This window comes from Netta rufina (assembly GCF_964035555.1).
Source record: "Netta rufina genome assembly, chromosome: 1".
NCBI classification, from domain to species: Eukaryota; Metazoa; Chordata; class Aves; order Anseriformes; family Anatidae; genus Netta; species Netta rufina.
The window spans coordinates 138,698,178-138,832,663 of record NC_140123.1 but is presented as its reverse complement, the minus strand read 5'-3'; the positions used below and the strand labels follow the sequence as shown (position 1 = coordinate 138,832,663).

Below are 134,486 nucleotides of genomic sequence, written 5' to 3'. Positions count from 1 at the left end.
AGATGCAAGAAATACAGGTTCAGCTTCTGACTCTCCCAGACGTGTATCATGATGTTGGAATAATCACTTAGTCATTCTGTGTGCCTCCATTTCCTGCCTGTTTACTTGAGACGTAATAGCCTGTCTTGCTGGGGTGTGGTGAGCAGTAATTCAATATTTGGAAATGTTGAATGCCACATTCAGTAGGGTTAAGGAGAGATGTATGATGATTCATTGAGACTTTGACATCTGCAAAGCATCTTCCAGAAAACGAAAGAAAACCTGAAATCATTTGTCAAGTGTCATCACACTACAGATGTTGCTAGCTTCAGTTTTCCATCTTGCACAGCTGTCTCAATTTGCCTGAGACAAGAGGTTTAGAAAAGAATGATGAAAAATGAGAAGATTTAAAAGGAAAGCTTTTGAGTCTAGGATGTAAAGCTAAGAAATCCTTTAAAGATTCCAGCAAGTGCTGTGTGCTTCAATGCATGTGTGTGCCATAAGTGGTAAGGAAAGTTTCATAAGAATGCGACTGCCAGCTCTCATTGTGCTTTTTTTATCATACATATCATATCCTGTTCAAGTTAATCTTGATGTACTAGAGACTATATAATTCAGTGTTTTCCAGAGAGGAGTGCCTGAGATTGACACGCAGTTTGAAATTAAATCCCCATTACCACCTTAAAAAGGAGTTTGTGTTCATTGTACTCTTCTGCCACTCCCTGCTCTGCTGTCAGTTCTTCCTGGGGTTCTTTGCCACAAAGGACACAGTGTGCTGTCTACCTGTCATTTTGCGTTTTTCTCTGAAAAGTGAAAAACTAGGAGGCAGAATTTAGCAGCAGAGCTTGGAGGGTCATATTGAAAGAGGTGGCTGAAGGAAAGAAGATGAATCATTATGTAGGCAGACAGTATCTAGCTGAAAGTTTGACCAAATAGCCTTTCCTCCTTTGTTGGAACAGTAGCCCCAGATTAATGCATCCTTCCATCCAAAATGCAGAGCAAACAAGAGGAATGTGATTTTTATAGCTCAGCCAGCTGAGGTTTAAGTTCAGTGTCATCACTGAAACACCTGGGGCAAAACAAATACTACACACCCTGTTCTCTCCTTCTTATAGAGAGAGCTATTCAGCTGTCAAGCTTTGCAATCTCTTCCTGTCCTTGCTGCCAAAAAAATAAAAAATGGCAACCAATAAAGGAAAGAATGACTAAGTGGTTTTTGGACATTTATAGATCTTGTCTGTGTTTAAAGCAGTTGTCAGTTTGGAATATCTGCACAGTATGTACAGTTTATACTGAAGTTGGGGGAGGGTGGGAGAATTTGCAAGTTTTTGCTGGTACAACTGTTGGCAAAGATGGCAAATATAAATGGTGCAGGAATGTAATAATGCTCACAGACCGTAATTTCACTTCCTGTGGGCACCTGCAGCAAAAACTTGCAGCTTCATTGGGTGCTCTATTTTTGTCTTACTGAAAAAGATTAATGGCTTTGTGTTATCACAGAGCATCTACTGTCTCTTACCTCATCGGAATAACTCATCCCAGTGATCATACTCCTTCCAGATATATAGAAATATCAGAATACTGATATTGTCAGCTTTCAAACATTTATTTTAAGTTTGTATCTAGGATATTTTTATATTTCTGATTGCTTTATTGGCTATTGCACTGACACTTGTATATAAAGAACATGTGCTTTTTTTCAAAAGCAAGAGTCCTTAGGAATAACACAACACATTCTCTACAGATGTTCATGCTTTTCGGAACCAATTACATCTATTTTTGTCTTTTGTTCACCGTTTGCATTGTTCCAAGACTACTAGAGAATGTGATTCTTTTCAGTCCCTTAATAAAGTGACATTACTCAAAAAGTTGTAGTTGGTGTCTTGGCAGTTTTTGTATGTTGTGGACTGTCTCACAGAGAAAGAGCTCATAAGTATTATTATGGGGGGAGGGGGAGAGTAATCGGTTAATATTGTCTTATAAATATCTGCCATTAAATTAATACAATAATGCCTTATTTTCAGGAAATCAGGGAAATTAAAACCAGTGTGTTTTTTATCTAAGTTACTTTTCTTGGACAATTTGAGAAGGAATTACTACCCACCCTGTTGGACCCACAAGGTGTAGTAACCAGGAGTACATACAAGAGAGATGTTAATAGATTACAGTGGTAGTAACAGATGTACTAAATTCTCTAGTGTTTGGATGGATGGGTTAGGTTATATCCTGGGGGTGTAAAGCAGCAGAGTGAAAGGTCTTTAATCAGTGGTGGTGCTGGATAGCATTTACGTCAAACTTGTAACTGTATTGTAACAATAAAGTAACTTCTTTCTTTTCTAATAAAGCCATAAATAGTACTCATTAAAATCTCAGAAATGGGTCACCACGCCTTTTCTGCACAATTCTCTTTTGTCCCCGTGATCCTGGATTCTGCTGTATTTATTTTATGAAGTTATTCTAGGGTAGTCTCACTTTATTTCAGTTTGAATTGTAGGTTAAAATGTTATTTTTCGTCTTTTAGAAAGTTGACATTTAAATGGCCTATGAGCAAATTGCCTATACCTGGCTTTAATGCTATGTGAAACAATTTAACTTTTTTTAAGGGATAAATGCACATGAAGATAAAAAAGCAACATCTGGCCTCTATTTCTTCTAAAAGCATTATATATACTTGCAGTTATATCCTTGGAACTGCTTAACTTGTCCATATGGGAACACTGAAGAAGCTGCTACAAAATAAAATAGAATATACTGGTGGCTGAAAGCAAATATCTGGCTCAAAATGAAGGCTAAAAGCAGCTGCTTTCTGAAGTTGACGTGCACAACTTGTTACCCAGCTGTTCCAGATGTATCAGTATTCAAATGTTACTTGTGGAGTTAAGTTTTTGGTAGTTTTTGGAGATGTTTCTCCATTCTGCCCTATGCCAAATAAAGTGTTCTTAAGGTCTGCCTTAGACATTAGGTAGCTGCTGTTGTGAAACTGCAACTCTTAATTGTAGCTATGGGTAAGTAACATCACAATGTTTGCTAATTGGTTCATGGCACAGTCTTGCTATGGAAGTGTTTATAAACAGTGTTTAGACTGGGTTAGTCTCTGTTGAGGATAAAAGAAAAAGCTATAGGCAAATGGTGCTGCTTCCAGTGGACCGCTATAGAGTATAACAGGACAAAAACAGATGTGATCTCATTAACTTCCTTATTGCCGAAACCAAACCTAAAATAAGGAATTAATTTTTTGTCAAATTCTATCCAGACCCCTGTTCTATGAAACGGGAATACTTCAAAGAATTTCAGACTAAAAATGGAAACACCCTCTTCCTCTTTTGAAGGTGAAATTAGTGTAGTTTAAAAGGGGAAAAAAATCCAGACCCTGCGTGTTTAACTTCTTAAGTAGAAGAAGAAAAATTTATCTCTGACCTAGAGATTTGGTTGCTGAAAACTTCCAAAAAATACCTGTTCCTCATCTTTCACCTGGTGGTTTTCATAAACTGCAGGGAATTGATTGCAGAACTCTGTTCTGCAATTTTAAATGTACTCCTTCAGGCCAGTGTGTAAAATCTGCTTTTCTCATGCTGAAAAAATGCCTTATCCATACAACAGTTGTCCCTACAGAAGCATAGGGACAACTGAATCCAGCTCACCAGTTTCTTGCTTGAAACTGATAAAAAGTTCAGGTAGTTAATATCTTGAAGACTCAAAACATTATCATGTGAGGCATCCAGTACTTCCAAGTAACTTGCATATGAATATCCCGTTTTCAGGCAATAAAGCCTATTTAGAAGAGAAGATTTTTTCAAAGTACTAGTACCATTACTAGAAATCAAATAGTTAGTAGGTACAAATATATAAGAATTTACTAAAAAAAAAAAAAACAAAACAAACAAACAAACAAAAAACAACACTGCCATTAGTTGACAAACGTACATTTTAAAGTGATTGCAAATAAATAAAACGTAGAATTCAGCAACTCTCAGCTCATGTCACCTTGTCATGACACAAATTTCTGCTCAGTCTTGACACTTACTGCATGTGTTATGGACTGTCCTGTGTATTGTGCAACTTCCTTCTCAGTAAAATCCAAAGTCAGCAAGAACAAGGAGGCTGTTTCAGATGTTTTAGCTTTAAAGATAAATTATTGTTTTTTAATATTTTCATGCTTATCAACCTGTTTTAGAAAGAGCCACTAGCGGCTATTGCATTTTCTCAATTTAAGTGCTGTAATGGTCATATCTAGATGGGAAGGAAAAAATAAAAGCTGAACTTTCCAATTAACTTTTTCTGGTGTTTGTGACTTTTGATATTTCATGTTTCATTTCTTGCCTGGAGTCTGTTCCAGAGACTTTACACATGCAGGCACTGGTAACTGCACTAAAGCAAACTTGTGTATTAGTGGGGACTAGCTAAAGTTGTCATTTCTTGAGCTAGGAAATTGCTAGGAAACCTCTGGAACTGTTTGATCTAAAAGCACCTTTAAAAAAAAAAAAAAAAAAAAAAGTGTGTTTGCTTAGCCTGTATCAACACTACTATTTTGTAACTATTGTTTCTTGTGCATTATGCTGCAAATAGTAAGTGTTGTAATAAAGACAAAATGTCTGTGTTACATATGAGATACTGATCATTATTTACAAGACAGGAGTTAATAGAGAATCAGCCTCTCAACCATTTAGCGCACAGTGTTAGATAAGAGGAATCAATTGATTTTCAAATCGCAACATTGGGAAAATTATACTCAGACATATAATTTGGAACTTTTGGCATATGGGGGGATAATGACTGTGAACTCACAACATTTTATTTAGTACTTTTCATCCATGGTCTGAAGGCTGTTCCATTCTGTGTAATCAGCAAAATACAACATAGCTAAGCTTCATTTCATTAACTACACAGAATTTAGGACAAGGGGGAACTGAAGTCGTGACATTTTGGTCATTTTTAACTCATTAAAATCTTGTAGCCCCCATGAAACACAGTAAGGTCATGTTTGTAAAAGGTTTAAAGCTTTGCTTTGAGCCATGCCTGTTTCGGAGATCCATTTCAGAGAAGTGCTCTGCATGAATTACCATACATCTTTCCCAGTATGCCTGGTTGCAGGCTAGAACACTTAAGTTATTTCACCTTTGCACAGAATCCTTGCACCATTTTCAAGCAACTAGTTATAGGTAATCTGAGAAGTCTTGGATCTCTTTACAGCTGATAGCTCTAAACTGTTAGGAGGATGGCTATATACATGAGCAAATCCCAGATAAAATAGTAGCAAAAGGAGTAGCAAATCCCAGAGTGCTTAGGAATGCTCCACGCTTTTGGGACAATTCCAAAGTCCTCAAATGCTCTAACTGCATCTTTGTCTTTTTTGCAGCAAACTGACTTTCTAGTCAGTTAATCAGATGGCTGCCTCCAGCAAGAGTAGGGGTATATGCTGGTGGTTTTAAAGGTGCCCAGCAAGCTGGATTTTTGCTTAGAAAAGTGTTGCTAACAATCACTATTATTGCAATAAGAGTCTTTCCCTCTTTTTCCTCCCACACCATCTTCCCTTTTTCTTGCAGTTTTCAGTAGGGAAAGCATCACTGGCTTGTGCCGTAAAATTGGTATGACTACCTGCTGGCATTGACTCTAAAGTGGTTGCTGTGAGCTCGTATCCAGTACCTGCGATGGGAAGTGAAGCTGTGCTGCCAGGGGAAGCAGGGGCAGGAAAGCAATGCACACCATCAGCCCGAGGTGGAGAGCACACCTGGAAGGACCCCGCATGATGAACTTAGCCCAGCTGCTGCTGCTGCTGCTTGCCTCTTTTCCCTCTCTGCTCCAGCTTTTGTCCTCATGGCGTGGTTGCCATTGTATGGAAGTTTTAAGGGATGAAAGCAAATGATTGGTGATGGGTGACATGATAGCACTTTAAATGGGAATGCAGATTGGCTCCAATAGTAAGCAATATAGTAACCCCAACAAAGGCAGCGGAGGGTGCACAATAGGCTTAGAAAGATTGCCACAAGCAGAAATGAGTGACAAAAGAAACTGCGACACACGAATACCAACATGTGCTGAAAAGAGTTCTGATGCTAAAATGCCCAGAACTGTCACGAGTCTTGTGTGCTGGGAAACTTGATGACTTGCAAGCTGTCCAGACACAGCACAGAGTGCAGCGGACCTGCCACCCTGGTGACATGGGGTGTCCCCATCCCTTCGGGATCCTTTTCGGGGAATCTGGGTGCGGTGCATGCACAGGAAATCTGGGATTACAAACTTGTCTCAACTTTTCACTGCCAGACATTAACATGCGTACGCCGCAGCCCGTATATAAATGATGTTATCTGAGCTGTTTTATGCATGTGTTTCCAGGATAAGAAAGGAGATTATTTCATTGTGTGAACTAATAACCTGTGAAGAAAAAATTAGAGCCTTTTTAATGGTAATGCAAGGCTGTATTTTTATTAACCTCCATACTCAATGATCCAGTGTTGTGTGTTTATTGTGTATTTTCAAATATTAAGGGCTTGATACTTTAAACTACATGAAAGAAGTTCCCAATGTGACTCTGCATAAACAGGTTTCTCTGCAGGGCTGTAGCCACATCTCAGAGCCTTTTCTTTTGCCCCATAAAATAGGGTTGCTTTACCAACCATAAAGATGAAGTGGCTTTTAAATGTTATGGTATTGCTGCTGCTTTATCATACACAGTAACCATTAGGAACTGGATAGTCATATTAAACTGGAACTACAGAAAAACAGAAAATATGTTCTTGTCTGAATCTGGAGTCTCATACAATCAAGGCAACAGAGTTCATGTTCATACAGCAGACCTGAGCCCTAAGGGGAGCAGCCCCTTGGTTTCAGGTGGACAGTTTTTATGATTAAAAGTTAAATATACACATACTGCAGACATTATGACGGGAGATCTTCTGTGCAAGAGCCCAACCTCTTGTGGTTACTGCATCTCAGTCGAAATCCAGCGTGTTGCTCATTAATACTATAATTAGGTAAGGGAGGAGGGGAGTAACTCAAATATTTCATGATTTAATATATGCATATCTTTTAAACCAATGTTTCTTTTTATCATAGTTTAAGCATGATATAAACTGTGTTGTTTAGATTTACATATATATTATACTACAGAGCATAAGTTGATAATAATAAGTTGTATGTAACGGAATGTGCATGCAATATGCCAAAGCAAGTTACTGCAGTCGAGTGGAGGTGATGGACTGAGATCATCCAGAGCAATAAAAGAAACTCTCCTTATCTGACTGTAGTAGTATGAAAAAGATCTCCAAGACGTGCAAATATAACAAAATTGAAAGACAAGTGGCTTGTGGCTGTTGGTCCAGCAATTAATCCACATGAAACCACATGAAAATAAATTAGGGGGGGTGGGGATTCCTCTGTAAAGTCCCATTTTAAACTGGCTGCCTTGCTGCCTCTTTACACGTAACTTGTGGCTGTGAGGGAAATTGGAAAGTAAATATGGCTGAGGAACATTTGTGTAAGATTAGGAAGTGGGGGCTCAAAGTAGCAAGGAGCAGAGAAACTGTGACTTGAAGTGGGGACAAAAGGATTTTCCTTGGAAGAAACAAGGCAGAAGTAGGTCATCGCTCTCTACAGAGCTGCTACTGTAACACCTTTCAGTGCCTGAGTTACACTTATTATAGAATATATGCCTCTTCATTGTGCCTCTCACACACTAGCACAACCTAAATCAAATAGTTTTCTCAACTTGTCATTCCCAGTTTTATGTGAAAGACATGTCTGTAGACATGAATTGTCATAAGATGCACTACATTTAAAATTAGATCTTTTTCACCTTGCTCTGAAGTGCATTATAATAAAAAATGCCTCCTGTGTTCTCCAGGCTTTAAATAACTGAATCTACTTTTCACCAAGATGAAACAAGTACTTAGCGTTGCCAAACCCATCTAGAAATTCAACTTTGAAGTTAATGGTTCTGATAAATTATCTTGTTGAATGTAATATAAAGCAAAACCACTGCCATTTGTCCTGATACTCCAAGCAAGAAGCAGATTGCTAAGAATTTATAGTGCCACATTTTTGTACCTTATCTTAAGTAGTATAGTAGATTGTTTGGAGTCACTGAACTGCCTAGGAAAAGTAGTGCTGGAAGGTATTTATTTCTTGAATACAATTTAAATGTGGCAATAGGCAAAAATTATTAAGGACACAATGAACATTCATCTCTGAAACAATATTTTTTCAAAGATTCAATACCATCAAGCAATATGTGATTAAAAACTTGTAGCAGGCACTCCATGCGTAAGTATACGTTTCACAATAGCTTTCAGTGGAGGGCTTCAGAGACAGACTACTAGAGCTCAGAGAAATCCTGTGAAAGAGAGTCTATTTAGCCCACCCTAACCATGCTTAAATTGCTGCAGGACAAACTAATAAAATGGTTTGTGGAGTCCTATATAATCTACCGCTTTGGTGAGTATGTGAGCAACTGAGCTGGGAACAGACTTCAGGAGAGGGAATCGCTGCCTTTGCTTATTAGAAGACACGTAGCACATCTGCAGGGCAGGTCATTGGGGCATTAAGCTAATTTAGGCTTTAGGTCTCCTGATTCTGCAGCATGTTCCAAGCTTCCTGAGAGAGGGACCCTCTGAACTATTTAAATTCTGAATTACGGGAGGGTCACAGTAAAACTTAGGGTCTCCCCTGTGATACATAGAGTTCCCCACCTGCCTGCAGCCATTCACCATAGGCCGACAATATCAGGATTTGCTATGTGTTTCTCAAAACTGCTCAGTTCCCCAGCTCTTGAGCTTTTTGACATCCTGGCCCAGCTGAGGTCAACAGGAATTTTGCCGTCAGTCCCAGGGAGGCCAGATTTTAGACATGGCTTGTAGGGTTCATCTGAGAGCACACATCTCTGATATTTAAATTAGGTTGCTAGTTCCACAACAGGAAGTGTCAAAGCTAAATTTCTGTTCCATTAGTGATAATCAGCATGAGCATAATGCAAGTTTTCAAATGTTCATGTTTATATTTCCTAGTGCTTCAAATAAACAGTATTGGAACTCAATCAACCTGTGCATAGTCAAAAAAGCCTTACTTTGCCCTTCCTGGTCTACATCATGAAGACCTCAGCCATGCAGTGATCATTTTCAGTCATTTTGGTAAAATAAAAGGTTCACTGTGAATGGAATAGTCTCACAGGTCCCCAAAAGCTGGTGCCTGTGGCAATTACCCAGCAGGGTTCCTAACTGCAGCATGAAAGACATTTCATTTACGTGCAATGGAATTGCCAGAATTGACCAGATAGGATCCCACTGTTGTCAGAGTATGACCCCAAGCAGCTGATAGTGCCACAGAAATCCTCTCAGACTCTTGCCCCAAGGCTTCTGTGCAAACATCACGGCATAAGGCACACTGGCCTTTAACACCTGAGGTAACAGTAGTGACACTTGTTACACTGACGGCCTTGGATCACAGAATGTGCTGGTCCTTGGATAGGTTTTCTGCAGGTTACTGCTGCTGTCTCCAAGGCATTTTTGTTGCCAGAAAGAGGCAACAGGGAATATGGGAAGGCTAGGTGCTGCCCTGTTATACGAGATAGGTTAATTCGAGGGAAGGGGCAGGGGTACTGAAGGGGAAAGAGGTGTGCAGGAGAATTCCAGTTTTTAATAGATTGCAAGTATTTTCATCTTCAAAAGGCAAGAGTGGGAAAGTTTGCAAAGTCAAATGAGGGGTATTTGACAAGCAGGCACTCCCCTGGCTCTGTTGTCATCATTGCAGACAGGCAATGTGGTTCCTCTGGCACAGAATCGCTGTAGTGAGCTGATGAAGATCTTTTCAATCCCTGGGCTTCCCAGTGCTGTCATGACAACAGCTACTTTCTCGGGCCTGCTGAAACCCCTTTTCACATGCAGTGAATGCCACGCACAGAAAAGTAGGTTGTTCTCATCAATCTCCCTCTCTCTCTGAGATTTGTTTGATTGAGAGTAAGGAGGGACACTGTACTTCTATGGACTTGGCTAATGTTCCATGAACATGACAGAGAGATCATTGATCTTACAGGAGAGGTTTGAAGAGTTATGAACTGGAAACATAACCCTGATAGCTCAGAAGAGAAATACACTAGCTATAATAAATATTTGTCCTTAGTGGCAAATGACAATAAAATTATATTGTAATTGTTACATTAGTTTCAATGACTTTGAGCAGAATGTCTGCTGTTGAGTGAATACTGAAGTAACGGAAAAGCTAGCTTTTGGATGTAGATCTGAATTTTTCTGAAATTCAGGTACTCGATTGCTCATGCTCAAACCTACCAAATAACAGCTTCTATTTATATACACTAATGTTATCTGTCTCTAGCTGTTTGACAAACATTCCATGACTTGATTTTTTCTTGTAACATTAGCAGAGTAGGGGGGAGAGAAGAGGACTAGTCCAGCTGCTAAGGCTTTGGGAAATCTAGAGTTTGACACCCTGATCCATGGCAGCATCTTGCCTGAGGCTGATCAGCCTGTGTGATCAGCTCCTCTTAAGGATAACCTCTCTGCCTTAACTTTCTAGCATGCCAAGATCTGGAAATCATGAAACATATGTATTCTCAGTTGCTGGTCACTTTTAATCTCACAGAATTTAGCAGGACCCTGAATTTGTTATACATGCTGTCACGGGAATTCTGAATTCACTTATTAGTCTCTTAGGCTGCATCTAAATCTACCTGCAGAGGCTCACTACTTGGTCCCTGTCATGAACTGAGGTTCAGCCTCTGTAGCTGCCAACTGGGCCTCCCTTCTGCTCTTCAGAAATCCCAGTGCAAGGGATGACTGCTGTGAACATGGTTTTCAACCCTGCAGGGACATGGGACAAAGCTGGAATACATGTTTATGTCTGGGAACACAGAAAAATATTTACTGGTTTTGCAGATTTGATGATGGCTGTGTTTTTGTGTAACTTAGGGATAAAATCTCACTAATACTGAATCACAAAATAGTTGAGGCAGGAAAGCACCTCTAGGGGTCATCTAGTCCAAACCCCCTGCTCAAAGCAGTATCAGCTAGAACAGGTTGCCCAAGACCATGTCCAGAAGTGTTTTGGTTATCTTCAGGAATGGAGATTCCAAAACCTCTCTGGGCAATCTCTCCTCTGTTTGACAATGCTCACAGTGAGAAGTTTTTTTGTTTTGTTTTGTTTTGTTTTATGTTTGAATAGAATTTTCTGTATTTCATTTTATGTCATTGCCTCTTGCCCATCACCACTGAGACTGGCTCTGTCTTCTTTACTTTCCTCATCAGGTATTTATACAACTTGATAAGATCTCCCTCAGCCTTTACTTCTTGGGCTGAACAATCCCAGCTGTCTCAGCCTCTCCTCATTTGACAGATACTCCAGATCCTTAAGCATCTCCAGGACCCCTCGCCTGTCCCACTGCAGTGTGTTCTGGGAAGCCCAGAACTGTGGTCAGAAAGACACGTTTTCATAAGAGTTTGATCTTGAAAAATCATGAGATTCTTTCAGGAAAACAAAACAAAACAAATCAAAACAAAAAAAAAAAAGAGGAAAAACACTATAACTAGATTTCTGCAAGGGAGTTTTCATTTAAATGTTGTAAACTATGAATGCAAAAAAAAAAAAATTAAGATCGGTCTATGAAAAATGTATATTGTTGATAGGACCACAAACTGAAGAATGGTAGTTTAAAGTAATCCTAGAAGAACATGGAAAATCTGCTGCATATTTGTACTCCTTCCAAGCTGTGATTTGTATTTAATTAGCATTCAATTCATTATTCATTTCTGTTTGGTTGTAATGGTTACACACCAGTTTTGCAACATGCAAGATCTTGATTATCTTTCTGGTTTTGAAAACAATCTCCATGTGTGCAAAGAAAGACTTGCTCTTGACATCACATCTACATTTTTAGAAAAAAAATAAATTAAAAAAAAGCTGTTATTTACTGGCCAGCGTGCTTGGGCAGAATCATCCCCTCTGTTGCAACAACCCATCCCTGCTTTTGCTGTAATGATCTGTAGTAACTGACCTACAGAAAATAAATGGAGACAGTGGTGGCAACCCTGTATTTGTGGTTGGGTGCACACCTTCATTTAATGCTGGAACCCAGCTCTGTTTTGCATAAGAATGTAGAAAACACACATTCCCCAAATTAACAGCATGTAAAGACTCTTTAATCTGGAAGCAAATATGTTAATTATCTCTGGTTAAAACTAATCTACATTGCAGCCTTTCAGAATGTTGATTCTTCTGAGATGCAAGCATTTTGGCTGCCTTTTATTGAAAAAGAAAAAAAAAGTCAAGTAAAAAATGTACAGAAGGAGGTATAGGGTATTTTGGGAGGATAAAGAAATGTCTCTGATAATTTATAGAACCACATTTTTTGAATCATAATGCAAAAATATTGACAATAGTCATGACAAAAAAAATAATCTCTGTTTTCTGTTACAGTATTGCATATATATATATATTTAATCTCTTTTATGATGTATTTTATTAGCTATGTAAATTTTGGAATGTGGAAAACTTTCTGAATAGTTTCAAAGGAAAGCAAAACACATTTTTAGCAAATACTTAAGCAAGTCCCTGGAACTCACAAAAGTTTAGAGACAGGGTGACAGGATTAATACTCAGTTAGGTATACCAGTACAGAAGTATTGCAAGTTACTGTTCCTTTTAAAGCAAATTCTGAGCTGGTTCTCAATTCTATCTAAATATGAGTTTACCTTACCTACACAGAATCTATTAAATTATGTGCTTATTTTTTAGTTCTTGCGACAAGCTAAATTTATGTCCATTACACTTCTGTAACAGACATAAATGAACCACATTATGAGGCCTTCTAATTCCTTGAACCCAAAGTTTTAAGGTCTTTCAGTTATAAGAAATATTCCTGCTTTCTTGTTTTGCTTCTTGTTTTCTTTCAGTATTATTTGACAGCAAATTTAATGTCAATTAGCATGTGTTTTAAAGAAGAGATTTAATTAATTTGTAAAATATTTTATTCCTTTCAATTGTATCAGCATACCTATAGAACTTGGGCTTCCTCTTACAGTTTGTGCCTATACACAGCTTAACACACAGATGCTCTGATCTTGCAAGTTGTTACAATAATTCAAATGCAAATATACTTAAGGTTAAGATGTGCTTTTGGATACATTCCAGAATGATAGACTGGGGTTTTCCATTCCTGAACAAACTGTTGGTTCTTTGTATGGCCTTATTTTAATGTACACAGTTTCATTCAACTGAGCTCTCTGGAGCTTTCTGAAGTTTCCTGACTCAACATCCACAGAATGACTTTTTTTTTTTTTTCCCTTCTATTACCACTAAAATCAGTTCCTTGGTATAGCTCATGGCATGAATGTCACAGGCAGCTGTGCTGGCAGAACAGAAGGGGCAGTGTGTCACCATGACAGCTGCAACAAAACAGGGGCAGGGAAGAGAGGGAAGAGAGGGAAGGGGGACCCTAGCAATACCTAGAATCCAAATTCTAGATATTCAGGTGCCAAAAAAGTGTTGTGCAACACCAGTGTATGTCCCTAGAGAGGCTTCACAGCCCACAGGGAACAAAAGAGGGCCTCCAGCCCAACATACATTTCTGGCTGCTTTCCTTAGGCTGAACCAACCTAAACAGGGCTTGAATTTTCCTATGGTCATGTCCCTGGTTTCAAGCAAACAATATGGGGAAAGATTAAAGGTGGCTTTAAAAAGAAAAGAGTGTGGAAGCTGAGTTTAAAGGGAGAATTAACTGGGTGCTGCAGGAGAGGGTGGGGTCAGGATTGCAGAATGAGGCAGTTTCAGTCTGGTCTGAAGGGAAGGGTGAGAAATGCGGGCTGGATGCTTATTTGAAGCAATGGTAGATTGCAGCCTCTTCCTAAGACCTTGAATTTGGATGAAGAAGGGTGGGGCAGAAAGAAGGGAAGGGTGCAGTTTCCAGAAGCTGCTGAGCAGGCAGAATATTGTGAGCAAGGTGAGTCATGAGGTGCAAGCAGCAGGAATTTCCTGCAGAGTGTTTAAGACATGCATGTGGAGGCAGGAGCAGGAGAAGAGAGCTCAGTGACCAAATGCCTTCTACAGAATTTCCCGTGGCACCCTAGCAGGTGCATATCTTTTTTTTTTTTTTTTTTTTTTTTTTTTTTTGTATCTTGGGCCTATGGTATTTTTTTTTTCTCCTCTCCTTAAAGGCCTTTCTCGCTATTTTGAAGTGGTCTGATTTGCTTGCATCCCATATCATAGTATTATGAAGCTGATCAATGTTAGGAAAAAAAACTTGAAAAACCTACACTATATGGACCAAATCTTCTGATGATCTCATCTAACTGTCCTTTAAAAAGAATGGCAGAATTGTTGTGACTCAAGAAAAGAAGAAACTACTTTGGAGTGTGCTCGTTATTGATTCTGCTGTCAGTGTGAATTCCCTGCACTCATTTGATCCTGAGGTAAGAGAATAAAATGTGCACTCTTCATTTCTTCTGCCTGCTCTGCTGTGTCTGCAAAGCAATATGAGTCCCTTCCAGAGGTTTGTGTAGGCTGTTTGTTCTTGTACTAGTGGAGAATGGTTCTATGGTTCTACTTCAACTCTTTGACCATGAACAGTTTAACAGTTTTGCTAGCTTACTGTATTTTTTTTTTCCCTGTTGTACTTTGTTGCTAGGTACTTCCAAGTACCACAGATTAATATTTCTCAGCAGAACTATCTCTGCTTTAAAGTACTGTCCCGGTTGTATTGATCATGCCAAGTTAGACCGAGCATACCAGAAGCCCTTTGTGTGAATGACAGAATAACATTCACACTTGAAGTGAAACTGGACGTATAAGTTACTTTTTCTAAAGGATTTCCTAACACGATGTCTCCTGCTTTAGTCTTTTACCAGACTATTCAAACACAATTCATCTTGACATTTTTTAAGTTCTAGACTCACCTGTTCTGAGACTGACCTCTTCTTTCAAGTCGAGTCAGGGTATGAAAAAGTCAAAAACCTTGAAGAAAAAGGAGATTTGCCTTTATTAAGCTGGATAAATTGTTACAGAGGAATCTCACTAACAAGAGACTTAAGTCATCACTCCTCCTTGTGCTTGATTAAGTCTTTATTACAGTGTTTGAGGACCAAGCCTGGACGCAGAATTTTGTGGTTTTGAAAAACTGAGAGCGGGGCACCGAAGATCATCAGAGTCCTTGATGACTGACCTCTTCGGTGCTGATCTCTTGCTAAGTGATATCCATTAGGCAGGTTCGTACCGTCCTTCCTATTCATTTGTGTCCCGAGGTTTCATTCCCTGACCCTCCTTGAATACACAAATTACCTAATGAGCTGGCGTCTCTACCGCTCTACTTAGGGAAGTGGAAAGTGGGCGGTCTGAATCACCCTGTCAGCTTTCGGTACACGAACACAAGGAGCCGTGCGTGCACACATGACCTCAGGGAACCTAGCGAGACTTGAAAAAAGCATACGGTGACAGGCTTGTGAGCACACGGTGAGATGGAGCTGGACAACGTACGTTAGGGTACACGGAGCTCTTTGAGAGACATTTTTCCTTCTTCCCTTTTTGCTCATATTCTCAAGTTATGAAAGCTGCCTTTTACCTAGCTCCATTTTATCTTTTTGGATTCTCATGATCTGACAACTCTCCAATTCTGCCCCTTGCTACAGCTGGCACTCAGAGAACTCCAGCACGGGTCAATGGCATAGGAATGACTTCAGTTACTGCTATCTGCTGACTGAATTAAAGGGTTTCATTTGTTTTTTAAACCTTGCTTTTTGTTTGATGAGATTAGTGACAATACCACCCACAGGAGTGCCACACCTTTACAAGCAAAGAGGGAAGTATAGAGCACTTTTTTTTTTTTTTTTTTTTTTTTTTTTTTTTTTTGGGGGGGGGGTTGGGTACTGAGAGGCAAAGAGGATGTAGAAGCTCAGGGTTTTGTTTGGTGTCTATTTTGATAGAGCTAGAATAGTGATGCATATACTACATAGATGAAACAGCATTTCATTTTTTTTTTTAAAGCATTCTTACCAATTGCCATTTTCTAGCTGAGGCTTGTTTCTAGAAATCTGGAAAGCGAGCATGACTTTTTTTACTGTTGTTGGTTTCATAAATTTGTGTATGATTCTCTGCAGGTTAAAGATGTTATTCGTTTGTTTTTGAAAGATTAATTCAATATCGTGTCCCTTTGCTCCAGCGCTGTGGTGTTATTTCACCACTGTGGCATTATATTTTTGGTATTGCTACACTGTGTGTTGCTGATGTTGCTACCAACTACATATGTTGATGGGCTAGGAGCCATCCCCATTTAAGCTACTGCAGGTTTTAGGAGCACCCTTTCCAGATTTGAATCCTATGTGGTTAACTCTTCCTTGAATCTAGGATCTCTGTGGATATGCCAGGTATACCTGCTGTAACTTGAATCAGTGATATTCTTCCTATTACACAGAATGAACAATGTTTTTCTGGAACGAGTTGTGGTTCTGTTTTGTCATTTGTTTTTAAATGAAACTACAACCACTTCGTGATTTTTTTTTTCTTAAATGTAGCCAACTCTGTAAGCATTGGTTAAAAGTTGACAAATCTATACGTGATATTTTAAATCCACGCAGAATACTGTTTTCTGCTTTCAATTATTTTCGTCATCCCTCCAAAAATGTCGAATTACCTAACTTCATCTCTGTGCTCAGCTTCTACCCACCTTCCTGTTTCACTGAAAATCCCCATCCCATAAACTTTTGCTAATCGCTTCCACGTGACAATTTATCAAATCCTCTCTTGATGTCTATGTAGACAAGACACTTGGAAAGCAGCAATGCCTGGCGTGACCTACGTTTAACGAACTTTGTTCCATTTTATATTAAATGTCTTCATTTTTCAATTTTTTTGTTTTTCCCCCCCGATAGTCTTGTATAGGATTGGCAACCATTCTGTTCATTTATCACTCACTTTACACGTACATAGCTATTTTTTCCTTCAGAGGGCACAATTCCCAACTCAACCAAGTTAACAACTTCCACCTCGGGTTTAAGAGACAAAACCAGCCCCCTCGCTTTTAGCACGTTTAACTCTTTGGGTTTACTTCCACTCAAACCAAGCAGCTTGTGCTCTGCATTCACCTTCGGCCATGCCGCTTTGCCCCGCAGCCACACAGCGTTTCCTCGCAGCAAATGGAGGCTTGAGGCGGCGTCTGGCTCACCCTCCCCGCTCCCTCCCGGCTGCGCAGCGGGACCTCCTCGCTCCTTTTTGCCAGCGCCGCTGAAACACCCTTTTTCTGCCTCCTTTGTGTCTCGGCCGGGCTCGCCTTCTGACGATTCGCCGGGGCGCTGCCACGGCCCGGCCGCGGGCCCCGTCCCTCCCTGCGGTCACCCTGCGTCCCGTCAGCGCGGCGCCTCGCTCCTTCCCTCCCTCCCTCCCTCCCTCCCGCCGCCGCCCGCTCCCCTCAGCCCGCAGCTCCCCGCCTCGGGACCCCAGCATCCAGCCCGGGTCCGCCCCGTCCCACACGAGAGCCGTTGGGACCGGCCGTTGGGGCCGTTGGCTCGCCCCGCCCCGCCCGTTGCCGCCCCCTCCCCGCGGCCCCGCCCCTCGCGGCGCCACCGCCCCGCCCTCCGCCCGTTGTTTGTCCCCGGGCGCCTCCCGTAGCGCGTGCGGCGCTGGCGGCGCTGCGGCCCCTCCTCTTTGCGGCTCGCGCCGCCGCCGCGCGATTGTGCGGGTGAGGAGGGCGCGGGGCGGGAGTAAAGGGGGGGAAGAGAGAGAGAGAGAGAGAGAGAGAGAGAGGGAGGGCGGGCGGGAGGGAGGGAGAGCGAGAGCGCGCGAGGGAGCGAGAGCGCGCGGCCGCGCGCACGCCGGGCACGCGCGCCCGGGCCGCGCGCCCGCCCCCGCCGCCGGCCGCGCGCGCGCGCCCGGCCCCGCTCGGCTCTTAGCGACTGGCAGGCGCCATGGCGGCCGCTCGCAGCGACATGGCGGAGCCGGAGGGGCTGCTGCCCGGCCAGGCGGCGGCCGCCGAGGAGGAGGAGGCGGCGGCTGCCGTCGCTGTCGCCGCCGCCGGCAGCGGCTCCTCGTCGTCGCCCTCGTCCTCGTCGTCGTCGTCGTCGGTGGCGGCCGCCGCGGAGCCGGAGCCGCTGCTGCTGCTGAACGGCGAGGCGGAGAGCATGTCGGAGCCCAGCCCGGAGAGCGCCAGCCAGGCCGGGGACGGGGAGGACGAGGACGACGAGGAAGACGAGGAGGAGGAGGAGGAAGACGAGGAGGAGGAGGAGGAAGAGGAGGAGGAGGAAGGCGGCGAGGAGGAGGCGAGCAGCCTGGTGGGCAGCAGCAGCGGCAGCACGAGCAGCGGCTGCTGCAGCGACGAGACCCGCTCGCTCAGCCCCGGCGGCAGCAGCGAGGCCGACGCCAAGGAGGAGCCCAAGGGCCCCCGGGGCAGCCAGGAGGCCGGGCTGGGCCGCGGCGGCGGCGGAGGCGGCGGCGGCGGCGGCGGGAGCAGCTCCAGCTCCTCCAGCTCCAGCAGCAGCAGCAGCGTGTCCAGCGGCGGCGACGAGGGCTACGGCACCGGCACCGGCGGCGGCAGCGGCAGCAGCAGCTGCAGCGCCACGTCGGGGGGCCGGCGGGGCAGCCTGGAGATGTCGTCGGACGGCGAGCCCCTGAGCCGCATGGACTCGGAGGACAGGTCAGTGCGGGGCCCGCCGGGCCCGGCCGGGCGCCATGGCCTGCGGGGCCTCCCCGCCTCGCAGCGCCGGCCCGGGGGGTGGGGTGGGGTGGGGGGGGCCGGACCCTGCCCCGGGAGCGCCCGCCCGCAGCCCCGAGGGGTCCCCGGGGCGATGCTCTCCCCTCCCCGAGCAGCCTCGGTGCTGTTTTGGGGAGCTGCTGTCGGGGGTCCCGCGGGTCGTGCCGTGCGCCCCGCCAGGCCGCCCTGGTGCGGGGAGGGAGGGGAGGCGCTGGGCACGGGTCCTGCCCGCTCCGGGCTCAAATGGGAGCGGGGATCCCTCCTGCCTGGGGCAAAATCCCGCTGCAGCCAACAGGAAAGGGACCGGCCTTTCAGCACTAGGCACGTGCGGGTGATTAGTATGTGCTGCATTAAGCAGGGCTTGGTAATTTGAGGCTCAGACTCCTTTTTGGATCAATTCTGAATGAGTAAATTTTAAAGGTTACTCCTTTACTTACCACGTCCTGAAGGTACGTGTCTTTTGCTGCCGTGACTTCGGCTTGATTCTCGTGGGAAGGCACAAGCAGCTTCTCACACATGGCTGAGTTCTGCATTTCAGGTCTCATTTAGCCCACGAAGTTGAGCATTTCAAGGAACACGACTTAGCTAGTGGCTTTTTTGGGTGCGTGTGATATGGCTTATTTGGCAGACGGGAAACTGAATGAAAAATGGGCGTGGGAATAGAATTTTGTCACTCCCTTTGCTAGTAAGTCCTTTCAAATACTTTAAGAAACTTCAATTTTTTTTTTAGAAATTTCAGTTTAGCATTAAGAAAGTATCAGGCTTCATTGTAGAGTGAGTTAGTACAAACAGTTCTGTTACTTTTCTTGAGAAGGTTTCATTATTAATTGTGAAGAATTACGTATTTTGGCCCAGACACGTTCTTTAAATATGTTAGGTCAAATTCTGAGTAGCTAGAGAAATACCCATGCTGCCGAAGTGTGACATCACTAGATCTAACCTCAAGGGATAAAAACAAACAAACAAAAGCCCCATGAGTCAGTTCCCCAAAACTGTATAATTGCCTGAAAGCCATAAGAAAGGGAAAAAAAAAAAAAAAATGGTTCTTCTGGTTTCCACCTGACTTCTGAGGCTTCAGGACTCACAAGTGTTACGTTTTCATTCTTTCAAACTTGTGCAAGATAGGAAGGTGGTGGTTTTTTTTTTTTTTTTTTTGGAAGCTGAGTTTTTTTTTACTTGAAATCCCATAAATATGGATTTCTGGAGAAACAAAAGGTATATAGTTGAATTTTAAGATATATATATATATATATATTTTTTTTTTGTTTTCATCAAATTCGGTGCTAATCTCGACCGTTTTTTAGTCATGTCAATTTATAGGTTAAGGAAAAAACAGAAATTAGTTGCATGGGTTTTCTGGCGGTACAACCCCATTACTTTTTGCTTGTACACTCCAGAGCTAGTGTACGTTTCTTTTTCTGTCATTGTTTTCATGCTTCTCTTGTTATAGTGGCACAATTAAATCTGTGTGTGCACTCTTCGTTGCTCCTTTCCAGTACCATTGGTGCAAATTGAGCTGCTGAGTGAGACTCTTTGTGCCTAGTGGTTTAAGCGAGGGCTGCATCTTTGGTTTTAATCTTTGCGAAGTTTCATCTTGGAACTTCCATGCTGAAAACAGAGATGCTGAGAGGGAATTGTGTAGTGTAGTTTCACAGCCTGCTTGTTGAGTTGGGTAGGAAACAGAGTGCCATTTATTCCTGGTGATAAAAAATAAAAATGTTTTGCGTACGCTCCTTGCTGCAGTGTGGTAGACTGCATTAATATTTTTGCTATGCATAGTCCAACGAGTCACTTGGCCTACTGATACAAATGATAGCTGCCCCTTATCAGCTGCTGAGAGCATAATGTGTGTCCTTAGGATGATCAACCAGACAAGCAGAGTGTTGGGAAAGGTAGGAAATATGCAGAAAAGCTGGGAACAGTTTGGATGTAGAGGTGGAGATGCAGGTTTATGATAACGTATTAAATTCCTTAAAGGCTTGACCGTTCATTGGTTTGGTCACATCTGCATTGAAGTATAAATTCTGTAAGTACTGGAGAATGATGTTTTATCTGTGAAATGTCTTACATGAATAGTATATTGGACAGCAGTCTGTGATCTCTGCTGTCTACCTGTGTCCTGAATGAAGAATCTAACTTTTTGTCTCTGAAGTCCTAAGAAACTTGGTGCCATGTTGTCTCACAGAGTGTGGCACAGCAAGATTACCCAAGGCAGGGAGGAGAGAGGGAGGTTGCGCTAACACGCTTGAATTCACGGTCCCTAGGTTAAGCAAGAGGAAGGTGGCAGAAGGGTGTACTTGGTAAAGGTTCGCCTGGTGTAGGCAGGTTTGGGAGCATTCAGATCATGCCTCTAGGCTTGGGATTTTTTTCTTGTTTCCTCTTCAGAAAATTTGAATAAATAAGAGGGTGTGGTGAGAGCGCCTGAATTCCTTAAGTGATCAAATTCCTCTCTCTCTGCATACAGCCTTTATCATTCTCTTTAATTATCAATGGGTTGTCTGTTTGAATTTGTTTTAGTGGAATGAACTACAAAACAAACTACATCTAAAACTGAACAGGAAAGCTTGCATGTAATCGAGATGTAGCTACTGTTCAGCTACTTCTGATAATAATGTTTTGCAAGTATGTTGACAGTTATCTGCTAATAGAGAATAAATAATTTGGTGCATTACTCTAGGAAATCTGTAAACCTTTGAAAAAATACAAGGTACAAATGGCACAGAATCACAGAATCGAAGGGGTTGGAAGGGACCTCAAAAGATCATCGGGTCCAACCCCCCAATTTTTTTTTTACCTGTTAAATACTGATGCTCTAAAATTTGGGGTGAATTTTAACTAGCTTTTCTCATGCACATAGATGGACTTTGTTGTGTTAAAGCAGGTTTAAACACTCTCTCCCCACCCCCCCCAAAAAAAAAAAAAAAAAAACTGATATCTAAGATAACCAGGTGGCATTTTCAGCTCAGTGGTATCAGTAGGGAGAGTTCAGTGCAATAACTCTGAGACGATTACAGATCAATGAGATACCAGGCCCAGGTTTTTCCTGGGAACCATGCCGTGTTCCCGTTACTGTGCTAAAGTTTGCCTTCTATTTTTGAGTGAGCTCAGATCAGCCTGTCTCACTAATAATGGGCTGCATTCAGGTCTAGTTATCCTCCAGATTTACAGTTAGGACTAAGGCTGTTATCAGCATGTGAATGCTGGTAATTTTCTTGTGCCTTTCTTCAACTTCAGACGAGTACTGAAAGGATGGATACATTCCTTTGGAGCAAGCAAATAATCTTTCTACAATGCTAAGAAACTTTTGTTATGTCTTTAAAAGCAAAAATAATGGTTTAGTTGATTATTTAAAAAAAAAAAATACGTAGCTGAGCTCATCACTGGGCTGTAAAGCTAGACATAAGTGTATGCAGGGATTTTGGTTTAAATAGCAGATGTGAATGCAGTGAAAGTGTGTTTGCAGCTCAGTTACTGCTGAACTACAATATTTACTTAAAAACACTTAGGTTGCTGAAATTGTTTAAATGTTGTTAGGTTGAAAGCTTATTAGGAAGTGTATTTAAATCTGAAATAATTCTATTATCAGGTTGTTTGATTTAGAGCAGTGGTAGACCTTGCAGTTGTAGTAAGATGTTTAGCAGAAGTTAAAATATCATATGACTTTTTTTTTTTTAACCCTTGTGAATTTGCTGTGTAGTTTGCTTAGAAGTTATCCCTGGTCTTTTGTTCTTACATCATCTTTAGCTTTCTTTAGAAGTTTGTCCTTTGCTCCCTCCTCTGACTGACCAGGTAACCAGGTAAGAGGTACTGAAATTATGTTTCAGCCTCAGGCATGCACGTGCTGTTCTCCTGACCAAGTACATGAGTGCTCACTGAGTAGCTGGTAGGCCAAACCTAACAGGTGGCTGCTTGACCCGTGCAGCAATCTCTTCCTTAGATGCAGTCTTTTTTACAGAACAGCCGATTTCAGCCTCTTCACCTCTATCGTTACTTGCCCCTGAAATCAGTTATTGGGAGGGACTGACGATGTGACAACATAAGCCTCAGCTTTCTAAGAGAACCCAACTAAAACAAACATTCAAGGAAACTTAACTATCTTATCACATAGATGCGTAGAATGCTTCTAGAAATATTCTGTCCCAGTGTAATAGGTGAGCAGCTCTTCGCTCAGACTTGAAAATGCCCATTTCAAGGAAGGTTTTCTTTAATAATAAACATTTTTATGCTTAAGATTTTTGTTCTTCTTTTTATAGCTTAAGATTTTTATTTTCTTCTTTATATAGAATGAAGTAAGGCAGAGTGAAACTAACAGACTGAACAATAAGATGTAGATGAAAAGATGAAGAATCCAGAATCTAGCCTTAGTTTTTTAACCTTGTTTAAAATGAAGATGTAGTCAGCATTCTAATATGTGTGCTGATTTAAAAATTAGTTCTTTAGAGTTCTTATTGCAGTTCTTATTTGATCTCATTTTTAAACCTTCAAAAGCGAGTAATTTTCAAGGCAGGCTAGGCAGTGACACATGAATTGTAAGAGTGATGTTTATGAAGGCAGAATAGTAAAACTGAAATATAATCAGGAAGGCATATGGTACTAATAGGTATGCTTCATGTATCCATGTGACCAGATTAAAAAGTGCTTCAGGCCTCTCTGCTGCATAGTCTCACTTGTTCCTATCCAGGAAGTGAAGAATCATTCATTAACGCTTATGGCAAGGTGGTTAAGTCATTAAATTTTTGTAGTATGTGTGTAATACTGATGTGTTACAGTAGGCCGCATAGGAGATTCCACAAGATTCCAAAATTCTGCTGAAAATTATATCAGTATTGTCTGTGTTTGTTGTTATTTGCTTTCAAATTGCAGAATAAAAACACTGTTTCTGTAATCGTTATGCTCAGTCCTTTCTGGCACTGAAGAAAATAGCTTTTGATGAGAAGACAAAACAGCCGAGAAACTTTAAACAGCTAGTATCTTTATTACTAGAGTTGTTGCTTGGTATAATTGAGTGGTTAACATGAGGTCTTTTTGCGGACTAGATGAAAGAGCTTGCTGTAATGAACTGTTTGTAGTAATATTTAAATACACTTCATAGAATTTGAGAAATAATTTCCTATTCAGTGTGAGAGATAATTGGTATGACTTTTATGTTGGGTTTGTACATTCACACAGGCCTACGTGCGTTTTGCTTAACTTTGTGACACGGTTAAGTCTGGCAACTCTTGAATGTGAGGTTTTTACTGGTGAGCAACTTTAGGGGATTTCCTAGGCAGAAGTGGAAGGAGCTGCGTTGATTTCCAACGCCCTCCACACCCAACACACACTTTCCAGTTAAGCTGCATATTGCATGCAGCCTGAGCATCTTTGGGAAAAGTGTGATGTGCATTTCTGAAGCTGCTCACAGATCAAAATTCTTGGGTAATGCAGTAAAAATATTCTACTTTTGCTGGTGTTACTCAGATCTGCATGTTTTCCAATAGCTTTATATATTTGTTTGTATTAAAACAGAAATAAAACATGCTCAATTAGGGAATAATGGTGGGGGAATGAGCAGTATGCAGAGCTGACGTGGAATGTGGCAGTATGGGAGTAAGTGCAGACCCCAGTGTGTTGTGGTAGTAGTAGTTCCGGCTGTTATTGGGTGAAAAGTGGGGACATAGCTTAGAAGGGAGCAGATAGAGCATTTGAGATTGGAATAGGGGTTTCCAGCAAGGGGAAAAAGCGAGATGCATGCAGAAAACTTTTCTGGTACGATAGGGAGTGAATTGTGCCTAACAGCCTGAGGAAAAAGTGAGAACTTAACCTAAAAGAAATGAAAAATCAGTGCCTGCTGTAGAGGAGCCAAGTAAATTGCAGGGAAGTAGGTGGGAATGTAAATCTATCTACCTTGAGCAGCAGATTTTTTTTCACCATTACCCCTCTTGCTTAAAAAAAAAAAAAAAAAGGCTTGCCAAAAAAAAAAGTGGTAGTTTAAGAAACTTTCTCAAGTTAGAGATTTTTTTTGTTTTGCTATCCAGCTATGTAATTGGTTCCTCTTTATCATTTTATATGCTTAATGTCCAGAGTTGTTGATATTTAGAAAAATGAACATGTTCAGATAAATTTTCCTTATGGAATGTTTATATTTTCTGTTATGCTTGCTATTTATCATTGGTTTTATGATGTATTAAGATGGTGTTCACAATCAGGTTGTGATTCTGCAAAACTAAAAAATAAATCATTGGGGAAAGAAATCTTCAGCCTCTCACTCAAGATGTGGTATGCTTTTTTCCCTTCGTGGTAGTAAAATGCCAAAAAAAAAAAAGGCAGTCTGGGATTTCATTTTCTATGTCTGATTTGCTTCTACATGGTTCTCTTTACACTAAAATTTAATTTCTTAACTATCATTTGCTAAACTTCAGTTGATTACTTGTGTAGTTGTACTGGTTACTTTCGTTAATAGAGTATTACTTAAGGCATATGCTAAGATATTCGATAGTGATATAAAACCAAAAAATTTAATTTGATACCATCTTGAAAGTCATGTAGTCATCATGATGCAAGGCAGCTATAATCCAAACAAGCTTGTGAAGTATCAGTAAAGTGAACCTAAGTGATCTGGGTTTAGAGGCCTGTAAAAGACAAGATTATTGTCACATATTAGGGGTAGTATCATTTATGAAGTATACTTCAATAAGAATACAAATAAAGGTTTTCCAGTTACTGTTAAGATTAATGTTGTTCCATGTAGCATCTTGTACAAATTAGCAGTTCCCCTGCAAAATTGCAGTGAGGTCCATATTTTGATCATTATAGTTTGTGTTGTAAGTAATGCTTCAGATATAAAAGATCTTAAGGAAATACTTTCATTACGTAGTAAGCAGAGAATTGTAAACTTTTTTTTTGAAATAAAAATACTTCTGGTGTTTCTTTGGTAGATTTCCTGGGGCTGGTTTGCATGCCAAACTGTATATTAGACAAATTTTACAAATTGTTAATTTAGCATCGAGTGGAACAGAATCAGACCATAATTATGACCTCTCTATTATGAACTGAATGAGTTGGAGAAGGAAAACTCCACTGGTTTCTCTGCTTTTGATGCCTGATTAATACTTGAGAAGTAGCAACTCTTCACTGACGTATGAAGTTGCTATTTCATAGAAGACTGTCCTGTCTGTATTTTTCTGCAGTCAAACAACAGTAACTGAAATTGGAGGAGAGGTTTGCATCTCCTCTGGGACTTGTTCATCTTTTTTTTCTGGTTGTCTTCTGCTTATTTTTTAAGTTAGATGTTCAGGAGTGGGGATGGGTATCCTGTGAGTGGGACAGTAATGGTAACATATGGTGGAATTTCCTTAACGCTATACCTGAAGGCTTTTATTTCCACTTTGTATTAATCATGGTTCTTAGAATGGAAAGCATGCTAAAAGAAGTGACACTTTCTTTTTAACTACTGATTGCGTTTCAGTGAAGATCTAAAATGATGAAACACTTGTTGCTGTTCCTTAACTTTTGAAGGTGATAATCAGGTTGAAGATGAATTGTTTCCCAGAAATGAAAGTCAGTGTTATTTGTATCTTTAAGGCAGAACCACTTACAGTTTCTTGATTTGTGTAATGCTTTTGCATACGTTTGCTGTTGTATCACAAGGCACACACATTTAACCTGCTGTAGTTTCTCAGTGCTCTTCTGACGCTTTGCATTCCAAATTTCCTTATAATATCATCTGTTCCTCTGTATACTACAGCTTAGATGAAAAACTGGTTTTGTTAAATTAATACATAACCCAAATATTCTAGGGCTGACAATCTAAATAATCAAAGTAGGTGACTAGAGAGAGTGGAAACAGCTCTAGAGAGGTGGTGATTCATAACATGCTTTCTCAGTCGTGTTTTGTTTCCTGTACATGTTTGTTATTTTAAGTTTCTTTGATTTCTCTATCTTGAAGAGCTTTTCTATCTTCTCCCAGTTTTATACCATCAAACTGAAATGTTTGCAGTGTTGCTCCCTTTTCCAGGTATTTACATTTAATCTCGAAATGGGTTTACTCTAAAATTAGCTGTTGCTTCAAAAAACTTCAAACAAATGTTAATATTACCAGTAGTCACACTAAATAAAACTATCTCCCTGACTTCTTGTTTTCCACTATGTAGATTTCTTAGTAATCTACAGATACCTATACAGATACTCAATAAATAGTTTTCCAGACTTGCTTTCAAGATTGATTTATAGCATTATAGAATCATGGAATATCCTGAGTTGGAAGAGACCCACAAGGGACATGGAGTCTGACTTCTGGCTCCACACAGGACTGCCCAAAAACCAGACCCTGTGTCTGACAGCAGTGTCCAAATTCTTTTTGAACTCTGGCAGGTTCAGTGCCATGACCACTGCCCTGGGGAGCCTGTCCCAGTGCCCGACCACACTCTGGGTGCAGACCCTTTCCCTACACCCAGCCTGACCCTCCCCTGTCCCAGCTCCATGCCGTTCCCTTGGGTCCTGTCACTGTCCCCAGAGAGCAGAGCTCAGCGCCTGCCCCTCTGCTCCCCTCATGAGGGAGCTGCAGGCCGCCATGAGGCCTCTCCTCAGCCTGCTCTGTGTGGACTGAACAAACCAAGGGGCCGCAGCCGCTCCTCATATGTCTTCCCCTCCAGACCCTTCACCGTATTTGTAGTCCTCCTTTGGATACTAACAGTTTTAGATCTTTCTTATACTGTTGCACCCAAAACTGCATGCAGGACTCAAGGCTGCAGAATGCTTAAGCCTTGTTGATTTTGAAAAACTTGTGTTAGAATAGCTTCATCTGTGTGAACATAGGTTTGAGTTAAAAACAAACAAAAAGCATAAATGACTCAGAAGCACAAGTTCTTAAGTGCTTGAAACATGGTAGTGGACTTTTACTTTATGTAATTTTGGCTTGTTTTCAGCCATATATGCTCATTTCTTATTGCTATATGAATGATCTTACTCTTCTGCAGCCATTTAGTATTCTGCAATCCATTTTTGTTTTGATGATGGTTTATCTCCATATGCTATTTTTTCTTCTGGTAGCTTTTTTTTTGAATTCAAAAACTGATTATTATCAGTCATGAAATGGTTTTGGATGTGTTCTAAGGAGAATCAATAGGAAAGCTCAGAAATGCGGGTAGATTAAGCTATTTCAACTTCGAAAATTCTATTTGGATTACTTGCTGGATAAATGGAGGAAAAAAACACAACAAAAAAACAGCCTCTGGGAGCAGCAAACCATCATGACATCTTAATGTTGCAGTCAAACTACGTTCATTAACATGAGGGGAGCCATTTTCCTTGTGGAACACAAATGTTTGATTTGGGGAGTTAAATTGATAATCCTGCAAATTTAGTAGTAGAAATATGTGTTACATATGTAGATATATCATAAATTACTGAACTTGCCAAAGGTGGAAAGAGGAACAAAAAAAGATTAGACAAGTGTTAAAGTTCTTCACTCTGTTCCTGGCTCATAGTGGTCGCTCATGTTTTGTGAGCTCTCATTTTTTTCTTTGGATCTGCTTTAATCTCACTCTTAAATTGACATGTTCATTTGGAGAGCATAAAGCAAAGTGAACTGTGTTTTATTAAATACTGGTAATCATTATGTTGATGTTCTGATACTAACACTGTGAAGAGGTTGGTAGTAAAGTTTACTTGATATTCATACAAGTCAGCAGAAGTTAAATATTAATGCAAAGCTTTATTTATTCTTTCTCTGCTTTCATGTCAGAGCTAACTTAGCATTTTCTGGTATTTACAACTGAAATTGTTAGCTCTTTTGAACAATGTTTGTCCTACTTCAGTTTCTAACAGCTTTGCTTTGCAGTTTCTATTGTTGAGCAGAACATAAAGAGGCAAAAGGTAATCATGTGGTGATGCTTGGAGAATATATAGCTGCTCCTATGTTTGGAAGTGATAAGAGATTTATATAAAAAATAATATGCAGATGCAGTACAGATGTATCCTATCAAGGATGGGAGCTCAGGGTTCATCATGTGATCACTTTCATACTTCGAGGATTTATCTTCACCTGTCCATTGATTACATAGGAATTCTATAGGAAATAATAAGTGTAAATCACTTTGAACTTGCTGGCTTCGGAAAGCTGAGAAACTGCTAGGTGGCCTGCAGTTTTTGTGGAACTGGTCTGTTGGTCCAAGCTGTGCCCCAGACTTCTACACCCTGCCTTGAAAAGGGATTTAGAAATGAGGTAACTACTGAAGTGTTTCTTTTCACTCTTGATTTGTCCTGGTGAAATGAAGATTATGTAGTACTCAGGTGTGTCACTATGTGAGTCAGTTTTTTCCTTTCAATTTTTGTTCTGTTTTGAATTGGCATTTGTAACTGAATGATTGCGATTGGTGCTGTTTGTTTTGTGTGGGGATTAGTACCTAATTGTGATTTGGTCTTCCATGTTGTAAAAGCTTTTCTGTAGGAGTTCCAGGTTTTAACCCTTGAAGTTGTTGTAAGAAATACCTGTCATTCACGAGTTTTCCATTATTCTAAGTTTCTTGAGTGTTCAGTTCAGTCTTGTAATTTGTCTCATATGAATTGGAACAAAATGACTGAAACTTTGTGCAAATAACAATATACTTCACAAGCTAGTGAAAGCTAAAGAAACTAGCAGGGTATTTTTTATCTTTAAAATAGCCACCTACTTCCAGTGAGGTTCACAGTATTTGGATTCTTGAATGTTAATTATGCTTCTGTCTAGTCAGAGGCAGTATTCTGTGGATTTGATGCTTTATGACTTCATCATTGTGTAGTTCAGAAGAAACTTTTAAAAGATTCATCAGTCACAGTGCATCTTGATGGCTATTCTGCAGTGTTTTTAGCAACACTGCAGTGTGTGTTCCCTGAAGTCTATGTTGGTTTTAAATTTGTTCCATTACAAGATGAGTTTATTTATTATAGGATCTGTCAAGTCATTTCCCTTGGTGGTAGCTGAAATCATCTGGGTCCTCTGCTTACGTACTGAACATCTGGGGACTGGAGGCTGAGCATTCTCAGTGGAGGTACTGTAGCTCTGCAATGAGCTCCTGTTGATCAGGCTGAACTGCTTGTTGACCCTCAAGGGCATGGTATAAGGCCCATCTGTTGGGTCTGAATTTTGCCTGAGGGAAGGTTACTTCAGTTAAGGTCTAGAGGGAGTATGTCTAGCAGACATTAAAAATATAATAGTAAATTGATTGGGCTTTTGTGCATGTGTTTGGTGCCTGGCTCTACTATTTCTTGAAGTGCCCACTGTCTAATGAGGGTTCATGGAAAGTAAAAATGCAATTATGCTGTTCTTGCTGCCTTTTTTTTTTTTTTTTTTTTTTAAATTGATACTCTTTCTAGACTCCTACTGTCTGTTGTTCTGAAAGATTAACAAAAAAGGGAAAGAAAAAATTTGGGACATTTCATTCATTAAATTCAATGGAAGGGATTACTTGCAGTAGTGAGGAAATCAGTCTCCTTGGTGAGCTAAGCGTGCATCAGGAATGATGTGCAATACACCATTTTCTTGAATGCATTAAATCACAGGCTCGTTACATTTTCATTCATGTTTAACTGTATACAGCAGTTAGTACCCAAATGTGAATGTGGTAAGCGAAGTGGTTGGAAATTTGTGTGTCTTAAGTTGGGAAGAATTTGGAGTGTTTTTTTTTTTTTTTTTTTCTTTCCTCAAAGGGAACAGTTGTACTTACATGACTCCAACAATGGCTTAATTTCACTCAAATTCTTAAAGAAGAATAACAAGCCAGGACTGAAAATGCTTGAAGAACTTTTTGTGTGTGTTCTCTTTATAAGGTAGAAATGGCTGCTAACTTCTACCAAGTTTTTAAGCTGCTATTGCTAAGGCTTTAGTTTCAGGATTGTTCTTAAATGCAGTTTGGACTGGATTTAAGCAGCAAGATGCATTTGGTTCACATACACCATAGACTGTGCAGGTACTAATGTTTTAACATGAAAGTGATGCTTAAGAAAAAATCTTAATACATCCTCGTTATCAAGGTGATTATTTTTAGCTAGAGGTAAAATGTAAAAATAAGACCTCAAACAGCCTTTGAGGTAACGATTCCTCTACTTCAGCTTACATTAATTATGTTGCTTAATGAATGCACTTTAAATGTCAGTTTCATTTCAAAGCCGTTGATCTTAATATAGGAAAAATCGGAGAAGGAGAAAAGGTCCAGCTCTTCTGAGAAGACTGTATTTTCAGTTCTACCTTGCTGCATCTGGAAGGAAGGCATTGTTTGCCAGCGTTTACAGGCTTGGTAAAAATTGGGTAGTGGTTTAGTAGGCATTTTGGATTGGCATTTGGTCCTAAAAATCTCACTTTTTTTTTTTTTTTTTTTTTTTACTTCAGGTTGATTCTGATGCTTGGATTAGGATGAAAGTGGGGAATAACAAACTGGAAGACTATGTTGTTGTGCTTGCTGTAACAGTTTTAAATTTTAGTAATTAGTCAGTCTTTTGAATGGTGCTTCTTAAAAACAGCTATTGTGTATGCAGGCTCTCTCCAGCAGTGACTGTTTTTGATGCTCTATTGTTTGGGATGACCTCTGAGTTGAACTCTCTGAAACTCAAATGTCTAATGTTCTTCATCAGGCTATGGTCTATAGATCCATTACAATAGAGCTGGAGCCTGCTTACAGCTTGGGAGCAAACCCAGACCTGTCTGTCACTAGCAATAGGGGAATGCCACAAGCCCTTAAATTCGACTAGTGTCATTCTGCTTTGATAGTGGCAGTCAGGATTTAAACAGATCTCCTGGCGAGGGGAAAAAGGACTGGGGGGGGGGGGTGGCAAGGGAAAGCTTGCTTTAAATTATTTACCTAAAATATGTTTGTTTATATATATATATATGTTAATCTCTGGTTTTCCAGAATGTCTCTGCTTTCTTCACTTTTTTTCTGTTCTCTTCTTGATTCATGTTATTAGTTCCTTGTTTGGAGGTGTAGATTTCAGATGGGAAAGCAAGAAGAAAGCAGAGCAGGAGCTGTACTTTCCATTATTACCTTCCCTTTTGTTACAGGACTTTTCCCTTTCTTGGGTCGTGCTAAGCAGATAGCGTCAGATTGGATTGGAAATCCCTATTCAGAGATTGAAAGATAAACAGACACTGCCATAGTGCTCCAGCCCTGTTTGGGCTGGGTTGCCATGCTTCACGTTGGGAAAATACTGAAGTGGGCTAGATAAAATGTTGGAACATGTGCATGTATTTTACCCACTTGAGCGTCCTGCTCTTGTGTCCTTTCTGAAGTCCAGAGGAATGACACAGTGGGTAGGTAAATCAGCAGATCTAGCAAAAAGTATTGCAGTGAGTTCTTGACAGACTTCAGCAGCAGCCACCGTTTTGATTATGAAACCTACCATCATTTTTCTCCTTTATCTTGAAATGGCAATTGAAGAGCAGATGACCTTCCAAGTCAAGTGTCTTCTCTGATGCCGTATATACTGTGAACTTTTCTGTGAAAAGCTTCCTGATACTTCCTCAGCATATGGCCTGCTAGAGAAAAAGCACATACGCATAAGCTGTATACAACATGTCAGATGTTGCTGGTCGTTAGGTATTTTATGGATTCTCTTCATAGGCTTTAACTCTTTCCCAGGTGTCTCAGAACTCACTGAGAGAGACCCCCTACTTCCCCCCCACACCTCCCCAAAATCTAGGTTTTTAGAGTAAAGCAGTACTATATGGCTGATGACCTGCAATAGGCTGCTTCTGGAAGGAAAATAAAAATTGGTTATTTCTTGAAAAGGAATGTATTAGAATAGTAAGTTTCTTGCGTTTTACGGGAACGTGTCAGAAGAACAATCAGAGAATGGCGATCTCTGGTTGTGTGACCCCTGGCCGTTTTGGTTTATAAGCAATTAACCTATTTCTATAGTAGGTTCTGTTACAGCAATATTCATCTGCACTTCCAATGTCTTGGTTAAGCAAGCTAGAAGAAAGGAAAGCGTTCTGTTAAATATTGACCTATTATCACTCATCTGGATTTCAGTTACCTGTTTTTAATTTTTTATATCTCTTGAATAGACTACAGAAGCATAGTCCAGTGTAAAACTTCATCCTTTGCTTCCAAGAAATTCTGTACGTTACCTCTTATTTTAAGTGCTGTGGGCAACCTTTTTATTCCAGTTGCTCTAATATTAAATTTTGATTTTAGAGTCATAGAATAATCTAGATTGGAAAAGACCTTCAACATCATCAAGTCCAACTGACAGCCTCACCTACAGAGTCCTGCTGCTAAACCATGCCCATTTGTTGCACATTCACACGTCTCTTAAAAACCTCCAGGGATGCAACGCTAATGTTAGCCTTTAGCAAGCACTTAGGCTATTAGAACTAAACTAAGCAAACATTTAAACCGTTACAACCAGATTGGCTCTTGAAGTGTTACTGGTTTCTCCTGTCATTAATAAACTTACCCATTGTGTTGTTGGCTGGATCATTATTTCTAGTCCCAACTTTTACATATTTTTCTCCAAAAATAAGAATAATTTTCTACAAGTAGGATAGCATATTGAAGGAAAAAAAAGCCTGAATATCTGCATTTCCTGAGCTGTAAAAACGCAGACCTGTGGTTTGGAGGAGGTCAGTGTATGTTGCATTGCGCTTATAATATGAAATAACCTCTCTCATGCTACAAGTTGATCAATGAGTTTTTTTCCTTGCAGCTTAGAAATTAATTGTGCTACATGCCTGTGAACTAGTGAAACCACATATGCAGACATGCACGCACCCATCCTTCACAGAACTTGTACTGGGCTGTGCTTTTTAATTGCTTTCCCACTCAAGACCAAGCTTCAAAAGCAGGGAACCCATGAGAGAACTAATCTGAATAACCAGTCTGAGACTGTCCTTGTGGTTGCCAGCACCATGTTGCAGCTTAGTCTTTTTGCAACAGGCTTGTTTGTGGGGTTTTGGGGAATGGTAGTAATGCTGCCAGTGAAACACGGACTGACAGCTTGGAAGTTTGAGTTCCCGCATGAAACGCTGATTAAAATCTGGTAGGTTAGTACCTTTCAGCTGTGAGAAAGTTAGGGCTCTTTATTCCCCTGAAATGATCAGAGAGGGCTATTGTAGGAGCAATGTGTCTGTAGTGCCTCGCCATCCTTCATTAAGCGACTTCCTGTTGGAACCCTTGATCAATGTAATGCTACTTTGTTCAACAGAAGTGGTCGGTCTGGGTTCAAAGCTGCTCCTGAATGCTGATTTTGTGGAAACTCTTTGGGTAACTCTAGAACTCAGGTGTGTGGGAGCTGCATTAAGTTATTTATGTAATTTTCTTTTTCATCCCATTGGTAGATTTTGCTTCCATAACTTGATTTTTACTTTCAGAGGTAATTTTTGGCATAGGTATCAGCTGAGGAAGGAATGTCAGTTCCTTGGTGCATCTGTTGTAGTGGGCCTGGCATGGGGGAAAATTGGAATTGAATGCAATGTATTTTTCACTTAAAGCATGACAATTTCATAGAAAGGTACTAATGCCTATTTCAGTAGTTTGCAGTTAGTGGCTGTTAGGTCTGTAACTTCAACTCTGTGTTAGTTGCATTTTTTTTTTTTTTGGACGTTTCTGATGATTATAAAACAGTCTTTTGGGGAAAGACAGAAATGTGGAACAGATTCAAAACCGTATCTGTAGTCTTCTGTTGGCCACCTTTGCTTTATCACTAGTCACAGATTGTGAACTTACATTATGAAAGGAACCAAGACAACTACTTGTAATGCAGAAGAAAGAAGGTGGGGTGGCTGGGTGTATTCAGGATATGGAAGATGGAGGAGAATAATCATGGGCACGTGGTAAAATGCTCTGTAGCAGGAAAGTGCCAGTATGGCTTTCACTTGAGAGAAGGCATGTCTCGTAAATTGTTAGACCTTTTTTGAAAAATAAAAAATTAAGCATGGTATTTGTATAGTATTTAGCAAGTTTATTTTTGATAGATTTCTATTAAAGTCCAAACCTGTTGAAAGGGTCTCTAAAACTTTCTCATTTGGATTAATTTGGAAAACAAAAGCCTAAGAATAACTTTTCAGTTTTAATAATAGAAGGAGATTAATGAGTTGGAAGGCGATTTCTAAGGGTTGTCTGGGTAGTGGTAGTCAGCATTTTCCATAGCGTTACCTTACTGGTAGCTTGCTCTTCTAGATCAAAGTTTGCTCATGAAACTGAATTACTTGGGGTAGTTAAAACTAAATCTTAATGGGAAAGCATTGCAAAGGGAATCTGTTATTTTTTATTTATTTATTTTTTACTAGGGAATGAAATTTGATATTGAGAAATGCAGTGGGTGACGGGAGAGGAAAAACACAAACGAGGAAAACTATGATTTTTGAAATCATCAGAAACATCAGGAAAACTGCTAACACAGTTTAAAAGAAAAAAGTACAGATGATTTGAGATTGTTTCCTTGCTCTAAAACCCTTGACTAGCAAACATCGTAATGATATGCTCTAGTTTTGAGTAATGATGCTGTTTTTGTTGCATCCATCTTAAAATACGTAATACAACAGTAATGGGTATGTAAGCAGCAATGGTGTGAGAAATATGGAACAACACTGATGCATTTAAAAGCAGAATGCTCTAGCACAGAAATCTGTACAAGAGGTAGAAGGAGAAAAAGATGTATGATAAAAGTTAGAAATGAATAGGAAACGATATTCTGTTCATTTAAAGTAACAGCATTAGGTTTTTTTTGTTTGTTTGTTTTTCCTTGCACTTCACTCAGAAGGATATCTAAAGACACTTACATAAAACACTGCCACATGCTGTGTTAGTAAAAGGGTATATGTCAGGTCAACATAAGTGATTCTCCCTCTGTACTTGGCACAATTAAGACTGTGTCTGGATCACTGTGTCTATTTTGGGGCTCATCCCAGATACTGACATACTGGATAGTGTTCAGCAGAGGACCTCCAAAACAGATAGAAGGCTGATGCAAATCCTGTACCTGGAGAGGCTGAGAGATTGGGTTTCTTCAGTTTTAGAATAAGAAGGGTAGGCTTATTGCTGTTCTCAGTGATCTGATTAGGACTGCATAGGAAAGGAGAAGGCAGTCATCAACTGTTCAACTAAAAAAGATGGAAGGGCAACAGATGAGAAGTTACAACACTGGAAATTCTGATGAGACACTAGGAAATTTTTCCCTTTCTCCACGATTAGGTTACTCAGACATTGGAAAAACTGTTCAGAAAGGTAGCAGAAGCTCCAACCTTTGAAAACACCCATAAAAAACTTAACCATTTGAGACTATGAGCAGCCTGATCTCACTTGGTCCTGTTCGAGCAGCGAATTGGACCAACCGACCTCCTGAGGTCCTCTCAAAGACGAGCTGTTCTTTAGTTCTATGACTTTGTGGAAGACAGAAACATGAAGGGTTCTAAAAGGCAATGAGCAAGTTTAGAAGTTTTTTTTTTTTAAAAAGTTATGTCAGTAGTTACTTAATTTTTAATTCTATTTTTTTAATTCTATTATTTTAATTTTATTTTTATTTTTAATATTAATTTTTAAGTTATTTTATCCAGGAACAATATCTGTCTGTCTCTGTGCTGTTTGCCTTAATATGAAAAGAGTACTCCATGCTTTTTTTTCCTGCTGAGATTGAGGGCAGAATAGCTGATAAGAATGACCCTGCAAAGTGTCAAAAGACAAACAAAAACGTCAGTAGTTTAGATTACATGTGTGATAGACATGCTGCTGGGCCTTGGAGTTAAGTGCAGGAGTCTCTTAAACATTTTGTAAAACTTCACTTCTGTATTATTTTGAAGGCTTTAGTGTTAGTTGTGGATGCTGATCTAGATATATGTCTGGTTAAAAAAAAAAAAAAAAAAGGCTTAGCAAAAACAATGAACGACTGATGTTGTTTAAAAATAACCGTGTTAACAAACAATTTTCTCACAAGTCAGTGAATGGGAAGAAAGTTTTCCAGCTCTCCCGTTTGTTGACAGTGTCCAGAAGAAGTTACACTATGGAGTGATAGTGGTTATGCCCTGACTGAATATTTTACTGTATTTAAGGTGATGAGCCGTAATAATATGTTTCAAGTCTCCTTTTTATCCTGTCTTAATTAATCTGATGAAAAGCCCTAAAGAGCTACAGTTTTTGTATGTTCCATTAATGTGTAACAAATACAAACAGTCTCCTTTTCTTACAGCATAAGCAGCACTATTATGGATGTAGACAGCACAATTTCCAGTGGGCGTTCGACTCCAGTAATGATGAATGGGCAAGGAATTCCTGCCTCCTCTGCAAAGAGCATTGCTTACAACTGTTGTTGGGACCACTGCCATGCTTGCTTCAGCTCCAGCCCGGATTTGGCAGATCACATTCGCTCCATACATGTGGATGGTCAACGAGGAGGGGTTGGTGTTAATTATTTTTCCTCCCTCTTTTTTACTGTTGTTTTATTCTGTGGTGACAGTAGTAAATTTTATGTTTTATGTTATAAAGTATCAGTAGTTTAGCTACTGGCAACTGAGGTTGGGCCCTCAGTGGTGTGGCACTAAGCATGCAGCTGCTGTGTTTTCCATAACACGCTTGATTTGGTGTTCTGTGGTTTTGATAGAATGGCGACCTTTAAGAATATAGTATGTTCCTAATGTTTAAATTTATTGGATATTTGATAGATTTGCTAATTTCTCAGCATCCCGAGGATGCTGGTTTTAAGTGCTTATATTTGGAATTCATTTTCTTACAACTTCTAGTGTATGTGCTTCTGCATATTAACTCAGGCAAAGTTATTTCATGATTATTTTTACAAATATAGTTTTATTAGAAATAATATATAAACAGAATATATTACAGGGCAGATGTAAGACTGGTCATCTTGGGAGTACAAAGTCTTACCAAAACAGTTCAGTTTGTAGTACGTACTGACAGCAGGTCTTTGGATGTTACACCTTCAATATAACTGCATCTAGTATTATTTTTTAAATTAAGGTATATATATGAGCATATATCTTTTGGTCTAATATCTGTTCAAGTGGTGCAGTTTGGGTTGGTCTCACAATTTTATGTTGTAACACCTCTCCAAATAGCGTAATTTCAAATCTGTACTGAACTCCCTGCTTCCCAACTTCCCAAATTACTTTTAACGCCTGGAATATTTCAAGTAAACTACCTTTATATCAAACACAAGCAGTCTGCTTTCAGTGCTATACATTGCATGTCTTTAACTTCTTGGACAACTAATACCAACTCTTAACCTAACATAATGTTTATTTTCAACTTTTGTCTTGCTGCTTCTTTAAAATGTGAATATGTCGAATGTTAGGTCATTATGTATTATCTTAAGGGTACAAGAGACTTAAATAAGGTGCAAATTTGCATCGCATTATGTAGTTTCTTATGTAATTGTGTCACTGCGACAGGTGTGACTCACTGGTTGCATTTAGCTAATGTTATTTGGTATGACTGCACTTCTAGCTTGATATTTAGTGCTTCTTCTTGAAGTCCAAGCTTTAGCTGGAATCATTCAGCTAGTGAGACAGCAGTTTAGTCACTCATGAGATAGATTTCAGTGATTCTGTTCACAGTTTTATAAAAGTGCTATGTGAATCCTATGTGAGACAATTAAATGGATGAGGTGTATCAGTATCCTGGGGTCTGTCAACGTAAATGCGTGACTTTTGTCCCATCCATAACCCCTTTTAATTTCTTAAAAAGTGATTGGAAGATTTTTCCAGATTTTTTGTACTATTTTTCTGCTCATTCACATTATATGGCATGATTTGTGGGTATTTTCATATTGAAAATGTTAAACTGTATTTTGTCTTTCTGAATGAGACAGTTGTTGGAAGCACCAAACAACTGCCTGAGCATTGCCCTCAGTTCACACTTTTATTCCCCGTGGTGGAGTTGGTTTCTTTTTCAAAAAGTTCTTCCACTAGATGCTGTGGAAAGGGACTGATGCTGGCTGTTTGGTTTCATGGATTTGTCTGCCACCTGCTGGCGAGGCGTTTAAGTGTTGTTAGAGAGCATGTGGTTTTGGTAGGATTTCAGGTTATTACTCAACTCAGTGACTATAAATTTTAAGGATAGTAGTTGTAGTATTTGCTTCTTGAGAACTTACAAGCAAGCTTATCACATTGTTTTTATGGTTATAATGCGTTTTTTTCAACTTAATATTGAGATAATGGCTCTAAACCAGCCCAGGAAGCCCAAGCCAGAACAATGAAGAGCCCAGGAGACTAATGAAATAATTTTACTTTTCTGAAATACTTTGCCAGAAATATTTTGGGTTCAGATTTTTAGACAGGTTCACAAGAAGCCTTGCTAGAGTTTCTGGGGGGTTGTTGTAAAACCAAGTGGATGTTTTTTGAGGGGATTGCGTTTCAACTATCTGTTGTTCTCCTTTGAGTGCTCTGCAGTTTGCAGTTGATGGTGGCAATTCTGAGATAGTTATGTAGCTGTTGCGCTGACAGCAATCCCAGACTTCCGTCCCGTGGCTGCAGGGGGATCTTAAAACTGATGAGCAGCAGGCACTAAAACAGCAGTTGGGCCTTATTGGTCAGGAGACCTTGATCAGTCATACAGGCATGCATGGTTTTCAAGCTTTGCTTTAGTAAGTTGAGGTGTCTGTTATATAGAAAGTACATCGCTTGCTTGTCTGGCTGTTCTTTTGTTTTGAAAGTACAGTCTTTTGATAACTCATTTTTTTCTTTCTGAAAGAGAACAAGAAGCTCAAATCCAATTAGTTCCCTGTAGTTCCAAAAGGTATTCTGAAAGTATTTTGGACAACACTATTCCTGGGGACTGTATTCTGCTGCTAAAAATTAGGGCTGTATCCCTTCCTCCTCCCCTCTGCCCTCTGACTTGTTAAAGAAATTCTAATGAAGGCCAAGATCATTGAGCTTTTTTATTCTCTAGATTATAGTCAGACACAATGAGAGGAGAGAGAAAAGCAGCATGAGTAAGTTCTACTCTTTAATGCACTATTGTGCATATGACTGATCTGTATACTGGAATAGCCAAACACCCACAGGTTTTGAATCCTATGAAAAATTTTCCCTTTCTTCATCAGGAAGGGAGTGGAAGGCCTTAACTAGGGGTATCTAGTATTCCATAGTATAAAACTGATATTTAAATAATAGGATTTTAAGACTTTGCCATTCTCAAGGAATTAAATCATTACTTGCTTATGAGCATAAATCATCTTTCTATCTTTGCTATCTGTAAAATGTAAATCTTACCGCTTACAAATTTTCTATCTCAATATCTCTGGTGATACTGATATGCAGTACAAACGCAAACTGTAGCTGGATGTTGTGGCTTTTTGATTGTGTCTATCTGAAGCATCTTCTGGCTTTTGATGCTTGTTTCACTGACCTGTTTTTTTTTTTTTTTTTTAATACTTGTGGTTGCAATTATTTTTGCCTTGGTGAGACAAGTGTGTTGCCAAATAAACGGTGGTTTCAGAATTCTTTGAACTAATTTGTATTGTGGTAATAAGCTTGCTAATCTACTTCTGAAATTTTTTCTTTTTTCTTTGACTTACCTAAACTTACCATGTTTTTACATTATTAGGTGTTTGTTTGCTTGTGGAAAGGTTGCAAAGTATATAATACACCTTCAACAAGTCAAAGTTGGTTGCAGAGGCATATGCTGACACACAGTGGGGACAAACCTTTCAAGGTAAGGTTCATAGCAAGGTATATAATTATTTATTCTAAGAGCGATCCTATTCATTTTTTCTGATAGAATGTATTAATTGAAAAATGCCATTACAGGAGGATTTCTTAACATATCAAGCTAGCTGAGCTTTGGTCTTTGCCTTGATGGTGCCCAAAGATCCTGTTCTGTTATGAAAACAGATGAAGATACCATTATTTCTTCTCTGTCCGTGTTGCTTTTAATCTATAAATGGTAGGGGAATCTAAAACTAAATAACAATATAGTTTACTTTTGTGTACGTTTTCCTGTTGAGTTGTTTATACACTGTAACAGTGAGATATTTTGCTTCATGCTTTACACTTCGGATGATGCCTAGTGGTGTGCATTCTCTGCTTGAATAAGAGCTGTTCTTGTTAACAAAATTCAGTTGAAACAGTCAGTGACTATTTATGGTTAACCTCTCTGAGAATAATAAGGAAGTCAGGAATGCAGGACCGATGAGCTGACTGTATTTCCTGCATAGTATTTTCTAACTTTCTCTTTCTTTCTCCCCCTAATCTGTACCTGCAATTCTAGGTATAGTAGTGTTTATCATTCCCATATCCACCAATCCGTTATTAATGAGTTGCTTCATCCTCTTATGGATACAGTTGGGGCAGTTCATAGCTGTCAGTCCTGGATCATTTTATGGTAAGTTCCACCCACACTACTTCAGACTGAAGTTCTCCTTCCATCTAGGATTTAAAAAATGAATAGGGCTTTTTATTAAATGTAGGTAGCATTTTATATCTTCCTCCCCCTCTGCCCCAACCTCACCAAGTTTTAGTCACTACTTCTCTATTACCCTCTCCTCTCTTTCTTCCCACGTAATGTCGTCTGTTTGTTTATTTTAGGGCAGTTTTATTACTAAAAAGTTTTTTTCTATTACAGTGACCTCTTCCAGAAGTTACTGTTTCTGCACAGTTTTTAACAGTAGTTATGACAGATAACAAAACTATACTCAAAGCTTAGAGAGTAAAAATAGTTCAATGCAAGTGAAAGCTTTTTTTTTTTTTTTTTCCCTAGTCTTGTGAAGACTAGACTTTCCAAACTGCTTAATTTAGTCTGAAAACTTCTGACAGAGTGAATGACAGTGGGGGAAACTTGCTATGGAGTTTATTCCTTTGTTCAAAGAAATTAAGTTAACATACTCTTGAAAGCGTAGTGTAAGGATCATAGATCCCTGAAATCTTGCAGATGTGATTGTTCTAGTAACGGAATTTTAACTGCTGATCCCTGAATCGAACTTGAAAATGAGTCATTAGAGGAAACTTGTACCTTATTTCTTCTCATTTTAGAACTAAGTAGTTTAAGTGACAAAGTGTAATAGCAGGTTTCTGTCTTAAAGAAAAGCTTTCTGATAGGTTAGTGTGTAGACTTGCTTGGTGTACATCAAAGAAAGTCGATTTAGAGGCATAGGGTTTAAAAGAGGTGGGCATGCCTCAGGAAATAATAGTATTTCTTGAGTCTTGTGAGTTATCTAGTGAAGTTGGTAAAAGCTGATATCCCATTTTTTTTGGCTAAACTGGTTACAGCTAGAGCTGTAAGACTTCAAATAGTTAGTTCTGATAAGCATCTTGTGTTAACTAGCTGGTGAAATAGTACATACTTTTCTGTAATTTCTGATCATGCTAGGGGAAAGGATGAAACGCAGGCAACTATTGCAGTAGTTTATCATGGCTCAAAGTCTGTTACTTCATTTTTTTTCCTACTGTTGTTTTCAGTGTTTGTTTGCATTTTATCTTTGTATTTCTCAATCTGTTCCTGGGAGCTTTGAATAGATGATAATTCTGGTCCTGTAACTTCTTTTGTTCCCCTTTCATTTATGCTGAATATAGGCTTCAGAGCCCCCATGATTTAGCCAAGTATGTGATTGTGATAACTTGTTAGTTACCTAGACCCCTTTATTCACTTGATCCTTTTCTTTTTCAAGCTTTTGAAATCTATTGTCTGATACAAAAGCATTTAAGAGTGTTGAATATTAGTCTTGATCAGTTCAAGAACAGTTACTGCTTCATTTTATGGCAGCTTTTCTATAAAAACTAAGCACTTTTTGCATTTAGGTGTTGATATAAATCCTAATGGCTCAGATTTTTAGCAAAACCCAAATTTTTCTATTTGGTTGTATTAAAGACCTCTTGTTCTTGATTAGTACAGTGGCTCCCGACCCCCCCCCCCCCAAAAAAAAAAATAAAAAAATAACAAAATATATAAATACGTTAGTTCAAGTATAAAAGTAGGAGTCATTGTCACTTCATAGTACTTGCTGAAAATGCCAAGTCATTCAATCATTTGTTAAAAATAAATAAATGTCAGGATTTGTGAAGAATTGACTTGGAAGGCAGTGGAAATGATAGAACTGTATGCTATTTTCTAGAGAACTGTTCAGAATTGTTTTAAGAAAGGCAAAGAATGTTAGCTAGGAAGGTGATGAAGCTCTTGTAAAAGGAAGACTGTTGTAAAGGCAGGAGGAAAACCAAAACTGTTTAATGATGAGTGGAGACTAATGAATATATGGCAAGCTGCTACATGCTTATACCTCTAATGAAAATAAGAGGAAAAAAGTATTTTCTTAAATTGAAAGGCAGCTGGGGACTGTCTCAGGCATAAAGCTGTCTTTTGCAGAACTATTCTGTTGAAGAATATGTCCCTGTCCTGTCTGCCTTTTGTTTGCAAATGAATTCATTTTATGTAGTTGCCCATTCTGGGTTTAATTCTCAATTTTTGTGATGCATGTAATGCTGTCCTTTGATTTAAAGGCTGTATCCTACTTTAAATTAGCTTTTCTGCTTTCATTTTAAAAGGTCTTTGTGGGCTTACCTGCCCTTTCCATGCATGCGTATGAACTACATGACTGTGTGGTTCATTTGTCACTAAGGTGAACCCACTTCTAAATTGCAAAGACATTTGTTTCATATTTTTGTAAATTCCTCCTGTGGTTCCTGTTCTTGTGGTTTAGCACGTCCCCCTTGGTATTACAACACCTGTGACGTAGAAAACGTAAGTTTGCTTATGAATACCTATTTTTGAGATATTAGCTCTATTTCTTTATGGGGCAATTTCCTAATAGTGTGTGATCAGATAATTAGGAGACATTTTACATCTGAATAATCTGCTAAACTAAGGCAGAAATGATAAGTTTGACCTTTGGGGCAGAACTTTGGACCTTGGTTCCCCTTTAGTCATCAGATTTCTTTGCTTTTTTTTTATTTCCTCCCCTTTTCTAAAAATTTTTAGTGCTGTTGTCCTTACGTTTTATGTGGAACACATGGATGGATTTTATTTTCTTCTTATTCGAGGCCGTCATCACTAATTTTTGTTGTTTAGAAAACAGTCTTACCTAGGCCACCCATGAATCCCTCCAAAGTAAGTGTGTCAATTAAATGAGACACAGTTACCATTGATGATAGTTCTCAGTCTCTAATCAAGTATTTCTGCAAAGCAGTGTGCTTTTCTAGTCATTCTTTGGATGTGCTATTTCCTAAGTCTGTTTCTCTTGTCAAGAGGATCAAAGATTGGTCTTGCAAAATATTTCTGATATGAGAATTTACTGGCCTTCTTTGGGACCACTGTTACGTATTTTTGGAGTTACACTACTCTTTTTAATACCTGAAGTTCATTGCTTTTGTGCTGCTGGAAGTTCTCTTTGTTTATAACAGTCTGGTTCTAGCCATTCTTCCAGCCTTTTTTGTTGTTACAGGTGTTTTCAGAGCATGTAATTTTTTCTCTGAAGATAATCAGTATGTTCATGTTTGCATATCATTTTATATCCAGAGCTGAGAGAGAGAAAGCCTAGATGTTACTTTTTTTTTTTTTAATAGTTTTACTGCATAATTTTTGCGGCTTTTTAGAAATGGGTGGAATACTGGAAGTATCATCATCATGTAGTAGTTGTCCTATCTCAAGTTCAACAACCTAAACTTTCAGGCTTTCTGAACATACAGACAGATAGAACTAGAGGAATAGTCTGCAGAGATAAATAGAAAACTGATGCTGGTAGCTGTCTTTGGCAAGCTGAGAAAGAATTGTCTTAACTTGGCTGTTAGAAACAGTTGAATAGTTATTGTGCTGTGACAATCTGCATTTTTTTAGCACTGTTTCTGGTACTCAGAATTTTTTTAAGTGCTACCTGCCGCTGCAGAAGGCATTAAAAGTTAGTTACTTGTAGACGTACCAAAATAATTCTTAGCATGTAGATGACCAAGTAGAAGGTGTTAGGCACAATGAAAGGACAAATGGTAGAGTGAGCTCAAATGTGTGGGACCTAATTATAAAAATAGTTGCTTATAGCAATCCTCTGCAGAGGAGGACTCTGTGAAAATAAAACTGAATATGCAACCAACTGCTTTCAACATGTGGATATGCTCTTAATGTTTAAGATCAGTCATGCAGGGTTTGTTCACATGGGGTAAATGCTTTCAGTAGCAACAACAAATAACAATACATAAATTTATTGTAGGCTTTCATCCTTTGCTTAAAAGGGGAGGAAAAAAAGTAGTAGTAAAAATGGAATTTTGTGTTCATTCTACCACCTGTAACTTCCAGAATTCATTAGGGAGTAATTCATTAAGGGATGACTGCACTTGATATGACTATTAATAGAGGAACATTAGTTGAAATCTAGATGACAAAGCCAAGCAAATTCAGTCCTCATTTGGAATTCATGTCAGTTATTCTTTTGGCAGGACATCTTCTGTCCATTAGAGCATTGCAGATGCAGATAGAAAATGTAGTCATTCTGCCTGAATGCTTAGATGATGAGACAGTAAGGTTTGTCCAGATGTCTAAAATATTATTGTCAGATCTATTGGAAAAAAAATGCACGTTAAATACTCTAAAAAGGGTACTTGATTATTTTGAATTCAATAGAAAAAATCTGTATTACTAGATAATTTATATCCTGGTTGTTAAAGTCACTTGTCACTATTGCCCATTAATAATGGTGGGTATGGGTACACTGGAGAAATTAAATTTCTTACTTGTTGACTTATTTTCTCTTGAAGTAACATATCCACCAATCCGGACCCAACCTATCATATTGCAAACTGAATGCAAAATTTTGAGATACAGGATTTTGGGGAAAAAGTAAGAGATTGGTTTAAAGTTGTGCATAATAGTTGAGTCTGATTTATTAGAAGCCCTCTAGATCTGTATAATTATCTGGTGGGAAGCTGATTTGGTGTGACTTACCGTCCAGAGATCCTGAAGTGACAGCCTGAACTGCTCCTTTATCTTTGGAGAGAAGAGACTTTACCCGTTAGTAACGGATTGCTGGATATATTATTTTAGAGAAAAAAAGGAAAAAACAGGTAAGATTTTTCTCCTCTTCTACTATTTTTCTGTCCACTACAAAGGCATTCTGTGTCATCTTTGATATATACATCTATATATCAGCTGTTGATTATTTGATGACATAACAGGTAGTGTCAAAGTACACAATATGTGGATGTGATGGTCTTTGCAAATATTTCATACTGAGCTGCAGACTGTAAGTAGGCTTTCTAGAAAAAGATAATTTTTAGTTGGGGGTTACATATGCTGAGGACTTAACGTTTGGGGCTTTTAAAAGTAAAACTTAAATTACAAGAAGTGGTAGCTTCTGTAGAGAATCTGTATTGGATGTCCGTGACTTTTTTCTCTGTACTAGACAGAAGTCAACTTACGACATTGTGTGTAGTTAGCCATAAAACCGTATTTCTTATCTGACAAGGAATTCCACAAGAGGTCTTAAGAACTTGTGATTTAGAAATGTGGCCAACACAATGTTTATATATTATTTTCAGAAGGTATTGCCTTTTTATACTGTACTTAAGTACAATGTTTATATATTATTTTCAGAAGGTATTGCCTTTTTATACTGTACTTAAGTAATTTGGCATATAGTAATGCATGCACTGTACCAAGACTTCAGGTTGTGTTTTTACTTTTAGCAGGCATTGGCAAGACCGAAATTTTAATCTCTCAGTAAGGTTGAACTTCGGAGTAGTTCTGTGTTCATTTTCCTTTTGTCAGTGTTTGTAGAATCAGAAAGAGCTAGAAGCTTGTCGGTGGCACTTTCATTAAAGTTAAACCTAAGCTTAGATTTAGTTGCTTAGTTTAGTTTCATGAAACTGCTTTTATGAGCAACACAGCTTCAAGAACTACGAAACTGGAGAATAAAAAATTGGTCAAACTAATGCATGCATGTATTTTGTCGCTATCTGTTGATTGTGGGTTTGTTCATCTTTAATACAATGGTGTAAATTTTCATCTTCAATATTAATTTGAAGTAATAATATTGCTTTGAGGTTCCTGTACCCTAAATGAGAGCAAGATCTCTTGTTTTATTTTGAATTTAGATGTGGTATGATGTCTTGTTGTAGGCTGTTATGGTGTAAGTGTACAGTATTGTTGTTGTTTAAATTTGGTAAATTGTAGGGCAAGGTAAAAAGTTACAGATAGGTTTTTGGTAGAGATGGGCAGAAATTTAAGATGCTTATTAGTGGAGGAGACAGAGAGGAACGTACAGTTACATTAACATTGCATGTTTTTAGTTACCTTAGTGCTTAAACTTCCCTTAAGCTTGCTAAAAACATTTAAATAAAATTGTCCTCCTATTTTTGTCTTTCACTGTCTTGTGAAAAAATACTTACATATTTTTTTATTCCTATAACAAGTATTATGTCCTTGGTGATTATGGAGGTTTTTTTTCAGGAATATAGCGTTCATGTTTTGTAATGATCAATGAAAACCTTTTGCTGGGATTGAGATAGAAATAAACTTTTCAGTTCTTTTACAGCCCCAGTTTGGAAACAGCAAAGTTGGGTATCAGGGACAAAACACACTGAGTGGTATTCTGCTGCTGTTGTCCTGTCTTTCAACCAAATGTGCAGGCTTGGGACAGATTACTTTGAGCTTGCAAATACTTCAGAGAAAATTTTACATTATGAATATAGTTGCAGCATTACTCACTGCTGAACTCCCATTACGGCTGCCTCGTCAGTTTGCTGTGAAGGGGAGTGCTAGAGAAAAGAGATACAAACAAGAGAGCTAAGAGAAAGGATTGGAGGAAGCAAAACAGATGTGGAAGACGGAAAGCTTTTGAATGGTTTAGAGTGGTGATGGGTTCTTGCTACTGGATAATGAATTCATTTGTCCTACTACTGTTTAATCAGGAGAAGAAAAATCAGTCGTGGATACACAATTCACTGCAGCCCATGATGAAATACATATCAATTATTTTTTTGTTACCCTTCTAAGCTAAGAGCACAAGAGAAAAAGTTTGTGCTTTCCACCCCAACAATATAATTTAAACATTTATTTTATATAAAAATAATTGTAAACATAAACGAAATACTTAAAAAAAAAAAAAGTCAGTACTTGTTTAGTTGCATGTATCTTGTGATTTCTGTGTTTCTGCTTAGTTATTGGGTCTAGTCTTACTTTTCTGTTTGAAAAAGAGGCCATTTTCTTTGAGTGAGAACTTTCTTAAATACTTCTGAAGGAATTGCACCTTGCAAAAAATAAGTGTGTATATTGTCGTGTTAGTAGGATTTTGAAGATACTGAAGTCACTTCAAGCCAGAAGTGAAGGATATTGACCTTGTATAGCATTTATAGAAAGCATTAAGCTTTGTTAAATTCAGTTTTGGTAGGGATGCTTTTTTATTTGAAAAGTTTACTTCTAACCTCTCACAAGAAAGGAGATTAGAGAACACTGCTGTTATCTACCACTAGGGAAGACTGTAGAGCTGTTGAGAAATACAGAATAACTATGTAGTGTTTTGAAAAGCAAGGGGATAATGCTGGTCTATAGGGAAAAAATCTTCAGATGTGTTTTTCTGTGAAGAGAGTTTTACTGCATTGTTCAAGATTAACATTGTTCAAGATTAATTTTATGCTATACAATATTGTAGAATATTATATAGCATTTAAAAAGGTGATTACACCACAGAAAAATTATGAGTTATAAAGTTCAGATGGAAATTTTAGATTATTTTTCTTTAAATATTATTTTTTTAAACTCTTAAAGAGTTTATCTATCTTTTAGTGTGTTGGAGGCTGAGCCAGAAAAGGCAAACTGAAAAATCTATGAGTTTGATAGTGCAGAGTGTACTGATACAGTAACTTTATTTTTTTTCCTCATCAGTGTGTAGTTGGTGGATGCAATGCCAGCTTTGCATCTCAGGGAGGACTTGCCCGTCATGTGCCCACACACTTCAGCCAGCAGAACTCTTCAAAAGTTGCCAGTCAGCCAAAGGCCAAAGAGGAATCTCCATCTAAAGCTGGAATGAATAAAAGAAGAAAGTTAAAGAACAAGAGACGACGATCATTACGTAAGTATGACTAAAATGTCAGTGTAATTGACTAAAATGTAAGACTAAAAATGTCTAGTATTTCTAGACATTTTTATATCCACAACAACACACTTTATTAGTGTAATGACAGTTTTATGAGCATAACAGGCTTAATATTGAAGATATTTGACTAGATGTATTATGAATCTTTCGCTGCACAATTGAGGTTTGTTAATTTGATGTGAACCAATGTTCTGTGAAGTGTGACTTATCAATTTTAAGGTGAATTGTTTCCTCTAGCCAGGATACTGTCAGTGGTAATGATTGCTTATCCACTAATTTTTCTAGTCCATTTAGATCCAGTTGTTTGATTCCTGCATTGTCCTACTGTCAGACTAATAACTATTTCAAATCTGTTCAGACAGTCTTACGTACAGAAATTTTTTGAAGAGACAATTGTTAACAACCTTTCTTGTAATTGCTTTGGCTACAACTTTTCAGTACTGAATTGATTAGTTACTAACTTTTAAACTTATTTGTGACAATTACATTTTAGAGTACAGAGATGTAAAAATCCTTTCATGTTTTTCTACTACTAGTAGTTGAAGAAAAAGCTTCACTTTTTTTTTTTTACTGCTGTGATGTGAGCATCGCAACACTACAGGATTGGAGAGAAGGACAAAATAGTTTTTTTTCCCTTTTTTTAAATGAACCACTGTGCCTATTCCATTTCTGTGGACATTAAAAGATGTAAATATGTTCATAAAAAAGCAATTGTCTGTCATGTCTCCAGCATGGCAGTGTGATTTTAGTGATGGTGTGTTGAACTTGTGTTACTTCACTGGGTCAACAATTGCAGTCTCATTTTGCCAGAACTCTTCTGTGGTAGAACACTAAACTGTATTGATCTTTCTGTTTCTGTGAAGAAATACAGTTACCAACTATTCAAATGATACTGCAGTGATGGGTGTATATACTAGTGGTCTTAAGTGATTACTATGAATTGGTTTATTACTATAAATTGATTTTTCTTATTTTTAAACCTTACCTGTTTTACAAGTGACTGGGAACTAATGAAACAGCAGTCGTTCTTCTGCCTTGAACTAAAAGAAGTCTGTCCTGGAAAGTTACAGTATCTCCTAGAATTCACCATAGTTAATTCCTGTGTCTTTTCCTTCTGTACTAAGTGGCAAAAACGCAGTTCAGTGCTGGAACAGCCATTATTAACTTTAGTTATGATGGTGGTTTGTATTCCTTTTTTTGAGGAGAAAAGGGGAGGTGAGATAGGAGGGGACACCTGAGTATCTTCAAAGTATACATGAGCAAATTATATTTGTTCAGATATATAAATCTCAAGATTTCTTCTAGTTTTGACACTGATTCACTGTTTAAAGAAGTTATTTATTTCTGTTCTTCTCAGATTCTGTCTTACAAAATATTTCCCTTTAGCAATCTATGTAAATGAGAATGTTCAAGAAGGGAAGGATGATCAATAGAGTTAACTGGCTGCTTTGCATCTTTTAGGTCATCTTAGGTGTAAAGGAAGAGACTTATTTAAAGTAATGTAGGTTCCTAGAAGGCTATCTTGATTTGTTGACTGTTATTCAAACAGAATACAGATGTCTAAGGCTGGTCATTTCAAATTACTTCACTTTAGGAGATTCCCAAGTTGCATCTTAGCTTGTATAATTATATTGATCTCTTTAGGTGACTGATTTAATGCATCCTAATTCAATTTCTTCCCCAGTATATGTAGAAGTATTATTATACATTTGCATTTTATTTGTAATTGATAAACATTATTGACTTACCAGTTTCAAATCAGGGCTTCGTAGTTAAAACTTTGATTTATCTGCTAAGATGTCTCAGTCATAATAGGAATATACTGCAGAATTTGTTCTACAGATATGCATAGAGTCATCTTCATAGAGTGGTGGGGGAAGCAAATAGAAAGCTCTTGAATGAATCGATGGCAAAAAGAAATATAATTGGTCTTCAGCATTCCAATAATATTTACTCAGCGCTAGAACTTGAATGGTTTGCTGTCTTGATCAGGTGTTGCACAGGAAGAAAAATGACAGCTGCTCAAGCAATTTCTTATCTTTTTGCCTCTTGAGACAAATGTGGTGCTGGCTGTATAGTTTTGCCTTCAGGCAAAAACTCATCACTAACCGAGTTGGGAACTGACTACTGTAATGTATTTCTCCAGAGGGTATGTGACCCAGAAATGTATCCGAAGTTGACGACATTTTCTGAAAATGCTAAGCATTGGCAGCTTTTCTTGAAAACTTTTTGTGAATTATTGTTGATTTGCTGAACTAGACAAAGGGCTGATATAACTTTGCTCATCTTACTGTTTCTTAACTTAGCTTTACTTTTAGTTAAAGAACGAGGTGTGCAACTGTGTAGATTTTGTGTTTATAAGAAGAAGCAGGGAGTGCAAGAGACCAAAGTAACAGAACAAGAGTATAAAGTATTTTCAGTCTAGAGTACGTAAAGCCATGAATGTAGATTCTATATTTAGATATTTAAAGTGTCCAAAAGGAGAGGTAACTTCTGTACCATTTTATCTGCAAGTAGGGTTACAAGTTATGACAAATAGGTAAAAATCATTGAATGGCTTGGGTTGGAATGGATGCTGAAGATCATCTAGTTCCAAACCCCTCCCTGCCATGGACAGGAATGCCACCCACTGGATTGGGTTGCCCAGGGGTTGTCTAATCTGGCCTTGAACACCTCCAGGGATGGGGCATCCACAACCGCTCTGGGCAACGTGTTCCAGTGCCTCACCACCGAGTGAAGAGTTTCCTCCTAACCCCTAATCTGAATCTCCCCTCTTCTAGTTTAAAACCATTCCCCTCCTTTCAATCAACCCTTCCCTAAAGTAGAGGGCAGCACCTCCTCCCCTCCCATAATGCAGGATGTTATTCAGTAGTGTACAGTGTTTAAATATTTCACAAATCATCATTTGATTAGTTATTTTTATGTCAGGGGACAAACTTTCTACTGAAAAAAACATTGCTAGCATATTCTTTCTACCTCCTCATGGTCTGATTACACACTGATTTTTTTTTTTTTTCAACAAGCAAATGGCTTAAACATTTATTGACAATTAATTGCTAATACATGCTGCAATTGAAGCACACTCATGTATAAAATAAAGGTTTAAACACAGCAAAACAATAAAGTTGCTTCCTCTGTATAGACATGTGTTTTATATCTGAAGGCTTGAACCTCTCTGGAAGACATTAATGCATAAATAATAATTAAAAAAAATAAAATACTTTACTGTAGCTTTATATGTGACAAGAACATGTTCTAACTTAAAGTATAAAGACAAATCAGGCAGCTACTTCTTTCTTTCTTTCTTAATATCTTGTTCTTCTTAACCTGTTTTGCATTTCTTTCTTCCTCTCTGTGAACAATATGTGCTTTTAAGCTTAGAAGTGATAAAAGTATGATAAAAGTATGTTTTACCATACATGCATTTATAGCTTTTTACATTAGTAGTGATATAAAGACTAGCTGATTTGTTGTATAAATTTTGATGTTGCAGAATCATTCAGGATCACAGTAGCTTTCTTTCTCTTCTATATAAACATACTAATTGCCACACATTGTCCCTCTCTACCCATAGGTAGAGAGCCAAATATATTGAAAGTTTCTCACTAAAACAAGTCCTAGCATTGCTATTTTTAAGCTACCTCAAAGTATTCTGTAGAATCTGAGATTTTATTTACAATATTACCTTGCTTCTCCAGTAGAAAAAAAAGGCATTTTAGTTGCTAACACCTGTATCAATTGAGTTTACTAGAAGGATAAGTGGGATGAGAAAGTCTCCTGTTTATGGAATTTACAGTGGGAATATATTAGTTACACAGGACTTGGCATTTCATTTAATGGGCTACTTATCAGAAGCTTTTCCTTTACTTAAATAATCCATGTATGTGGAGTTTGTATTAAGAAAGAAGGGAGATGCCTTGCTCCAAAAATAATTTTGAGGGAATAGATTTAAGAGGAGCAAGAAGATACAGGTTGAACACTCAATAAAGAATTAGTAAAGCTATTCATGTGCATTTTATTAATTGTACCCTTTCTTCTGTGTCTGAATGTTATCTGATGGTAAATTCTGGAAAAAAATGCTGTATGAAACTTAAAGCAAAAATTGGGGATTGTCTTCCACATATGTATTTATAAGTATTTCACATAAAAATAGTTGTCATATATTTATGTCACATAGTGAGACATACTACTCTGGAGCTGGGTGTAGGGGGACAGATGTTTTAGAGCCAGGGAAACCCCAGGGTAAAAGGCCTGCTATGAGCCAGAAAGCTCCTGGGAGAGAGTCTGATGGGGCTTGAGGGGCCAGCCCCAGTCATGGAAAAGGCAGCCTTAGGAAGGGCTTGTGAGCAGGAGCACTATGACCAGGGCACCCAGACAGGGACGTGAAGGGTGCGGCAGTTTGTGCAGTATTTTGTGTGGAAGGATGTGTGGGAAGAGCTTTACACCTTCCTTGTTGACTGTGCAAGCTCCAGTAACTGTTGCCTAGAGGGAATGGTGGGCACTGGTCTTAGGATAAAGGCTGAATTTCGAGCTGGGGTGTCTTATCCACATACCTCAGGACTGTCTGCCACTTCCACCCAGACAGCTGCTGAAGGGGAAGGCGACATGAAGGCAGCTCTGACTGCAGGAAGCACCTAGACCTTTCTTTTGAGTGTCAAACCTGCCTCTGTTGGTGGTTTTACCCTGCTGGGCAGCTAAACTGCACAACAGCCGCTGTCTCACTCCCTCCTTCTCAAAATAAGAGTGGGAGAAGAAAGTATGATGGAAAGAAAAAAGCTTATGGGTTGAGATAAGAATAATAATGATAAGGGCCCCCAGTACAAGAAAGATATGGACCTGTTAGAACTTGTCCAGAGGACAAAGATACACAGAGGGCTGCAGCACCTCTCCTATGAGGAAAGGCTGAAAGAGCTAGGACTGTTCAGCCTGGAGAAGAGAAGGCTCCGGGGAGCCCTCATCACAGCCTTTCAATAGAATTATAGAATATCCTGAGTTGGAAGGGACCCATAAAGATCATAGAGTTCAATTCCTGGCACCACGCAGGTCCACCCAAAAATTCAGACCATGTGATTAAGTGCACAGTCCAAACTCCAACAGGCTTGGTGCAGTGACTACTTCCCTGGGAAGCCTAATTTAGTGTGTGACAACCCTCAGTGAAGAACCTCTTCTTGATGTCTAGCCTAAACCTCACCGGCCTCAGCTTGACACCATTCCTGCGGGTCCTACCACTGGTGACTAAAGAGAATAGATTGGCGCCTGCCCTTCAACTAGCCCTCATGAGGAAGTTGTGGACTGTGATGAGGTCTTCCCTCAGCCTCCTCTTTTCCAGGCTGAACAGGCCAAGTGACCTCAGCTGCTCCTCATATGTCTTCCCCTTTAGGCACTTCACAATCTTTGTTGCCCTCTTCTGGACACTCTCCAACAGTTCGATGTCCTTTTTGTACTGTGGTGAATACTTAAAGGGGTCTTATAAAAAGAATGGAGATGGATTCTTTACTCGTTTAGATAATGATAGGACAAGGGGGAATGGTTTTAAACTGAAAGAGGGCAGATTTAGATTGGGTGTTAGGAAGAAGTTGTTCCTCACTCAGAGCGTGGTGAGGCACTGGAACAGGTTGTCCAGAGAAGTTGTGGATGCCCCATCCCTGAAGGTGTTGAGGGCATCCTGCAGGACCAGGCTGGATGAGGCCATGAGCAACCTGATCTAGTGGGCAGCATTCCTGCCTATGGCAGGGGGGTTGGAACCAGATGGTCTTTAAGGACCCTTCCAACCGGAGCCATTCTATGATTCTGTGATAATGTAAAGGGAAAATGAAGAGATGGGGAAGAGCAAGCAGGCCAAGTGGGAGCAAAGGAGGAATGGGGGAGGGAACAGTCATTCTCTGCTTCTCATAAATGAGTGATGTTTGGCCATGTTCTGGGAAGCAGGGCCTCAATAGGTGTAGCAGTTGTCTGGGAGGACAGATGTCTTCATAAGGAGAGCCTGCCAACCCTCCTTCCCCTTCCTCACCTTTTATTGCTGAGCATGACACCATAAGGCATAGGATATCCCTCTGTTTGGTTTAGGTCAGCTGCCATGGTGATGTCCCTTCCCCACCCCTGGCCTACTGGCTTTGGGGGAGGTTGGAGAGGGTCTTGGTGCTGTGCCAGCACTGCTCAGTGATAGACAAAACACTCGTGTGATACCAATGCTGTTCTAGCTACAGGTGCGGAGCACAGCACAATATGGGCTGCTGCAGTGAAAGTTCTATGCCAGCCAGACCCAGTACACTTGGAAAAGATGCCTCCAGGTGGAGGACTTCCTGCAGCTCGGCCACCTAGTGAGAGGTGGTGAAAAGGAGGTGCAGGAGGTGGTCAGAAGGCTAACAATATCAGGAAAGCTGAGGAGGAGGTAGGTGGTTTCATACATAGTCTGCAATGAGCTCACAGCCAAAAACCTCCCCCTTGAAACATCACAGAAGGGAGTGATACCAAAACCCCAGAGGAGTGGAAGTTTGTTATAGCAAGGACCAGCAGGAGGAAGAGACTTTCCCCATTACTTGAGGTATCCTTGCAGAACTGTTCCACTGCTCTGGGGACTGCAGAGGAAAAATCTGTCATGTCAGGCTTGCCAAACTGGTGAAGAGAGCTTTAAACTAAGGTTGCTCAAGGAGGTGAATCTCAATTGACCCAATGTACTTCTTTGAGGAGTTAGAGGTTAGCAGGGAGAGCACCTGAAGAGCAGCACAGAGAAATTCTAGCCGCTTCACCAGATGAAACAGTCTCATTAGGGACCAAGCTTAAGTGCCTCTACATAAACACACAGCATGAAAAAATAAATAAGGGGAACTGGAAGTTTAGTTAAATCTTACAGCTATGTTATCATTGGCCTCTGTAAGACGTGGTGGGATGACTGACCTGCTTGGAGTGTTGGGATAGGTGGTTTGGGGCTCTTCAGGAGTGATGGGGAAGGAGAAGACATGGGGTACTCCTATATGTTAGGGAATGCCTTGACTGCAGGATGCTGAGCGGTGGTGATGAAAGGGTTGAATGTCTCTTGGTGAGTCAGGGGAAAGGTAGCAAGGCTGGTGTTATATATAATCTATAATAGACCATCCAACCAGCATGAAGAGCTAGATGAAAAATTATACAAGCACCTAGAAGTCTCCTGATTGCTAACCCTATTTCTCATGGAGAACTTTGGCTTTGTAGATGTTAGATGGAAATAGAGTACAGTAGAGAATAAACAGTCTAGGAGATTGCTGGAGTGTGTGGATAACATCCTCACAGGTGGTGAGTGAGCTGATGAGGGCAGGTGCCCCACTTGACCTGTTGTTTGCGACCAGGGAAGGAGTTATGGGTGGTGTGATGGTTGGAGGCTGCCCTGGGCACAGTGATCATCAAAATGATGGTTTTTGTTCCTTGTTGAGGTAAGGAAGGTGATTAGCAGAACCATTACTTTTGGTTTCCAGAGGACGGTCAAAGGCACAGGAACAGACTGTCCCAGTGTGCTGAACGTTGAGCCAGTAGGGGAGAGGAATAGCATGGCTGAACAAAGAGCTTTTTCTGCAGTTTGTGAAGAAAAAGAGTTCAGGAGCTTTGGAAAAGGGGGCAGGCAACTCAGGAGAACTATAGAGCCATTGTCAAGCTTTGCAGGGAGTAAATTAAAAGGGCTAAAGCCCAAATGGAACTCAATTTGGTTAGCATAGTAAAAGACAATAAAAAATGCTTTTGTAAATACATCAACAGCAAAAGGAGGATTAAGGAGAATCTCCATCCTTTATTGGATGTGAGGGGAAATGTAGTAATGAAAGACGAGGATAATGCTGAGGTACTTAATGCCTTGTTTTGCGTTGGTCTTTATTAGTAAAGCCAGTTGTTCTCAGTGTACATAGCTCTCTGAGTTGGAATACTGACAGGGAACAAGATGAAGCCCTTATAATCCAATGGGAAGCTCTCAGTGCCCTCCTAACATGTTTTGAATGTTCATAAGTCCATGGGGCTGAGCAGGATTCATCCAAGGATACTGAAGGAACTGACAGGAGTGATCGCCAAGCCACTTTAAATAATTTATCAACAGTCCTGACTAACAGTGAGATCCCTGTTAACTGAACGTTAGCAAATGTGACTCCAATGTACAAGAAGTTTGGAAAAGAAGATCCAGGGAATTACAGGCCTGTCAGTCTGACCTTGATTATGGAGCAGATCATCTTGAGTACCATCCTATGCAAATTGTCAAATATGTGATGACTGGAATGATCAGAAGCAGTCAGTGTGTGTTTCTGAAGGGTAGGTCCTGCCGTACTGACCTGATTTCATTCTATGACAGGATGACCTGCTTAGGAGATGAAGGAAATGTTGTGGATGTCATTTACCTGGATTTCAGTAAAGCGTTTGACACCATCCCACAGTATTCTGGAGAAACTGGCTGCTCATGGCTTGGACAGGTGTGCGGTTTGCTGTGTGAAGAACTGGCTGGAAGGCGGGGCTCAGAGAGTCCTTGTGCATCATGTTAAGCCAGTTGGCAGCCAGCCACCAGTGGCTCAGTTCTTGGGGACAGTTTTGTTCTAATGTTTTTACCAATGATCAGCATGAGGGGTTTGTACACCCTCAGTAAGTTCTCAGACAGTACCATGATAGGTGGGAGTGTCGATCTGCTTGAGGGTAGGACGGCTTTGCAGAGAGGTCTGGATAGATTATATCGATGGGGGCTGAGTTCAGTCACAAGACATTTAGTAGTACAAACTGCCCAGTCCTGAACTTGGGTCATAACAACCCAATGCAGTGTTATAAGCTTGGAGAAGAGTGGGTGGGAAGTTGCTTGGCAGAGAAGGACCTAGGGGTGGTGGTTGATAGCCAGCTGAACATGAGCCAGCAGCGTGCCCAGGTGATGAAGAAGGCTGATGGGATCCTGGCCTGCATTAGAAATAGTGTAGCCGGCAGGACTACAGAAGCGATTGTCCCATTATACTGGTGAGACTACGCCTTGAGTACTGTGTTCAGTATTGGGCCCCTCACTACATGAATGACGTTGAGTTGCTCAAGGGTGTGTGGAGAAGAGCAACAAAGCTGTTAAAGGAACTAGAAAATAAGGCTTATGAGGAGCAGCTGAGGGAACTAGGGTTATTCAGTCCGAAGGAGGCTTTCTACAACTACCTGAAAGGAGGTTGCAGTGAGAAGGGTGTTGGTGTCTTTTCTCTGGTGCGAGGAGATGGTATTAAGTTGTGCCATTGGAGGTTTAGATTGGACATCAGGTAGAATTTCTTCACAGAGAGGGCAGTCAATCATCAGAACAAGCTGCCCAGGGAAGTGGTGGGATCACCGTCTCTGGAGGTATTTGAGACGTGTGGACATGGCACTAGGTTTAGTGATGGGATTCGGTAGATCAGGTTGATAGTTGGACTTGATTATCTCAAGGGTTTTTTCCAATCTAGATGATTCTATGAATCTCTATATTGTACAAAATATACTACGTCATATAATTTACTATATTACAGTTGCTTGCATCTGATACAACAAACTGCCTAGATCAGCATTTGGATTACTTCAGTAGAGAACTTCAGAATATCACATCAAAGGGAGATAAGGGTTTTTTTTTTTTTTTTTTTTTTTTTTTTTTTTTTTTTTTTTTAAGAAGAAAAGAGTAGAAAGGATGTCTCTTGGAAGATGCTGAACTCAGGAAATTTCATGTATCATATTTGTTACTACTCAGTAGTTTATAGTAATAATAAAATGTGAACCCATTTTCTTTGGTCTGTTTGTATATACAAGCTTGTGTTTTTCCCCACAAACTCATCTTTAACTTTGCATTAAGAAAGAAAACTCTTAGTCAATGCCCAAAAATGTGACCCATACTCCTTTTTACATGATAGAATAATAGTTTCAATGTAAGAAATGGTTGCATCAATGACCTTCTGTAACATGACAAGTGACCACTTACAGCGAGAAAACATTTCAGAGAGATGATTGCCTGAATGGCATTATCCAACTGAGATACGGTAAGGACAGAACATAATATAGAAATGAATGCTTAACAACAATTAGTCCCTGGAGTGCAGAAAATACTAGTTGAAAGTGGAATTTGTAATTTGTTTTGAAATAAAGGACAGATAATCTTGATGAAAAGGAGTTGTTTTAATTAAGGACAAGAGAATAGCAAATCACTGTTTTTGCAGATTATAGGATGATACAGTTGATAACGTAATTTAACTACTGTTCTTAGTTTTAATTTCAATGTTGTATACTGAATCATTGCTGTCATGTAAAGCTTAAAAATTTTAATGCTTTCATTAATACTTCTACTCATATAGTTCTGCTACTGTAATATATATTTAAAAAAATGTTAGAATGAGATATTTCTAAGCATGTGCAAATACATGCTTAGTAGCAGTTATTTTTTAATTAGATTGTTGTTAGTGTAGAATTAACAGACCTTTACACTCCAAATTGGAGCTCAGTAATTTTTTACTGGTCAGGAAACTCTTATCTATAAAATTATTTACTAGTGCATGCTGTTTATAGACTACTCATAAAATATCAGATGGATGTTGATTGCAGTCTTCTCTTTATAGATTGAAGTGTGGTTTCTGATGTAGAAGGTGCTTCTTGGATAGGAAATGTTTACTAATAATCAAAGTGTGAAATGAAAACTTTTAGATAGAAATGTCTAGCAGTGTTTTTTAACATGACTATTTATTATTACTCTTCAGAAATAAAGCATTTTTTGATGAGCTTGTATTTTCTGTATGTTAACAATAATTCTTATTTAATCCTCTGCTTTGTGTTCCACAGCAGTACCGAGCAGCAGTCTTATTTCACTATCAATACAGATAGATCTCTTTGCAGCATCCCAGTTTTCACTGGAAGTAGCTAGTTTTTTTTTTTTGTTTGTTTGTTTTGTGTTTTTTTGTTTGTTTGTTTGTTTTTGTTTTTTTGTTTTGGATGCAATTATAAATTACATCAGGGTAGATTGTTTTTAACAAATTTCAAAAATAAGGTATAGATTTTAATATGTAGAGTGTGCTATCATGTTTTGAAGTATTTTAATACTATTTATAAGAAATTACAGCAGTAATACTGAAACTATTGATGATGCTCTAAGGGTGATTTGGCCGGTTAGGTTGTGATGTTTATTGTAACCTTACCGGGCTGTTCTTGCGTTAAAATACAAGTTCTGGCTTTAGTTTCTTTGTACGGGGACTTCTTTAACAGATGGTAGCAATGGATGATCCCAGAAGCACTCAATAAAAAAATGAATTTGTAATTCTGAAAGGTAAAAATGAATAAAATTCACTTGAAGTTTAAAAACTGAACAAGTGTAATTCAGTTTGTCAAAACAGCTATTTCATCTAAAGGGAATATAGTTTGATCAGACTTGGATGGATCACCACTCCACATTTGGAGTCAGTACATACTCCTCATTAAATTAATGTTTACAACTCTTTGACAAGATAGTCCTATTTTTATAATGATAAATGGTTTACTAATGACAATTCAGATTTACTTAGAATGTGCTAGAATGCTTTCAATGTGTTCATCACTAAGAATCTCTCTTTTATTTCTAGCAAGACCTCATGACTTCTTTGATGCACAGACACTGGATGCTATAAGACATCGAGCCATCTGCTTTAACCTCTCAGCACATATAGAAAGTTTAGGAAAAGGCCACAGTGTTGTATTTCATAGTACTGTAAGTATTAAATTATGCATTGTTTGTTACCTGTGTCTCTGAAAAATCTAATGGTGTGTACCTCTTAGTAATGCAGAGTTTTAAGTAATAGTGTGTATTTTACAATGTTGATTTTCCCATTTCTATTAGTAAATTAAGTTTTTAAAAGTGGTGTTAGTAGTAGTTCTACGTCACAAATTGAATAGTTTGCAACAGTTCTTGTCTGATACGCTTCAGGAAATACCTGACAGCAAGTCTGTTTGGCAGAAATAAATACAGTTAACTCTTCTAAATAAGAATGCAATTCAGATGGCATTTTCATGGTCATGAGTCACAGTGCTTATTTATCACAAGGAGTTCTCTAAAAGTAATTGTATAATTGAATATTTTAAGATGTTGATGTGAAATTTATGTTTACTTCTTTTTCAGCTTAAAAGATGTCATACTTATATAAATATATTGTTGTTCCTTTTATTTATTTATTTATTTATTTGATAAACTTCCACCCAAATGTCAGTGAAGTGCAGGGAGTCAAATACCAGGTGGGGAAATGTTCTTCAGTACTATTTCCATATCCTTTTTTTTTTTTTTGTTAATTTCACCTACCTGTGAATGGGATTGACATTAGTGTTCATTTAGAAAAGTTCAAAAATAGGGAAACAGGTTCTGAATTGGGATAGAGGGATCAGAATTTCAGAAACCTTAATACTTCGTGTTTTCTTACTAAACTGAGAGAGATAGCATATAAGACATAGAGACTCTTCTTTAAGAAGAAAACAATTAAAGGATGGGACAAAACAAGGGTCTTTGTAAATTGCCAGACTAGTGTAAGATTAACTGCAGTCCAATGAAGGAATGCTGTGACTGCTCTCTTCTCAGCTATGGCTTAATCTTAACCAGTGATTCAAACTATTGAACTGTCATTCTCTTTCCATAAACAATTTTATGTGCATGAAACTTAGTTTCCTCCCATTCTACAAGACTGATGATTGTTAGAGATCTCTGTAGACTGTTAGACATTTTTCCGAAAACATTACTGCTGAACTCCTGTGCATTGAGCACCAGCTGCAAATGGAGATTTAAAAGTGCCTTATTTTGTTGTTATTGAATTTAGATCTTATTTTTGTTTCCCCGGCAAACGCAGAATTTAAAATTCTTCGAGAAAAGCAGATTGTCTTTCAATTCACAGCTTGATTTAATCTGAAAGGTTATACAGAGAGACGGTTCAGTTGTGGAAGCTCACCTCTGTCTGTTGTAATAATTCATAAGGAGATGGAATTAGAGGGAAGAATGTGCTCTAGAAGTGCTTTGAATTAGCTTGGAGGAAGCAGTGCAGACCCTTTTAGTTCATCCATGCTTGTGCCACTCAGGATGGTGGGGGGTTGATTAGATCTGAAGACTAGAAATTACTTACGCCTCAGCTATGGGAGAATTTGTTTCAGTGGCAGAACTGCTTTAAGATTCTGGCCATACAGTGCACTTTGCTACCCCATTAAGGTGCTGCTACACTTGTGTGGAGCTGTGCTGACATTAGCTTTGCAGATGAAACCGCCTAAAATTTGCTTTAAAATTAAAAAAAAAAAAAAAAAAAAAAAAAAGCAGTCTTATGGATGTACATTATTGTACTGAGCTAAAGGTAACCTCAGGTGCTAACAGATTTTACATAATTTATAAGCATTAGGAGATTACATTTGAATGCTCACTGGTTAAATAATGTCGTATGGTTTGTGTGGTCTACCTTTAGATGAAGAAAAATGTAGTTAGCAGGGGCATTAATTTGAAAGGTGAAAAAGGTGAAGATCGCTGAAAACTGAGGTAATTGGTGTAAGTTTATTTTTTTAATGCAGCATAAGTATGTCAGCATAATGCAGTATTTTACAAGATGGATATACTGAAAATTTTCTAATGTAAACAATTTCTATGCAGTCACTGTACATAAATCAACTTTTTTTTTTGAACCCATTCTTTATAGACATGGAGAATTGTAAAACAGTCATAAAATTGTTTTGCAGACATGTTTTTGCTATCTACAGTTCACCTATGACTTCATTCTGATTTTATTTTTATGATGAGCTTTTTGATTGGTATCAAATTCTTGCTATATTGATTCTCTGCACTGTCATGTGGAAAACGTCAAGCCATTTCTATTTAACCTGAAGAGCAGGTATAAACCTGTTAAAGAATGTACCTTATAGGTTACTCCGTCTTTTTTTTTTTTTTTTTAATGGATAGGATTAATTCTCTAAAATACTTTCAGAGATTTTAGTTCAGTAATCACATGCATTGATATTATTTACATACATTCTGACATCTTAACATTTTGAAACACAGAGAATGAATAAAGATGCAAGAGGGTGAAATTTGTTTCTTTTTCCAGAAGAGGTCAGCAGAACTCCACTTCTCATTTGAGACAACTTTGCAGGTTTCCTCTATAGAGATAAATTCAAAATAAAATTTCTTTTCCTTCCAGGGACAGTGCATGAAATTTAGATAATATAGTAATATATCAAGTAAAACTGTATTGTGCATCTACTGGCTATGTTTTTTAATGTAAAACTTAAGTGGACTTGAAATTACTACTTTGTAGAGAACTTCATAAAAAACTTCAGAGCAAGAAGAGCAGTTACTGCAGACAAGCTAGGTATCTTCCATTTCAGTTGTAACTTTCACAGACCTGATTGCAACAGTAATTATTTTTGTCAAAATAGTGATTCTTTACTTCAGTTGGCCATTTTTGTCTACATCATAGCTGCATTTCTGACTCTAGCCTGCCTAGGAAATGGTAAAATTCTCATTACACTAATTATAGTTAAAGCAGTATATTTCATATCTTAAAAAACAAACACAACTTTAAACTTGACAATTTTAAAATACATTGTGGAAGAAGCAATGATAGTTCTATATAAATATTTCTGTTGTCTCCTAACAGCAAACATACTACTTTAATATTAAACAACACCAGAGTATTTAGCAAGGATAAGATAATCTGATAATAGGGAGAAACAGTCTGCAAAATTCACATTGGATGCAAGTGTGTCTGTGAAAGCATCTCTAGCTCTAATTGTCATAGTTTGTGTTGTGTATGATTAGCTCTTTTGTTCTGAAAAACTACATTTTTTTTAATTCCCTACAGTTAAAAGTTACTTTTCCCTCACATTAAGCTTCTTTGTGTGTAATGTTGTTACTTCAGTCCCTTTTAGGCCTTTTTTTTGGGGGGGGATGGGAGGGAGAATGCAGAGAGTAAGTTTTTACAAACATCTCTTTTTTTCAATCTGGTGATGGCAGTACTGAACAGTCCTGGGTTTCCTGAGTTTTGTACTGTTTATTTCTGAAAATGAGAAATTGTTAATGTCAGAGCTGTCAGTTTATCCATACTATTTGTTGTTCTTGGTGTTGGAGAACAAAGATGAGTGCAGATCTTGGGTGGTTTGCACAGGTTCTCTGTGAGGTTCTGGAATCACCATGTGTTACACTGTAAATCCCAGTAGATATAGGAATCCCATCTTTAGTAATTAGGTATAATATATATATGGGGCTTGTTTATTCTGGTTGGTTTCCTGGCTCATATTCTTAAAGTTTTACATAGGATGAAGAGTGGTTTGTGGAGAATATTTCTTCTCTCTGACTGGGATATCGCTGGTTTACTATGTCCAAATAATATTTCACAAAGTCACCTGTGAACTTTTTAATGTGATGCTTGTATTACATGAGAGAACATCTGCCTCTCCTTAAAACCTGAAAGTTAATATGCAAATGAACTTGACAGTACAGAAAAATGTATGGTTTTGAATGGAAAAGCTGGTGAGCTTTGTTTGCCCTGTAAAGTGAGCTATAATGTTATTATTTGATTCCAGGCTCAGGTGCTCCAATCTAAAGCAAAGAAACTGAGTTTGCAGAATAAGAATCTGAGTTCTGGGCAAAGGTTAAAACTTAAAGTTGGAAGGGACTGGAGAACTGCTCTCTAAATCTTTATTTCAAAAAAAGAGGTCAGGGTTTTCATCCCTGTTCCAGACTTAGCAAAACGATGTATTGAGTTATGGATATGGCTTGAGACTTGTGAGGAAAAATAGTAGCAATAGTCCAAATAGCTAAATATAAGAACCTGATAATATTTTTAATGGAAAAGTTGATTAAATTTTGTCTAATTGGCAAAGATTACTGGAAAAATGATTTTTACTAACATTTATCTACCGTATCCTATTATTACAGGCTCGTAGCATGGTTTGAGTTGGGAATTGAAAGATTATCTAATTCCAACCCCCCTGCCATGGGCAGGGAGACCTCCCACTAGACCAGCTTGCTCAAAGCCCCATCCAGCCTGGCCTGGAACACTTTCAAGAATGGGGCATCCACAGCTTCTCTGGGCAACTTGTGACAGTGCCTCACCACGCTTTGAGTGAAGAATTTCTTCCTTATATCTAATCTAAACCTACCCTCTTTTAGTTTAAAGCCATTACTCCATGCCCTATTACTGTACTCCCTAATAAAGAGTCCCTTGTCAGGGACTCTTCTGAATTCACGTAACTCAGTGCCTCAACACTTCTCTCAGTTCATATCTGCTAGTATATTTATACCTTCAGATACCTCAAATGTATCTGTATTAATAATCTTGCTGTTAAATCCATGGGTACTTCTCTCTGGGATTTATTTTTGTTGAGAAGATTGCTGCATAGTTGTAACAATACAGCTGGAAACAAATTTGTGAATTCCTTAAAATGTCATGACTACCTTTAACTTACCACAAGAGACTAAGTTTAATTTACCATGATACTCAGTTGTGGAGAATTACTTTGGTTGATGCAGTTTATGGACTTCAGTACTTTATGTTCCATATGCTACATTTTTGTTAAGATTTTTTTCACGAAGAACATTTGCCATCCTGCCACATTTCTATGCTTTAAAAGCTCTATAATGACTTTTCTTTCTTTTTTGAGGTTATCTGCAGTGTTTGTATGTAGAAACTTTGAAAGATTTAATAAATGTGCCTAGCAGAGCAAAAAGTAGGACTGATGTTTGAAGCAAATCAGAAAATCTGTGTGCCTAAACTGTATGGAGTATAGTGACATGTTGGAAAGGAGGAGCCAGGGGCAGATCAGTAGAAGTGGAAGCTTTTTGTGGAAGAAAAGTGTCTTTTTCTTGTTTTCCTGAATACCATAATATTTTGGGTTTATCTTTCAAATGACGTTTTTTGATGAGTATATTTACACCTGAGTGAACAGATTCATTTTTTAATACTCTGTATATTTCTAACATTAAATTTTGACTAAAGATTGGTGTTAAGCTTCAGGGTCATACCCCTGAAAACATTGTTCTCTGTGAGAGCACTTTATATGCTTCTCTACTGTGAGCTAGTATAAGAAACTGTAAGAAAGGAGTTGTAATTTCTTAGTTGGAACTTTACCAGGGGAATGTGTATGTTCTGCTTAAATATTGTGGATTGTCAACAGGTCTTTGAGATGTCATCTGTACTCATCATTCATATAACAGTAGTAGTAACATACACTCTACAGTATTAAGGTCCCTGTTATGTATGCGTTAGACAATTTCTGTGAGCCTGTGAATTCTTCCAAGGAGCCTTTGCTTCATTCAGTGCTTGGCTTAGACGTTGAAAGGGAATGAATAAAGGTTACCTAGGAAGTTATATATACGATGGTTTCCAGATGTCAAAGCATTTATGAGAGAATATTTCCTTATGTCATACTAGAATTAAAATATAAGCTGCATTAATTTCTGATTCTCTGTAGACATTTTGTGAAACAACATGAATGTATTCATAAAGGGCATTTGTGAACCTCATCTAAGAACGTGTACGCCTCAATTTTTAGGCTGCTACTCCAGAAGCTTTGAACCCTTTTAAAGCTGACTGTGTATGCATGTTTTTTTTTAAAGCACCACTTAGTAAGCAAATACTAAACCAAAATTTTAATGAAAACACCAAACCATGCTAAGAACTGCTTTAATAGTGACATGTGCATTCTACCTATGTATAGAATTAATGAAGCTGTTAAGAAGTAAAACAGTTTGCATTTTCTGAATGCCAGTTGAACATGAATACTTAATTTGAGCAAGAAAAAGAGTGGATTTGATTTTAATTATGATTTATGTAACTATTATCAGGTAATAGCTAAAAGAAAAGAAGATTCTGGAAAAATAAAACTCTTGCTTCATTGGACACCAGAGGACATGTAAGTATATTGTTAGTGATATGATAGGATTTAAACGGGGAAAGAGTGACATTGGGTAAATGAACTGTTACTAAATTGTTATGCCTTTTTTATGTACTTCATGTTTTTTTGTTTGTTTGTTTTAAGTAATTTGGAAGTTTAAAAAATAAGCAACTGTGTTGTACTTTTAATGGACTTCAGTTTAGCTAACAAATCTTTAGATTCTGATACCAGTTCATGTAAACTTTAAGCTGTATTTTTTTAATGCATTTGCCACTATGGGTATAAATAACAAAATCTTCTAATTATTGAATGGGGGAATTCAGATTGGTTTTGCCAGCCACATACGTACATTGGAAAGTTTATCACTGAGACAGCTTTTTTGCCCATTGATTTGTCATGATCATCAAATATTTTTAGGCACTGAAAAATTTCTAATTATCGGTCTAATGGTAGAACTGCAAGAATCTTTGCATAGGTGCTACAATTTAACAGTGAAATAACTGTAGTTGGTCATTCAGAGTGTCCATCTCATATTACTGCTTCCTTGGGTTTTCCCACTGAAGTTTGGAGTTTCCTTTCCACCATGTTTGTTTGCTTTTTCTCTTGTTTTTATCCACGTTCTGCCCTTTTCCAAGTAAGTTGCCTCTTAATACAGAACATGAGTGTTGCCCTCAGATAGTCTTGGGATATATGGAGTAGTAACTGAAATACTTAAAAAAAAAAAAAAAAATATAATAATAATTTTTCTACTTCATTGAAATAGCTGAGATCTACTTTCCTTCTCCTGACAAAGGAAATAATTTATATGTAAATATTATGATCTTTACTATATGAAACATTAGAACAAATACTTGCTTTCCACTATGCTCTGGGAGAGCAGTAGGCAGAGTAGTTTTAGGAGAGGCAGTATGAGAAGTAGTTCTAGCAAGTGTTGCATGATCCATGTTTTCCACAATTTTAAAGATAATTACTTACTTTTTCTTTTAAAGGTAAGTATAATAGTTTATTATTGGGTCCACATGTCTGCACACAGGTAAAGTTACTGAGATACTAAGATTGCATTAAGATAATAGCTGCATAATTAGGTGGGATGCGCAGGTTTAGAGGTTCATTCTTAAAAGTAAAGTTGTTCTTACCAGGAAAATATCTCTAACTTGGTAGGACTCATTAGATAAGGATTTCTAAGTTTCAGATGAAATAGTCTTAGTTTTTGCAATTAGAATTTAGAACAAAGGAATCTTGTTAGATTCAGTGCTCCCTTTTAAGTGATTGAGTGGGAAGGTGATGCAGAGCCTTAGTGTAATAAACTCTATCTTTTGCTTTGCTGAAGTGGTTTAAATTACTCAGTTTTCTAGTGTCCCAAATTAGTCATGTGCAGTTGTGTGAACTCAGCAATGCGATTCAATTATAACTTTAATCCCTAGAAGAATAGGGTTGCTGTTAAGTTACCTGCAGCCTTGTTTGGCATTTTGTTGCAATTTTAAACTGTGGCTTTTTCATCTCTCTGCAGCACTTACAGACTACAAGTTTCAGTTAAACTTGGGAAAGAATAACTGAAATATTGTAGTAAAAAATGTCATTCTTTGCTGCCTTTTAGGTCAGCTTGGTAATACTGTTTGTATGTCATCCGTTTGTCTTACGAAAGGAATGTACTCACGCTTTAGAAAAGTTGAATACGTTCATGATCATTATTTTCCATCATGCTGATCTGTTCATCAGCCTTGCAGATGGAGCCAGCAATAATGATTTCACCTTTTCATATGTGAGTCATTTTGAAACTGTTAAATTGCTCAAGGTTTTCTGTACATTAAGTATTTTTTCAGGAAAAGTAAATAGTCTTAACCAATTTCCTATTTTACTCCTTTATCACTTGGATTTTTTTCAGATCAAGGATTTATCCTGATTTTTTTTTCCCCTTTTCAATTTTTTTGGGGGGGGCAGTAGTTATTTTACTGAGTTTCAGTGTTTATATTTCCAATGATCTTTAGCAAGGTGGGGATTGGGCTTTTCTTCCAAGCACCAACAGATAAAACAAGGTGAAATGGCCTCAAGTTGCACCAGATGTTCGGGTCAGATATTAGGAGAAACTTCTTTTCTGAAATGGTTTTGCAGCTTTGGAATAGGCTGCTTGGGGAAGTGGTTGAGTCACCATGCCTGGAGGTCTTCTAGAAACTGGTAGATGTAGAATTTAGTAGCATGGTTTAGTGGTGGACTTCAGTACTAGGTTGGATTGTAGAGGTCTTTTTCAGCCTGAATGATTCTATGATTCTGTGTGAAAAGCTTTATTTCTTTTTTTTTTTTTTTTTTTTTTATCATTTTGTATCTTCAGCATACAGTTTCTAATTAAATTGTTTTCCTAATGTTTCTTTTTATAAAAAGTTGATATCCACTTTTTATAAAAAGTTTTATAATGTTTTTTTCATCTTATCCGAGCCATATTAAATCTGAATAGAGACATTGCATCCTGTTTTTTTTTTTTTTTTTTTCCACCTTCATTTGAAAGGGGGAAATAGCATCACAGGAAAAACTCTTTTTCCTTCTGTGATAGAAGTTCTTTTAACCTTTTAACCAAAAAATTGAAGTTGAATTGCAATTAACTTTCAGTGCTAAAAAAGACAATTTCCAGAAGTCTGTAAAACTGCATTTATATTTGGTTGGACAAACAAACACACACACATACACACACACACACACACAAAAACTGTTTAGATAGTTTTAGATGTTGTTGTTCTCAAGTTGAAACTTGTTTCAGAATATTAAGGTTCTTAATTACAACCTTTTTCCCCAGCCTGAAATATTTTTTTTTGCCCATGGGTAATAAAAATAAAGGAAAAATACTCATTTGTTTTTATTTTTATTTTAGAGGTGGGAATTTTTTTTTTTATAAGGCACTCATGATCTCCGTAAGCCCAGTGTCTCTGAACAACCTGACAACCTCAGTAGGGCCTTAAAAACTTAATTTGCGTTCCATAAAAGAAGGCGTAATGCAATAAACAGCTCAGAAGCAGACAGGTTTGGTTTCAAAGATGTAAAGAACAAACTGTAGATCAATGGGTGAGTTAACCTCCAGCCTTCTTCCAGCGGTTTCATTGCAAGTGCCACTGAGGCAACGTGTAAAGACTTTTCCTTTAATGTGTAAAGACCGAGTTTTATTTTGTCTCGCAATAAAAACTGTTACATAGCCAAAATACTTTACGATGATTGCCTGAATTTCCTCAGAAGAGAATTGAAAAATTAACATCAGCTAAGTAGGAGCATTTTTACACTGAAAGCTTTGACCTTGGAGGAAGCAAGATAGTGTGACTTGAAATTCAGTAGCTGAAGTTCTTGTCGTTCCTTTCCTTTTCTATTCTTTGACAGCATCAGATCATTTGAAAACACTTTATTTTACTAGGTATGAAAGATATGTTTAGTTCCTGATACCATTTTCAGATTAAACCATTAAAATTAAGGTTGTAGTTTTACTGCAATACTGTTATCATTGTGTATGTTTGTTTTAATATTCTTCTGAATTAATCTAAATTCTGTTTAGCATCTTTTTCATGCTGAGAATTTGAAAGACTTTGAGGTATAATGTGTAAAGATTGGCTGTCTCTTCCTCGCTCCAGTGAAGGTGTTTTTTATCCAGTGAAATGTGGTGATTACATTTAGAAACTTCATATGTACTAGTTTACCGCATAATTTTATGGTAAGAAAAACAATTGATCTTTTTTGAATATTTTTATTTTATTTATTTATTCATAGTCTGCCTGATGTGTGGGTAAATGAAAGTGAGCGACATCAGTTAAAAACTAAAGTAGTTCATTTATCAAAACTACCAAAAGATACTGCCTTGCTTCTGGACCCAAACATATACAGGTAATGTCCTAATTTTGAAATTTTCTTTACTTAAGTATAGTCTTAAGCCTCACTTAACTTTTTGACGTTGGGAAATCAGGATTGTTAATGTATTACACACCAGAACAGGGAGCCTTAATCCTGTCAGCGTCCAGTAGTTAAGTTCTGAGGTCTTAAGTTGTTTCAGAATTAACTTCTTGAACTGAACTCTAGTTACTGAGAAACGGGGAATGTGTGTATTTACCAAGTGTATTTTACTTTTTTGTGCTTGGTGTACAGAAATTCTAGTAAAGGAGGTACATACAGTGGAATCCTGAAAGATCACTTCTGTTAAGATCACATACTGGTTTGTATACCAATTTTTTTAAAGTCCAAAATTATCTTTACATAATTTATACTCAGCTGTAATACATGCAGTATTACCTTGAAATCTGTACTTGTGTACAAGTACTGTTATTTTTTTAATACAAAATTCTTTGGAGGGGGACAGTACATATCACATGTCTTTAAGCTACATTCACATTTGTGTTTTTAGGACTTGATTGGCTTCTAATCCATCTTGTTTCTAATAATTTCCTGATTTTCCCCCCTCTGTATTAATGTGTTCACATAATTGTCAGTACCCACAGTTGTATGTGTGTACAGTTTTTAAAGGTAATCTGAAATGCTTAATTCACTCTTAAGTTTTTGAAGATGCAAAGATATGTGTTTATAGGCTTATTTAAAAATGCATGAAAATGGCTGGGGAGGGAGGAACAAAAAAGCCTCAACCAGAGTTCATTGTTTCTGTGTTTGTTAACATCCAATGAACTAGTGTCTAAAGGAGTACCTAGAATGCTAATCTGAGGTTTTGATATGCAATAAGCCTTTCAGTTCACCTTTAATATTCAGTGTATTTCACTAATCAAATTAATGAAAGCTTGGTTTACAATACGAAAATAAATCATCATGCGTGCTATCTTTTAAAATGTAAGTATTTAAAATACTTACTTTAGTGTATGAATTATTATTGTTAATCGTAAATCATACAAACGTTACGAGCAAATTGGATTGTGTATTATAAAACCACCTAACACAGTGACTGTTTTATAACCTAATCTGGGTGTTAATCGCCTTTATATTGATTACCATTGTAGAACTTGCTATATTGGTTTGATTTGAAAAGAAAAAAAATAACCTTTAAAAATAAAAATGATCTTTGGGATGAAGTCCATTGGGAAAAATGAACAACCCTTTCTCCCTCTTCTGAATAAAATTAACGTCCCTACACATAATCTTTTACTAGATTTTTTATCAGTATAGATCAGTATGTGATTAAAAAGAGCTTTGGGACTGACTGGGGGAGATCAAAGCTATAAAACTGAAGACCAAAATTTTTCACAGAGGAAAAAGTGGCTAGGAGAATTCAATCACGGTTATTAATGTCATGATAAAATGCTGATACTAGTAGAAAGTTTGAAATCATCACCTGAAATATATGCTAATTCGGGATCATATAGAATGGCTTTTAGTTATAATCAAAATAAATGAAAATAGATTGTATATAGTCATGATTTCATAATATACTCAAGCAGACTTGGATTTACAACTCAGGGTCTTTTTGTAAAAGCTGTTCTATCTTCTTTTCCAGAACAATGCCCCAGAAGAGGTTGAAGAGGTAAAAAACCAAGCAAGTGGGGACACCTGCAGTCTTAGTCACTGACAATGGATTTAGAAATAAAGTTGCACATTAGTCAAATCCCATCCTTTTTTCTTTTTTTTTAGATAAATATTTATGCTTAGTGTAAACATTCTGTGAATGAAGTTGATGCTTCCGTGGAATATATTAATATATTACTGTATATCCACATTTTCATGGAATGGTACAGTGGGAGACTGAGCAAACACTCTTCTGGCAACTTAGTGGAACAACTAAAAGGCTTTGCATGCTTGCTTCCTTAAGCTGCTTTTTTCTTTAGTGAATACAGTAGTTTATATTTGATGAAAAGAATAAGTAACCATCATCATTTACTCACAATTCCCAGGAGAACTGTTAACAAGCTATCAGGCTTCTTGTCAATATTAACAAAATATGATATGCCAGACAATAAAACAGCTAGCAAGGGATTATCCTGTTACCCTTTCAGTATGGTGAATAGTAATCATTTGTCATTTGTAACCTCGTGTCCTTTCTCAGATCCATAAGATATGTTTAATTATAATGTTTAAAAAAAAATGTTGATGGAATGCTTGTCTTTTCCAATCAACTACAAATACACATAGTACGGTTTAAAGATGTTAAGAGTGTTGCAGTATGTCTGATCCCCTTTTCAGGAGTAGTATAGTATGTTAATGAGATCTTCTCTTATGTGATCTGTATCAATGGATGGTTTTTGAAAAACCTCTACTTAGCAGTTAGTGTTACTGGTGTTTTATTTTACTTTTTTTTTTTTTGTCCCTGTAGAACCCCCATTCACTTGTAAAGTATACTTTTTTATTTGGCCTAATTTTTTCTAGATGTAAAGAAAATGGTATTTTTTAAAAAAAAATCTAGAAAATCAATCCTTTATGCACCAAAGTTGGCTTTGAAAAGGAAAATAAAATCATTTTCTTGCTTAATAAGCAAGAAGCCATGGATTTTTTTAACTGACAAATAGAGATGTGTCTAACCTGTTAGTCTTTGTATGGAGACAAAAATGTTGCATATAGATAATAGGACATTGCTTGTAAATATTTCAGCAGATTTGTAATATATTTTTATATTATGAAATGTACTGTAGATGTTTTTCTAGAGGCATGAAAGTTAAAATGTATATATTATGGTAGAAATAATATTGAAGGATATTGTAATTCACTAGTGCTGCCAGAAGAATTGTTTAAAAAAGCACCTTCCTTAACAATAAAAAAAAAACTTCTTTTACATACCTAAGGGACTATATACTACTGTTAATATCTGTTGTAAGGACAAAAATGCATTGAACATCCTTCCCAGAAATCTTAGAGGGATGAATAGTACCCATAATTAATTCATGGCGCTCCTTTCTAATAGTGAACAAGAAGTTAGTTTTTTCCTTGCTATTGGAAGGAACTAATATGTAAAATTTGTATGGATATATGCAGTCAAACTGCAGAGTTAGTCCTCCTTATTGGGGAGGAATTTACTACAGTGAAACTAATAACCAGCAGTTTTTACACTAAATTTTTATTAAATAGAATAAAAGTTAGAAGTAACCCTTTGGTTGCAAAAGTGAGCATATCCTAATATAATACAAATGCGTTCTGCATTGGTACTGACACGAGAGTCTTGCTTAGCACCAGTGGGTTAAAAATGTTACTTATATACATGAAAAAGTCTTATCAAGCAAAATAAAGTGCAGATTAAAAGCACCACTAATATAAGATGTTCTGGAATGGTTGTTTAATAAGGGTATTATTCATAAAATCTGTAGTGATGTGACTATTTTTGGAAAAAAAAATGCAGTGTTTTGTTTTTATTTTTATTTTTATTTTTTTTTTGCTTGAGCACTTCACCTACTGCTTTTTCTGTACCTATAAAGTAATCCGCAATCTTCGTTTCTTTTATGAATTTGTTATAAAATTGCCAAATAGAAGTGTTTCAGATATAGTTTGTATTTGTATTTTTTTAATTTTATTGCTTCATGAGTTTCTTGTAAGTCATTTATAATTGACAGATGATTGTAGACCTTGCCTGAGTATTTTTTCTAATAAAACAAAGCAAACAAACCTCACAAGCTTCAAAATTGTAAGATTTCAATGAAGTTTTCAAAGGTAAATGTAAGCATGTCACTGTCTCTTATTTTGTCCCTAAGTGGTGAAACACACTTACATATTTAATTACTTACCTGATGTTTTCATAATACAACTTCTCTCTTGGAGGGAAAAAAAATTAAAGGTTTAAAATCGAAACACCTGGGAACAAATAGATATGCTGGGATTAATTAACCTTGTCATAGTAATCAAAAGGTAAGTGGATTTCTGGCAATTTTAACTTGAATTCATCCAAGTGAATTAATAAAATCATTTTAAACATGTTTAAAAATTATTTATATTGTACAAATTATGTATGTACTTGATGGTGTTTTGTTTCAACTGGCAGTCACTTTTCTCTAGAAGTCTGCTTTTGCTTCAGACCTTTCTGCTTTTTTGCTTTGCCTCTGAATTCCAGCTTTGATATAGTACCAGACAGATGGAACTATCACAGCATGCCAGGAGAGATTTATTAGTTCTGAAAAAAAAAAAAAAATCTCTTTTTTTCTTACTGTTTTTCTTGAAAAGCGTTAATGAACTTGCTTTTTTTCCTTCCACGTTTTGAGTAGTTCTAGATACTTTATCTCTGGATATAACAGCCAGAGGCTTTCTTCTGTCTTTTTCAGCAACTTTCCTTTTGGAATACATTTTCCAATTACCTAGAGAATGCATTTTCTCCCAGTTGGATTATTTATTTGCTTATAGAGAAATGCCACCCAGACAAACCTATAGTTATTTTACCCTTTGTCACAGTCTGTTTCCAGCCAGATACAATAAGTGTATAAATATTTCCATTTATATAGTTTTGGTCAGAGGTTCTGCATTCTTTAACATAGTACAGAAGGTGAACTAAAGAAAATTACTAATTTTACAGTTGAAGTTAAGTCATGGCAAACTATGCTGGAGCATGTACCATGAGGCTTAAGGGAACCAGACAAGTTCAGACTGGAAAAGAGAAGGCTCTGGGGGAACCTGACAGTGGTGTTCCAGTAGCTAAGGAGTTACCAAGAAGGTGGTGCTAGAACTGCACAGCAGGGGTATGAGTCAGTGGTCACAATTTGAAATAGATCTTTTTTCAGTATGAGGAAGGTTGAGCATTAGAACATGTTGCTTCCAAAGATCATGAAGTCTCTGTTCTTGGAGGTTTTCAAGTTCCAAGCAAAACCTTGAGCAACTTGGTCAGGATTCAGTATTGTTAGTGTTGTGCTGAGTAGGAGATTAGATTAGATGCTTTCCAAAGGTACCTCTCAACATGAATAATTCTGTGCTTTGATACAGAAATAAGCTTTCTCTTCCAGCCTACATTCTCAGGCTGGCATGGCAGGCACCAGCTATGTTTAGATCATGTTAGCAAACAGTTCATATGTTCATAGATCATGGTTGGAGTTAAAGTTGTTTGATCTGGAAATTCATCAGCTGTGGCAGTAACTTGGATCAGAGGCATTAGTCTTCATTTGTTTTGGCATGCTATATGCTTGAACTACACTGGCACAGTTTTAAAGCAGATGCTGGTGCTTGGTGATGTGGGGCAAAAAATGACATGGGATGAAATGTTTACTCGTTCACTGTTGGTTGACACCAGCAAGGATTTTCAGAAATCACATCTGAGTTTGTGGATGTCTTAGGTCATCCTGTTTCTGAGACATCTTTAAGGACCAAGTGCCAAACCCAGCTCTCTGAATATCACAGTTTCAAGAAGCTGAAGTGCACTCAAATAGCTGTACCCAAAATTGCCAGTCCTTTTGGAATACGTTGGCTTGACTATCAGAGTTTTCTGAAGATGAATAATGGGATTTTGTGTGAATTTTGGGAATGAAGAACTACTCTACTGCTTAAGTGGATGAAAATTCTTGTTTGGAAACAATGGATTGAGAGCAGCCTGGAGGAGGACTTGAGGGTGTTGATTGATGAGAAGCCCAACGTGAACCAATAATCTATGCCTGCAGCCCAGAAAGCCAACCATATCCTAGGTGGCATCAAAAGTGTGGCCAGCAGGTCAAGGGAGGTGATTCTCCCTCTACTCTGCTCTTGCTGTACTCCACCTAGAACAGTGCCTTAGGTCTGGGCCTCCCAGCACAAGAAGGATGTGGACTTGTTAGAGTGAGACCAGAGAAAGACCATGAGAATGATCAAAGTGCTGGAGCACCTCTCTTATGAAGACAGGCTGGGGGAGTTTGGATTATCAAGAGAAGGCTGGAGAGACCTCATAGCCTTCCAGTACCTTTAGGTACTGGAAGGGGGCCTTCAGGAAAGCAGCAGAGGGACTCTCTCAGGGAGTGTAGTGATAGGACAAGGAGTAATGGCTTTAAACTGAAGGAGGGTAGATTTAGATTAGATACAGGGAAGATTTTTTTTCGGTGAGGGTGGTGAGCTACTTGAACAAATTGCCTAGAGAAGCTGTGGTTGCCCCATCCCTGGAAGTGTTGAAGGCCAGGCTGGTTGGGGCTTTGGGCAGTCTGGTGTAGTGGGAGGTGTCCCTGCCCATGGCAGGGGTTGGAACCAGATGGTCTTTAAACCATTCCGTAATTCTGTGAATACTTCCTAGCATTTGGGCATAGCGTACAGCCATTTGATTGATATTAGATCTCATTCTATCTACTAAATCACTTTCAAAACTGGGGCAGAAACGCATTGGCTGCATCTAAGTAGTTCCTCTGAAGTTACTGTGATTTTTCATGTTTTGGCTCAATTGCAGTATGCAAAATAATTGCAACACTTGGTGTATTTTTCTTGACTTAAGTATACACCATAAAGTGATGATGTAAGTAGTTTGCAATTTAAATTACTAATTACATCTGGACTAACTTATTTGTGGACAAATAGGTTATTTATGTTTAACTCTGCATTGTTTTTAATAAAAAGAATGTAAGTGGTTGATTCTGTACCTTACAGATTTTACATGCATCATGTGGATTGTTTGTTGTAGAAAACCAGTCTTATTTCATACTTCAATCTGAAATTGATTTATCCTCACTTAATGCATTCCTGCCTTGACATTTTTCACTGGTTTATGAACCTAATCACAAGTATTTCTCTTTTCACATTAATGTATGACAAATGTAAGAGGAAAAAAAAAGTCTCATTGGGAACATTTGCTTTGAAAAAAACAGTGAGCTGTATCTGTGGTTTCTTTCAGTCGTTTTCTGTAAGTCGTTCAGTGGGTGTTCTGTGAATGGCCCCTGTATGCACATGGCTGTGAAAGTGAAATATGCAGTTTGATCCCTAAAACTATCTATTCTGAACAAAACATTTCAGCAGTGGAAGATGGTCTTAACATCATACAGATTTTCTTGGTCAAGTAGAGGTGCCCTTCGGTCCATTAGTTATGGTATTTACTTATTCCAAGCTAATACTCTTCAGTAGATTATGTTACTTCAACTTTTAGTAAAAATTTTTTGAATTAGAAAATTTCCTTATTGGAAAAAATTAAAACCACACACCTGCACTATTCTGTTTTGCTTGAGCAATATGATGGAAAAATGTTTTAAAGTTGTTTGGAATATCTTCATGCCTTTTCAGTTGGGACCCTTTTTTCTAAAACCTGCTTGCAAATACATAAACTGTATTGAGACTAAAGTCATATTAATACAGCTGCAGTCTTCTAGTGCTTATAATGAGATGAATCAGAGTTCACAGGTATAAATACAGGAGTTGACTCTCCCAAAGTATATTAATGAGAAGAATCATTACAGTGCCAAAGGGTTTCACTATTGTAATTGCCATTATAATATTTTTTCTAATATATAATAAAATTTAACCAACAGTGAAATCTTTTACTCTGAAAGATAAGGATTCTTTTTCAACTATCTGTTCTGTTAATTTCCATGAATATAGTTGAAAAAAATAAAGGTGACTGATCTAGATATGCAGTCAAATCTCAGGATATCTTCTGGTGATGAGGGTGGAAGGGTGTGTGGGGAAAAAGGGATTAATGGTTTCTGTTTAAAGCAGAACATTGGATCGAGGAAATAGCAGCTCAGAATTTCCTCTTTCTAGATGGAGATGATTATAGACCACTGTTACTACCAGTACGAAGTATGAAGAACTTGCTTTTGTTCAAATACAAATACAAATTCTCACCAGACTGTATGTCTAGGTGCCTTAGTTTTTATACTGCTACAATAATCTACAAAGTATGTATGTTTGGGTTTTGACCTAATTTTATCAAGATCATATGTAATCAGTGCTTTTTTTTTTTCTTTTTTTCTTTTTTTTTTTTTTCTTTTTTCATTTTAATGAAACGTGTAGTTGGGATGCTGTTATCTGCCTATCTTAATGGTTTATAATCTTTAAATTTTAACTAACTTGCTTATGTTTTCTATCCTATCTTTTGAATAAATTACATGGCCTGAGGTACTTTCTGTGCTAGTCCATTTGCAATGTATTGTGGTCCACCTCTATACTTGTAGTACTGTGTACTAAGGTAAAGTTCTGTGTGTATCCATAATACTTGCATGCCCTAACTTTTCAAAACTGGTCTTGTAACCTTATCTTAAAGTACTTTTATCTCTTAATTTCCTAAATGACTTTGAAGTATATACTAATTCTAGTAATAATAACATTTTACAATCATTTTCAGGGTTGACAATGAACTGGGAGGTATCTGTTGATATCCACAAGGTTTATCGTATTGAGCTTTCCTATTAGAGCTAACAGTAACTCAGACTGGTGGTTGATGTCGTCTTTCATGCAGACTTGGAACAAGAGGGGATGAAGGAGACACTGCTTGTGAGTTAGGTATGTGTAGGCTGAGTGTTAGGAATACTGGGTTCAATTCTAGGCTAGAAATAATTATGAACTAGATTTCCAAGTACAGGAATTCTGGAAGTTTTTGTGAAAACTGTTTTAATTGCAAAAAATGATGGGTTATGGTACATTGGAGGTCTACAAATCCTTGCCTCATAACATTATACATGACAGTGTAAGTTAACAGCTGGTTACTTGAGGGGAACCCAAAAGGTAAGAACAGAAAAGAGAATGTACGTTTTCAAATCGACTGGGCAAGTCCAATTGCAAGTTAGTAAAAAGACCATACTCAGAAATTATTTAAAACAAAGCAAAAAATAAATAAAAAAGGTGAGTTTGCACATGAGTGGGAGGTCCTTATCCTCTTCTCAGGTCTGGAATGTAATGCTCCCACAGATGGCAAAAAAAAACAAAGAATGAGTAGTTGTCTTGTTTGGTGACTGGAATTTGGCATTCTTGGTGATAGCCATAGGAAAAGAGCTGATTTTTAGAGGGTGAACTCCCCAGATTAATGCTTTGCAAATTGACATGACTTGTCCATTCCACAGTGTCAGGTATGTCCATCTGCTACCGTTCAGTGTATGTTAGTTCACCAAGAAAAATTCTATAATATGCCAGCCAGCTTCATCTATGATGTTTTCAAGAAATTTTCCTCCTAAACTAATTTTGCTTCAAGTATGTCACAGCTGAATTTGTTACATTTGCCAAAGGGAGGGGACATGACATGACATGGGACCACCCACTCTTGCAGTTATTTGTGAAGATTAACCTGCTCTGATTGACGCTGTGTTACTGTATTAGGGGGACAGGTGAACTTGATTGAAAATGTCACTCTAAAAATGTCACAACACGTTTGTGAGAACAGTTGATTTCAAGAATATCCAGCAAAAGACTTGAAAGATATTGTACCCTTTCCCAACAGTTGTCTCCAATTATAGCCATTTCAGATCATCAGCTTTCAGATCACTGCTGGATAACACCATGGTGTATTTTTATTGCTGCATTTCTGGGGGAGTGGGTTGCTTCAGCTTTAGTGAGTTAATGAAAATGATGCTACCTAAAGCCAGATGCTACGCTGGTCTAACCACAGACTGTGTAAATGTAATCTCTTCCTGACAACTTTTGACTTAGAACAAAGTCCCAAATAGACTTATGAAACAGTTGAGTACTAGTAATGCACAATTACAAAGTCAAAAGCTAATTCTGTAACAGATTCATAGAATGGTTTGAGTTAGGAAATTAAAGATCACCTAGTTCCAGCCCTGCTGCTGTGAGCAGGAACACCTTCCACTAGATATGATTGACCAAATCGCTGTCCAACTTAATGCCACTGATGAAGCTTAGAGACCCCATCTGTCAGAATATTGTTACTCCATGTTTTTTTGACTTGTTTTATCTGTGTTATATCTAAGTTCACATAGTTCAGTGAGATTTGTACAAGCATACTGTCTCTGCCCAGAGGCTCACTGACTTCAGGAGGACTTCATTACAGATACTTGCCTTGTCTACCTCAGTTCGAATCCACTGTCTGAAACAGATTGTGAAATTGGGGAATGGGACAGGATGTTGCTTATGGTTCATTTAAGCCAAAATGTACAATGTGAGCCGCTTAAACGTGTCTAGGGAGTGAAATATATATTTGAATTTACATAATGTCAAGACCAAAAGATTAGTAAATATGTTGTTTTGGAGTAAAGCATTGGAATGTGGGATTAAAGGCTGCCTTTCAGCAATCAAGGCATGTTAAATGGTTTTATCTTTAAACAACAGTTTGCAGCTTTTACTTTCAAGTGACTATGAAGCAGGGACTTGGACCCTGCTTGCTTTTTCTTTCTTCATGTCATAAATAATCTCTCCTAGAGCATGGAAAATATGTCAATTACACTTAAAGCAGTGTTTATTGCACAGCAGATGTGTGCATACAGCAACTGTATTGGAAAGCCAAAGTATTTAATTAGCAGTTGCTTACAGCTGGATTTTTTTAAACAAGTGGGAAGGTGGGGAAACATAAAAGGATGTCAGGAGACATTCTGCTGACAGTGCGCAAGTTCATGTGTAATTACTTATTAAAAACCTTACTCCCTCTGTACTCAGAGCCATCATGTGATACTACTTCCTATTCATTATGTATGAGCATCATGTCCTCACTGACCAAGATACATGTGCTGTCTGACACAAATCACATTTGATTGGATTGTATGTTTTTTTTTTTTTTTTTTTTTTTTTTTTTTTTTAAGGAAGGTAATAGGTATGAGGATTTTTAATAGACGTGTGCTCATCTGTTAGTTTCATTGTAGCTGTTCCCTCCATGGTTGTTGAGAGAAAGTGGTTGATTTGAAGGCTGGACACTTTCTACGTTACAGTCATCTGGATTTACTTCCTCACATGTTGCATACGTTCCCAGGTGGTAAGGTAGAGTGCCACCTACATTACAGTGTACTGTGGGGTCAAATCTATGGTGCACACCAGAGTACCCCAATGGATCAAATCTGTGGTGACAGCAATTTTTTTTAAAATGTTTTAGTTCTTGTCGACTGGTTAGTAATAGCTTTCAAAATAAACATATTAGCATAAAAGCTGAATGTATTCTGTAAAAACATCAAAGAGATGGTTTTGGGATGGAAGGTGGCCTCTTAAATAGTTCTTTTTAATTTTTCTTCAGAAATGAATTATTATGGAGGAAAGTACAAAAGAAAAGTTTTATATTGATTAATGCCTCATGTGGGCAATCTGCTACAAGTTTTACAGACTGCACAATGTGGTTTCTGATGTATTTATCTCCATGGAGTCATGTCCGTCCCCCCCAAACTAATATACTTACTAATTTTATTCTTAGAATGTATTTCATACTTTAGTAACCATAGTATGCATCTCAACGGGAGCCGACTTAAGAGGTAGAAAATAGAAAGATATTTTAAGCTGAAAGGTAAGTGTATTTCAAGGCATTCGACCACACACTGCATTTTATGGAAAGTATAAATGATGTTTGTCCCAGTCCCACTGTTTCCCCAGATCCTAAGACCCCACTCGCAGTATCTGATTGTATGTTGTATGCACAGTATGCAACATTAGATGTTGTTTTAGGTAGAAGTTTAGTTTTGTAGCAATCTATAACCAAAAGGTGGCAGCAATCCACCATGTTAAGACTATCCATAAATGAAATATATCACTCAGTAGTGATATGACTTCAAGTGTTTACTTGCTTTTTCTAAAGTGGTCTCTTTATGTGTAATTTGTTGCCTTTGTTGATATAGGATGGAATTATGTATTGCTGTAACAGATCTCCTGTAATACTGTACGGTCTATGTCTCAATATTGAAAAGGAGAGTAGAGGCTTAGAGGCTGCAGAGGAGAATAGAATTGACTAAATAAGTGAAAATACATTAAAGACATAATTATTTTATTATCCAAGTGTTCAAAGAACTGAGCATCCTCAAATTTTCTAAAATGAGGCTGACTAATCATGGTGCTTGGTCAGTTCTTTTTGCTATTTACTTTTTTTTTTTTTTTTTTTTTTTTTAACTCCCCCAGTGATACCCAAGACTACTTTTGACCTCCTGATTATTTTATTGAAGGTGCAGGACAGAAGAATGTTTATAGAGTTCTGTATCTATTGCTGAAGTTGGTCAGGTCAGGCTTTTTCCCGCTTAAGTGAAAATCTGGCACCTTCAGCATGGGTTTGGAGGGAAAAAAAAAAAAAAAAAGTAAAAAAAATCCTGCCAATTGCAAGACTTTTCATACAAGTATTCACCTCAGGGGAATGGATAATGGGGCTGCTAAAGTTGGAATCATAGTTTCTTTTATATCTGGATTGTCCTGTTGGCAGGGTAGGATTTTTGTTTGTAAAATGGGTAAGCCCGTACAAGACAGGATTAAAACAAACTTTCTGCATTCATAGCTGCAGTGGAAGTTTTTACTAGTTAGAGGCATTGAATTAATAACAGCAAGATGTATCAAACCTTCTGCTAAGCTGGTGTTTATAGAATTTCTCTGAATAAAATGCTTTTTCCAAGAAGCGGGATTACAGCTGGTTTGCTTTCTAATGTATTTCCTCAGTGGTGTGAGGTCTCTAATGACATTTGATGCACCAAAACTTCGCTGTGCATCTACTGGTTTGCAACCACTTACGTAACCGTTATCCTCTAGTAGATGAAAGGTGATGCAACATATTACCTTTCTTACTGGGAATGGAACTTACTTTGCAAGATAATGCAGTAAGTATTGCAAAGTCCTTATTGCTCCTGATTAAAGCCTGAATTTTTAAACTGGCATCTCAGAAATTATCTTCTATAGTCAGACATAGAAGAATAACATAGCAATGGCTGGGCCATGCTCCCTGCCTACACTAGGAATTAATGCCAGTGAGGAACTGTAGTACCTGAGTCTTACCTTATACCAAGTAATTTTTTTATTATGGCCCTTTTTACTTCCTTTAGCAGTTGTCTGGACAATTGGCCAGCCTATGACCCTCTCTGCAGCTTTCCAGGGATTGTGATAGTATTGTCTTCAAGTTTCTGATGTGCTGTACTTGTGGTTGTAGTCTCAGGCTCTTTGCAATTTCAGGTGGAGATCAGTACCTTTTGCACACTTAGGTCATGCTTTCCAATTTCTACTCACAACTATGAAGGCTAAAAATATGTGAGTAGCTTATCATCAGATGAGTCTGACAAGCCGGTGACCTGAGGACTTAGACTTAAATCTCACTCTTGCTATGGCAAGGATTTGCAAGGAGAAGGTGGTAAGATGCAAGTTTCTTACCCAGCCTCTTTTCTGTGTTTCTGCATATCCAGTTCTATATTTGATGGTGAGTAAACCTCCGTTCATTTTCTTTTTGGCAAACAGCTATGCAATAATTCGTTGAGCCAAATCAACATTGCTTTTCAATTTGGTAGCCATCCAAAATGGATGCAAAGTGCTGCCAAAGCAACAGCATAGGCTTTATGTACTTGTTCTGCCATTATTTGAAAGGCAATGGATGATTAACTGTGAAGAAGACTAGAAATTATAATGGGATAGTGGTGGAAGAGTCACAGTTGAAAATAGGATTTGGATGCTTTGGGGGATTTTTATGCTCCTCTGGTTTAAAGCTAATTTTTTGTTTGTTTGTTTGTTTCTGTTTGTGAAATGGATGTTTTCTTATGATCCAGCTGTTTTTCAGTTTTCACATATTAGCAAGGTGCTTCTCAGGAGGTATGGAAAAATCAGATAATTTTTGGTTGGAATTTATGAGATAAGGCCTTTTTTCATATTCTTACATGTTGTTGTATGTAAATGTTTTGCATTTTACAAAATGTAAAAGCATACGATACGTTTACTCTCTGGTTTCTTTCCATGTCCCCAGCAGAAGTGGCATAGTGGCATCACCAAATAATCTTCAGATTTAAAAACTTATGTTTTTATAACTCAGGTAACTATTTATTGCATATGCCTGAATTAGCTCATAAGTCTAAGTACACAAGCAGTTGTTGAACACTTGCATGTGCATCACAAAATCTGATGTTATTTCATAAAAGTGGTGGTTTAGGTCAAAATCGTGTGTTTTCATGGTCCTTGACTATGTGTTTTGTACGATGCACTGCAGACCTTGTAGATTTTACTGTTATTTCCACAGCTAAAAGGAGCACTGCAGTTACTGTTTTATTTTTTTCTTTTAAAAAACAAATCTGTTCGGTCAAGCTGTGATGTATACATAGACAGTAATTTGGCAATTGGTGGTTAATATAGCTTTGCGATGTGTCACTAGATATTGGCTGCTTATTTAGGAGAAATTCAAGCTTTCACGGAGCTTTTAGGAAACCTCTGTCTGAAGCTTCAAGTCAGTTATTGATGTACCTTTTTTGTGCATTGTCCCCATTTGTTTTCAATTATGGATGACTTTTTCCAAAGCTGATTTTGTTCCAAGGAGTGCCTAAGCATGAGGTCAGTTAGGAGAAATGATTGCTTGGGCAGGTTTTATCTTTCCAGTGGTTAATTTATCACTTCTGTAAATAAAAGATAATCTGGGCTCTGCATTCTTTTTATATTTCATTGTTAAAACCCCGACATGCCAAAGAGTAGAGATGGGCAAGATATTTTACAGTCCTATATAGCACAAAATCATCAAGTGATAATCCCAAGTTTATTCCAGATGGATGAGGTGAATTCCATTTTGTATCCACCACAATTAGAGTTTATGAAACAGCCAACTCAATACACAAGCTGCCATCTGCACTTCATCATAGTTTCTTATATATTAAGGGACAAAATTCTAGTTCTCAGTCTTAAAGATGTGTGTTTTGAGTGATCATACATTTTAAATATAAAAATCCAAAAGTCAATGTGTCATTACATTCTTGCGTGCACTTTCTTCCTCTTTCCCACTTTGAAGATCAGTTATCTTCAATCTGGGAGCTCTTTTTTTTTTTTTTTTTTTTTTTTTCCTTCTCTGTTACTACCTTACCACAAAAGAGCACAAAAGAGACTGCTGATTTTCATGGAAAAGTGGCACCCACAGGGAAGGAACAAATGGTTTGCAGGCAAAAAATGTCCTTTCTTACCTTCCAAGATGACTTTCATTAGAATTCCGGTACTAAAGCATCATCCATATGCAGAGGGTTTTCAGGACAAATCTTGAGGGGAAAAATAGAGTTTAAAATATAACAAAAATTAATATGTTCCCTACATTGTTCTCTGTCACTTTCTTCTTCACAGTATGCTGTAACTCACAGCATCTTTACTCTAAATCCTTCTGTGTGACTCACCACAGCTGCAGCCCTCCACATTTCACTATGCTCCCTTTCTCTTTGGCTCTGCTGAGCTGCAGCTTCGAAAGACACCAGTCACAGCAAAGGATTTGGAGTCAGGAGCTGGTTTCAAGCTGGTCCAACTCTGGGTTTTGTTTCTGTTTGGTTTAGTAAATTTGTTGGCAATGGTTGCTTACCCTTTCCCTTTTTTGACCATTCTAGGAGCATCTCACCTGAGCACAGGACTTGCATCCTGGTAAGAAAGGTGACTCAGATGTGGCAAAAGGGTTCTGTGATTAGCGTGCGTGCACATTGTAGTCAGAGCTAAGATGCAGAAGGTGAATGGTATGTGGAGGTGGTCTCACTAGCTAAACAGCTATAGAGGCAGAAGTTCTGCAATCTTCTAGGCCACAAGTCTGCAGGATGGACTCTGAACTCAAGCTCTCATTTGAGGTTCCAAGCTACAACCATAGCCAAATTTGATTGTATTTATGTCCAAATGATGACTGAGCAGAAGACTGAAGATTGGTCCTGAAATCAACATCACAAAGTAAAAACAAAGGGAAGAGTAAATGAATATGCCCTCTTACAACCTTCTTTCTATCAATTGCTGCTTAAAACATCAATTCTGCTGCTTAACAGTGGATATAAAAACATGTTTTCAAGCATCCAAAGTTATTTGCTGTTGTTTCATTCTGGCACAAGTCCATATACTATAAAAGAAAATCAGAAAAGATCACTACTGCTTTTTAACTATGTTACCAAAAAGGAGCCACACTTAACCAGTGTTGACATACAACCAAGATGTGATATAGTGGGTATTTCTGTGAGAAATTTCTTTAATGATGCACAACTGAATTGAGAAATTTGTCTTGGAAATAAATCGGAATTCAACATTTTGATACTGTTCAGGTGCCCTACATCTGATAACATTGATTAGCATACACAGTTTTTTTTCCTAACTTTCTACAATATTTTGATGAAGGAAAACCAGTTTATCCTAAGTATCTCAAAAAGAGGGCAGTTTGTTTACTCCTTCAAACCAGTTTTATTAAATAGTGTCTAGAGAAACTAGAGACAGAGGAATAAAATGCATCTTTTATTACATGAGATCAGCTATGTTAAATGTTCAAGTTAATCTAATACTAAATGAAGAAAAGTAAACTGTAATGATCTGAATACTTTGTGATAAATTACTCGAATGGTAGTCTCTAAAGATGGAACTCTTTTCCTAGCACATCTGGATCTGGAAGAGTGAATTTGCCTAAAATCTTACAGTGTATATCAGTGTAAGTATTCACTTGTAGTCACTTTTCTGATGCCAGGGGGGGTTTCTTCAGTTAGATGGAAGGATGTCAAACCAGACTGAACAGTCACTGGGATAAATATGCCTTTGTGCTTACATTGGGAGGTGAGTATAACTCTTATTGGTGTCGTGTACTGGTAAAAATTCTGAGCAGACAAGTTCTTGTTTTCTCATGGTAAAGACAGCTTATAATTAAAATGAATTAAACCATACAGTATTTGATGTCTGAGAGTCCCTATGCCTTCAATCTTTCAAAAAAAGAAAAAGTTCTTTTTGGGGTTGGGGGAGAAACAGAAAGGGGCTGAAGCATGAAACTGTATGTGGATTTTAGCTATTATAAAGAAATCTCTCATCACTGAGGGGGAAAAGTGCTCAGAAACCATACTGAAATGGCAACCCTTATTTTCCCGTTAATGCCTCAACCCACTTCTCATTTCCCCTACTTGTCAGTTACCTTCATATGAACGTTAGGTTCTGGAATGATCAGCCTTTTTGCTACATTCCTGATTTGTTTTAATACTGTTAGATAAATGACCCCAAATGACTCCAGTCTTCTGGACCTGTTCACTAATATTAGCAAAGTTCCGTGAGAAATGCAGGGGCTGATGCATTAACTGAGTCTTTAGTAAACACAAGTTATCGGAAAATCCTGTTTTAGCAGCAGAGAGTACAGAGTGTCTAGGACTGATGCTTGAGTTAGCTGTACTAGTGTTTCTAAATTAACAAAGTATTCACTGTGTTAGTACTATTCTATCAAGCAGCTGCCTTTGAGATGATTACATGAAAGGAAAAATTAATAAATTTTCTTCAGTGCAGGCTTTGTTTTCCAGCCCTGAGGCAGTGATAGATTAACTAGTCTTATTCTGAAATGTGTTTGTGTGAATGAAAGACAGTAGGCTGTAATGCATAAGTAAGGGTAGGTACTAACTGTACAGTTAGTAATGATCAGCAGACTGTGGTTGGTTATAATGTAGTGATACATTACAAGGCATTGGGAAATGCATCTGCCTGCAGTACAAGACCAAACCATGAGGTAAAATAGGGTTCGAACACAGGCTGTAAAATAGATAGTAAGGAATCTACACTTATGCATACTGTCAATTTCATGAAAGATACCTCTCTCCCTCTGAAGGATATTTGGCTCCTTGTTTGCGCTGAAAGCATCTACACAAACATAACACAAATTTTCTTTGTGTCTAGGTTCTTAAAAGGTGATACAACACTTAGTGCCCAGGCTGTAGGTCAGAAGGCCCCAAGTTTCATTATCTGTCATTGTGTGAATTAATTTGTGTACCAAAGTCAGCCTAGTTGTTCAGCTATACTGGCTATTGTATTTTGATTCTTCTGATGAGTAAATGGTATTAAGAACCCCTGCCGAGTTTCAAACTATTACCAAAGGTTTGTTGTCTTTATTGGTATTTCATATTAGCCTATTTTCATGTTACACGTTTGGATATATCATCAAAGTTTTTCAGATTTTAACAGTTCAACAATTTGTGTGCTTGATCCCGCTTCCTGTTCCTGAAGGAGCCTGAGCTGGATTGGGTGTTTTTTCCCCCTTTCAAGATTCACTGGTTTTGAAAGTACAGCTTCAGTCTTCACTGTAACCAGAATTTTGGTGCTTAGCTGAGCCTAGTTAGTAACACATTCTTCTGCTTACCTTATCTGCATACCAGATGGTGGAGTTGTCTTCATAGTGTATCTGCATGATCAGTGTAGGTACAGAGCGTCTATTAGACTGCATGTCCTTAATAGGAGTTCTTTACAGGATACCATCAAACAACTTGATTTGCCCTGCTGTTTACTTCTGTATGCCCTGTCCTTCAATCTGGTTTCTTCTTGAGTGCACATGTTTAAAAAAACTGAGGATTCAGCAAAAGTTATTGTCTCCTTTCAAGTGCTTTTTCTCTTGTCTAGTCTGAAGAAAAGAAATTGCTGCAGGAAGTGTAAGTCGTTTGTGAACATGCAGTTGCAATCATGCTTGCATACAACTCATACATTCACATTTTGTGCAGCTGACTTTATGGCGAAAAAAAAAAAACACAACTAAACAAACAAACAAAAAAAAACAAACACAAACAAGCCGATCATTCTACTGTAGGCACAATGGGTACTCTTACATACAGGATACTGTATAAAACATAAAATATGGGATAGAGATTTCACTTTGTCTTTAAGTAATAAACTGAAATGAGGATAGTGTTTTCAGGTAGATGGGCTCTGTCATTTCCACAGTATATATATTTTATTCATATATATAAATAAATAAAATGTATATATATTGTTTATTGTTTATTTATATATATATAGTATATATATTATTTATATATAATATTAATAACATATATTAATATATTTATTAATATATTAATACAATAATATGTATTCATATTATATTATGTATATATAATATTATATCCATTATTTAAATTGACAGTTGTGTGCTTTACAATACTACCAGGATTTCTGAAACAGAGCCTTCTGAAGCAGAAATCCTTAAACCTGCTAGCAAGTAAAGCTGTGGGTCTCAAGACTTATTTTGCTATAAAAGGTTGTTAATAGAATAGACAACAGGGTAATCTATATATTCTGTATATATGCTACAAAAATTGCTAAATGTCTGTGTATTCTATGTACAGAACATATGCACTCCACTTATCAGCATCTCTTCATCATTTTGGTTTATATAATTATGCTACATATGTCATAGTGTAGATACTTAGGAAAATTGAAGAGAAATTTAAAATCTCATGTATAGTTAAAACTACACTCTGCAGGAGGGTCAGCTGTGCTGCAAAGGAAAAGCAAGTCATGTATGTTTGACTTTATATTCGTCATTTATATTTTAAGGGGTTTGGATTTTGTATATTTTGTTGTTGTGTTTTGTTTTAAGACTAGATTTTAATGTAAGCATCCTAAAAACTGCAGGGGATGTTGGGATGTCTGTCCTTAGGTATGATTAAAGAAAGAGGGTGATGTGGTTTTCTCAGAAATGGTAGTCAAGGGGTGCCTAATTCTTGGTGAAGTCTCTTGCAAGAAAACCTCATTTACTTTGTTTTTACTTTCTTCAGATGTCTGATTATTTGATTTAGTACAACTATAAGATGTACTTGTATGTCAGACTGCCCAACCCAATCCTTGGTGTTACACTGGTTAGAGTCCATGTTTTTCTCAGTTTCTCTATATTAAGTGTAAGAGTGTAAAACTGTATGAGGAGGAGCAAGATTAATGATTTTTAATTCAGGAAGTGGTATGATGTAATGCCTTGAAAAGAAAGTGCATATTTTGATTGGTGGAATACCACAAATTTGGTTTTATGATTTGAGGGCATATGAACCCCAACCCAATGACTGTGAAGGAAAAGTCCTGATCTTTCTAGATTTATGTGATCAGAAACCCCAACAACCAAATTCTGTGCAGCTTCATTGACTATTTATGCAAGCTGTTGAACGACCTAACTTCATTAATTTCAGCTGATATGCTTGTAACCTGTTTTTTTGGATACTTGGACAGCAGCCGGACAAGTTTTCTCATACACACCTGAAAAGTGATCTGGTACAAGACCTTTGCACTGGCAAGCATCTCTTGAACACAACAATCTTTGGAGGTTATGTAAGTAGGGAAAGCAAAATAGTACACATTTTGAAGGGGAGGGTGGAAGTGAGGTCCATCAGGATTATCTCTGTGGCAGATAATACGATTAAGCAGGTGAAAACAATCTTCAGTGGTCAAGGTTCCCTTCAATATGGTATTACAGGTGAAAAATGTAGTTAGCAGTCTCATTGTATGTAGTCTCACATGAGTTCATATAAAAGAAGTTGTTTGTAACCCTGAGGGCTGTTGTCGTAAATCCCACGTAATTTGCAAAGTCAAGCTCTGAACATTACTCAGACAAAATAGGAAAAACAGATTTAAACTTAATCCGATGTGTGGAATGCCTGAGGTTCCATTTTGTTTTACAATGTTACAGGCTATTTTTATCTATATACTCTGTCAGTGGGAAATAAGCATATAGCTGTACAATATTAGATGCACTTCAGATAAGATTCATAATGAAAACTAAAAGAATATTGTTACTGGTCTTGTTCCTAAAATGATGTATGATTAATTGGGAATCCGTTCAGAATAAATAAATAAATAAATAAATAGATAGATAAATAAATAAATATATAGGTGAGGCAGTAGTGGAGAACTGGCTATTTGGGACTGCTTGGTTTTGGGAATGGTGTGTATTACAGTTTCCAGCAAGAATTGCATGCAAGCACAGGCAAGCTTTTTAGGTGCAAATGTTTCTGTATGCAACTTGATACAATTTACACTGTCACATTGCAGTTGTATGTTATATTGTAGGGAGAATTACAAGCCCTTGTTAAAATAACAGTGATGAGGACATGTAAAAGCACTACCTGCAGCCTGAGGATAACGTTAAAGAATGGAATCATTGCATAAAGGTTTTGCACTTCCCCTCAACAACAGCATTTTTTTTTTTTTCTGGAAAGTGTGTGTCAGCAGGAGGAAGAAGGGGTCTCATGAAATTTTAACTTTCTTATATGGAGAATGCCAGGTGTTCAACACTTGGCAAATCTGGAGTCATTGTGGTTCCACAGTGGGGGGCAGGAGACATTCCCTGCTGGTATAACTGTAGGCTTGGATGTCGGGGGGGGAGGAGGGAGAGTGGAGAGGGGTGGCAAGTTTTATTTTAAATGACTGCTTTCATTCTGCTTCCTTGTTCTTGAACACCTAACTTTCTTTTACTCTTGGTTGTATTCTGTTTCTTTTTCCTATCTTTTTGGGGACGATATTCAGTTTTCACAAGCATGATTTAGTGTTTTCCACCCTCATAAAAGAGGCAGGTTTACGAATTAGACCACCCAAGTGTGGACTATTATGTCAAATAGGATGGTGCGGGAGGTCTGGACTTGCTGATTTTATTTATTTATTTATAGCTTTGGAGGTGAGTATAGTTCCCAGGAGATTGCCAAAGCTCTGTGGAATGGGGAGTTTATTTCAATTCACCTCCAGCTAATGGATGCAAGCCCAAGAGCTTTAGTTGCTTGTGATCCAACTGTGACTCCAGTTGTTTTTCTTTCGGTCTAGGAATTTTTTTATTTTTTTATTTTTTTGGTAAAGCAGCTCTATGACAATGGTACCTCTGTTTCATTCTAACAGGACGTGCCAGAAATTCCATTCTTCAGATGTACAAAAGAGGCTTTTCAAGAAAAACATTTTTTCAAGTGCAAGTCAGTGTGGATCTTCTGGTAGGTGTGCATAAGCCCCAACTATATCTGTATTGTAGTCTTCTGAATAGCGGCATCTTCTCAAAAGCATGTTTCTCTGCTTCTGTTCAGGATCTGTGACTTTTAGTGAGGTTGGCTACTAGTATTCTCCACAGCAAGATGGAAGCTGGAGTCTCTCATCTGCTACTTTTTGTTTCATTAAACACACACACACACACACATTCTGTACTCTTTTTCTAATCTTCCATTGCTCCAAAAAAACAGAGGATAACAGAATGAGATACTGCATGTACTAGTGTCTGGTAGTGCCTGGTAGGGTATAAACCCACACAATTTGCACTCTATTTATTGTGCAAAAGTTGCCATAGTCTTAGTCACAGGAGATATCCTTCCTGTCTCAGAAAAGGAAGCATTCCCTGAAAGCAGTTAATCTGCTTAGTTTCTAACCTGCATCCAAAAATTGTGCTGTAATGCTCAAAGAAAACATCTGGTAGCAATAAAATTTCACCGAGACTCATGCAAATTTGGAAGAGAAGCATCAACCAAACCACTACGTTCTCCTATGTACCACCTCCCAGGCTAATCAGTAGTTTATACCCTAATTCTCTACTGGAAGAAAAGGGTCTTATATTCCTGTTTGTGCTACTATAGCTTCTAGAGAAAATGCAAATATTTGTAATAAATAAATAATAATGCTACAATAAACAAAGTCTCCAACTGTGGCTACAATAGTCACCTAGGGAGCAATTTAAGCATCTAAATATAGGCACCTAGTATGTTTTCTAAACTGTAGGGTATTTGCTCAGAGCTGGCAGAGATAATTCAGTCTTTGGGCAACATTCTCCTTCTCTAGCAATAGCTGCAGACCAGGTGGGTCATGTTAGGATGTCTAGAATTTCTTAAGACATGAGTTTAGTCACCCAAAGTACTCCCCTGATAACACTGGGGATTAAAAAGGAAAAAGACAGACAGTTGTTAGAGGAGCACTCATGTAGGTTTTATTAATTTGATGAATGAGTTGCTTCCCTCACGAACCTGAAAGCAGTACTAAAAGTGTTGCCTCTCCACTGCCAGTTATTGGTCCTCACGAGGGCACAGAGCAATGTATTTTGCCTATAATTTTTACATACTATTTCCCAAGAGAAGAATAGCTAGCTACTTATCCTTTCTTTCTTTTCTCTGTTCCTTATATATTAGTCTCTTTCCAAAGGCAATAGATGTAGTATGGAGTGTTCGAAAAGCCCTTCAAGATCATGCCAAAGCTGATCTGGAAATATTATGTTAATCTTTATGTGGGAAGGAGTGTAGCCAGTTATATGCTACTACCTTTTCTTCCATGCTCTGGTGGATCTGGGACATTTTCCCTCTGTTTTTTAAAAAGTCTATCCTCAAAACTGGTTATTTTGTTTCAGAGAGATTCCAAGGAGGATATTGATTTAAGTGTATGTGTGTGTATATATATGAGTGTATATATATAAATGTGTATATATGAATCTACAGTAAATCCATGCTTGTTCAGTTGTGTGAGGGAGTTGCACAACTTTTTATTTCCCATCAAAACAGTAACAACAAAAATATCAGCTGATAATAGTGATAAGCTGGTATAGCTGATAATCACATCACAACAATTAGCTATAGTACTAGTATTAGATGTGGCTCTAAAAATCTGGTCAATCTGGTCTTTTCTTATCATAGAATCATAGAATATCCCAAGTTGGAAGGGACCCATAAGGATCATTGAGTCCAACTCCAACTATCCTCCTAGTCCATTTCTTCCTTCATGATCAGCGAAGTTGAGTAGAGCTCAGACTTTTTTATTTTATTTTTTCCTCCTGAAATCTATCATTAATAAAAATAAAGGACAAGCTGATAGTCTTTGTGGCACCTCAGCACTGCTGATGTTCAAAAAAGAGTTGGCTTTTGTAACCATAACGTTATCTCCCACCATGGGAATGGGCTCCCACCGTGCTAATGGGCATGTGACTTGCAACAGGATCTGCACTGAATTCTCATTAAAGGAGGAATAACTTACCTTATGTGGCAGTTGGAAATGTTTCTGCTGTGGAAACCAGGAGTTGCCTCTGCTTTCAGACTTTCAGGTGCTGTGAAGTTCAATAGAAAGACTTCTAGAACAGTCATGTTGCAGCCTTAGTGCCCTTCTTGTGTGGGAAGGTGAGACAAATGTTTGCCACATGAGGGACAGAGGTTTTCAAGAGATCTCAGCCTTCCCCCATCAGAGGGACAGATATCACTGGTGAGATCTATGCTGACTGAACTGTCCCAGTGTGATTACTGATAAGCTACGTGACCTTGCTTTACTATGCAAACACTTTGGGTATCATGAAGTAAAATGTAGTGTTTTTTTTTTTTTTTTTTTTTTTTTTTTAATTATTTTTAAAAGTATTTTTATTCCACAGTACTGGAGTTCAGAGACAATAGTATCTTCTATGGGGTCTATGGGATTTACTGATTTTGTTGCTACTGGCTTGCAAAGCTGATGTTACCCTATTCTCAGATATTTCTGGGATCACTGTCTTACCATTAAGCATAGGCATCAGCTGAGTTAGAAATTAGTAACACCTGAATACACAGAAATCAGAAAAGCGATGAAATGGAAGAAAATGTCAAGGGCACAATCCTTCTTATTCTAGGATGTAAGCCAGTTTCAATGGGGGCCTGTTCAGTGAGTGAGCTGTTTGCAGGATCAAGCCCTAAGCTGTACAAGAGCATGTACAAAGCCTTCAAGAGGCACTGATTTTAGGCTGTTCACTTCCAGAGCAGCAACGTGTCGTGTGATTGTACTTCTGCCACAGATGCAAGTGTGTATTACAAGGGAAAAACTGCCAGCAGTACTTAGGGCAAGTACCTAGGCCTACAGTGTGTGAGGCAGAACAAACACCCCCTTTTTCCAAGCAAAATATATCATTCAGTTTAAACCTTTTTTGTATAAACTATCCTTTTTCTTCAAATAATCTTTTATTCAGGAGCTCATGGCAGCAATGGTTGCTGGAGACATTATGGCTATAGAGTGCACAGGCTGTAACCTAACAGCAGTGAGCTCTTCATGGCCTGGGGGAGCAACCGAGGTGGTAAGCGAGAAGCTCTGCTAAGAGGGTGGGAACCCTGCAGCTGGCTCAGGGTCCTGCCACACCACTGGTATCACCTGGGTGTTGCTCTGGGCTACGTGGTGCTGTCAGCACTGCCTGCAGCAACCCTTTGCTGACCTCAGTGTGCTGAGTGAGATGTCTGCAGGCCACACCTCGGCCTGAGTAACGCACTTCTGCTTTCAGCCACCAGAATTTGACCTAGGTTGACATTGCTCATTTCAACTCCCTCTGGCTCCAGGGTTCCAAATACACAACCCTGCAAGGGCTCATTTGTTAAGGTCCTGAGAACTCAAATCCTTTAGTGATTGTAGAGTAACACAAAGTTTTGGAGTAGAGCTTCTTGCCTCATGACAAACCAGTGCTGTGTTAACTCTGTTTCTATGCAGCTTCAAGGATGTCTCACAGATTCATTTTATATGCTGGGCAATTAGTCTCATCATGTCAAGTTCAGGGAATCATAGAAACTCATGTCTTAGTGGGATCAAACCCTTGTTTTCTGACTTGTACTGAGGGAAAATCAGAGCTATAATTTAGACCAGAGGGGATGACAGTTGTTTTTGAGTGGTCTCTCTATTGGCTTGAGCTCTAGATCAGATCCTTTTGGATCCTACATGTGTTGCACCTGGTGTGTATGTATGTGCCAGTAAGACCCTTCGGACAGAAGTGAGTTTCACCCTGGCTGAAACTATGTATGTGTATTCTCTGGCAATAAAACCTGCAGTTAATCAAGTTTTTTCCTCACCCTGTGGTTACAATGGGTGGATGTTTGGCAGCAGGCTGTTTTACACACCCCTGAAATTCAGCCCTAACCCTGTAAATTAATGAGAGCTTACAGCATTTTGGAATTTTTGTTATTGTCTAGCTGGACAAGTTGACTTTTCTTGGACTCGTAATTGATTATAATATTTAATGTGCAGATGACTTAAGTCTGCTTAAAAAAAAAAAAAAAAGATGTTTTGAATTACCTATTATCTTGTGCAAAGTAAAATTATTTGTCCAACCTCATTGTTGCCTTAGAGACTTGTTGCAAACAGCGGATATAAGTATGAGTTTAATATGAGGAATGTCCAAAGGACAAGTATGTGAGTACTGAAAACAGAAAATTGCAGCAACATCATTGCAATGTCTGTCAAAGAGCAGGAGACTATTTGCAATATTTTCATTTCATTGTATAATGTTTACAGGCCTCTGGAACCTAGACCAGCACCTGACATTTGAATTTCTTCCTGAAAGCCATTAAGAGCTTCAGTCAATGTTTAATCCGTTTCTATCCCTCTGAGCCACTAGATCATCTTCTTTGAAAGCAGAAGAGATCTGCTTACTTTAGGTGACATGGGGAAAAAAGTTTTGTTCTTAGTATTTGGGAATTGGAATCCCAAATTCTAGAGTCCTGTTTAATTTTTTATTTGTGATCACAGATTCTGTAGAATTTACCTGATGTAAAGGCTTCTGCATTTGTCACGATTCTCGTATCCATATGTAAAATAGAAAGGTCGTAGTTCATGTTAAGCTTCCTTTTATAAAACAAAGGTGCTTACAGTAGTTGTCTACTGAGTTTTAGGTGTTTATGAAAACGTAAGTAGCGTTTGTTATATAGGCTTATAATCCAGTTATTCAAATATCTGTGAATAAAAAGCATTGCAAATAGGATGTGAATGGAAACAGCAATAATGCAACTTAGGATCCCTGGCCTTTAATAAATCTTGTCGTGCTGGAGCTTTTATATTCATGCATTTCTCTACGCATATGTCCCAATACCTTCCAGAAAGAAATCACAACAGAAGATGGAATCTGTTTAAGTGTCGCTTTCGGTATTTAATTTCTTTCTCTTGCATACATTTATATGCAGTGAAAAAGAACATGTAGCCAGCAAGGTTTAAGTTTTCTAAAACACTTAGAAATAATGAGCTTCAGTTTGTATGGGAGAGGATTGCCTAGTGGCAACAGAAATGATGATAGTTAACTTATATTTAAATCTTAGACTTTTTTTTTTTTTTAAAGAGATTACTAGTGTACCAAAAAGTTGGTGGTGGTATTTCAGATCTGTAGCTTGGATACAACCTAAACTTTTGTTTATTTGACTCTGTACGTAGAAGAAGTGTTTAGACAACTGTCTCAGACATATGGTCTGATTTTTTGGGTGGCCCTTTGGGGACCCAGCAGTTGGACTCAATGATCCTTGTGGGCCCCTTCCAACTCAGATATTCCAAAATTCTATGATCTATATTCTTCTGGCTTCCATGATTAAAGTGGTTGTAGCAGCTGTTATTCTCCAGCTAATGAGATCCTTGAAGTTTTCAATCCAATCTAATTCTGAAAGCTTTGAAGAGGAGGAGGAGCCCTGACTGATCCAGAGGGTATTTTTGAAGCACACCTAAAACCCTCTTGGATCCAGCAAAAGAAGGGTTGCAGGAAGCTCATCAGTAAGTAAAGAAGAAGCAGAGTGCCCTTTCCAAGAACAGTTAGGGATAATCCGCATGCCAGCATCCTTTCCAATGAATTTCCCTTGAATAAACTAAATGTCTCTCACCTGGCAGGCAGGGGATTGGGAAACCCTCTTGGGCATGTTGTAGGGTGGCTGTGCAACGGGGGGCAGAGCACCCCACTAGGTACTGACCTGCTCTAGTACTAAATGTAACACGTCCACTCACTCAAAAGTACCTACTTGGAGTGTTAGAATTAAGAGAAAGTCTTTAAAGTTGTAGAAACAAGGAGTCAAGAACTTTGCAGCCTAATTTTATGTACTTTGCCTTGTTTCTTGTGCCTCTTTCCATTACAGGTGCAGGCTATGTTTCATGAATGTCATGAAACATCATGCATGTTTCTGGCCTTCAGTGGGGGAGGAAATCGATAGTTTGATTTGTATCTCAAGATAAGTAATTGATACCCATGGAATAATTTCAGATGCTATCGTATTTTCTGGTTTATGAGCTTAAAGCCTGTCCAGAAGTAATTCACATGATAAATAGTTGGTGCTAAACAACAGAAGTACAAATTGGACTTTCCTCATAAGCAATTTTATTTCCTGTTTAGTTTGTGTGTCTCTTTTGGGGATAGAGATCTGGTTATTGTTATATGACATGCTAAACCTTCAAATAAAGGTTTTCCGTGTTGTCATGGCATCCAGTCAGTAGCCAGGAAATAAAAGCAAGTATAATCAAGTCCTAAAGAGACAGGAAGATTTAATGTCTGTCCTGTCTTCTTTGAAGTGCAGGTTTGCTTTTTATTGCATCAGTGTCATTGCAAAATACTGAACTTCTATTAGCACACAGAAATTTGCATTTTCAAACCAGATTTTGTCTCCCCTCCACAAATTGCTTATTCCTTGCATGTAAGCACAGGGGGACTTTACAAGAGGTCTGATTTTGCTTAGCTCTGAATTCAATAGGGACTTTTCACATGTTGGATGTACTCCTAGTATAATCAGTGACAAGGCTTGGCATCAGTACAGAGAAAACACTTTAAAATGCTTCTTAGTGCATGCAGGGTTTCAGATGAGTTGATGTGGAACTTCTTCACCGCAAATAGAATATCAACACAGATTTTGCTGCACATGGCATACTGACCAGTCCACCAGCATCCTGATTCTGTGCCTATGTAGCTCTCATAAACACTTTTATAGGCAACTTTGTTAAGAGTTGCTCCACGGATCTCTGGTTACTCTTTTTAAGTGCTCCACAGTAATGCTCCTGTTCAGTGTTTTTTCACTAAAACATCTTTAAGGCAGATTGCCCAGAGACATCTCATCTGAACATCATCACAGAATCACAGAATCATCTATGTTGAAAGAGACCTCCAAGATCACATAGTCCAACCTCTGACCTAACATTAACAAGTCCTCCACTAAACCATATCACTAAGCTCTACATCTAAACGCCTTTTAAAGACTTCCAGGGGTGGGGGCTGAACCACTTCCCTGGGCAGCCTATTCTAATGCCAATGTCACATCTAGTACTTCCCTGGAACTTACTAAGAAATGTCTTAAGTTTATATTACAGTCATTATAGGACAGTGTGTGTGTGTTTAAAAAAAAAAAAAAAAAAAAAAGCATAAGTATTGCAAGATAAAAGCAAGAGCAAAAGAAAATGCTTTACAGCAGTTGACACACTTATTTCAATGAAGTGTCTATGCTGTTATTCTCAGGAACACTTCTTGTAGATGAACATGATGTTTCACAGTTTCACATGTAGGACTTGTGCATCTATATCCTACTTCTTCACCAGAATAAAGGCACCTTACTATTTCTTCCCAATACCATGCCAATGCACCATTAGTGTTAATTAGCATGACAATTTTCAGAACGTGATGCGTGAAATCTGGGAATGCAGGTAGGATGCAGCATGTTTCAACATCAGGGTAGTGTGGGCTTCCTTTTTGGTACAGCTCTGTAGTGGGAGATATATCTGTCATGCAACTTTCTGACAGTGAAGTGGGCTTCTGCTTCATGTGGCTTAATGTATGCAACTTCTTTCGTTGGATCAAAGGAGATGTGCACACAGGGAATATCCATGGTGCACAGGTAAGATTCAAAGCACTAGATAACTCTCAAAATTCTTGCTCTCAAATGTATTTCTAATAGGTTGTGTGGATTATTGTTTGGTTTTATGAATACCATTACATTCAGCCCTTTTGTGATAGCAAGATAGAATTCAGTGAGTCATTGTACAAAAACAGAGCTTTAATTTTGAGTTGACGTAATTTAACCAAATGCATATCTGCTGTACTGGATAGAGAGAAAGAGGAAGATCAGCAGACATATGTCTGTTCTGACATGTCTCCTGGTATTTCCCAGGTATGATATATTCATATAAGGTATTCCTTTTGAAAATCTTTGGCATTTGCACATTTTTATTTTTGTATAAGCAGTAGCATATTACCAAAAAACAAACACACAAACTCAAAATAAAAAACACAGAACAAACCCCAAAACCCAATACAATAAGTTACGTGAGACAGAATTTTCTATGCATGTGTGCTCTCTTTCTTGAGAAAAAGAGAAATAAGGAAAAAAAGACCACCTGGTAAGAACACTCATAAAAACACTAAATTTAAGCATCTCTGGATGCATGTGGTCATGGATAATAGCAAGTAAAACTCATTTAAATGCTATAGATGTCTCTGTATGTGTGTAAGTAAAAAACAGTGACATTCAAGTTGGAAAAACTTCATGAATTCTACTGCAGTGTTAATTTGTCTTGATCTGTTAATTTTTGTGCTGTATGTTTTGTGATACACAGTTGAAACCATAATAAAGGGTACGTCATAACAAGAAAAGAAATTAAAAAGCACCATGCTGTTATGAACGTTTAAATTTGTCTAACACACAGTGATGCTGTTTTTTTGTCTTACTTTGAATCTGAACTGCAAAGTGTTGATAGGAGGAAAAAATAAGTCTTACTGATCTACCTCCCAAAGGACATTGGCAAAACACATTAAGCACAGAGAATGAGAGATGGAAGAGCAAGCACAACACAGCACAGACAATATGTGAGGGAGAAGGCACTGGACAGCAGAATATGAGTTTCATGTTCAAAACCAAGGACTGAAATTGGAGAATTGATTGGACTGGAGCAGAGATGATTGTGTCTACCATGCATTATTTAATGAATTGTAGGATAGCATCCTTCAGGAAAACTGCTAATGGCTGGCATTTCTGAAACACTGTCCCTGTCTTCCCTGAAGTGATTTAATGCCATCTCTATCTCAGGCAAGCTGTTGGATATATATTGTCTATAAATGTGTCTGTCTTTACTGCATCTCTATGAATGCAGAATGTCTGAATGGATTGCAATGAGCACTTGCATCTGGTACAAATCCATAAATGAAAAAGAGAGAGAGAAATATGAATGGATCAAATAGTTAGCTAATGCAGTAAAAAAAAAATAAAGTTTATTTGCTACAGGGAAGAAGAGAGCAATGAACTGCATATTTTGCACGGTTGCTTAGTTTGCTGTTCACAGAAAAATTGCATGGTTACCCAACCAAATGCCACATCAGATGAATTATCTGTGATCTACATGACATCTCCTTCAGTGAAGCACATGTGCATGACTCAGTCACATGGGCTAGTTCTCACATAGATTTGTTTATTCTTGGACTAGCTACAAGAAGCAAAGCACTGATGTTTACCACCACAAGAATTTAAAGCTGTACAACTCCTACTACCCCTCACCTCAAAATTTTATGTATAAGTTACTTAATCACTGTATTCTATCTTCTTTCCTCTACTCCTCTCCATTCCTCTGCCTCTTGTTTTTTTCTATAATCTACTCTACTGAAATCTCAGTTTGGCTAACAGGTTATAAAATACTTATTGTGTGCTTAGATGTGCTATCTATATATATTGACCTTTTCATCTATTCCTTTCATTCCCTGATTTCCCAAGTCCCTCTAGCCTCTAGCCTGATGCCTTGCTTTCTAATGTGTTTCATTGCCCATCAGGCATAGGGAGTAGTATCACTCCTTCTTTTACAGAAATAATCAGTCCCCATCCCCAAATATATTTAAGTCTGTTTCATCTTGGAGAGGTTGAGGGATATCAGGGAGTGTGAGCGGGAGATAGACTTGTGGAGTAACTCCCTGCAGGGCCTCAAGGAGAGGTATCGAGGTGAGACACCCCAAATGGGGGTGGATCCCCTGCCCTGTCGCCGTCGGGCAGAGGGAGGGGATCTGGGAGTTGAGGAGGAATGGAAACAGGTCCCTGCTCGACATCCCAGACAATGCCCTCCCCTTCTGGCCCCACCTTCCCAGGTGCCCTTACGCAACAGATTTGAGGCCCTGGAGCTTGACAGACCGGTGGGTGAGGAAGAGGTAGCAAGTGTTCCTAGGAGGATGCATAGGGTGAGGAGGTCGACTCCACGCCTCAGGACTACCTCCATCAAGAAAGACAGAAGGGTTATTGTTGTGGGAGACTCTCTTCTTAGGGGAACAGAGGGCCCTATTTGTTGGCCTGACCCTACCCATAGGAAGTCTGCTGCCTCCCTGGGGCCAGGGTCAGTGACGTTGTCAGGAAGCTTCCCAACCTGGTACGCCCCTCTGATTATTATCCTCTTTTGATAGTCCAGGCAGGTAGTGACAACATTGAAGAGAGAAGCCTGAAGGCTATCAAACAAGACTTTAGGGGGCTGCGATAGTTAGTGGATGGAGCGGGAGTGCAGGTGGTGTTTTCATCCATCCCTACGGTGGCAGGGAGGGGTACAGAGAGGACATGGAAAGCCCACCTGTTAAACACGTGGCTCAGGGGCTGGTGCCAATGCAGAAATCTTGTTTTTTTCGACCATGGGACACTTTACTCAGCACCCAGCCTGATGGCTGCAGACGGGTCCCTATCTTTTAGGGGAAAAAGGATCCTGGGCCAGGAGCTGGCAGGGCTCATTGAGAGGGCTTTAAACTAGGTAAGAAGGGGGATGGGGCTGAAGCAAGGATTGTTGGAGCTGTGCCAGGGGGAACAATAGCAAGGCCGGGGGATAAGGTAATGGCCCAGCTGAAGTGCATCTACACCAATGCATGCAGCATGGGTAACAAACAGGAGGAGCTGGAAGCCATTGTGCAGCAGGCAGGCTATGACTTGGTTGCCATCACAGAGATGTGGTGGGACCAGTCTCATGACTGGAGTGCTGCAATGCCTGTCTATAAGCTCTTCAGAGGGGACAGGCAGCACAGAAGGGGTGGTGGTGTGGCTCTCTATATTAGAGAATCTTTTGATGTTGTGGAACTCGAGGCTGGGAATGATAAGGTTGAGTCCCTGTGGGTTAGGATTGGCGGGAAGGCCAACAAAGCTAGCATCCTGGTCAGGGTCTGTTATAGACCGCCGAACCAGGGTGAGGAAATGGATGAGGAGTTCTACAGGCAGCTGACAGAAATTGCAAAACCGTCGGCGATTGTTCTCGTGGGGGACTTCAACTTCCCAGACATATCCTGGAAACACAACACACCCCAGAGAAAGCAATCTAGGAGGTTTCTGGAGAACATGGAAGATAGCTTCCTGACTCAGCTAGTTAGTGAGCCTACCCGGGGAGGTGCCCCACTAGACCTGCTGTTCACAAACAGAGAAGGACTGGTGGGAGATGTGGTGGTCAGAAGCTGTCTTGGGCAGAGTGACCACAAAATGGTAGAGTTCTCTATTCTTGGCGAGGCCAGGAAGGGGACTAGTAAAACTGCTATATTGGACTTCTGTAGGGCTGACTTTGAGCTGCTCAGGACACTGGTTGGCCAAGTCCTTTGGGAGGCAGTTCTGAAGGGCAGAGGAGTCCTGGAAGGCTGGGGAGTCTTCAAGAAGGAAATCTTAATGGCACAGGAGTGATCCGTCCCCATGTGCCCAAAGATGAGTCGGCATGGAAGAAGACCAGCCTGGCTCAACAGTGAGTTGCAGCTTAAGCTTAGGAGAAAAAAGAGGGTTTATAATCTTTGGAAAAAAGGGCGGTCTACTGAGGAGGACTGTGAGGATGTTGCGAGGCTGTGCAGGGACAAAATTAGAACGGCCAAAGCTCATCTGGAGCTCAATCTGGCTACTGCCGTTAAAGATAACAAAAAACATTTTTATAAATACATCAACACAAAAAGGAGGACTAAGGAGAATCTCCATCCTTTACTGGATGCGGGGGGAAACTTTGTTACAAGAGATGAGGAAAAGGCGGAGGTGCTTAATGCCTTCTTCACCTCAGTCTTTAGCGGCAATACCGGTTGTTCTCTGGATACCCAGTACCCTGAGCTGGTGGAAGGGGATGGGGAGCAGGATATGGCCCTCACTATTCATGAAGAACTGGTTGGTGACCTGGTATGGCACTTGGATGTGCACAAGTCAATGGGGCCGGATGGGATCCACCCAAGGGTACTGAGAGAACTGACAGAGGAGCTGGCCAAGCCACTATCCATCATTTATTGGCAGTCCTGGCTATTGGGGGAGGTCCCAGTTGACTGGCGGCTAGCAAACATGATGCCCATCTACAAGAAGGGCCGGAGGGCAGACCCGGGAAACTACAGGCCTGTCAGATTGACCTCAGAGCCAGGGAAGCTCATGGAGCAGATCCTCTTGAGAGTCATCACGCAGCACTTGCAGGGCAACCAGGCGATCAGGCCCGGTCAGCATGGGTTTATGAAAGGCAGGTCCTGCTTGACGAACCTGATCTCCTTCTATGACAAAGTGACGTGCTTGGTGGATGAGGGAAAGGCTGTGGATGTGCTCTACCTTGACTTCAGCAAGGCTTTTGACACCATTTCCCACAATGTTCTCCTCAAGAAACTGGCTGCTCATGGCTTGGACTGGCGTACACTTTGTTGGGTTAAAAACTGGCTGGATAGCCGGGCCCAAAGAGTCGTGGTGAATGGATTTAAATCCAGTTGGAGGCCAGTCACTAGTGGCGTCCCCCAGGGCTTGGTGCTGAGGCCGGTCCTCTTTAATATCTTCATCGATGATCTGGATGAGGGCATTGAGTGCACCCTCAGTAAGTTTGCAGATGACACCAAGCTATGCGCGTGTGTTGATCTGCTTGAGGGTAGGAAGGCTCTGCAGGAGGATCTGGATAGGCTGCACCGATGGGCTGAGGTCAACTGCGTGAAGTTTAACAAGGCCAAGTGCCGGGTCCTCCACCTGGGGTGCAATAACCCCAAGCAGAGCTACAGGCCGGGAGATGAGTGGTTGGAGAGCTGCCAGGCAGAGCTGGGAGTGATGGTTGATAGTCAGCTGAATATGAGCCAGCAGTGTGCTCAGGTAGCCAAGAAGGCCAACAGCATCCTGGCTTGCATAAGAAACAGTGTGACCAGCAGGGCTAGGGAGGTGATCGTCCCCCTGTACTCGGCTCTGGTGAGGCCGCACCTCGAGTACTGTGTTCAGTTTTGGGCCCCTCGCTACAAGAAAGACATGGAGGTGCTTGAGCGGGTCCAGAGAAGGGTGACAAAGCTGGTGAGGGGCCTGGAGAACAAGTCTTATGAGGAGCGGCTGAGGGAGCTGGGCTTGTTCAGCCTGGAGAAGAGGAGGCTCAGGGGTGACCTTATTGCTCTTTACAGATACCTTAAAGGAGGCTGTAGCGAGGTGGGGGTTGGTCTATTCTCCCACATGCCTGTTGACAGGACGAGGGGGAATGGGCTTAAGTTGCGCCAGGGGAGTTTTAGGTTAGATGTTAGGAAGAACTTCTTTACCAAAAGGGTTGTCAGACATTGGAACAGGCTGCCCAGGGAAGTGGTGGAGTCACCATCCCTGGAAGTCTTTAAAAGACGTTTAGATGTAGAGCTTAGGGATATGGTTTAGTGGGGACTGCTAGCGTTAGGTCAGAGGTTGGACTCGATGACCTTGAGGTCTCTTCCAACCTAGAAATTCTGTGATTCTGTGATCTTCAGAAATATATCAGATATATCTTGTCTGTAATTTTTTCCTTTTTAGGGGGTTGGGAGGACTTTTTTTTCCTTCAAAATCATCCAGCTCATTTGGAGTGATATATATTTCTTCAAGGTTGTGCTGGGGATCTCAGCTTGTTCCTGAATGAACAGTGCACTTTCTATTGCTGGCTGCTTCTCCCACCTGCTGGAGGGATGCTGGTGGTTAAGTCTTCTCTCCCAGCCTTGAGCATCTTCAGGTATAAACCTAAGGCATTCATTCCATAGCTGCCCTTTCCTTTCCATTGCCAGTAACCACACTTCTCCTGGGTCTCTGATTCTGCCCCTTCTTCCAGACTTATAATAATCAACATATGTGTCTATGCTCCATATAGCTGATAGAAGGGGCAGTAAAGAAAAATGTGTTGGAACATGGGATTACAATATTTGACTTTTCCTGATGTACTTTAGCAAGCATTACTCTGACTTTCTGATGGGCATAGAAACACTAGAGTGAAAGCAGGTTTTGATCCTTTTGAATCACCACCAAACAACTTTCACCTGTCCCTTTTGTTTTCTGTCTTAACAAAGAATTATGCTAAGTGAATGCAGTGTGAAACTGAGGAAGCGGAGGAAGTTCCTGACTTTCTTGCACCCTCCAAGCACGCTGCAGTGGCTCTTCTGAAAACAACTATCAACAATTAAACTTCGTTTAAAATGATGAAGTATTACACCTCTCCCACAATTCAATATTCTAATGAAAAAAATAGGTAAAGTGTGTTCAGAGTTATCCATCTGTTTTGTGGTACTGGCCTGACATGTAAGGTGAAAATGCCTAATAGAAGTTCCCCCCACCCCCCCAAACAATGACTTCATGACTTCACAGTAAATTTCTGCTAGGTTTCTTAACTGTATTTTGCCCTGTAGAGTAGTCTCAGATTTTTTTTTTTTTCCTCCAGACGTGAACTGCCAACTCTGACGCATGTGAGCTGGAGCTACCTGACTCACTTCAAACTTCGATGATCCTGAATCAAGAGACATCTTACATCAGCAGTAGTTGTTAAGTGCTGCTAAGGGGCTACTTAAACTGCCAACTCATAAATCAAGTTATTTTTGGTATAGCTCTCTGAATGGTTTAGTTTCTAATTAAGTGAATTCAAGCAAATCCTTTATATTCTTTAGCTGAGAGTGTGGTGGTGATGCACAGATTAGACACAGCAAATCCAGATTAGCAGCATGCAGATGGTAAAATTTGGGTGTAGAACAAATAATGGGTAGACTCCAGTATCACAGCAATAGATGAGGCTGTGCACTCCTGGCAGAAAAAAAAAATAGTAAAAAAAAATCACTTTTTCTAAATCAGTAAACATTTACTGCAACATTCTAAAATAAATCATGAGGCAAGAGGAGTGATAATGCAAAGGTAACAATATAAAAAGGAATAAAGCAGGCTGTCATTGAGGAACTGGACCCTCTGATGCTTGGTTTGCTGAGATTGGACCATACCAGCAATGGAGCTGAGAATTTTGCACCTCTGTGCAGCAGCACCTGGAAAAACTTTAGTTAGCAATGGTGTGATCATGTAAGAAGAAATAATCAAAAAATCTGTACAAACCAGGATCAAAGACATGACCGTGGCAATGGAGAAAGGAACAGAATTGTAGGTCAATCTACAGTCCAACCATGGCTGATTTTGGCAAATCACTTATTTTTTTTTTTTTTTTTAATTATTATTATTTTTTTTTCTCTCCTGGGCCACATACAAGCAAAGAGAAATACCGGTCTCTCTCAGGTAGGTTTTGGGAGGTTTTTGAACCTGGTACCAACCAGAAGCTGGTTGGTAGCTGCTCCAATCTGCTGAAAGTGAACCTATGCAATACATCTCACTCCCTCTTCTCCCTTCTTTCCTCAGCAGTTTGAATAGGCACAGCATGATTCACAGGTAGAGGTGCTCCTGGGTGATAACCATGCTTCTGGTCCTTTTCTTGGTCTGCATATCCCAGAATCTAAAAACTACAGCTTCTGGAGGAAGTGCCATGGCCTTCCTGTTGTTTCACCACAGAAAAATACCTGGTTATGGAAGAAACCAGACAAATCCTTAAAAGAAGGTATGTTTGGAAAGCAAGAAAGGATTAATGAAATATATATATATTTTTTTAAACTATAGACTGGAAAGCTCTAGGGATCTTAATAGCCTTTTAGAAAACAACAAGTGGACCTGAGTGCTCATCCCCACTGAGTGCAGAGGCTTGGTTCAGCATCCTTGGGCCTGGCAGCTGGCCTGACGCAAGGGCTGTGCTGGTGGTCTGGGCCAGTGCTCAGGAAAACAGACATTTCTTGAAAATAAGATTTGCCTCACCTTTGCCAATGTGTTTTAGCTGCTGAAAGCCCCTGACCCAGCCGTACCCAGTTTCTTGGTAGACAGTAATTCAGATCAACAGCAGTACTTTAATTGCCTGTAGGTCCAGCAAAGGAGACTTGTTAAATATTGTCCTGAGTGATTCTCTTAAGGTTAGCTCTATTCTAAGCACATGAACTCCTAGCACAACTGTGGCATCAGAATTAACAGATGTCTAACATCAATGAGTTTTTAACTAAAGCTGGGGTATCTCAATCCACTGCAGAGGTTAAAATACAGTGAAAGTTATAATTATGATGACATTCATAAAACCAACAGGCAATTACAATTGCACACAGATGAAAACCTTTGTCTGGCATGATGTTTTTAGCACCTGAGCACTGCATATAAGCTAGTTAAGTGAGTAAGAGCTGCTCTCTTTTAGCAACTTCTGAATGCTCCAGACACTTCCAAAAACAGATCTTAGCTTCCAACGTCACTTTTGTGCTCTGAAAATGTTATGTGCTTCTGAAAAGAGCTTCTGGAAAAGCAGAAAAAGACAGAGTCACACGTGAGCATTGTGCAATCTACCTGAAGATGCAAAAGCTCAAAGTTCTCTGTCATCGCAAGTCAGACATATTCTGAGAAAAAAAAAATAATAAAAAATATACCAGATATGTTAATTTATCATAAGAGTTACAGGGTATAAAATGACTATTCCATATAAATATATATATTTATAAAACCCTTCCCAATTTTGTTAATTGAAAAGCACTAACATATAATTTGTAGGTATTTTAAAATTCTACAGGTAATAGTAGGAAAGATCAATGAATACATTATATTATCTGTATACTGTTTTGCTTTGCAAATCACGTGGAAGAGGTAAGAGTGATTCTACTTTTGGAAAAGAAGTGCAAACTATGAAAAGAAAGGTAGGATTTGAGCTTTTTTTTTTTTCTTCTTCTCTTTTTTTTTTTTTTTCTTTAAGTTGTAGAGTCAAATGGATTTCAAAGAAATGACTTGGAGTGCAGGCACCTTATATGTTTGAGCTGTCTGTCAAATTACCCCTCAGTTTGTTCTTACAAGCTGTTGCTGTGAAGCAAAGTTACTTGCTAGGTTTCATAACCTTATGAGTTTGTAGTTATAATAATTGACTGTGAAAGATGAGCTAGGAGGAAGTACATAAACAGAAAAGATATTGAGGCTGAAACTTCTGGTGATAGGAAGATGCTGTAGTACCTCCAAATACCTCCAGAAAATCCTTCCCAGGAAGTCTGCACAATTTGGAATATTTGCCAAGGGTAAACAAGAAAAGGTACAGATGCAAAAAAAAGATAAAAACAATGAGAATCAATGTACTCATATTGTCCTATGTGTACTATTTACCCAGGACACTGACAAAGGAAGTAGCAGAGTCAAAAACTGTGAAAAGAAGCCCCTAAAAAATTGCAGGAAAACCACAGCTGAAGGGCATGTAATTGTAAAAATTGGTAGATATATATATGATGGCAAGATAAATGATAAAATTGCTGACTTGGATGAAGCACGAGACCAGGAAAAGTCTGTGGATAAATGAAAAATTGTCACTGCCACCTACATACTAAAGAAAACCATAGCAAATGTAATGTGGTGTTATGCAACTTTCCTGCAACAGATGTTATCAATGAAAGATATGAAGGTAAAGCCAGTCTCAGCCTGGAAGACTATAACTTGCTCAGATTTCCTCTGCAAGAATCCCTGTACAGGCATCAAAAAGGCCATCAAGTGGAAAGGAAGAAGAAACACAGTCGTGTGCTTGCAGGTTTTATTTAGAAGCTTTCACCATGATCCACTAAGGAACATTGTGAAGTGTGATAATAAGCCAAGAAAAACAATTATAGCGCAAAGGTCTGATGCTATTTTTAATTATCAACTTGAACAATGGATCCATTGTAGGTGTTAGCGTCAAACTTGAATACTTTCTCTCATCAAAGTAAATAGCATTGTTATTGACTTCATTACGAGAAAATTTGCAGATACACACACCAACTCATTACAGATTTGGATAACAATATATTAGAATAATTACATGTAGACTATGTAGCTCTTTGGTTTGTTAGTTCAGCCAAGAACAAGTAAACACAAGAAAACCATCCAAAAAAGAGGGAGTTGGTCATCATTTATGGAGGAAGAAAAAAAGAAAAAAGCCCTACAAATAAATTTAATGAGAAATCTGATTCTGGGTTCTACTTTAGAAGACAAAGAAAAAACTGACTCAATTTACATAACTTGGCAGTCATGTCCACATAAAAACAACGTCAGAAGCTGGCTAAGACAGGGTTGCGTTTGGCAGCTTAAGATTTGTTTTTGGGAAATCTGCAGTTTGAAGTGAATCACTGCATCTTCACTTTCCATTTTTTAATAACTGTTTTCAAAAGTTGTAGGTCTTCTAAAAGTGCAGAAAGAGATCTAAATACTTTTGAAATGCTACAATAAATCCCTATGAAATACAGGGATTCAGCAACTGTCAACAACCCCTCAGGTTTGAAGAAGCTATTAAGAGAAGTGATTGGAAAAATTTGTGCCCTGTGCTGAGAAAGAGTGTCTACTTGAGTACTTTAGCAACTGAGTAATTGCCAATTTATGCAGAAGAGATCAAGGAACCTAGAACTACTCCAGGGGAAAATTCAGAAAGGGGGAATATGTCCTGCTACTCTGGAGGACCTCAGAAAAAAGGCTCAGTACTGACAAACGTGGTGGATTCTGGTTCATGAATAGTAACATATAACACACTGTAAAGTCAGTGAACATATAGTTATCTAAATCTACAGTGATGCTTAGTGTATTTAAAAAAAATACAAAAACTCTAATGAGAACTAATTTATATCCCACTTTTTTTTTGATATCTTAGGAAAGTTAAATGTGTAGGTAGAAACTTTCTCTCCAGGGTTTAAAAAAATATCTATCATATTCATCAATGTCAATGAACCTCTCAGTGCTACGCCCAAGTTAGACATGGATAAAATTTTGTCTGCTGCAAAAATTGTTGTATTGAGGAAGGAGAAATTTTTTAAACAAACAGCCTGATGCTTTGTTTGTTTGTCAGTGAGGTAGCAGTTCTCTTCAGTCATGGCTGTTAAGGGCAGCCTCATTTGTCTGCACTTATACGTGTGTCAGTGCTGGGTTTTGGGATATAGAGTCATAATTATAGAAGGATTATTTTTGCCTTTTTTTTTTTTTTTTTTTTTTTTTTTTTTTTTTTTAAGGAGATGGAAGGTTTATCACAGGCAAAGGCTCATTTCTTGCTGAAAGGAATAAGCTCTTTTTTAGGTTCCTTGGCTTGATGTCCAAGAGATAGGGTGCTCCTTTCTTTCTAGTGTACTAAATCAATCTTAATATCAGTGCCAGTGCTCTGGGATTATTTTTGTTATTCAATTTGTCTTCCTTTATGTCTAATTTTTTTTCTATATAGGTAGAGTCATTTGAACTCAACTAGTTGCCTTAATTCTGAAACAATATATGCAAATTCATGACTTGATTTATGGTGGCATAGCCAAGTTAACTTTTCTGGAGGAATTCAGGGAAGTGTAAATAACTGGTTTTTTCATACATAAGGGATGGGACATGATCTTTTGCCAAGGTGTGGCCTCTTCTAAGAGATAAATGTAGAAGATGCAGATAGGCTGACAAAGCTGAAACCATATGTTTGCAGTTTATAGATTATACAGACCATAATAGAGAAAAACTGAACAATACCAAATATTTGGAAAACTGAGCCAGCTGTGAAAGTTGCATTGGGGAGATTATTATTATGTTTCTTAGGAAATCTGTCATTAAACCTAGACCAAGAAGAATAAGTAATACTAAATTTATATCTTGCACTTTATTTAAGTTTCTGGAAATGCCTAAGGAAAAATAAAAACAAAACAAACAAACAAAACAAATGAACAAAAAAACCTCAGCACAGCAAGGTAGTGGTGAACTGGGTCAGAAAGGCTGTGATAGCACTGCATTGGTTGTGAGTGCCTGGATAAGTGACCTCAGGCTGGGCTCCTCTGCTCGTGGTCCAAATACCTCAGAAAAAGAATTACTTTTCTCCCATTTAGGGTTGCTCTTTTCTCCCTTCATTTTGCCAGATTCTTCCTTCCCTGCAGCTCAGCTTCCAGAAAAGAGCACTGAGATTTTGCAGCAAGAACTTCACGGGACCTTGCACTGAGTATTGTGTTTCCATCTACTATGTCTTCCTCTATGCTGTTCATCATGTTAATAAGCTTGGCTGAACTGCCATCTTCTCTCATTCCTCAGCTACAATGGTTACTGTTAGTCCACAAGGACAGCATTGCCCATTGATTCCAAAGAAACTCTTCAGCTTCAAAGGATGCATTAAATCTTCTCACACAACTCGGTTTCTCCAACATCAGCTATCTGACAGAGTGGAGAAAAACCTCAAACTTCAGCAGAACAACATCCAGTCCCAGCTGTAATATTCTCATTTTCTCCTGGCCTCTACGGACAAGTTTAAAATTTTCCAGGATTTAATGAAGTACATGGCAGAAGTCTTAGGCATTCTCTGGAAGGCTCTCCAAGAAAAACAGCAAAACTTTTGGAAATATTGCACTTGTCAACACAAGCAGTTTAGCCATGCCCATCTGGCATACACCTGTATAGACCTTGACTATATCCAAAAAAAGCAGACGAAAGACATCAAGCTCCTGTGAAAGCTTTTAACATGTTTTTTTGCTTCTGTGCCTGACTGCAGTGCTGGAAGGAACTGAGTAGAAGATCCAACCTTAATGAATTCTGTGGGGGAGAAGATGTCCTTGATGCATTTTGCATGAAAGTATTTGCCCTGCAGTTTTTTAATGGTAGTAATGGATTATGTAGTATAACTTTTGTTAGAAAATCTACCTATATAACTCATTAAAGATTAATAGACTGGCTGCATCTCCAAAGAAGTCATCTGACATATACATCTCTAGGTTACACTAAACACAGCTGCCACTCCAGCGTATGCAATGACAGCTTCTATGACTACATGGATGCCATCATGATTTTAGCTTTCTGAAATCCTCTGAATGATCTATGTAACAGCTGAGGACATCTGTCTGAGATTGTCTTCATCAGTAGTGTATGTGATGCGTTCCACATCATAACATGCTCTCAGGCAAATTCTGTGGGGCTTGTGTGTCATCATTCCTTTTAAAACAAACAAATAAACAACAACAAAGTCTGTGACAGCAAACATATTTTACTGTGGTGCTATTCTGTTACCAGCCACTAAGACTTACAAGTGTAACATGGTAATGTTAACCAGAAAAGTCACCTTGTGCCTTGGATGGGGCATCCTGTAGGTCGTAGGTTTGCTGGACACTAGAAGCATTTTGCACTTTTTTTTTTTTTTTTTCATTCTAATGTCCTTGGGCTCTGAGGAAGACTTTGGCATGAAATTTTGTCACTTAATAGATCTTAGCTTTCATAAATGTATTATGTCAGATACATCTACACAGCTAATGCAAAAAACCCTTTTGTCTTTTTCTTTTTGAAAAAGGATTCTTTTCAGAGGAGAAGACTAGTCGTCATTATTTGGACCTGGTGACTGAGGTGCTCTTAAAGTTCAGAGGTATGTAGTTTTTATTCCTTATGCTTTTCCAATTTCAAAGAAACAAAGGGAGTGGAGACATGTATTTGACCTCTGGTGTTTGACACCATTTACCATTTCAAATTTTGAACGATGACTTCAGCCATGTTTCCTGCATTTCATCTTGTTATGGTTTATGGACCTGAAAGATGTAAGGAGTGTGCTTTCCAGTTCTGATGCAATCAGTTAGCATCCTTCAGTGACTCAGGTCTGTAGAGGGAAAACTCGCCTAAATTACCTTCTAATTCAGGGTCTCTGATCCACTTGGGAAGCTTGCTTATGCATACATACATTTCAGAGCACAGAACTCCATGACTGGTATACAATTTTAATCTCCCTTCCTCATAGAATAATTAATCACACAGGCAGATGATACCACAATAATGCAAGAAATTAATAAACAAATTATTTTAGGACAATTACTGTCTTTGTTAGGATCTCTTACTTCTGCATTCTACCCCAAGACATTTCAGTACTTATGCACATTTAATTAGTAGGAATTTTTGAGAGATTCTTGAAGATTTAATCATTAAGGATTTATTGAATAAACAGGATTCCCCAGAACACAGCTAGTTAGAACCAGAGGAGTTGTGAACCCTTCATGTTGTCTGGGAGATGGTTTCCTTCTCTTCTGGACTCCATGACTGATGTACAGATTTAATTCTGGGAATCCTAAGAAAATAAGTCTCAGATTGCTTTGTTATAAAACAGATATTACTGGTATTTTGCTCTGCTAACAATTACAAATTAATCCGTCACTTCATGTTGTCTACCAGATATTGTCTTTCAGAACAACAACAAAACTTTTATGCTGGTCTCTTATCTGTTTTTATAGAAATTAGATTTTTGCTTGTCTGAAGGTCCAGTAAGAGACCTGTCCTACTTTAGAGAAAATTAAATTGATTCTCTTTCAGTACAGTTTACTTCAAAATCCAATTTTTTCTTTCCACCTGAGCATTTCAGAATTAGTTTTCTCTGCAGACCTTGATAGTAATGAGTTCTTTGCTCCTTCTGAAACATGCTTTTTTTTTTTTTTTTTTTTTTTTTTTTTTTAATATTTCCAGTAAAGTCCACTACTTTGTAATATCATGCAAAATATCTTGCCACCTTCTTAGTGCTCTTGTAGAGTTTCTTGCCATGGCTGTGCAAATCTTCATACAGAAAAAGCATAGGATAAAGGTAAGAAATGCTAATTTTCTTTCCTTCATCTCAGGTTAACTGGCTAGGGAGTCAGTAAGCTCAAAGACAGGAAGAGAATGTTCAAGTAATATACTGGGTTGAGTTAAAATTATTCATGCCATTATTACTTGATTTCAATCTTTTGTATGTGTAAGATCAGTTGAATTCAAAGGAAAAAAAAGAATATTTCTGTTCTTGGAAAGGTATTTGATGAAGTGTTGGAATATTATGTGACATATTACATATGAAGAAAGATGATCTATAGTAAGATGGTTGCACAAGTTCAGAAAGTTGCTGCTAGGTGTTTAATAAGTTGGAAATAAGTGCCCAGTGAATTTTCATGCAGGGTCTACTTGGTAAAGGGTTTCTGTACTTCATAACGTACTCATTTCAATTATTGTTACTGAGATAATGGAACCTCTAGTCTCATATTATTCAGCGACATGATTTAAAGAACCTAATTTTATGTAATTCTAGAAGGTTTGCAGAAAGGGACAATATATGGTCAATTCATAAAAAGTATGCTTTTTAAGATAAGTGGAATTGTAGCAGAAGATGGACAAAAATTTGGTTATCTGAAAAGGATAAAGTAAATGGGATCCATCAACGATTAAATTCAAAGAAAAGATTGGGCAAGTTACTTGGACTTGGAAAATCTTTGGGACAGATACTGTTTTTATTGTTCTTTGTACTGGCTGGTAAAATGTGATCGTATTACAGGAGCTCTTTCATGCTGCCATATTACAACTAAAATAATAGTAGAAAGAGTAGAAAAGAGCTATAGCGATAACACTGTAGATAAGAGAATCTAGTGGTGATGTAATGACAGTGGAAATGTCAAATAGATAAATATTAAAACTTATTTACTGTAAGCAATGCAAGTCTACTGTTTAGGTTATGAAACAAATGATTTGCTATGTGAAGACAGAAAGTTATGTCTTCTGTGTTGGTGGGATTTGAGTAGGTTGGTTGCTTCAGAAGACTTTTTTAATTCTCCTAGTGCTCAGGAGTAAATTGAAGGGGTTGATGTGTCAGTCAAATGAAAATCTGGAAGAATCCTACAGATGCAATATCCACAGGGTATCATAGATGAAAATATACCTACCATCCTGTTAGTCTGAGATGTTTACTTAGATCTTCTAGTGACTTGCGCCACTTCATACATGACTAATTTCCCAAGTATGCATCTTGTGCTGAAAGGCAATAATTACTGTATATGGAATATCCCCTGTAAATGCAAGGTGGTTTTGCACTTTAAAATAAAATAAAAAAATATTCCTGTACTGCACATAAAACTGCTACTGTAGATGGTTCTAGCATTCAGAAGAAAAAGAGAAAAAGTAGGTGGCAATACCTACCAATTTAATGTTCTGATCCTCCCCCCCCCCCATCAAAAAAATAACCCGTTTCTGGATTTAGGCAGATCCAGAAAACCTGGATACAGGTGATTTTTCAAAGCACTCATGCTCTGTGCACATCCAAATTGTTCCCTCTACAGGCTACTCTGTCTATGTTTTAGTCTTCAGTTCATAAGAGCATTTTATCTCCTTTTTTTCTTCCATTAGTAGCTTTAGAAGTAATCCTTTTACCCACTGTTCATCATAGTAGGTGTAGCTGCAAAGGACTTTGACATTCTAAAAAGTAGCAATGACAGTGTTTGGAAGCTAAATAGCAGAGCTGGTGAGATAATGGAGCTTTCAGTACAGATGATAGAGATGATTCTCTTCTTTCCACCCTCCAAACCCACAACTTTAACAGGAGTTATTTCTGATGTGTCAGCAAAGATGACTCCTTGGGGATACCCTGGTCACAGGCTCTGGACAGGAGTGCTATGTTGTCTGTGCAGAATCTTGACGAGTTTGCCCAGGATTGGAGATGTGGAGAGCAGCAGAAACAAGATGGTAGGTTGTGATCAGTGTTTTCTTTTCTTTGGCTCCCATTGGGCCCAGTTAGGTTTTTAGTACTTTCCTCAGAGGAATGAGACTTCTGTAAGGTTCCCCTCTATGCCCAGCTCTCAGGCCACGGCTCTGGCCTGGAATTAGTGGTTTGTCTACCCTGCTTGCATGCTGAAGTTGTTACAGCTGTGAGCAATTGCAATTGGCCCTGGTAGCCAGAGCAGTGCTGTTCTTCACAGCTGAAATGAACAGAGATCCTTTAAAAAACTTGAGAGAGATCTCTGAGGTCAGCTCTGGGTAGTTGTTTGTTCTGACTGTGAAAATAACTTGATTGTAAAAAAACATTTATGACACTTTCAACTCTGTCAGTCAGCGTATGTTGTCAAGATTATTTTGAAAGATAGAGGATAGAACAGGGATAGAAACATGCTTATTTTTTAAACAAGTTGAGATTACAGCAAGCGTTTCCAGTTTCACAAATCAAAGGAGCCTGGGATTTGCGTCTTTGGAGACCCTAAACCCGGCTCTGGCAGCCAGAAATAAAACTTGCTAGATAAGACAACATAGCTGTATTCTGAATCCTTGTCCCATGGTGACATGATCCTGCTGTGCTGAACTGTATTAGATCTGTGCCATCAATTGCTCCCCCTGGGGAGCAGCGCGACCTGTGACCTGTCCAAGCAGTTCTCCTCTCTGACAAAAGCATCTGCTCGTGACTACAGTGATAAAGTTGTTCACACAATCTGTTTACAATGGCATGTTGCAGTTCTGGCTGCACTTCAGTGTCATGTCATTGATTTTATTTTGAAATGACTACTTAACTTTCTCCAGTGTCCCTCATCCCTTTCTTCCTGCCTTCAGAGAGTTGATGTACAAAGTATTTTAGTCTTTGGCCAGGGTAGCCTTGACCGGTCCCTTTTTCTAGGAGAGGAAGGAAGAGAAGAAAAAACAACTGTTGATTCTGGCTTTATAAGTGTAAACACTACTGTGCTGCAAAATAAGAAATGAAGCAAGCAGATTAGATATATAACTTTGAAATGTGCAAAGGTAATTGAGTTTCTTTCTTTCTTTTTCTTTTTTCTTTTCTTTTTTTTTTTTTTTTTTTTTTTAACATGATTTGATTAAAGATTCCTTTTGACCAAATTTGGAGACATTCGGGTAAAGGCTTTTGAAGAATGCTTTTCTGCTCCAGCTTTCAGTGAAATTCATCCAAACATACGAAATGGAAAGGTTGTTGATGCAATTTCTTTGGAAGCTGTGTGTTGTATTTTCTCCACATTCAGGCTGTTTCCTTAAAACTTGTTTTCTGCTTATTGCTCTTCTCACTAAACCTGAATCCAAAGCAACAACAAAAAACTGTCTGGGTCTGTTTTAAATTCTCTTCTGTGGCTCCCAAAAAGACACTCTGCCAATATTTTCAATGAGCATTTTATGTCTGGACAGCTGTAGCGGTAAGCTGAGGCAGGGAAGTGCTATTACAGAACTGTTCAGGAGCCTTTTGTGGTCTCAGTAATTGTGGAAATTGATCCCAGTTTGGTTGTGCCAAGCTCCACAGTCCCTCAACTAACTGCAGGATTTCCTTCCAAGCTTAATATCAAATGTAAGCAACTATTCCTCAAGCTCCCCCTAATCTATTGCCACTTTGGCTCAAATGTTTGTCAGCTCCTTTTCTTTTCATTAGTGGTAACACCATCCTGTTCCATTATACCTTTTTCCGCCTTTTTCTGGAAGATCCTGCAGCTGCAACAAGCTCGGCCTTTTTCTTTTTATTTTGCTATTCTTGTAAGCCTCTTGTGAGACATCACGAATATTAGTGCTAAAAGGTTCTAATCTAGTGCAGTGGTGGACTTCATTCTTTGTATCTCATCCAAGTTGTATTCTGTGCTGCCAAGACAAGTCTTTGAAGCAAATCCTGAATCTTACCAATCTCTCCATCTAACCTTTTATTCTAGAGACAGTATGCTGTGTTTTGTGACTGTATTTTGTGTGTATCCTTGACTTCATGACTAATTGCATACCATAATAAACTTTATTACTAAAATAGTTTTGACAGTCTTCCACAAGAATATTACTTCTCCACTATGCTTCCCTTTAACATAAGAAATAAAATACTAGATATAACTGATCTAAGAGTCTCTGAATTTGCTTTTTCTTGCTGCTTCCCTATTTTTTTTTTTAAATGATTTCACTTGTTTTAGAGACTGGCAATATTTGGAGATTCTGTAAAATTCCTCATTAGTAAAGGAATCCCTGTCTCTTTATGGATCTGCTTTTGCTTTGTCATTAGTATCGTATCCCCTGTCTGGCCTACATTTATATTCCTGTCTTCATTTATTTATTTTTATTTTTTCAGGCCAGGCTTGCCTGAAACTGATGTAATTGCACACACACATTTTTTGGAGGAATTAGGTTTCCCAGAGAGACTGATAGAGAAGGTTTTTCCACCAGTTTTCCATGAAGAAATCTGTTCCTGGGGAGGGCTGGTACTGTCTTACGTATTGCTTTAAATAGTCACCGCATCATCGTGCCTGTGATTCACTTTGTTGATGTGGAAGATGTAAAAGATAGATCTTCACTGTCAAGTCTGCTCATTTGTGGTGATTTCATCAATATTTTCAAAAACTCTCTGGGTACTGTTCTACTGAGCTTAATGTTCACTGTTGCTTTCTTGAAATCTTTTTCATGGGACGAATACTGCATATACGGACTATTCCTTTCTTCCTATAATTCCTGACCTTTGGCCATATTGTTCTCCTATCAAATGCATCATCAGTTTTCACTCATTTTGAAACGCTTTCACGTTTGCGGTGACTGGGTTCTCTCCAGACGGAAAAATGTTCCCATGTTCCCACATATGACACCATTGGTATTTCAGATGAATAGTTTGGTAACCTGAGTGCTTCTGTTTCATTTTGTTATTTGCATTTTTAAATCTTGCTTTCTGATTCCTTTAGTCAGCAAAACCATGATCATTCTTCCCCCATTCATTGCCTTCCTGAGAAAAGAGTTGGCAACAAGTAGAAGAAAAAGAACTGCAAAGAACTGCTAGCCATGCCTCTGGTCTGTCAGGGCCTTGCAAGGATGGTAGGGCTACCCTTTGTGTCTGCCTGTGCTTTAAGCAATCAGGACTGCTACGGTCAACATGAGCCTCCACAGCTTTGCTGATGACTGAAGTCAGTTTCAATTTACAGTGTAATTTGTACAGATAAGTGTTCTACAAATCACACTTTCTATGCTTAACAAGTAATGTTAATAATTACAGTTATTTACATTCACAGTAGCATGATGATTGATGTTATCACCTTGTCTTTAACATATTTGCCAAATGCTGCTGCTCATCAGTGTGCTTTGTGTTGCATATGTGCTTTCTTTTAAAGATTTTAATAATCTGAAATCAAATAAAATAGATTACGAGACTTTAAGTGTTCATAATGATGAACATATAGTGATTCACGATAATGAGTCACAGTCTAACAAAAACAGTATCTTGATAGGGGATCTCTTTTAAGCATTCTTGGCTGGTGTTACAGTCCTCAGGATAGGATTTAGAGGTGGCAGATAAAGTTGTTTCCAATACATTCCAGAAGGGACTAGAGCAACAAAATATGGATTTGTTTTCTGCCAACATCTTAAAATCTAAATCCTTGTATTTTCCATCAACACATGCTGAAATAGAAGTTGTTAACAATAAGGCAGTAGAGTTTGAAGTGCTGTTAGTAGAAGGACAAAGAGGTTTTGTTAGAGCACAAATAAACCTAATACACATACTCCAGAGAGCAGAAATGACTTTGTGCTTTTCACAACCAAAAAATATGGCCAGTGTAATTGATTCTATCACAGATACTATCTGCCACACCAAGAAAGTCACTTACTTACCTTGAGAGGTATCTAGGTGATGGATTTTGCAAAGCTGTAAGCTATTTACACTGATTGTATTAGTGCCAAAGTACAGATTATTGTGCCTAATCATCCATGTTAAAAATTGCTAATCAAGTGCCACCTTTCTCACCTGTAAAAGCATGATTATGTGTTCTTTCTCAGAGGCTTTTCATCTCATTTAACTTCAGAGAGTAACCTGCGTGGGAGAAAGTCTGTGTCTTGGTGTGTTTATGGCATCTAACCAAATGGAGTCATAACCTTTGTAGGGGGTCTCTAAATAGCTGTTACTTTACAAACAAGAGTAAAAATATGCTGTTTTCCTTTTTCCTACACATTCCAAGGCTCCTAAGAGCATCTTGCTGAGGCGATCGGCTCTGGGGCAGACGCGTTCTGCAGCAGAGTGGGGTACTGGGACAAGCAGGGATTTTTTTCCGGCACTGAGGCCACTCGAGGCAGCCAAGGGAGCCGCCAGGGCCCGGCAGCCCTCGCGAGGAAGTCTGATGAGGCGTAGGTGGAGCCGGCAGCGCCCCCTCCTCGGCCATTCAAAAGCCACTCCTGGGGAGCGCGGCGACCTGGACGGGCAAACAGGGCGGGGCGTGGCAGTTCACGCAGGGAGGGCAGTGCGATCCCCCCGTCCATAAGAACAACTCCTCTAATGGCTGTCTACCACTAGATAGGCCACAATGGTCTACATTAGGCAGAGAGCTCTCTCTAGAAAGTCTGTAACCACCCAGACTGACTGCCCTCTCAACAGTGCGGCAGTTCGGGTCTCTGGATGCAGGGAGTGCCTGAGCCTGTTGCTGCCCTCTGAGGGAGGCAGAGACACCGTGTGTGTGAGGTGTGAGCAGGTGGATGACCTGGTCCACCTGGTGGCAGGGCTCAAGGAGCAGATGGAGAGGTTGAAGGTCATCAGGGAATGTGAGCAGGAGATAGACTGGTGGAGCAACTCCCTTCAGGGCCTGAAGGAGAGGTACTGGGGTGAGACACCCCAAATGGGGGTGGACCCCCTGCCCTGTCGCTGTTGGGCTGAGGGAGGGGACCTGGGAGTTAAGGAGGAATGGAGACAGGTCCCTGCTTGACCTCGCAGGCAACCCCTCCTACTTGCCCCACCTTCCCAGGTGCTCTTACACAACAGATTTGATACCCTGGAGCTTGAGAGACTGGTGGGTGAGGATGAGGTAGAAAGTACACTCAGGAGGATGCCTAGGGTGAGGAAGTGGACTCCACGCCTCAAGACTGCCTCCACCAAGACAGATAGAAAGGTAATCGTTGTAGGCGCCTCCCTTTTCAGGTGGTGGGAAAAGGATGAGTTTGAGGGTCTGGGCAGTAGTCTGAACCCGGGAAGCAACCCTGTGAAGTGTGTTAAGATTGGAGGAAGTACAGAGCATAGGGATCAGGGCCAGGCAGAGCACTGCATCACAACCAGTGCCACAAAAAAAAAGAATGGAGAGTCTTAGTGATTGGAGAGTTCTTGCTCTGAGCCCCCATTTGTCGCCCAGGTAACCTTTCCAGAGAGGTGTACTGTCTTCCTGGGGCATGTGTCAGAGGCATTAGGAAGGCTCTGCCACAGCTCATTAAACTGGAGGATTACTATCCTCATGTTGTCATTCAGGTTGGATCCCGGGAAGCTGCAACTAGAAAAATGAGGAATATTAAAAAGGACTTTGCATCCCTGGGAAGGTTGTTGAAGGGATCAGGGGTGCAGGTAGTGTTCTCCTCTGTCCTCCCTCTGGGTGACTGAGACCCAGGAAGAAGGAGGAGAACGAGACAGATGAACAACTGGCTGAGGGGGTGGTGTCTGGGCGAAGGATTTGGGTATTTTGATCTTGGGCAGCCCTTTGAGAAGCCAGGTATGTGGGCTGCTGACTGACTTGAGCTCAGCAAGTGGGGTACAAGTGTATTGGGGAGCAAGCTTGGTGGAAGAAATAAGGCAAAAAGCAGGATTGCAACCCTGGACTTCTGGAGAGCCAACTTTGACCTCTTCCAGGACCTGCTTGGGACTATCTCATGGGCTACGTTGCTAGAAAGCAAGGGTGCATGTGAGAGCTGGGCAACATTTAAACAGCACTTCTTCCAAGCTGTTTTTTTTTTTTTTTTTTTTTTTTTTAAGTGTGTAAACAGTAAAAGGAAGACTAAGGATAATGTGGGGCCCTTGCTGAACGAGGTGGGTGTCCTGGTAATGGGTGACGCTGAGGAGGTAGACATACTGAATGCTTTCTTTGCTTCGGTCTTTGCTTCAAGGACTCCCCTGCTGGGACTCCTTGACCCTGCAGGGAACAGAAGAGTCTGGGAAGTGATCTCCCCCCTTGTTGACAGGGGCATGGTTCGGGAGCATCTGAGTGGGCTCAACGCACATGTGTGCTGAGGGAGTTGGCAGAGGTGATCGCTGAACCACTCTCTATCATCTTTGAAAGGTTCTGGAGAACAGGAGAGGTGCCTGAAGACTGGAGGATAGCCAATGTCACTCTGGTCTTCAAGAAGGGCAAAAAGGAGGATTCGGGAAACTACAGGCCAGTCAGTCTCACCTTTGTCCCTGGAAAGGTGTTGGAACATCTTGTTCTGGATGCCATCTCCAAGCAATTGGAAGAGAAGAAGGCTATGAGGAGTATTCAGCATGGATTCACCAAGGGGAAGTCCTTCTCAACCAGCCTCATTGCCTTCTATGATGGCATCACCAGCTGGGTAGATGAGGGGAGAGCAGTGGATGGCATCTACCTTGACTTCAGCAAGGCTTTTCATACTGTCTCCCATGATATCCTGCTAGCAAAGCTGAGAAAGTGTGGGATAGAGGAGTGGGCAGTAAGGTGGGTTGAGAACTGGCTGACTGGCCGAGCTCAGCAGAATCCAGCTAGAGTCCTGTGACTAGCAGTGTTCCCCAGGAGTCAGTGCTGGGTCCAGTCTTTTTCAACATAATCATCGATGACCTTGATGATGGAATAGTGTCTGCCCTCAGGAAGTATGCCGATGACACAAAGCTGGGAGGAGTGGCTGACATGTCAAAAGGTTGTGCTGAGAGACTTGGACATGCTGGAGAGATGGGCAGGAAGAAACCAAATGAGGTCTAATAAGAGCAAGTGTAGAGTCCTGCACCTGGGAAGGAACAACCGCATATATCAGTACAGGCTGGGGGATGACCTGCTGGAGAGGAGCTCTGAGGAGAAGGACCTGGGGGTCCTGGTGGATGACAGGTTGACCATGAGCCAGCAGTGTGCCCTGGTGGACAAGAGGGCCAATGGGATCCTGGCATGCATTAAAAGGAACGTGGCCAGCAGGTCAAGGGAGGTGAGCCTCCCCCTCCACTCTGCCCTGGTCAGGCCTCACTTGGAGTACTGTGTCCAGTTCTGGTCTCCCTGGTACAAGAAAGACAGGGATCTCCTGGAAAAAGACCAGCTGAGGGTCACAAAGATGATACAGGACCTGGAGCATCTTCCCTATGAGGAAACGCTGAGAGACCTGGGTCTGTTCAGCCTGGAGAAGAGAAGACTGAGAGGGGATCTTACTAATGTTTACAAATACCTTAAGTATGGGAGACAGAGGGATTTGGCCAACCTCTTTTCAGTGGTTTGCAGGGAAAGGACAAGGGGTAATGGTCACAAGATAGAGCACAGGAAATTCAAGGCCCATCTGGATGCCTACCTGGGCAGCCTGCTCTAAGGAACCTGCTTTGGCAATGGGGTTGGACCCGAAGATCTTTCGAGGTCCCTTCCAACTCATTCAATTCTGTGATTCTGTGATTTTCAGAATGGGTCATAGAAGTTACAACATCAGTACAAATCACTTTTGACCATTCTTGCAATATAAAATTATGTATTATGTATAGCCGTTTTTGTAAGAGAGCTTGGACTGGGTAATGTGCAGTTTGTTTTAAGTGAAGTTTATCCAAAAAAATCCTTAAAATGTGTTATCCTACAGTGGATAAGTGACAAAATTGTTGAAAGCTCTTCTTCTCCTTTTATTACCACATGCCTCAGTGGGAAGAGGTAGAAAACTAAGAAGTGTGGTGGGTGGATTGTCTGGTGGGATAAAGCTACCATTGGTTTATATCAGAATATTTGTAAGATTGAGAGGAAAAAGCTTTGTAGAGAGGGTAGCATTTCTTACACAAGTTGTTAAATGACTTTTTTTTTTTTTTTTTTTTTTTTTTTGTTAATCAAGACCGTCTACAGCACTTATTTATGGGAAAAGAAACGTTTATTTACAGAAAAAAAACACCTGCTGAAACAAACAAAAAAACATAGGACTGCTTTAGAATAAATAAAAGTTGCAGTGCTGTCAGCAAGTTTGTTACTGTTCTTGGCATCATACTTTTCTGTGACTAGGGACATGGTGTAGTGGGTGACGTTAGTGGTAGGATGATGATTGAAAGTCTTTTCCAACCTTAATGATTCTATGACTCTATGACTCTTGATGAAAAAGTGCATTTTCAGGAATTTTAGGTGGCACCTACAGAAAAGACACAAAGGCAATCTGGACAAAATGCCCAGGACTAATTATCTGTGACATGGAGGGAAGTTTATAACACTTTTATTTTGAATGAATAATTCCAATTACTTGAGGACATTTGTAAAGCAGTGACTTGAGGGCATTTTTAAAGCAGTGACAAATATATTGAGGGGGGAGAGGTGGAAGTGGACTGGGCATCCAAATGCAACTCTTAAGTGGAAGCTGTTGATGCTGGTGTTTAGTGGTGTAGATATTAACAGTGGGATAATAGTTGCAATTCATTTAGCTTGAAAAATTGAAGCATCTGGTGAAAAGCCAAGGTTTAAAACAAATGGGTGCCTAAAAATAGACTCCTCACTCAGTGTTTGGTAACTGAATTAGATAGCTTTTTCTAAAGTATCAAGTACTCATCAAGTGCTATTAACGTGAGCAGAATTAGTAACAAAGTAAAACAGCTAAAAATAATTCCATAATCACTGGTTAATCTATGCATGTGGTCAGAAGCAAGCCAAGAATTCAGTCTGTAGATTCTGACCCAAAAATGCCTACTTTGATACGAAGAATAGAAAAACAAACAAATACACAAACAAACAAACAGAGAATACTATGTTGCATACAGGAAGATAATGAGGGTCATAGAAGAAAGATGGTCAGCTCAGGGAGGTGTATATTTCTAGTGTGCATTTGACGTGGTATTATAACTATCCTCATTCCTACAGGCAGCATGAAAAGCAAACATTGAAGAGGAAGGTAGCTTGGCAGGTGGACTTGGGCAGCATGGAAGGTGATACTGAGGCACCTGCAAGTCTCTGAAGAAAGAAACAGGAGATATAGACAGATTGGAATGCACATGGCCAGTATGATGTGAGCTCAAAATATAGGCTTGTTGTCTGAATTAGTTTCAGATGACATGATTTGTAATTACTGATTATATTTAGAATATGTGGTAATATGGTCTGAGACCTCCCATATGCTAATTCTGCAAATTTCAATATGTATCTATAGCTTGTGAAAGCAAACCTTCTTAGGGAGACCTAACCATAAGCACAGTTCTGCAAAAAGTCACATACCACAGCCAAAGTTCTTTTGTTTCTTTTTCTTTTCCTGTATTTAAGTTGCTTGTATATTATGGAGAATTTAAAAAAAAAATAATCATAGAATATCCCAAGTTGGAAGGGACCCACCAGGATTGTCGAGTCCAACTCCTGACACCACATAGGTCTATCCAAAAATTCAGACCACATGATTGAGAGCACAGTCCAAACGCTTCTTAAACTCTGACAGGCTTGGTGCCATGACTGCATCCCTGGGGAGCCTGTTCCGGTGTGCGACCACACTCTCGGTAAAGAACAAAGAAAGAAGTATACTTATATATTCAAGCTTGTTCATATTTTGCGATACGAAGGTATTTGGTCCATATTTATCAAAAATAGTGGTTATATTGTAAAGTGAAGACAAAATATTTCTAATGTATTACATTATAGCAACAGTCTGTACAGGCTGAAATCCTGGTGTGGGATCTGTTCAAAGCACTGCCTCTAAAATATATTAGTACTTAGTATACTACCACATATGTGGATGAGCTGAAGAAGAAAATCTCTCTTGTAATCTTCATGTGTGAGCTCTCACACTGTTCATTCTTACAGTGATCTTAGAAGTATAATACCAAATACCTAAAATTTTGAATGGTTATCCTGATAGCATCTTTTGTTGAAAAGTAGCCTGAGCCCTTAGACTCTGGTACAGGGAAGGTTAAATAGCTAAAAGAACATTAACCTTGACTGAGTTGGGACTGAGGCACACCACCCAACAAAGCATTCCTTCTACCTTTAAAAATCCTAATCCATTTTGCATGGGGTAAAGCATGGATTTCATATGAGCATCTGTGGAACAAGTTGTCCTGTAAATCTGTAATTTTTAAGTAGAAAAGCATAGTCTTTTATAGAAAGTTTAGTGAAAAAAATATTTTTCAGAAAAGTCCCAAAATATTTTGATTTGCAGCTAATAATTTGATTGGAAAATTCTGAAAAAACAGTTTGGAATTTTTGATCAGTTGTTTTATGCTCCCAGCCTAAAAGAAGCCACTATGTATAGACAGATCCCATAACAGAAGGTCTTGAGTAGCAAGATAGTTAGCTGTTAATCTGTTGGAGGAGCCCACTTCAGACAGAGTGTACAACATTCAGTTTCTGAGCTGCAAAGTCTTATCAAAAGAGATTTTAGATATGAGATGAAATAGGTATGTTCTGTGGAAAGCCTATGCACTTCTCTTTCCTTACATGACCCCCAACATATTAGCCTATTAGATGAAGTGTTTTAACAGAAAATATTTGACTGACCTACTTGCAGCATTCTTCATGGGTTAAAAATGGTCTACTCAAGACCGTTTAAAGCCAGATCTTTATTATGCAGGGAAGTTGTGACACAGCGTAGGTCATATGGCAGTTAGATGTTAGGGCTGAGAGAAGTCTTTGGGAAGAGTTTTCCCTCCTTCTTGTCTTTTCATTACACATCTCTCCTCCCCTGAATCATTTTCACTGTTATATGCAGGACTGAACTACCAGGCTGAGAGAGAACTGGCCATGTATAGGAGGAGTGCAATTGTTTCTTAGAATATTTTATTTGTTTTTGAAGTAAATTCCCATGTGCTAGTGTTCCACCATGAATGTTTGAATTGTGAACCTGCACTTTCACATTTTACCCAAGGCTGCCTTCTTTTCATTGAAGAGTTCCAAATATACAACCTTTATTTTAAGGCCATGATAATATGACAGCACTTGTCTGTAACAACTGGGAGTCTTTGTTCTTCTGATATGACTAATGAAGGGATCGAAGAAACATGTTTTTTCAATCTCAAATTTTTGTGTTCAGGTAGTTTTTTTTTTTCCTCCCCCCCCCCATCAGTAAGATGCAATAATAAATTAATCCATAATTCTACTAAAACAGATCAGGTAAATGCTCTGGAATGCAGAAGGAGGTACTTGCTGATTGGCCCTCATAGTCCTCTCCCAGTGCTTGTAGTTGGTATGAAGCAGTGGAAATGACTGAGTAATAACATCAAGGGGCTGAGTCACCAAATAGAGAATTTCATTTTAGCAATAAGGAAAGTGAAATGAGCATCATTGGTACAATATAAACAATGCATAGCAACAATCTTGACTGAAATAGATGGGAAAGATGTTCGATCTTCAGTTAAGGTAGGTGGTTTTGCACAAAGTGTTAGTAACAAAAGTTTCTGCAGAAGAAAAAAAATTTTTTTGGGGGGGGCAAAATCACTTTGGAGAGTGTTAAAATAACATCTATTGGGCAAGTCTGTTCTAGACCATCTGGACTGACCTTAAAAGGGAACAGAGATGTATTTCTGATGTTAGAAAGAGATCTACAACTGGGAATTGTACCATTATGTGAAAGTTCAATTTTCCCACATTAGAGAGAGGATGTTGCAGAGTCCAGCAAGAAAAGGAGAAGAGAACAGGGGAGAGGAAAAAAACAAACAAAGAAACAAACAAAAAAAAGCTCACAACCAACAAGCCAGGAAAACTGCTACTACTTAAGGTTTAGTTTTGGTAAGCAATGGAGGGCCAAAAAAACCACAGATAGGAAATAAATTTGGATATTATGATTATGTATGAATACAAGAATTGTTGTAAAACCATTTACGTTCATTTTATGGCTGCATTGTTGTAGTGATTTGATGCATTGTTTTCTTCCCAAATGCCACTGGTGGTTTCTTCACTGCCTGTCTTTGCCAGAGAGTTCTTCAAGAGCTGCTCAGCAGGAATTGCCATGAATCCCTTCCCATGGGGTGCCAGGTAATTTCTTGCTTTGGTTTGCAAGTACTGAGGCTAGTTCATCTGCAGTACCACACTGATCATGTTTACTGTATCTATGAAAAGTGTGTTTTTGGTGTTTTTAGCTTTTTTTCTGTCCTTTTAACTGTCCTGCAGTTTTGGCACAGGAGTTATGTGTTTCAAGAGGTTGCATGTTAATTACTTGCCTTCTTGAGAGGTCAGGCTCTTGCTTGCTATGAGACAAGTTTAGAAAGGCTTGATGGCTTTCTTGTTTAACCTCTTATTTATTTATTCTCATGAAAAAAAAAAAAAAAAAAAAAAAGAGATGCATATGGGACAGGAGTATCACAGTTTTGTCAGTGTGAATAGGGAAGCCAAGAGATGATATCTTGTCATACTCCTTGTATACAGGGAAGAAAGCTAAAAACTTGCAAATTGAGGTTGTACTACAGGCCCATCTGTAGGTGGGAATGAGGAGAATAAAGAGGGAATAAGAGTTGTGATGCATGTGAAAAGCTAGTTTAGAAGTATCCCTTCCTAGTGTTAGACTCATATAATTGCAGCCTGCCACTGGATCTGTCTCTAACTTACTTGCTTGTCCAGATCAAGACACCTTGCCTGAATATCATATCACACATGCAATGCAATGTGTGTTGTGATGGATGATCAACTGAAAGAGACTTTAAAATAAATCCCTTTCCCTGTTACAGAAAGAAGCATAATTTCCTCAATGTGTACAGTGCAGAGGGGAACTCAATAACTAATTAGTAGTTTGTGCATGGTATTTAAAATCACTATGAAATTACCATAATCAGCAATAGATTGTTACAGAAACCTGTTCTTTGCTTCAGAAATAATTTAAATATTCACAGCCAGGCTCTTACTGAGAGGAAACTCTTCAGATGAGCTTAGAAGAGCAATGAGGATCTTCCTTTGTTGCTGGTGTCTGAATAGTGATCTATTTATTTATTTTCCAACGGGGAGGCACAGAATTTGGTGGCGTCAAGAGGAAGCCCCTAACCTCATTGCAAGGGTCACCTGTGAACAAGATCCCGTAAGAGAATAGAATGAAACAACGTAATCTGTCATCATTTACCTACAAAATGTAAAAAAAAAATAGCACAGAGGTTTTGAAAAGAAGTGTACAGTAGTCAGACAGAAGGGCAATGGAAGCAGCAGGAAGGTTACAGAAGGGGGAGAACATAATAGGTAGCCAAAGTTTTTGTCTGACATACATGTAGGTTGAAGAGAATGCATGACAAATGTAATAGGAAAGACTTTTGGAGCTGCTTTTGGAGCTGCTTCAGTTGTGTTCTGTCTTCTGAAACACCTGCAGCACTGAAAAGTGTCCTTGTGGTACCACACACTTGAAGTTAGGGGCTTTTCTTGAAAGGAGATGAAGTGCAACTCCAGCCAGACAATAAAAACCCTCCTCAGATCTTCTTCACCCAAAGGACTGACTTAGCTCTGTTGTGTTAAAACATTGTCTTAGTTAGTCAATGCTTCTTCTTTCTTCTTTCCTAGTGTACAGGAATTAGAGATTTGAATAGTGTTAAAATACATTCTTAATGCCCTTAAGTCCATTTAGATGCTTCTAAGGAGCTGTTGTACTGCCATGTGTGATGAGAACTCTTTATAGTAACCGAGTACCTCTAATTGTGCAAGTAATCTAGTGTATGCCAACCAAGCAGAATATTTTTATAGCAGCACACGGTCTTAGAATAGCTTTGTGAGTCTTGTTGTTTCAGGCTTTTAGGACACTCAAAACTCTTAATGCTGTTCTGTTTTTGTGTTGCTTGATCTTCATGCTCAAAAAGTTTCAAAAAGAGGTTTGGCTTTACTAGATACTACGTACCTGTGTGCATAATTGCAGATGTGCACAGTTGAGCACTATCTGAGGCTTTCCCAAATGCGCTTTCATTCCTTCCTCCATTTCATGCCCTCAGAAGTTTTCTAAGAGAAGTCTGGCACCGAACATAAGAGAAAATATTTTGCTCTTTCAAGTTTGAATCACTAAATGCTACTGTTACCCTTGGGGCCGGTACGTGTATTTTTTCATGTTCTAAGCAGGGTAGAAGATTGCCAACATCCTTTTCTCCCATCCTCACAAGTGCATCCTTATGCAAATGCCATGTATTCTCCCTCTTCAGGCACCCAGCTGTGCTGTCTAATTGTTCACCGCAGCCTGCTTGCCAATTTTAAACACTTTACAGGGTCATGATTTTATTGAAGACAATCTGAATTACACATTGCATCAAATGTTCCACTTCAAGTCCATTCTCCTATCTCCCCTCCCCCTAGAAAAAAAGGAAGACAATAGCAAAACACAAAAACTCAAACTGTCACATGGATTAATTTTCTTGGATCTCCTACCATAAAATAATGACCTGGTAGGGGATGAGCTGTATTCAAGCAGGAGTTAGGTTGGGCCATTGTTGAGACTTCCAGTAGCTGGGTTGCCCTCTTTCTCTTTGAATATCACACTTTTTTTCCTGCTATGGCAGAACTCTTTTCTCAGTCATAACCGTTGCAAGCTTAGTATGCCATAGTACATGGCAACAAATCTCTTCCAGCCACCTTCTGCACCAAAGAAAAAATGTCCTGTCATGTAATGGATAATGTTGTGGATGTTTCATAACATTCTTTTTCCCCACGTTGAATGGTCCCTATTTTTTTTCCTCCTGTCCCAGGAGCAACTTTATGTATTTTTGCCTTTCAATTTGAAACCTGAGCTCTTTCTGTGAGCCAACCATTATGAGCTTGGGAGAATCAAGGCTAATTTCAGTACTGGAGGGAGACCTTGTGAAAATTAGGGGATTTATGGTCTTTTGACTCTACAAAACAGAGAAACTGCAGCAGTTGTAAATCTTGATTGCCATAGAATCATCAAGGTTGGAAAAGATCATCTGTTTCAACTGTTCCCCCTACCACCAATATTATCCACTAAACCATGTCCATTAGTATCACATCCAACCTTTTCTTAAACACCCCTCAGATTGCTATCACAGACACTTTTCTTGTATATTTTTCTTTAAAATATTTCTCCCTTCAATATGTTTGAATGATAGAATTGTGTGTTTTGAATGGGCAGCTGAGACTTCAAGATCAGTATCTGTTTACATGAGTGGTCATTGCTATTTCTTTCTTTATGCTTTTATCAAAATGGGTGTGACATTTGCATCAAAATTGACTAGAAACACTTTGATATATATATATCATTATCCCAGCCTTTGTTAGAAGGATTTAGAGTTTTGCAAAAAGAGAAGCTAGTCTTTGAATAATAACATATGTAAGCTTTAATTCAGAAAACCATTGGAAATAATGGAAAACTGACAGAAAGTTGTCACGGAAACCGATAACACCTAGATATGGGTGAAAAAAGTAGTTTTCATTCACAGACTGCAATTATTTGTAAAATAATCTGTAGGTTTCTGAAACTTTTTTTTCCACTTAATTCTGATGGTAGGATTGCTTTTAATTTTCAAAGATTGTGGAGTCACACATGCATACAAACCAGGAACACTGTGCTTTGTGCTGAATGAATAAGAATAGTTTTGGAAGGTGAAATTGCTGAGAACCAAATACAAAGATGGAGGAGGATTTTATTGGCTGCTTCTGTATGATGAGTAAAACTTTTTCATTTTTAATTAAAATTTGTTTAATCCTTGTTGACTGAGCATAAGGGAAATGTGCAAGGGCATAAATGCAAGGGTATCATGTGGAATAGAGACAGAATATCTGATAAGTCTTGCTGATCATGCTATAACAGCTAAAATAAATAAGAAGAAAATAAAGAAGAACGAATGGGAGGAATCCAGACCTACATAATTTTTTATTTTATTTATTTATTTATTTTAAGTCTACACCCTTTTTAAAAAATGCTCTTCTATTGAGCTTTTATTGGGAAAATTAACTCAACAGTTTCTAGTAAATGGCTATCTAAAAATGGTTTTACAAAACAATTTTTTACATTTCAATTGTTTTAATTATTGAAACTTTGTGTTGGACTATGATGGGTCTGGGCCATTAAAATGTTACTTTATCTTTACAGAACTCTTTCAAATCATATATTTAAGTGTTACAGTAATCTTGAATTTACAAAACTGACAGTTCTGCTCAGAAAACTCATAGTATTTTTGCAAAGCTTTTGAGAAATCAAAATATGTCAGTATGCAGTGACTTCAGATAGGGAGAAATGAGTCAGACCCTGAATATTTTTTGTAATCTTCAGGTCCATAAGAGAAATAAATCTACATAAAATATTTGTGATAGTTCAGCAAGGCAAATAGAATTTAGAATCATGTTTCAAGCCTGCTGGGACATACGAACATCCATAATTGCTTATAGAAATCATCCACAAAGTCCAGAACTTTATGTCTAGAAATGGCCATAAACAGACACTTGAGAAAGAGTGAGGACAGGTCAAACATATGTGTTGCTTCCACCCTAGTACTTTTCAGGCTCTGACTATACTCTCCTCAGAGACTTCCGTGAGAATCTCTGCTTTGTAACCTGTGATGCATTTTAACATGCACATTTGCTTTTAATTCTGTACAAGCTTCTTGTTTGTGTGCTTTCCTTTGGTAATGAGTTACAGTGGTCTGGTCTGCCCACTGAATTGAGAACCATGCATTAAATTTATTTTCTACCAACCATCTTCACAGGATTTGCTTCTATTTATAAGTACTGACGAACAATTAAATAATGTTTTCACAGAACTGTCTGCTTTAATCCCAGCCTCACTCCTGAGTGGCAATGATCAGCTCAGAATCCATCTTTCTACCTGTGATTGTTTTTGCCCCTGTGGATCACAAAATATTAATCCACAGTGTATCAGCCACTTTACTGTTCAGCCACTCAGGCTCATGTGGTTCATATGGCTCCTGCAATTTTCCAGTCTGCCCACATTCTAGCTACCTTAAATGAATTTGTATTAACAGGAAACCTTATTTTGTTATTGACGACCCCTTTTCAACAGCATTTTTCAGCTGTTTTTTTTTTTTTTTTTTTTTTTTCCTGCATAAAAGTAAATGACAGTGTGTTGATACCATCAGAGCTGAGATCTGAAATGCTGAGAAGGCGCCATTGTGTGAGGCTTTGAAGTCATACCTGGTGCCAGACATAGAGATAAATGTGTTGAAGAAATTAGGGAGTGGAATAGCATTTGAATTGGTTAGGAGCCTTGCTTCAGTTTCTGCAATGTGGATGGTCTCACAAAAACAGGGGACATAGTATTTTGTTTATGAGCTGTGTATGTAAGCCATCTGATTCATGTATCTCTGTGTGTCTGCCATGAGACATTTCTTTCCAAAAGTCTGCATAACAGATTTCATCAGTTTTGCATGAATTATGTGGTTTTCAAGGATCTTTATACAGGTCTCAGGTCTTTAGAAGTCCTAACATTTTCTTTTGTTGTTGTTGTTTTAATCAGAATTTCCATGATGAGACACTCAATTTAGCATGCTCCCACAGCACTTATTTACTACCTCTTGTATATTATTAAGATTTAAGATCAACATTTCAGCTGAAAGATCAGGAACACTTGGTGAAGGGTGAACCAACTACAGTGGTTAAGCTCTTCTAGCTCAACGACTGTTAGAACTGTTTAGTTTTCCAAACAATAAATTTTGTTTCTGAAGGTACCCCAGATATATTCTTGCTATGAGAGATGGGAGGCTCCAAGTCTGCAAAGAGTTCAGTGAATTGCCGCTGTTGTATATTGAGACAAAGCTGGCGAGAGAGAGTCTTGTAGTTCAACATCAGATTACTCTGCTCTGGCAAATATATATACCTGAGTCAAGGTAGTGTCTTGGAGTTTAAAAGAGAGCAATATGGACAGCAGGTGTGGTAGCGAGCTCTTTGTTCAGTCTGTCTCATCTGGCACCGGTG

At 38.7% G+C, this 134,486-nt stretch overlaps 1 protein-coding gene across 6 annotated transcripts; it reads left to right on the top strand.

Annotated features, from left to right (window-relative positions):
* Positions 1-17,873: 17,873 nt before the first annotated feature.
* AEBP2 (AE binding protein 2) lies at positions 17,874-73,963 on the top strand (the record flags this gene model as incomplete). Of its 6 annotated transcripts, XM_084286222.1 has the most annotated exons (10): positions 17,874-18,598; positions 36,791-36,998; positions 40,162-40,269; positions 48,415-48,601; positions 60,169-60,293; positions 62,650-62,694; positions 66,390-66,457; positions 70,184-70,297; positions 70,556-70,622; positions 71,907-73,963. In XM_084286222.1, the coding sequence occupies 9 exons, from the start codon at positions 17,874-17,876 to the stop codon at positions 70,608-70,610; spliced, it is 1,635 nt and encodes a 544-aa protein (XP_084142348.1). In that variant the 3' UTR covers positions 70,611-70,622; positions 71,907-73,963. The 6 variants fall into 6 exon arrangements, 4 of the variants coding, with proteins under 4 accessions (XP_084142348.1, XP_084142350.1, XP_084142349.1 ...); XM_084286224.1 differs by lacking the exon at positions 62,650-62,694; XM_084286223.1 differs by lacking the exon at positions 70,556-70,622.
* Positions 73,964-134,486: the final 60,523 nt, after the last annotated feature.